This window comes from Amphiura filiformis, chromosome 12, assembly GCF_039555335.1.
Source record: "Amphiura filiformis chromosome 12, Afil_fr2py, whole genome shotgun sequence".
Classification (NCBI taxonomy): Eukaryota; Metazoa; Echinodermata; class Ophiuroidea; order Amphilepidida; family Amphiuridae; genus Amphiura; species Amphiura filiformis.
In genome coordinates, this window is record NC_092639.1 from 34,537,654 (window position 1) to 34,681,832 (window position 144,179).

The following is a 144,179-nucleotide window of genomic DNA, read 5'->3' on the forward strand; positions in this document are numbered from 1 at the left end:
TTCCAACATCAGCAGTATATAGTTACTTCATCAATTCCAATATCAGCAGTAGATAGTTACTTCATCAATACAATATCAGCAGTAGATAGTTACTTTATCAATACAATATCAGCAGCAGTTAGCTACTTCATCAATTCCAATATCAGCAGTAAATAGCTACTTCATCAATATCAATATCAGCAGTAGATATTTACTTTATTGATGTCAATATCAGCAGTAGATAGTTACTTCATTAATACCAATATCAGCAGCAAATAGCTACTTCATCAATACAGAACAAACAAACAAACAAAACAAATACCAATATCAGCAGTAGATAGTTACTTCATCAATACCAATATCAGCAGTAGATAGTTACTTCATCAATTCCAACATCAGCAATATATAGTTACTTCATCAATTCCAATATCAGCAGTAGATAGCTTCTTCATCAATACAAATATCAGCAGAGGATAGTTACTTCATCAATGCCAATATCAGCCACCAGTAGATAGCTACTTCATCAATGCCAATATCAGCAGTAGATAGTTACTTCATCAATTCCAATATCAGCTGTAGATAGTTACTTCATCAATTCCAATATAAGCAGTAGATAGTTACTTCATCAATTCCAATATCAGCAGTAGATAGCTACTTCATCAATACCATTGTCAGCAGTAGATAGCTACTTCATCAATACCAATATCAGCAGTAGAAAGTTACTTCATCAATACCAATATCAGCAGTAGATAGTTACTTCATCAACACCAATATTAGCAGCTGATAGCTACTTCATCAATTTCAATATCAGCAGTAGATCTTTACTTCATCAATACCAATTTCAGCAATAGATAGCTACGTCATCAATACCAATATCAGCAGTGGGTAGCTACTTCATCAATTCCAATATCAGCAGTAGATAGCTACTTCCTCAATACCAATATCAGCAGCAGATAGCTACTTCATCAATACCAATATCCGCAGCAGATAGCTATACTTCATATTCATGTTCTTCATATTCATGGTTTATTAAAAGACACGGTAGCAGCTAAAAGCTGAATTGCTGTGAAATTTACAATCATTAAAAAACAACAAAAAGCATGACATAGATTTAAATATCAGAAAATATCACTTAGACGGGTACTACACCCCTCGATAAACCTGCGTCCACTCTCGCATCCCTCCCAAAAACCAACAACACAGTGGCAACAAGAGTCATGCACATCACAGGGGCAAGGAATCCAACCACCACACCGGAATCCCAGTGACCCAAGACAAGCGGTCCGTTATTCATGATAAGAAATAAGGTACCGATAGGATGAACCCCGTTTCCCATCATATACACTGAACCGCCCGTCCCGAGCCACCGTAACCCCAGTGCAGCAATTGGACCCCCGCCCCAACAACATACACAACCCCCGCCACCAGTGTGCTACTACTTTCTGAGACAAATGCAAAAATAGTCACAAATCAACCACAGGGGTGCAGTACCCCCTTAAAGTACACAAAATAAACCAAGGGGCGAAACCTCATCCTGTAACCAGAACCCACAGAAAGAGAGGTCCGCAGCTAAAAGTGCGGTCAACTGGACCCGGGAAAATGGTGGAAAGGAGGTGGTTTCACCCCAAGGATAAACTTATTCAAATAGTAATGACCAATAAATATGATATTGCACGTGAAGAAATACATTATTCAAAATAAATAACAGTAAAAAGAAGGAGTCGTGTTGGGGCGAGTCATCATGATCCCAGAGGGGTGAGAGAGAAAGAGATGGAAAAAAGCACCAAACCCCTAATGAGGGCATGACCACTCGCTCCAAAGCAACTACACCAATAAAACATATCAAAGCATACAAGAAGATCAAAAGTTTAAATACTATTGCACGTATGGAATATATATAAAAGATGTAACACAGGCATTGTAAACAAAAGCGACACATGGTTAAATTGTTGAAATGCACATCAGGTATGAAAACATCACTATAAAAAAGGTTGGTACATATTGCAGTTAAGAGTTCAGCAGTCTGGTTAGGTAAGGTATTGCACTATCATAATATCGTTTGGTTTTCCAAGTTTGGGTTGTAAGTTTGTGAGCTCCACGCAAGTTTCTGCCATGGGCAGAACGCCTATCAGTAGGTAACCAGTCACGGAAGGTTGGGTCTTCAAGTAATTTTTGGCAAAGTCAAGACATATTTGATGCCTTCTTGTAGCCAACGAATCTAGGGAGCATACTTGGAGTGCATCATGATAAGATATGTATTGTTGACGCAACATGATTCTCAGTGCCCGCTTCTGGACTCTTTCTAAAGCAGCGGATTGAACATTTGTGAGACTGCTATGCCACACAGGGACCGAGTACTCTAGCAGTGGTCTGATGAAGCCAACGTAAATGGTGATCAGATCTTGCAGGGGCAAGTTAAACCGCTTAAGAGTAGTTAACATGAACAATCTACCTGCAGCACGTTTTATGACACTGTTGATATGAATGTCCCACTTTAAGTCACTGCTGATCTGAACACCCAATACCTTGACAACATCAACCTCTGCTAATTGCTGATTGCATAATAATAGCGGAGAAGGTGTGACTGGTGATTTAGAAAAACCAACCATCATCGACATGCACTTGGTTGCATTGAGTGACATATTATTGCTCTCAGACCATTGGTCAAAGTTATTAAGATGCTCTTGGAGATGACTTCGCTGGTTCAGCCTACATTTCTCCACTAGTGTGATATCATCTACATATTTCAGTGCAGAAATTTGCTGAACATTGGAGATGGCAGCATCATTGTTTAACACTAAGAATGAACCTGGGCCAACCAAGGTACCTTGTGGAACACCCCCTTTCAGGGTTCTCCAACTAGAAGTGATAGACTGGTAACGCACACACTGAGACCTATTGCTAAGAAAATCGCACAACCATCAATTCTAATTTCAACAGTAGATAGTTACTTCATCAATACCAATATCAACAGTATATAGCTAGTTCCTCAATACCAATATCAGCAATAGATAGTTACTTCAACAATATCAATATCAGCTGTAGATAGCTACTTCATCATTACCAATATCAGCAGTATATATAGCTAACTTCACATATCAGCAGCAGATAGTTACTTCATCAATACAAATATCAACAGTAGATAGCTAGTTAATCAATTCCAATATCAGCAGTAGCTAGTTACTTCATCAATACCAATATCAGCGGCAGATAACTTCTTCATCAATACCAATATAAGCAGTAGATAGCTACTTCATCCATACCAATATCAGCAGCAGATGGCTACTTCATCAATGCCAATATCAGCAGTAGATGGCTACTTCATCAATACCAATATCAGCAGTACATAACTACTTCATCAATACCAATATAAGCAGTATATGGCTACTTCATCAATACCAATATCAGCAGCAGATACGTTGGACGAAGAACCCATCTAACAGCTGATATGAGTATTGATGAAATAGTCATCTGCTGCTAACATTGGTATTTATGACGAAGATATCTACTATTGATATTGATGAAATGTTGTCTGCTGATAATGCTGTTGATGAAGTAGTCATCTACTGCAAACATTGGTGTTCATGAAGATGTTATCTACTGCTGATATTGGTGTTAATGAAGTAGTCATCGAACTGCTGATATTGGAACTGATGAAGAACTCATCTACTGCCGATATTGATGTTGATGAGGAAGTCATCTTTTGCTGATTGCAAAAGATAACAAATATCAGCAGTAGATACCTTCTCCTTCATCAATATCAGCTGAGCTTCTTTATCAGTACCAATATCAGCTGTAGATGAATACTTGTTGTGGGACGCTTTATTCACTAAAATCCGCATTCGATTTCAAAATGAAATTTGAAATAGACAAAAAGTATATTGTATTAATAACACACTTTCTCTCTTAAAACTCATGGGCCTCGTTGGCGCAGTCGGCAGCGCGTCAGTCTCATAATCTGAAGGTCGTGAGTTCGAGCCTCACACGGGGCACTGAGTTTTTTCTTCCCTACGCGTCAGTAACTTTTTTAAAACTTTTTTTTCTATTCTAATCAGAAAACTTCAGAAATATAGTTTTTTTTTGCTCATAACTATGTCTTTTTTCTGTTTTCTCAATATCAAAAAATATCTACATTTATAAACAAAGCAATAGGTAGCTATTTTATCAATACCAATATCAGAAGTAGATATTTACTTCATTAAAACCAATATCAACACTGAGCAGTAGGTACCCAGCAAACACAAAAACGTTTTAAAAACGTTTTAAATAAGTTATATTGTGGCTTTTGGTTTAGGTAAAAACGTTTTAATAACATTAAAATGTCGGGTTATATAAAGGTCATGATAACGTTTTAAAACGTTTTGTATGAAAACACACTACAACAATATTTTTAAATGTTTTCAAAAATGTTATTGTAAACTATTTTTGCAAACACTTTTGCCAAATATTGTGTCAATACTTAAATAACATTATGTTAAAATATTTGAACCCAGCAAACAAAGAAATGTTCTTAAAATGTTTTTTTCAAAACCTTTTAATAACATTTAAATGTCGGTTATATAAAGGTCATGAAAACGTTTTTAAAGCGTTATTGAAAATATTTTGTGCAAACATTTTTCGCAAAATATTTTTTCAACCCCAAAATAACATTCTGTTTAGAATGTTTTGTATCAAGTTTTCAAGAATATTTTTGGAATGTTATTAAAACGTTTTTATACCCTTTATATAACCCGACATTTAAACGTTTTCTGTAAAACATTTTTGTTTGCTGAGCAGTAGATTATCAAAAATGTTTTTAAGGTTATGAAAACGTTTTATACTCTTAATATATCCTTTATATAACCCGACATTTAAACGTTTTCTGACAACCTTTTATAACCTTTTGCGAATGATGTCGAAAACGTTTTGTGTTTGCTGGGTAACTACTTCATCAAAACCATTTTAAGCAGTAGATATCTATTTTATCAATACCAATATCAGCAGTGGATAGTTACTTCATCAATACCAATATCAGCAGTAGATAGTTACTTCATCAATACTGATATCAGCAGTAGATACTAGTAGTTACTTTATCAATACTGATATCAGCAGTAGATAGCTACTTCATCAATACCAATATCAGCAGTAGATAGTTACTTCATCAATACCAATATCAGCAGTAGATAGCTACTTCATCAATACTGATATCAGCAGTAGATAGTTACTTCATCAATATCAATATCAGCAGTAGATAGTTACTTCATCAATTCCAATATCAGCAGTAGATAGTTACTTCATCAATACCAATATCAGCAGTAGATAGTTACTTCATCAATACTGATATCAGCAGTAGATACTAGTAGTTACTTTATCAATACTGATATCAGCAGTATATAGCTACTTCATCAATACCAATATCAGCAGTAGATAGTTACTTCATCAATACCAATATCAGCAGTAGATAGCTACTTCATCAATACTGATATCAGCAGTAGATAGTTACTTCATCAATTCCAACATCAGCAGTAGATAGCTTCTTCATCAATGCAAATATCAGCAGTGGATAGTTACTTCAACAATACCAATATCAGCAGTAGATAGCTACTTCATCAATACCAATATCAGCAGTAGATAGTTACTTCATCAATACCAATATCAGCAGTAGATAGTTACTTCATCAATACCAATATCAGCAGTAGATAGTTACTTCATCAATACCAATATCAGCAGTAGATAGTTACTTCATCAATACCAATATCAGCAGTAGATAGTTACTTCATCAGTACTGATATCAGCAGTAGATACCAGTAGTTACTTTGTCAATACTGAAATCAGCAGTAGATAGGTACTTCATCAATACCAATATCAGCAGTAGATAGCTTCTTCATCAATACAAATATCAGCAGTGGATAGCTACTTCATCAATACCAATATCAGCAGTAGAAAGTTACTTCATCAATACCAATATCAGCAGTAGATAGTTACTTCATCAATACCAATATCAGCAGTAGATAGTGTTACGAGTCGTACTTGACTCAAGGCCAAAATCACCTTTTACCCGAACTCACACCAATGCACAACACAAATACACTGTTTGATTAAGCTAACATAATCTAAGTCTTTAATTGAAAACAAAGTATGCTTGGTACATATAACAACAATTACAATAAAATCACACAATGAGTTTTACTCTATAGGTACTTAACCAGCGGTCTTCTTGTTGGTGATTCTAGAGTTCTTGCAATGTTCTGGACGACTGATGTAATATATCCTTATTCACTTGTCCTGCGAAAATCAGCGAAGTCCATAGTACACTTGCATTTATAAATCCTTGCGTATAAAATCCTCATACGAAAATGATGATGCTTCCTCCAATCTCCTTTGCGCTGCTATCTCCACAAATATATCTCCTTGCGCTGCTTTCTCCAAAAATGGTGTTTCTTTCACCAATCACTCTTTTCCAGGGAACAGGTTTCTTTAACACAGCTCCACTGTTTTTTGACAGATGCTTGGCCTTCACAAACCCAGCAAACTCCAGCAATTTGACAGAAGAACTTTTAATCCTTTGATGAGGAAGAGCACTTTTGTGTGCTCGCTATCTCCTTCGTTGCTGTATTAAAATTAGCTCAATTATTGGCTATATAAACTGGTTAAAATGGGCCTCGTTGGCGCAGTCGGCAGCGCGTCAGTCTCATAATCTGAAGGTCGTGAGTTCGAGCATCACACGGGGCACTGAGTTTTTTCTTCCCTACGCGTCAGTAACTTTTTTTTAAAACATTTTGTTTCTATTCTAATCAGAAAACTTCAGAATTTTTTTTTTGCTCATAACTATGTCTTTTTTTCTGTCTTCTCAGCAGTAGATAGCTACTTCATCAATACCAATATCAGCAGTAGATAGTTACTTCATCAATACCAATATCAGCAGTAGATAGCTACTTCATCAATACTGATATCAGCAGTAGATAGTAACTTCATCAATATCAGCAGTAGATAGTTACTTCATCAATTCCAATATCAGCAGTAGATAGTTATTTCATCAATACCAATATCAGTAGTAGATAGTTACTTCATCAATACCAATATCAGCAGTAGATAGTTACTTCATTAATACCAATATCAGCAGTAGATAGTTACTTCATCAATACCAATATCAGCAGTAGATAGTTACTTCATCAATACCAATATCAGCAGTAGATAGTTATTTCATCAATACCAATATCAGCAGTAGATAGTTACTTCATCAATACCAATATCAGCAGTAGATAGTTATTTCATCAATACCAATATCAGCAGTAGATAGTTACTTCATCAATACCAATATCAGCAGTAGATAGCTACTTCATCAATACCAATATCAGCAGTAGATAGTTACTTCATCAATACCAATATCAGCAGTAGATAGTTATTTCATCAATACCAATATCAGCAGTAGATAGTTACTTCATCAATACCAATATCAGCAGTAGATAGTTACTTCATCAATACCGTTATCAGCAGTAGATAGCTACTTCATCAACACTGATAGCAGCAGTAAAACCCCGATGTCAGCAGCAGACGATCAATTAATCAACAGTTTATTAATCAACAGTAATCAGTAGATGGATACCACATCAACACTGATATCAGTAGTAAATAGCTACTTCATCAACACTGATATCAGTAGTAGATAGTCTTGTTAATTCATCAGCACTGATATCAGCAGTAGGTGGCCACCTTGTTAATACTGATATCAGCAGTAGATATCTACTTCATCAACACCGATATCAGCAGTAGACAGCTACTTCATCAACACTGATATCAACAGTAGATAGCTGCTTCACCAACACTGATATCAGCAGTAGATGGCTATTTCATAAACACTAATATCAGCAGTAGGAGGCTACTTCATTAACACTGATATCAGCAGTAGATAGCTACTTTGCCAATACTGATATCAGAAGTAGATAGCTACTTCATCAACACTGATATCAGCAGTAGATAGCTACTTCATCAACACTGATGTCAGCAGTAGATAGTTACTTCATCAACACTGATAGCAGTAGTGGATGGCTACTTCATCAATACTGATATCAGCAATAGATAGCTATTTCATCAACACTAATACCAGCAGCAGATAGCTACTTCATCAACACTGATATCAGCTGTAGATAGCTAGCTACTTCATCAATACTGATAGGAGCAGTAAAAACACTGATGTCAGCAGCAGATGATCAATTAATTAACACTGATATCAGCAGTAGATAGCTACTTCATCAACACTGATATCAGCAGTAGATCGCTACTTCATCAACACTGATATCAGCAGTAGATAGTTACTCCACCAATACTGATATCAGCAGTAGATGGCTACTTCATCAACACTGATATTAGCAGTAAATAGCTACTTCATCAACACTGATATATGTCAGCAGTAGATGGCTACTTCATCACCACTGATATTTGCAGTAGATAGTTACTTCATCAAAACTGATATCATCAACACTGATATCAGCAGTAGACATTTACTTCATTAACACCGGTATCAGCAGTAGATAGCTTCTTCATCAACACTGATATCAACAGTAGATAGATATTTCATCAACACTGATATCAGTTATATGGTTAGGTACTTAATCAACACTGGTATCAGCAGGAAAAAAATGCTGATGTCAGCAGCAGATGATCCATTAATCAACACTGATATTTTCACCAACACTGTTATCAGCAGTACATCGGTTCTTCATCAACACTGTTAGTGTTATCATCAGTAGGCCTACATCGTTTCTTCATCAACACTGATATCAGCAGTACATAGTTACTTTATCAACACTGATATCAGATAGGTACTTCATCAACAATGATACCAGCAGTAGATGGGTTCCTCATCAACGCTGATATCAGCAGTAGATATTTACTTCATCAACACTGATATCAGCAGTAGATAACTACTTCATCAACACTGATATCAGCAGTAGATAGTTACTTCATTAACACTGATATCAGCAGTGGATGGCTACTTCATCAACACTGATATGAACAGTAGATGGCTGCTTCATTAACACTAATATCAGCAGTAGATATCTACTTCATCAACACCGATATCATCAGTACAGTAGATAGTTACTTCAATACCGATATCAGCAGTAGGCTACTTCATCAACATTGATATCAGCAGTAGATAGTTATGTTACTTCATCAACACTGATATCAGAAAGTAGATGGCTAATTCGTCAACACGGATATCAGTAGCAGATAGGTACTTCATCACTGATAGCAGCAGTAGATATCTACTTCATCAACACTTGTATCAGCAGTAGATAGTTACTTCATCAACACCGATATCAGCTGTAAATAGCTACTTCATCAATACTGATATCAGCAGTAGATGGCTACTTCATCAACACTGATATCAGCAGTAGAGGGATACTTCGTCAGATGGCTACTTCATCAATACTGATACATAATGAAAAATCATTCTCATATATGCTCACGTTGTACATGACTTCAATTCAACACGGTGATTGAGTCTCCAACATACACTCAGTCAGTAAAAACACTCGTGTCAGCAGCACTGATATCAGCAGTAGGCAGTTAATTCATCAACACTAATACCAGCAGCAGATAGCTACTTCATCAACACTGATATCAGCTGTAGATAGCTAGCTACTTCATCAATACTGATAGGAGCAGTAAAAACACTGATGTCAGCAGCAGATGATCAATTAATTAACACTGATATCAGCAGTAGATAGCTACTTCATCAACACTGATATCAGCAGTAGATCGCTACTTCATCAACACTGATATCAGCAGTAGATAGTTACTCCACCAATACTGATATCAGCAGTAGATGGCTACTTCATCAACACTGATATTAGCAGTAAATAGCTACTTCATCAACACTGATATATGTCAGCAGTAGATGGCTAATTCATCACCACTGATATCTGCAGTAGATAGTTACTTCATCAAAACTGATATCAGCAGCAGCTGGATGTTTCATCAACACTGATATCAGCAGTAGACATTTACTTCATTAACACCGGTATCAGCAGTAGATAGCTTCTTCATCAACACTGATATCAACAGTAGATAGATATTTCATCAACACTGATATCAGTTATATGGTTAGGTACTTAATCAACACTGGTATCAGCAGGAAAAAAATGCTGATGTCAGCAGCAGATGATCCATTAATCAACACTGATATTTTCACCAACACTGTTATCAGCAGTACATCGGTTCTTCATCAACACTGTTAGTGTTATCAGCAGTAGGCCTACATCGTTTCTTCATCAACACTGATATCAGCAGTACATAGTTACTTTATCAACACTGATATCAGATAGGTACTTCATCAACAATGATACCAGCAGTAGATGGGTTCTTCATCAACGCTGATATCAGCAGTAGATATTTACTTCATCAACACTGATATCAGCAGTAGATAACTACTTCATCAACACTGATATCAGCAGTAGATAGTTACTTCATTAACACTGATATCAGCAGTGGATGGCTACTTCATCAACACTGATATGAACAGTAGATGGCTGCTTCATTAACACTAATATCAGCAGTAGATATCTACTTCATCAACACCGATATCATCAGTACAGTAGATAGTTACTTCAATACCGATATCAGCAGTAGGCTACTTCATCAACATTGATATCAGCAGTAGATAGTTAGTTATGTTACTTCATCAACACTGATATCAGAAAGTAGATGGCTAATTCGTCAACACGGATATCAGTAGCAGATAGGTACTTCATCACTGATAGCAGCAGTAGATAGGCCCTATCTACTTCATCAACACTTGTATCAGCAGTAGATAGTTACTTCATCAACACCGATATCAGCTGTAAATAGCTACTTCATCAATACTGATATCAGCAGTAGATGGCTACTTCATCAACACTGATATCAGCAGTAGAGGGATACTTCGTCAGATGGCTACTTCATCAATACTGATACATAATGAAAAATCATTCTCATATATGCTCACGTTGTACATGACTTCAATTCAACACGGTGATTGAGTCTCCAACATACACTCAGTCAGTAAAAACACTCGTGTCAGCAGCACTGATATCAGCAGTAGGCAGTTAATTCATCAACACTGATATCAGCAATAGATGGCTACTTCATCAACACTGATTATCACCAGTAGATTTCTGCTTCGTCAACACTGATAATCAGCAGTAGATGGCTACTTCATCAATACTTATCAGCAGTAGATAGCTACTTCATCAACACTGATATCAGCAGTTAATTGCTACTTCGTCAACACTAATATCACCAGTAGATGTCTGCTTTATCAACCCTGATAATCAGCAGTAGATGGCTACTTCATTCACACTGATACCAGCAGTAGATATAGCTACTTCATCAACACTAATATCAGCAGTAGATGGCTACTTCGTACGTCAATACTGCTTTCAGCAGTAGGTAGCTACTTCATCAATACTGATATCAGCAGAAGATGGTTTCTTCATCAACACTGATATCAGCAGTAGATAGTTACATCAGCAACAGTGATATCAGCAGCAGATAGCTACTTCATCAACATTGATATCAGCAGTAGATAGCTACTTCATCAACATTGATATCAGCAGTAGATGGCTGCATCATCAATACTGATGATTTTCATGATTTCATCAAGGTTTGAATGTTCCTGAACGTCTATTGCACAGTTCTTCAAAATTGATACAAAACTTAGGGATCTCGTTGTTTAGCTTCACCTAGCAAAGACAACCATTGAAAACCTACAGTGTTAGGCCTATAATCTTTATAGAGGGTCATTCTAGAGGAATTAAAAAAAATTGATGGCATCAATAAAAATTATTGGAAACCAGGCCTGTTGGAAACTACGAATCACTGCTTTGAAGTTTTACCGGTCTCATGTCTTACCCCCCCCCCCCGAAAAAATTCCTGGCGTCGCCACTGCACATAGGCCTAGTAAAAGTAGCCTAATACTAAAATTTGCTAATTTTATTCACTCTTGTGCGACCCATATACGTTCAATCTTAGCTTATTGATCCATATCGGGGGGGGTCAAAATTAACAAATTTTGTGCATTGTCGTATTGCAAACCCGGATTGCAAACTGTGGAAATGTTCGTAATTTTGGGTTTTTACTGGGGGAAACTGGGAGGGGGCAAGAAGGAAATATGAACTTAACACATTTTTGAATTGTCAAGCTTCATGTGTCACTTATTAAATCGGATAATTCAAGATTTTATAATCGAGTCATTTTGACTGCACTGTGTCAAAAACCCAGCTCGTTTTGAAGGATTGGGAGCAAGTCTATCACTCAGCTTCACGGACTTCCGCACTTAGGCGGTGTTTATGAAATTGAATAAATCAGTAAGCATCTAAATATTCTCAATATCAAAATAACAGCAATTAAATCATTTTTAATGAAACTTAAAATATCACTCATGTATGAAGAATGCTTTCATTTGTTATATTTACATAACACTTTGAAATATTTTATTTTTTATTTTATTTTAGGGAAATATTTGAGAAAACGGCCAAGAAACACTCTCACGTGAAAAGGGAATGAAAACAAACAGCCGAAATTTGCATGACATGTGAACTTTGTTCTTATTTGTTTTCCAGAAAACTGCCGTTTATCTGTCAGAATATGGTGGACAGTCGTGATAACATGGAAACCATGGACACATACCCAGTTTTAAGAGGTAAACCAGGAACTTTTGAGGAATCGATAGATTATTATGATGCGTCTGTCAACGTCATGAACGTCGACAATGAAGAGGAGGATGAGGATTTTGATCCGAGAGAGCGATCTTTCAACGTGTATGATTGTGGTACGTATTGAACTTGACGTGTCATTCTTTTGTATTCTCTAGGTCGGACATCCGGGCATGAACCGGCTGACAATAGCACTGGAGTGAAAACAACAATCGCATTCACTGAACTCTGGAGTGTATCACAAGCTATTTGTGCTATACCTGATCTCATGTACCAATACCTTGTGTATTGGTACATGATTCGGCGGGTATACTTCAGCAATAGCGAATAAGTGGTCGTTTATTACTCTTTTCAAAACGTCACATGTACACCAAATACAGCCCCCGAAATGGTCTACTTTTAGCGTGCCTTAACTCCGAAACAGTTTAGTCAAAGTTAAAAATGCGATCCCAAACCCTTTACTTACCTTGGACGAATTTGCAGTATTTTCCGCTAGCTCCGTGTTGAAAAATGTCCGGTACTTGCCCGGTACAAACATAGAAATGGCCACATTTGCTTCAGTCCTGGTATGAATATTTCTTCCGTAATCCAATGTTCCAACGTGGGCATCACGGTGATAGTCTCCTACACAACCAGATTGTGTCGGCCTGACGCTCGTCGATCCTAAAAGTGAGGACAGCGTGAGCTCTTGCTCTGCGTAAAGTCTGTTCGACAAAGGCAATAAGGATGATTGACAGCGCCGTTCATTGGGCGGAGCCATTATATTACGTCATGACAGCAGACAGGTTGCGCTGTTCTCTGACCTTGACTGTTCGTCACGTAGACATACCGTGACCTGGGTACACGTACAAAGCTGGGGGGGATGCGACTACGGCCGCCATTTTGACACGCGGTATCTACTCTTCAGAAAAATTACTTTTGGTGACGTTTTATATCAAACAATTTTCGATAACAGATTTCTACTAGGATTGCAATGTTTTATTAATGAAGGTGCATGTAGTTTTGAGGAATAACACGGGATGTTTCGAGTTTTATTTCAACTGGTGGTGTAGGAAGGTGTGTGAATTCGTGAATGAGGCCGTGGATTGAGGTTTCGTTGTTTCAACGATCCGATAGTAGGATACTGAAACGTGGCTAAAATGTCTAATGACGCCATGTTTACATGAAAACATTAGCTGTTGCGAGGTCAGTGTCGTTGAATTAGTTACCTAAATTCCTTTCAGGATATTCTGATTTCACTTATTTATGATGTGTACGAAAATTCACCATATAAACTCAAAAGTGTGAATGCAAGCTGTTATTGCTGACAATAGAAACATTGTTGCAAAGTCATTAAAAACAGGTATGTATAACAGACGTACTTTGGCCGAAACGAGATACAGGCCAGTTAGGCAGTCTACTATTTGTGCCAGGTTCGACTCTAGACTATGCAAATGAAAATAATTTAAAAATGCGATGGATAAGTTGTTTTCACTCCAATGCATGAATGGATGTGACATGTGTGACGTGGCCCCGACCGAGCCGAGAGAATATAACAATTGAGTGTAACCATGAACGTAGGTATTTATAGTAGGAATTCCAATTGAATGAATGCAGCTTTCAACTAAATCCATCCGACCGTGATCGTATGGCATATTTCAAACTACAAGGCGAACGCACGACCTTGGTTGTTGGATACTCGTACCAAGACCGCCTGAAACGATACCAGCGAATGAAGCGTTTCTAGATGATTTCAAGAACACCACCGCGACCGCGCATGCGTAAGACTAAGACCTTAGCCTACGTCTCGTATCCTACTATCGGATCGTTGAAATAAGAAAACCTCATCACGAATTCACTCACCTTCCTACACCACCAGTTGAAATAAAACTCAAACCTTCCCGTGTTATTCCTTAAAACAACATGTAACTTCATTAATAAAAAATTGAAATCCTAGTATGACCCGTTATCGAAAATTTTGTTTGATAAACATCAACAAAAGGTAAAATTCTCAGGAGCAGAATGCACATGGCAAATGGCGGCTCTAATGCTGGTTTCATACTTTCATGTTGCTTGCCGCTGATCGGTATGAGCAGTGCAGCTAAACGGACATGAATAAGGCTTACGATTGGCTGATACGTCATCTCATAAAAAATTAGTCTCAGGTCAGACTGTATGTGGCTATCACGGGTTTGTTAGGATCGACGAGCGCTTGTTTAGACCCCCGGGGTCAGACCGACACAATCTGGTTGTGTAGTAGACTATCATCGTGACGTCCACATTGGAACCCAGTTGAAACCATTGGAGTACGGAAGAAATGTTCATTAAGGGTATACGATGCACAGCGTAATGTTTCCCATTATTACGTCTAAATAATCGCCATGGTATTGACTAGAAAAATACGCTAGAGGGGTAGTAATTCGGCATAACTTCGCTAAGACTCGTGATGAATCAGAAGACCGAGCGGACCGAACTTACTTGAACTCAACATGGCTGCGCCCAGTGTCTTCACACACGATAGTTGTTGTCAAAATCAATCGCATTATTTGCCTCGTTTACCGACGTTTTTGGACAAGTTTGCAATAGGTTTTCAATTCACCATATCAGAGAAGCAAATAATAAGATGGACTAAGGACAAATATTGCCACGGACATCGAATACAGTCAATACACGGCGAAAACATGACGAGATTTGTTCCATTGACCAACACGTACTGCACTGCCAGTGTTTGTGTCTGTGTGTACAGCTATTGTTTGTGTACGTGTACGAATCTGCAAGGTGGGTTTCTTTTTATATGAGGATTACATTTGTTTTGCAAACTAAAATGACACAACATTAGGGCTGCGCAATAATTATGAGCTTAGGCCTGTGGGAGGGGGATTTTAGTGAGTCGAAGAGGGATTTTGGCAAGCCGAGAAGGGGGGAGCAATTTTGGCTCACATTCATGGGATACCATGAATGTTTGCCAAAAATTGCTTGCCCCTCCCCCCTTTCTCGGCTTGTCAAAAATTACTTGCCCCCCTCTTGGCTCATTAAAATGTCTTTCCCCCAAAAAATAATACCCTCCCACATGCCTTGGGCCTTGGCTCATAATTATTGCACAGCCCTGGCTAATGTTGTGTCCTTTTAGTTTTTTGGGCTGAGAGGGGGTGCAATTTTTGGCGGGCCAAGTCCAAGAGGGAGGGGGCAAGCAATTTTTGACGGGCTGTTTGGAAATTTTATCCCCCTGGGGGCTCTTAATTATTGCACAGTCCTTAACCATGTGAACTGGCATTATAGGATTCTAGGAAAACATGATTTCACTCCATCTGCAAACAATATACTTCTAAGATTTAATTTTAGGATAATTATACCCAGATAATTAAATTGCCCGATCTGGAAGGCTTTCTCATTTCAAGATTTAACTAAAAAGTAAACAATAGCATGTCAAATTTATTCGTATTACATCAATTGTCTTTTGTATGCACTCGGCCATTTTTCTTCTATTCCGCTACCAACTATCATGAGTACATAGGAATTTTAAATAAACCGTGGCCAGTGTGATTTTCAATTTAAAAAGCGAGTGCATCCGAGTTAAAAGAATAAAACTAAAAGCATCACTGTCAGGTAAAAGGCGGTCCACAGTCCTGATAATTTGTAATTAATCATTGGCTATTTTTTTTCTAATTCTAATTACAGATGCAGTAGAACAACTGAAGATAATGGCACAATTCTTGAAAGTAAAAAAAGATGATGGTTTGGAAGTGGACAGCTGGCATCTGTTATGTGTTGCATGTATTCAAAACTCTCCAAACATGCTGCCTAACTGAAAAAGTCAAGAATTTAATTTTTCGAAGAAAAATCTTACCTGGAGGTTGACTATTTTATAAGAACTTAAATACTTGCATAGCGATTTTATGTGGTGCATACACTAACTACATGCATGATGCACTGGTAAATATTTGCTCTAATTATAAAAACAATAAGGCACTCAACAAGTGACACTCACAATGTGTGATGCCTACAACTGCAATGCAGAATTCCTTATAGACTGTATGTAGCTAGCATAGAATGATTGGAAATGTCCGATGAGCAGGAACTTTTATTTGGTTAGCCTCAAGTTCAATAGTGACGTCTTTTCGTGGTTATGCCATACAAACCACCCTTGTATATACATGTGCGCTCTGTGCAATTAACTTAATGCTTGCAATTCAATACTCCACTGGCCCACCAAAATATACACCGATGTCACTACTGAACTTGAGGTAAACCAATGTATAGCCAAGGTTTCTGGAGGGGGGGTGATGGGTAAGGTGTACCTTCATTCCAATAATTAAAATTCAAGGGGTTTCAGACCAGAAGGCCCCAATTGCAATAGCTGCCCTGTAGACATTATTTCTGCATTAAGTAGTGTACATATATCTCCAAAATATGACACCTGGCAGCTATTGCAGATAGGGCCTTCTGGTCCTAAACCCTTGTCTTGTAAATGCTTTATGCCTTTATTATTGGCAGACGACACTATTTCTCTCATGAAGATTAGCATTTTGGTTTTGGTGCCCCAGATTTTTGTCATTTTCAAGGCATTCTTCATCACCTTTTTGTCTTAGTGCCCTTAGTAGTCTTTTGGGAAGACTTGTGTGCAGGCTTCAAATTTCAGGATTTGTTTTTTTTGTGGGGGGCACATTTTCAAGCCTCCCTCCCAAAAACAAAATTGAAATTCAAGGCCTGCACACATTCCCACATTCCTTCCCAAAATACTAGTGACTGCCAATAGACAAAAAGAAATGATCTTTATGTACTTATAAATAATTACTTAAGTTTTTACACCTATTTTTCTGATACATTTAAAAAGACAAGAGTTCATGAAATAAGCATGATGTAGTTTTGATCACTGTTTATTTTGAGATCTGTAAGAAAGTAAAAAATAAAAAAATAAAAAGCACAATTTGTTTAATGTTTTTTGTGTTTTGCATAAATAAGCAACCAAACCAAAATAGTTCAACAATGATGGGAATTTTTTACCAGCCTCCAGTGTGATGAAAGATATCCAGTATACTCTCTCAAAATTCCTCAACTTAAAAATCAATCAATTGGATTAAAACATTTAAATGAAATTTGTGAATTCTAATCTATTAGAAACATTCAATCTAATTCGATTTTTAATGTTAAAAAAATTGCTTGGATTGAAATCCAATTCGATTCAATTTAATTTGATTTTAATCCAAGGAGTTAAAAATCAATGTAAGCAATTTTTCATACCTTAAATTAAAATCGAATGAAATTGTATTCTGTCTAAATTGAATATTTATAATAGATCTGAATAACATTTTACACATTCCATTACACCTAATTTATGAGTCACGACTTTCAATACTAGTATTGTTCTTCAATTAGCGACATTGAAGTGCGTTTCTGAACTCCGTCATCATTTCAGTCCTTATGTTGCATTTGTTTTGACTGCCTTTGCTGCAAAAAGTGACATGAAATGGCTCACGAGGCATCCATCAATGATGACTACCAGTTGGTTGTTGCTTGTACAGTAGCTCTCATCTTTTAGCAGGCCTGAAAAAGAAAATATAAATTTAGACAATTTGTTAGGAAAGAGCTGGGACAGTGGTAAAAATAAAGTGTAAAAAAAAAGTGGTAAATAAAAATTTCAGACACCCCCTTTTTTGCATCAGCCCCCCCGTTACAAGTGTTTGTGAATGGTCCCTTAGCTGTTCCCTTGTTTACGAAAGTCTTGTTTCGCCACCGAGAATGTTACCCTGAACACCACCCCTGGTGCGGTCACTCACCAATTTAATTTATTTTTCATTTTCTCCCCGTCGGTGCCGTTCACAAACACTTGGTAACAGGGGACCTGATGCAATTTAATGGGAAAATAGGGCCCTTTCAGACCTAATATTATTTATTTTCAGAGCTCCGGTAACTAATGTTCTATGAGAAAAATTGAAAAATGAAGGTGATATTTTTGAAGTACCCCCCCTCCTTCAGAGGGGTAAAAAATTCAGCCCCCTTTTTGCATAGAATTAAATATAGTATTTTGTGAAAGAAAAAAAACCTTTAGGGGTATCATTTTCTCCGGGTGGTGTGGGACCCGCGGTAGGGGGTCATGAATACCTCTGGTGGGCAGCGTCAAATTTTTTTAAACCCCCTACCACTTTGAGCTACATTTTTATGACCCCCTGGCCCTCCTCCCTCCCATTTCAGGTCAAAACTCCCAACCTATTTTTATGGCGTAAACAAATTATACCCTTATTTTTGGTCTAAAATTCTATGCCCCCCCGCCCCCGTATATTCATACCCGGCACTTACCCCCCCCCCCAAAGAAAATGACAGCCCCCTTATAATATCATGGACAATTTCTACTGAAAATTCACCCCAAATAAATAGTGGGAAAATTAATGTCTGCTATTTACAAAGAAATTACCCTTCACCATATATCCATCAGCATAAGCAATTAATATTTCACAGTGTTGTAAATAAGACATGTGGGCTAATTTCACAATTAGCGAAATTCACCATACCGGAAGCTCTGAAATGGTCCCAAAGTCGGTCGAGACATGGCCACTTTGCTGGATCGTGACAAAAAGCTACCCTATAAACACAAAATTGTCCAGGACAGTAAAATTTTGTCCAGCCTCTCGGACCAACTGCATTGAAAGCTTCAGTTGTTCGTAATGAAGAAAAAACTTCAAGACAAATCACATTCACCTAAGTTTGTAAGATATTCCCATTTTAAAATCGCATTTTCGTATCAAAATATTGCATACTGGGTCTCAAAATCGCACTCCCTAATATCAGACAGTTTTCAATCTTTAAAAAATCAGGAAAAATCCATTTCTTGACCGTTTTTTACAGGGTTTGAAGCATTGAAAAGCTCAGTTTACTTACCAGCGAGACGGCTACACGGAAACCATGTTGATTCACGCTATGCACTATGGGTAACCAATTTCCGAAAGTAGCCGATCACCGATTTATGAATGAAATTGCAATGTTACTAACATTCGCGATGACGTCATTTCGTTACAAGTCACGAGCTACTCGCGCGCTGATTGGATGAATTCGCCGTCGTAGTAAATGATTTTATATACGGAAACATTACGCTGTGCGATGTATTGTTGGTCGAAGCAGCAACAAAAAAATGTAGTTCACAGCATCTTGCGAATGGTAGTGAAAATTGCATTGCTCAATTCATAGCGATCGTGTAGAAGAATTCAAATATCACAGATATACTTTTGTAGGTCCTGTGGTTCTTGAGTTGTTGTAAAGAGGGCTGAAACAACAACACTTTTGTAAAACGTACATAACTCATTAACAACAATAAATTAAGCAAGTTTTCAAAGAATATGATTTGTAGAATGAACTTTTGCAAAACACCACAAGTGTTATTTTTCAATAACATATCGCTTTAGATTTAATGAAAATCAATTTTGTGGCTGCTTCGACCAACAATACCTCGTATACCCTTAACGGGACTGATGCAATGTGGCCATTTCTATGTTTGTACCGGGCAAGTACCAGGCATTCTTTGACACGGAGACTGCTACAAATTCGTCCAAAGGTAAGCAAAAGGTTGGCGATCGCATTTTTTTCAACTATGACTAAACTGTTTCAGAGTTGAGGTCCGCTAAAAGTAGACCATTTCGGGGGCTGTATTTAGTGTACATGTCGCATTTTGAACAATGAGTGAAAACCGACTTTATTCCCTGGTGGATTGTAGAGACGCTGTAGTAGACAGCCGTTCCCTGAGAATGGCTATATATACAAGTAGACATATAGAGTACCGGTACTCTATAAGGCCAAAAAGACCAACCCTATTATTGGGCCCGACCCTACACTTTTTTTGTTGAAAAAAAAACCAAAAAAAAAAAAACCGATCGACTAACCCCAAAACAAGCAAAACTTCAAAACTTTTTTTTATTTTCCGTCAAAAATATGACGATGTTCCTCTACATGTACATGGTCATGACCATGGCATGGTATGCATATGTGACCCGTTCTGACAAAACCAGGAACAAGTCGCATTTTTGACATTTCATGATTTGAATAAAAATGTAAGCACAAAACAATAAGCTTCAAAATGATACCAAAATTATATACATAGCATCAATATGGATGATTTTGTAAATGATACCTTTTTTTTTGCAAAATTGCCATTCCGAGTAATGTGCTAATTAGTTTCCTGCCTTACACAGGATTGAATAGGGATTATCATAGTTCAACTGACAATTATTAATTAAATAAAACCTCTTTTCGCCAGCCCATTCGGGGCTGGTACCTGTTTCAGGTTTGGGGTCAGTTTACTCAAGAGATTATATTTTAGTGGTATTGGAATGATTTTTTTTTTTACTTTTTGTGGATAAATTTTTTTAAAAATATTTTAATTCGATTTGTTAGGAAAAGTAAGTATGTTTTGCCGTTTCAACGAGCGAAAACGCAGTGAGTATTACCAAAGTTATGTTTGAACTAATTAATTATGACTTTAAAAGTTTAAAGGCCTAAATGTAACAATAATAGTTAATATATATAGCATCATATGGTCAGCAGAAGAAAATCTGACATCACCTATGATGTCATATCAGTGTCCTTGACCGGGGTCCTTACTCCTTGACCACTGAACAGCGTGATATCATGTTGATAACAGATCTATAGAATCAAAATCTTCATCATATCCTCGGATCATATCACAGATTCTCAACAATCTGTGATCATATGGACCATATTGATATTGATATTGATGTGAAAGTAGTTATCTATCATATCCTGTGTCGTTTTATGGATAAAAATGACTCAAAATGTTATTGATGAAATGGTTGCTATCATAAACATCAGTTTTGTCTTTTCAACGGGAAAAATCCGATGCAAAATAAAGTTTTTAGGGCCTAGCTATAATATGGGCATAATTTATGCATATAGTATTGAACAATGTACCCCATTTGACATGCACTTATAGATAAATAAATTGTCTTACTTTATTAATTTAATAACTTCTTTATTATAAATAAAATGACACATAACTATTTGATTCATAAAATTACATTCAACAAAATGATTGAAGAGAAAACACACAAGGCACTAGGCAGACTGTTATAGAATGGAGTATGTAAGATGCCATGTCCATAGCTTCGCAGGGAGTTTCCGACTAGCAATCAACATGATCAGCACATTCAGAAAAACACAGTTTAAGAGTGAAGATTGTAGTGAGTAACCAGTCCTTTATAAATGTGCTGGCCACTATCTATTATAATATAGTAGGCTTAAACTATACATTGCGAATTAATTAAGTTATTTTAAAATAAAATGTACATGTAAGTTAACTCAAACCGGCAGTGTATATATCGAAAGCAGTGAAATCGGACATTCCTAAGCGAAGATATTGAGTTCGTAAGTTCTGGTATTACAAAATTGGAAATTGAGATATCGTGGGTAAAAAGCTGAAAAGACAAAAAAACCAACGACAACAACAACAACAACAACAACAAAACAAACAGACCAGAACAATTTGGAGTACATGTAATGAATTAAAAGAGTTGACATGAGATTAGGAATTAATGTTTTCTGCTGTTTCAGTGTGCATGTTCTCATCGTTGATGGTTTGGTGGACTGTCATGTAGATGTAAGCGTGATCCTAAAAATGCCTTTCACATTGACCAAAACTAATTACAAGACCTCTTCTACATTGAGGCTGGCTTTCCCTTTTAAAGGGAATTTTTATTAGTAAGTAATTTCAAGGATTTGAAAGTCCACTCAGTCCCAAGGTCAAATACCATGAAATTAAGAATTCCAAAATTTGATTTTTGTTACGGGAATGTCATTTAATCTGTAAAGGCCTATACATGTAACTCAAAACTTGTCTGGCGACTTGTTCCGGGTTTTGTTGGAGCTGGTCACATAATATATTATATTAATATGCATGTTTTTCCTAGACTTATGCCTCCTTAACCCTAACCCAACTAGGTCTCACTAAAGCTCACTATTAAAACCACTCTGGGTGCATGCATTCCACATGACTTGATGACGCAATCAGCCCAAGTCATATATACCCAGGGAATCGTTGGCCGGGCCAACGTCACCTGTGTGGCTACATGCTGGGGATCTTCTGCATGGCATGCGAGGGGTCCCAGGCTCGAATCCCGGGGGTGCCAAGTGACTTTTCTCCTCATTGTCTCTCCTTTTTCGTTTCTTCTTTCCCTTCCGATAGCAAAAAAACCACGGGTAGGGTTAGGGTTAAATAGAAGAGTGGACGTCATGATTAGACTGAATTCTTTGTTGTCTACCAACTGCGTATAAATATTGTGAGTTGCTTGAAAAGTCTAGCCACAAATTCGCTCACCGATAGCTTCACATTCGAGGCTAGAATGACTGCACATCTTCTGTGCATGAACAACAGGGTTTGAGAGATAAACAACCCAATCTCCTCCATTGATAATGTGTTTAATGAACTGTGCCTGAAACGGATTCCCCGCTAGCTCATCAATACTTCCCTTGTCTTATGCAAGTGTTCCGAAGATATCAAGACCAAAAAATATGCAAAACACATATTACATGTATGTCGAAAGTGTTTTGTACAAAGTGCAAAGTTCACTTCTTGAAATACCAGATGACTGGCCAGAGTATAGTCCCACCCGTTTTGGGTGAACATTTTTCAAAATTGGGGGTGGGACTATACTCGATTTCAAAAAAAAAAAAATTTATTTTATTTTTTTTTTAAAGATATTTTTTTTTTCGGCTTTAGAGTGTTCCAGGACCTAGACCTAAATGCTAGGATCATTCATGGTTGACCTAAAAAAAAAAAAAAAAAAAAAATTTCAAGATATTTTGTATTTTTAATATGAAAATTGATAATTTGTATTCATGTCATAGTCTATTAATGATTTCAAAATGCATTGAATTTGAATGCATTTTGAAATCATTAATAGAGTATGACATGAATACAAATTATCAATTTTCATATTAAAATACAAAATATCTTGAATTTTTTTTTTTTTTTAGGTCAACCATGAATGATATTTAGCATTTAGGTCTAGGTCCTGGGACACTCCAAAGCCGAAAAAATAAATAACTTAAAATATTTTTTTTTTTTTTCTAATTTCTGCAATTTTTCAAAATTGGGGGTGGGACTATACTCGAAGGTGGGACTATACTCGCGTCAGTACGGTACTATGGCGAGTTGTCAATGTTTATCTCCTGAGCTGTTGGAGCATATTATTTTAAAATTACCCACAATGTACATTGATTCCGAGGTTGTGAAAGGGCTTATAGTGCAAAGTTAATGCTTCAAATGTTATTCATGTGCAGTCAGAGTGAGTGGCCGTAGTCTACTGTAGTAGACCATTTAATTTATCATCCCTCTAATCCCTCTGAGCATGGAAACACCACTTATCCTGTTCTGAATCTGATCCAACAGCTATAAATCTTCAACTGTACCCGAGAGAATCGCGCCACCCATGAAAAACACCAAGTAGTCACCAGGGGATGTGTTGTGTTTTTAAAATGCATGGAATGGTATGAATTGTTTATCAAAAAAGGAATGTATAGCAGTCTAGAGTGACCCTGGAATGTCACAAATTACTCATTCAGTTGTTTTCATTCATTTGGTCACGTGGATAAGCTTATTGCTTGATCATGTGGATAAGCTTATCAGGGTTAACATTTAGTGAGATATTTTCAAAAAGTTTTTATTTTTGTGCTTTTACACCATACACTACAGTACACATTCAACTTCATGTGAATTGGAAAGAGACAGCTAAATAGTTACGAGCAGCCATAGGATTTATCTTAAGGAAACTGCAAATGCAGCAAACTGTTAAACTTGTCGAGTTATGAAAATCATGAAAATTAAGTACCACTTGATTATGTACTTTGTAAAATGAGTAATATACAGCTGAAGCTACTTGGCATTTAATAAAAGGAACTGGAAATATTCTTGTCCCAGAATGAACTACATGTCCTTTGAAACTCTTGTACATCTTGGCTTGTACCATATTGTGTAAGAGACTGGACAGACAGGAAGACCTACAATTCCCTGATATGACTGGCCAGGAAGATACAATGTATATGTGATCGACCAGTAGTACTGTCACTGTGCAGTGTATGTACAATGTACATGTAGAGTGCATAGAAATGAACTTGTTGCAAGTGTAAACACATGGTAAACACTTATATTTTGATTTTGACTGTTGGATTTTGTTTATGTCAAATCTTTGTGGTGGATTAATGGATTTCCAGTGAATAGAAACTGAACTATTTCATGAATTCAAACTTCAATCAGTTTGAACTTTGTCTCAAGTGTCAACTGAATTTGAAAACTTTTGATAACTTGACATTATTATTGGCTGTTTTATAAGAGAAAATGACAACAGAATTACAACTCCAAGTCAGTTCTGTGTTTGACTCTGTAGAGGAGAGACCATCATCAGTTGCTGAATTAATAGGAGGAGATAATGAGAGAAATGATGGTAGGTGATCAGGGTCTTAGCTAGAAATTAAGGGTTGTCCGTCATTTGAATAAAATTGCCTGTCCTAATTTGACCTTTAAAACATTTACCAGACATTGGGGGTTCAAAGAGTTCAAATATGTGCTGATATATATGGCCTTGTTCTACAAATTGGGTCTACTAAAAAGGTCAATTAGCTTCTCAAAACATACAATTTATAATACAGCATCTGTCAAAGGCATTAATTTTGCCCGTCCCAGGAGCAAACTGGCCGTCTAAAATGACGGCCAGACGGGTGGCTAGCTAAGACCGTGTAGGTAATACAAGGCTGGGTCACTATTGATGATCACTATTGATGGTCACATTTGTTTCAGCAAAATCATGGATTTATGGTAAAGGCGGATTTACGAAAACGGGCTCTGTCAGCAAAGTAGCCCTTTTTGAGAGGCGGATCCATGGTTTTAAGTATAGTAACGGGGGGACATAATAATAGGCCTATTAAGGTTTATGCATGTACATTTATTCAGGGGGTCAAGTTCCACAGTCTTAGAAAACATTTTTAGGGTACATTGACTACCTTTCTTGCTTTTCTTTTCTATACAAACATGTACACGCGCGTATTTAAGAAAATTCAGAGTTTAGCATTTTTGGACACCCCACCCAAAAAAATTGGTGTGAAATGACAAAGTGGAAGTAATAGCATGCATAATGATCGCACCTGGTATTTCATGTACGACACAAAGTTGATGGGCTTATAAAAAAGAGAATTCATCAACAAGTAAAATTTATTGAATGGTCATAAATAATGTTTTTTATATTTTGAAAAACACATTCACAAATCATAGGTTAACGATCACCACCTGGTATGGGCTTACAAAAGAGAAAGTTCATCAACAAGTAAAATTTCACTGAAGGTAATAATCATGATAATGTATTTTCAAGTTCACATGAAATGATAATTATAAAAAAAACACATTAACAAATCATAATGATCATCACCTGGTATGTTGCGACACAATGTTAATGGGGCTTACAAAAAGGAAGTTCTTAAACTTTTGATAGATTTGACTGAACTGTGGGGAAATCATCATCTTTGTGTTAATAGTTAATAACACAACCTGAAAATAACGCACCACGGATTGCTCAAATCGTGCACTGTGTACGGAAATAGTGCACAAGTTTTGAGCTCAATTTATATAACGTGTGACATTGTCACCTTTTAATTTCGAGCCAAACAAATGAGGTAAAACGAAGAAAATTGCTAATTTCATTCCAGCGCCTGTATGTATAATTATCGTCAATGCGTGTATTAGCTCGCCGATCATTATTGAGCAGAACTTCACATACATAGCTGGAACATATTACCGGTAATAAGACATACAACTAAAGACGAACAGCGAGATGCGCACAGTTTATACGTCACTGATTCAATGATTGGGTGCCTAAAAATGCATGAGACTTGTCAACCATCACTCGATCGGTGAACTCGGAATAAAACTTAAATTTTCTGTAATTAAAGCACTTCAGGCTTAGTCTTTCATACCATTGGGCATTACAATCATGCAAAAAGTAGAAGTTCAAGAACAATTGAGAGGTTATGATTATGATTATGCGTTATGATTTATAGCGTTTTGGATTTGGGTTTAGGTATAGGCCTAGCCTATAGACCACTTGGCATGTGACGTCATTGCCCGGCAGTATGCGCGCGCATTATGGCAATTTCCATTGTTCGTTGCCCTGCAGTGTGCGTCGCGCATCGTAGTCTGCTAAGAACACGTGCATTTTAAATCGCCCGCCACATTTCATATAGTACAGGAAAGCCATTGAACAAGTGTAGCGGCTCATTCGAGCACATCGATAGACGAGTCCCTCGGCTTTGTTGATAAACAGTGATGTCAAGTGGTCTATAGGGTAATGATTTACCTCTAGGATTTTTAAGGCCAATGAGCCCAATATGATAGAAGCGACAATTGTGAAATTCCCATTGAAGATTTCCGCAAAACAGCTGGGGCCCCTCAATCCAATGACTCATGTTACTTACCTTTATATATATAGCGCCCCTGTTATTTACCTCTATATATATATAGGGCTACATAAAAATATGTGTGTTAGAACAGTTCACAGTGGGTGGCTAATTATAGGAAAGGAGTGCTAGTTTAGTTGAATAAGGTACCGGTACCTGGTACATGAAAATCTCCCATCCAGGTTTTATATATTTTAATTTTGAATTTTAATTACATTTTCAGATGCAACTGCCTTGCTACAAGCTGTAGTGTTCATAGAAGATGGTGTGAGATATCGCAGTATAAACCACAAGATAGACTCCGTATCGTTATGGTACTACAGACTATACTACTCATGGCCTGTACAATGGTAGGTGATCAATTGCCGGTGGGGGGATAGGGTCACTCCCATTATGGCCTGTACACCATCCGTGAGAATCAACTTTTGAAAAGCACTTTAAACAAGCCTCTAACTAAACAGGTAACACACACCTATTTTGACACCCTAAACATGTTAAGAGCGTATCATGCCTACCCACAAAAAAATAACCTTTTTACATGTTTTCTTTTCTCGCAGATGGTGTACAGGCCACAATGGGAATGACCCCCCTTGATCAATTGCCTTAATTAAGGGCATCAATCATGGGGGGAATAGGGATGGGTGATGTGTCCCCTACCTTTTGGCAAAATGATCCATTTGTTTTTTGTTCTTTTCAGCCACTTTTTGACAATTCAGGCTGATTGTTCCCCTTCCACATTTCAAGACAGATTATTAACCCTAATGGTCGCAATCACTGCCACTAAAAGTATGGTATTATGCAATGGCGTTATTTTCAGATGTGTAACATTTGAGCATGGGAGGGGGTAATTTTGCAGTTGGGATTTAAAAAAAAAGTACTAAATTTGGTGAAAAAGAGCCTCCAAAATAGATTTCTTTTGTATGCTGTTCAAAATTCTGGTATATTTGTCATGAAATAAACCAGTTTTCTGATCAGAAATCGAAAAGCCTGAAATGCACCCCAAATCTGCTTCACACCCCTGAACCCACCCTTTCCATTGACCCCCTTCCTCTCCCGTCTGTCATGGACTCGGAAATATTAATGATAATAATGAGTCCATTTATAATCCTCCATCAATCTAGTGACACTATTTTAGTAAAGACACTATAATGTATGCCTTTTTATTTCATCCAAAAAGTTAACAAGAGGGATGTAGAATTCTGTCCGGATTTCTTAACGCAAGGAATGCATTAAAAATGTAACGTTGAGGAAGATTGGAAAGATAGGTCAATATGTATACCCTGCTTGGAAATAATGGGTTATACCCTATCCCATGGATGATGTGACCTTCAGTCTCCCACACAGGGGGTGTGAATTTCAAATGGAGGTAACCCCATTTGAAATTCACACTCCCTGTGTGGAAGATTAAGGTCATACCTTCAATAGGGGGTGTATGAATTTCAGCTGGAACAGCCCAATGGTTATATTCCACTTCATCAACTGACCAACTTTTGTCCAACTTCAGGATAAAAATACATTTAAGTCTGGGATGCCTCTTTTTTCCAAATTGGATTGGGGAAAAATTTGAGTTAATGCATCAAAATAATCATTTCTTGGGCACTTTGAAGGTAAAAATTAGAATAAAAATAGGTTCAAACAATGACTACCAATATGAGTTTCCATTGGTAAATGTTGTTGAAATTCTGAACATTTTCTTTTGTTTTTGTAATTCCAGGACATTGTATTTAACAATAACTACCATACTGGTGTTGGCATTCATCGAGAAACCATCATCCATCACAACAAATGGAACCGCCGATCCCCGTTACCGTGGCGATCCCATCAATCTTCCATGTGGGGCAACTGAAACCATTGAATTAGCATGTTTACTGATTTTCCTTGCTGATGCAGTGATAAAAGTAAGATGTCACCTTGTACATTATGAAAATGTTTGATTGTGTAAGATGGTCTGCACTATGTAGAGGTGTATCAACTGGGAAAAGGGGGTGTTAGTTGCCCTCCTGGCTCGAAATACCGTGACTTTTAGGCTCTAAAGACCAGGAATAAGTTGTATTGCCCACAATTGTTTTAATTTAAGTCTATTTTAGCATGAAAATTGCCATTTTCGTTGCTGTTGATATGGTATAACCATAGAGGAAAGAGATAAGCAGAGAAAGTACCACCAGTCAAAGTCCCTGTGTATTGAATGCTACCAGTTCTCGCATATTCATGAGGGCCGATTGTTTGATCGTGCCGTGTCAAACAATCACGCCGGCGCTGCGTGCCTATACGCGGTAGAGCGTTGCGTACTTTCGCGATTACGAAATAGACCATGTAAATACGCGGTAATTGCGTAACAGTCTTGCCTGTCGCATTTCATGGAACAATCGGCCCTCATTATCAGATGAGGTGGAGACTTTGACTGGTGGTACGCGCTCTTTAGTCCTCTGTGGGTATAACTATTATCTGTTCCAACTCCAGTGACACTTCATGCATGTTGTCCTAGGTAGGATTAGGCCTATGCTTACTTGAGGGGCATGAAAACTAGCACTACAGCACTGTTATATTGATTTGTTAGAGTAAAATGATGATACCTATTAAAATACATGCAAAGTTCCAGTAATGAGGTGTCACTGGAGCTGGAATGATAACTAACAAAAAGAGTGAAAAAAAAATCAAGATTTTGTTAACCCTTCCACTTGTACATTATTCCTTGGCACATTAGGCTATTCCATTTAACATTCACACTACCCCTGTGGAAGATTTTGGAAATATTTTCCACAGGGGGAGTATGAATTTCAAATAGAATGAACACATTAGGCAGCTCCATTTGAATCTCATACACCCTCTGAGAAAGATTCAACACAGATCTACCACTGAGGGAGGGTGATTTTCAAATGGAGCTGCTAATGTGTTCATTCCATTTGAAATTTATACTCCCCCCTCTGTGGAAGATATTTCCAAAACTCTTCCACAGGGGTAGTGTGGATTTTAAATGGAATGGCCCATTGCCAATGGCCCATTGCCATCATTATTTATATTGATTCCTCATACACAGACTCATCTTATAGGCAAGAAACAGTTTATCAAGAGTCCATGGCTCATAGCGTATGTATTTATCATCATAACATCACTAGCTGATTGGATGGTCACTGTCAATTATAAGTGTAATGAGGTAAGTAAGTTCATATTCGTTGATAACAGTATAATTCATTTTTGCAAACTTCTTAAGAATGAATTGATGCAATTAGATAGAGGTGTATGTGTCACAAAAGCATTGACACTCACAAAATCCACCTTTCCCCTGTGCACGATTTAGCTAAAAGTCTTCCACAGAAGGAGTTACTGGGTAGCTTCCATTTGAAATACTCACGCCAGTTGTGGAAGATATATACAGGGGGAGTATTGATTTCAAAATAATTAACCCTAGCCAATTCCATTTGAAAAATTCCCTATAGTGGGAATTCCAATTGAATGAACACAGCTTTCAATAGCGTGACGATTTTTTTGTACATTGTGTGATGTACGCCAGCGTGTGCGACTGTGTGTGAGTTACGTGGAAATGAATCCAACCATGCCAACACACTCGTAATTGGTTAGCATTGTATCCAAGGTCGTACGTTCGCATTGTAGTTTGAAATGCGCGATATACGATTGCGGATTGATCAAGTACAGCTGTTGAAAGTTGAGTTAATTCAATTGGAATTCTAACTATAGGAGTATGGCAAATTGCAAATTTCAAAAGAAATATAGCCCAATATATTTGTGTGACTTGTAGCAATAACTCTACAAAATAATGTTCATAAAGTACGGTTAAAATCCATAAAAAGTCTTTTAAGACTTTTTATGGATTTCTTAAGAGAGTAAATAACAAAGGTTGTGAAAATACTAGGCAAAGTGCAGAAAAGTACATATGCGAATACTACCACTGTTGTTGTTGATGTAAAATGTTCTATTTATTTATGATTGTTTAATTGATCGATTTCTTCTTCCCATGTAGGTAGTACGTTTCCGTCGATTACTAAGGCCATTTTTTCTGCTGCAAAATTCGAGTCTAATGAAGAAGACATTAAAAAGTATCACCAGAACTGTACCAAAGATCGCAAGGTAAATTATGTGTAAGAATCAAAGAGATTGAGTCCATATGCACAAAACAAGTTAGACCCGGTCTAATTTTAGACAGGGTCCAACTGTTGTGATAAGTCCTACAGAGAAGGAACGTTTTGGTATTTACATACCTCATTCTATAATAAGCTGAGCGGAATGGGCTCTGACTCATAATCGGAAGGTTGCGGGTTCGAGCCCCGGTGACGCTATCATGATGTGCCCTTGAGTAAAGGAGTAAAAGAGAAGAGTAAAAGGATCCCTCTCTAACTCTAACCTTCATGGTTAGACCAGGTCTAACATTAAACTTGTTTTGTGCATACGGACCTAAGAATCCTGGAATGAGATATCTCCCATATTGGTTTGTCCAGCATGGAGACCAAAATAGTGTAACTCCAGGATTTATCAGCAAAAGCCTGAAATTGAAACAATAATTTGCATTGAAAATTATTAATTTAAACTTCAACACTACTTGCTTATTTCGGAGCGCTTTCGAGGAACTTCCTCGTCATCAGCCGATGTTGTTAGCTCTGATGTTTTCTTGGAAATGGCTAGAGACCAACCTGATCAGGTGACATTACACTTGATGACGTCACCGAAGTCGGAAGTTTCCTGCCCCTGGTAGTAGTGTTGAAGTCTAAATTAATAATTTTCATTACTACAACGTATGAAGCTGCAATTCTAAATAATTTGCATCATTAAGCTTGAGTATAACAGAGTTTTACGCATGTAACACTTAGTCATGCACTATTGGCATAGGGCATAGCATGCAGAGCACAAACAAGCACACACTGCGAATCAAAAGTTTGCCAGGCATAATTAATTAATCTGCAGGTACACCATTTTGCGCTCCATGATGAGCTACATGAAAACATGGCAGAGCTGATTACATGTAAAGTCTAATATCTTTATTTTGAATGAAAGGACTTGCTTTCAAGCTAAAACAATAATGAAGCCCTAAATGGTGGTAACTAGATTCGTATGATGCTTGACTCGTCCACTCTGCCTGTCGTGAAAATGAAAGTTGCTCAATAGGCCGCATGTGGTGTGTGTATTTGCTTAGAACTGGTGTCTGCCGAATATGATTTTCTATGCCCTATACATCACATAAACTTGGCGTATAACAGTCAATGTATTTGTTTTGAACATACAACTTGCGAGAGTGATTTTTCCAAACACATGACCGACTCAGTGATTTTATTTGCACATAACATTAATATATATGTTGGGTCAAATGACTAGAAACAAAGGAACCCATGTGCCAGTCACAAGATTGTTACAATATCAGTTTACAATTTGGTCCATTTATTTTTAGTTGTGAGTGACATTTTCATACATGTACGTCTAATCCTAATCCAAAAAAATATGTAGAATTGCAGATTCATACATAGTGGTACTAAAATGGAAGTAAATTAAATTAAACTTCAACACTACTTGTTTATTTTTGCTTACCGGGAGCGCTTTCGAGAACTTCCTCATCAACAGCCGATGTTGTTGGCTCTGATGTATTTCTTGGAAACGGCTAGAGACCAGATGGTGATGTCATCGAGTGTGATGTCACCTGATCAGGTTGGTCTCTAGCCGTTTCAAAGAAATACATCAGAGCCAACAACATCGGCTGATGACGAGGAAGTTCATCGAAAGCGCTCCCGGTAAGCAAAAATAAGCAAGTATTGTTGAAGTTTAATTTAATTTACTTCCCAAAAAAATATGAAATTAATATGTTTAAATTTAAAAATAAATGTGTGATTCAAGACCGATTCAGTCCCAGATATATCGGCCGATCCCCGATCTACCGATTCTGGATCGGCCAACACTATTTGATTCCCAATTAGGCTGAATTAACAGATTTGGATTGAGGTATATATGTGTAATTTTATGCAAAACAGAAGAATACCTCTGTAATTAAAAAATATTAGTTGTGTATTATTCTGGCATTGGGAATAAGGCATGTCTATTGTGGTCATGTGAGGTATGGTAATACCACTCTTATTGGTAATAGTATGAATCACTGTTAAAAACACCATATATACGGTATTAAAACTGCTACTGAATATTTTAACTCACTAGGAGCACTTTCACCTGACCTCAGGTGTTGTCAGCTGTTGTTGATGCTCTGAATGACCACATGTCCTAGGTCTACTTGCAGGGTGATGCCGTTGCGTGACCAGATGATGTCATCAAATTAGCAGATCTTGTTGCCGCTCCTCTTCGGAGTCTAGTTTTTTTTTAGATTGGAGTCCTCCATTTTAATGTATTGCTTCACAAATCTGTCTTGGAAAGTCTAAAGTTGCCCTGTCTAACTTTCAGTTATCTCAGTCAATTTTTGGTCACCATTGTTTTTCGCATGCTCCCTAATGGCAGATAGACCACATTTTAAGATATGCTAATTTATGACATCATATTATACATATTCCAGTCGTGGGTAGAATTTCTGGATTTTTTCCTCCATACTAAGAGTATATAATTCTGTGAACAAATTCATCAGGATCGTTCATGAAAGTCACTGGTAAAAATGTTCTCAAGACAGATCCAAATAAGTAAAATTAGGTACTCACTAGAAATATGTCCTTCCGTATTTCGATTCCTATCAGGAATCTTGTTCACTCTGGTTGTGGTGAGTGGTAGTGTTTCTAGATCTTATCTGCAAACTTTGTGTCCTAATTGTGTCCTAATTGTATTTCTTTTGTTTTTCAGTGTCTTACTAATGTTAATGCTGCATATATATTTCTTTACAATGTTTGGACTCCTATTATTCCCATTACCGGAAGTAAGTAAACATTGCAGATTGATTCTCCCTCCCCATATGATTTTGGGCGAAGCCGGGTATCCCCCATTATTTATGTTGAACCCATTCTGTTCTTGCTGCCTCAGACACATTATTTGGGTATAAAGGATACCACATCGCCCTTTATTTCCTAAATAATCGTTTATTTTTGCTTTAGCCTTTCTCACCTTCAATTTAGTTAGAAATCACAAAATACAGTACAACCTTGAACCAGAGCCTATAATGTTTCATTGTTTCTAGTCACATTAACAATCCCAGGCCTTGTACTTGGTATAGACATATATATGAATAGATAATCCAATTGTGTACTTTATAGAAGACATACTTTCAAGGATGAATTAGATGTCCTTGATGAAGTTTGTGTAGCCTTGTTTTTAATAGTACTCTCAATTGTTCATTGAAACTGAATAGATGGGTCTAAACGATCATGTCAGGACACGGCTCTCTGTAACTTCTTGTATTCAAATAACCCTTTTCATTTTATCAATAGAAAATGTCATAAAATTGTGATAATCTGAAATATGACATATTTCTGTGAGCATGAACATGTCAAGATTCAACAACTGACATGGATGGTACAAATTTAATGTGTGCAAAAAAAAATGATGTGAAAATGATGTGCATTTTGTAATAATGCATCAATTTTGATTTATGATTTTTTTTGTAGAGAACAAATGGCACAAATTCATCAACTGGTGACCAAAACTCCTCTGATGTCATTCCATTGGTAGGTTTGTCTTGTTTACTTCTCACAATAACTGATTTCTAAGAAGTTTGGTCAGAATGGATTGTGATTTAATGCACATGATTTTTTTTCAAAAAAATCACTCATTTATATCAACCTTTTCATTTTTTTACTATTTTTGATCAATGTAAGTTAATTTCTTTCTTAAATTGACTGTTTTACTTCTTCTTAATGTTTCTACAACTTTTGGATACAATTAAAATACCTCTATTTTGTCACTTTATCGCTAAAACTTCATCTTCAAGAATTAAGATGCAGAATTCAGCAGGTTTTTTCCCCATGATTTTACCAAATATTTTCACATGTAAAAACAAGTTTTGATTTTTTGTAAATACCTGATGGGATTCTAAATGTCTAGTATTCCACTGGTCTCTTTAAACATTTATCATGGGGTGTAGCAGTCCCTTGGAATAAAAAAAAAAGAAAGAAAAAATAGATCAAATTCAAGAAAAATTAAAAAAAAATAAAAATTCAGCAACCCTGACTCCAATTATTTCAGAGACAGCCATATTCGTCCATGAACAGTGGAAAATGTGTGGAAGAATACATTATGGAATTTACAAACAAAATGGAAAAAATTAGGTCAAAATTATGTGTGTTTACTTGTTAAGTAACTTTTAGGGAAGTTAGTTATGGAAATGGCTATGCTTGACCTTTAATTTTGGTCTTTTGGCCATCTCCACCATGATTTGTTTGATTGTATTTTCTGTATTGCTATTGTTATGCATAGTTTGATATTTTTTTTTAATCATTTTTTTTGTCATTATGTTTTTTTATTAGAGAAAACAAAAAATAAAAAATAAAAAATAATCATAGAGAATTACAACAACAGCTGCAAAAGTATTAAAAAATACATTTTATGTGAATTATGGAAATGAATGAATGAATGAATGAAAACAAATCAACAATTTTCAAGTAGAATTTAATTTAAAACTAGAAAAAATTTCCAGCTGGATTGAACGTAAGTACAGCTGGAAATGAGGTGGCAGTGAAATCTTCCACACAGGGTGTGTAGATATTAAAAGGAATAGCCCAGTGGCAGTGTTTTTTATCTAAACAATTTCACAACATAGTCTGCAACAATTTGTCAACATGTGGTGTTATCAAGCAAAATCAGTCTGAAGTCGGACATATTCAATTTTCAGTTTCTTATAGAATTGTAAAAAGCATTTGCAAAGCTACATTTTGCAGAAAACCCCATTGAATTTGGGCAACCAGTTTAAAAGATATGAACAGTTAAAAAGTTTTCAAAACAATAGGAAACAAGAGGAAATACTTCCTTTGTTTGGCTATATCTCAAAATGAATATTTCTGACTTGATTACATCACAAATGTAGTAGTAGTATTAAAATCTTTATTTATCAGGGTTACTCAGTTCAGTAATACAATACTGGTCTCCCATGAGACCCTGATTCAAAATATAAACATTAAACATTTCACATAATTTAAGTCAACATAGCAATAACAAAATAAAATATGAAACAGAATTACAAGATTATTACTTGTTCATACATACACGCTATATAACAGCGTGCGTGATTGGTCGAGAGATGGGCATAAACAGCGTTTATGCCCGGTGTCCCGGATGTGAGATCGCAGAGTAGGGAAAATGAAGGAAATTTATGTTTTTTAATAATGTTACTTGTAATTTGTTGTTGTTATTTTGATGAAAGAAAAATCACACAATGTTCTGGTATGTGTGAATAGGTCAAGTGGCCCCTCGGGCATAAACAACCATTTAGTCATGAAAATATATGAATGAACCCCTAAATTACATTGAATTTAAAAGTATGTACACCCATAGTTGACATGTATAAGTGCATACAGTACTTCAAAATAAGGAAATGAATACCATGTTATGTTTATCAGTGTTAACCAAAACATTCATAGATAATTAATAGTTTCCTTGCCTAAGACACAAATATCTTACACCAAAGATAGAAAGTAGAATACTTATCTATCATCCAAGGGTTGTTTTGGTGTCGTAATATTATTATTTAATAAGGAATGGAAAATTACTGGGCCTTAGAATTTTGTGTGTGATTGTGTACAGTTTTTAGTTGTGAAATTCAAACAAATTTATTTTTATAATGTCGACATTCAACATAGACAGTGACTGATAGCAGAAAAAGGGGACGTACTACACGAATGAGGGTAGGCTTTTCACAGAAAATCCATAGATATGGGTCCATGTTTTGTAAAAGTGTCCAAAAACGGCAAAGATGGGATAGTTTTTGACAAAATATTCATAAGCATGGGTCCATGCTTCAAAAACAATTTGAGTAAAAATTAACCATAGAAATTGGGTAGGGTTTGAAAGTGGGTGTCCCCTCCTGGTTTAGTACTGATTTGTTGGCTCCTGAACATGGCGGGGTATCTATTACAAGGCAATAGAGGATAGTGCATTGCCTCATCACAGAACACGGTTACATAATTTTTGAGGTACGGTGTAAGTATTGTGCGTAGTATCAGTATCCCAGATTTCTTTCAATTGTAGGATTTCCTACTTTTTTACTCCACTTTGTTTCCTTACTTCTTATTTTCAGCCCGTTTTAAGGCATTATATCCCAAATTCATGCACTTTTCAGGCTTTTCCTTCAAAGTCACTTCAGGCCACTGGCATCCGTGCACAGTAGTATGCATACTTGCACGCAATATGTGTACAATTAGTAAACAAGCTTGTGATGGATTTATTCATTTCAGACTATGAGTAATTGCTCATAATGGTATAAACTTTATTTTGTTCTTGAAGAAGTAGTTTTTAGTGATTAAAAGAATATTTAAACTGAACAAGAATGAGAATAAAGACATATATTTGTGCTTTTAGTATCCTCATAGAAGATAGGTAGATCCAATATTTTGAGTACTGTAAAAGTGGATATTTTCACACTACATTAATTTTCACGCTTTCCGCGCACAGCACAGCTACCCTGAAAATAAAAACATGCAAATATGTGACACGAACAAGGGAAATGAGTCGGATGTCGCTAATATTGATTTTTAGATAGTGGCAAAGAAAGTGTTAAAATTCTTTTGTTTTATATTGTTTTCAGCGATTGATAAACTGATGTAACTTTGCAAAGAAAAGTCATATCAACATGAGGTTTTCAGTTTCTGAAAGTTCTAATTGTCCTCTTTAGAAGCATATGTAAACCTCATTTTCGACCAGGGTCGACATGTGACTCATTCCTCTTGATCATGTCACATATGTTCTTTTAATGTATAGGTTTATGTAAGAAAACTCAAATTCGCAATATTGAGAACAAGCAACGTAGTTCAATATCAGCAAAGTGCAACAAATTACACACAAAAAAAATTACCACTTTTACAGTAGTGGATGCCAGCACTTTTGTTCTTCAATTCCTAACCAATGCTTGTATCTTTTTCACTATGTTAACAGCCTGATGAGCCAAGCAAGTATCGGGAGGGTCAGCAGTTCTTTACAGATATTCAGACAGCTACCATAAGTCTACTAGTCCTGCTCACCACTGCTAACAATCCAGATGGTAAGATGATGGTAAAATAGGCTAAGATAAAATGATAGACCAATAGCAAGTTTGACAATTTGTGACTACAGGAAGTTTTGGGAGAAGGATGCTGTGACTTTTGTCTCATGGTACCCTTAAGGGCTGCACCAGGGAGGCATTTGTCTCCCCAAAACTTTACCTTTGCCCTCCCCCATCCCAAGCAAGATATGTACCCCCTCCCCTCTGCAATTGATTTTCAGAGTTTTAAAATTTCACACAAAGTTCATGAGTTGAGTGTATATTTATTTAAAATTTTGACATTTTTTGCCCAATTTCACTATAGTTTGCAGACAAAACAGACCTTTTGCCAATTAAGGGGGGCATCATATCCCCTCCTGGCTAAGGTACTGATTCACTAAGGCCAAGGAAAGCTTTTTAGAAAATTTCTACAGTAACCAAGCCTACTGTTGGTGAATTTGCCACATCCTATGCATACATAGTTGCCAAGTAATGTTATAAAAACCATTTTTGTAGCTTTCATAATGCCAATTTTCTTTGTCTGTTGTGTCATAGTTTTCACTATATCAGTTTCCTGCCTTTTGTCCGAGGGGATCGTATCAAATTAAACAATAGTTGCAGCAACTATATAACTTCTTTGTGTATTTTTTATTCCTGAACAGTTACTTTGCCGGCATATATATACAGTAGATGGTACAGCTTATATTTTATATCGTTTCTAATAATTGGTAAGTGTATGTGTAACAAAAATAATGAGGGTGTAGAACTACACTATCAGATTCCTATTGGGGCCACCTGCACAGGTACACTGTCGCCAAGGTACCGGGCTGGTACACACAGAGTACTTGCACAGTACCAATGCTGCTACTACACAGGACCCATCAGCAGTGGTACTGCACTGGTACTACACTGGTACTCCCCTGGTACTGCACAGTACCAGCCAAGTACCTTATTACCTTGGCGACGGGGTACATGTGCAGGCGGCCCCAATAGGAATCTGGCAGTGTAGTTTTACCACATGAACATGCTTGTATTAGCCGTGTTCACATGGAAGGCAAACACTCTGAAGAATCTCAGATTATTGGGCTATTCTATTTAAAATCCACACTACCTCTGTGGAAGATTTTGGAAATATCTTCTACAGAAAGAGTACAAATTTGAAATGGAATTGCACATTAACCAACTCTATTTGAAACTCTTCCTCCCTCTGTAGAAGATGATTCAGGTAGAATCTTTCTCAGAGGGTATATGAAATTCAAATGGAGCTACCTAATGTGCTCATTCCATTTGAAATTCATACTCCTTCTGTGGAAGTTATTTCCAAAATTTTCCACAGGGGTAGTGTGGATTTTAAATGGAATAGACCATTCCCTTTGAAAGTTCAGTCAGGAGTTTCCACAAAATGTTAGTTTTCACTTTCAGATATGCTCTCGTTTAATATGAGCTGAACAGATGAGGCAAAACCCCAGGGCAAAACAAAGAAAATCGGTATTTAATACCAATGCATATGTCGGCAATGCATGTCTATTATGTTTTAGGTTGATCCTTTTGATGTGCTACTCGACCGTCCCGCATGCCATATAATGTACAGTGTTATGACTATCATGTATGCACTCCACAAATATTTTGATGGTAATATTGAAATGATGTTCTCCATTGTTTTATTCAAAATAAAATCTCAGATTTTGTGTTTATTTAAGTACATGACAATTGTGTAAAATTCAGAATTTTACATGGAATAGCCATGCCTGTTTTTTTTCTGACTTTGATATATTGGCAAATATGGAAGCACGTAATTATAATAACCTAGGATATGAATAAAAGAACAAAAAAACCAAAAAAAACCCCAAAAATGAAACTAAACTAAAACAAAACAAAAATCCAAAGCTAAATAAGTTTTGCAAGAGCTTCATAAAGGTAATTAGAAGTTAACTTAAAAAGTTTTGCATTTTTTTCTAGGTTTATATTTCTTCTTCAACATGCTTACTGCTGTCATATACAATGAATTCAGAGGTTATCTACTGGTAAGTCTAAATTAACATTATTATTATTTTTTTTTATTCTGTCTTGAAAACTGCAAGGATATTTTAGACAGGCCAGCAAAAACCATGAAAGTCTATTTACTGTGACCAGTTTGCCCCCCCCACTTTATGGCCTTGTCAACCTTAAAAATCCAAAATTATGAAAATTTTAACTTTTCGTGGCAATTTTATGCAAAATTTGTTGATTTTGCCCCCCCCCCCTCCCGAAATTCACTTTTCCCCCAATGCCCCCTAAAAAATCCTGGTGCCGCCACTGACTGGGGCACCCCAGTTCACATTCATAAATTACCAGAGATTTTAATCTCTGTTGTACAAGTTCTAACACTGCTGACTCAAACTGAGTACAAATTCACTGTGGGATATCTATTAGCGCATCCTGGTTTAGCATCACTGGCTTTGGTTTATAGATTTCTGTTCACCTAGGGCAACTGTAAGAAAATATAAACTGTTATGTTCAAGCGCTATTTATATTCAATGACTAGTGCTCACAAGAGTTGAACAAGGATAATCCTGCGTGTCAAAAATAGTTAAGGTTCGTCTTTTTCGATCAATTAGTCAACTTCACTTGTATGTTTATGTTTTGCAGTCACATTCACATAGGCCTATTTTCAAATGTTAACATCACTTTACATTGTGTTTCTTTTTCAATTTCAGAGATCAATGCAGGCGAGTTTAAATCGCAGACGTCTTGCCTTCCAGGCTGCCTTTGAAATGTTGTGCCAACAGGGAAGGCCTATCGAAAGGAATGTGCAAATGTGAGTGACTGCTTTTATTTCAAAATAAATCAAAGCTTTAGGCGCTGTATTTGTTACAAAATCAGAGATTTGTAATAAAAAAGATATGTCCGTCATTTTATTCATGTGATCAAAATATTTGTAAAATGCGTATGCAATGTTCTTAACACTGTACAGGATCAACAGAGTCACCTGCATTGGCGACATAGGTGCTGGAATTAAAGAGTGATTTTGCTTTGTTTGGCCTCGTTTGTTCAACTCAAAATTATAAAGGGGACATATCTGTCAGTGAAAACTTGTGTTGTATGGAAAAGAAATACAAATCTATTTGGATACAAATCTTACGGATATGTTACAATATTGTTTGAACTGATAGCTCACCAAGCATTCTTTTGACATAATCAACTGTCAAGATGTATTAATTTGGCCTGTTGGTTTCTTGGTATCATGCGAACATGGCGTGACTCAGACTTTAAATTAGCCAGAAAAGAGCAATTATCATTTACAGAGCAGTAGCAAATATTAACATCTCCATGCGTTGACAGCATCATTAAAAGGTCCTTGACCCAATCGACAGCCTCATCTCCCAGTTTTCCTCATCAAAACTGAGATTTTGATATTGGAAGAAAGCTCATATTTTTCTCATTACCCCAGTAAATTTTAATGCCTGAGATGTTTCGTTTAGATGGTGTGAACAAAATTGTGGTGAATTGTGGTAACCACACCAGAAGTGTATGTACTATTCCTTCTATGGGGTATTGTTATACATGTTTTTGCTTCTCATATCAAAACTGCTGGAGCAATACAACTCAAAATTTGGAAACATAATGTTTATAATGGTAGGCCTCAATGGAAGTTAGAAACATGAAAACATTGGACCATGTACCTTTAATATGTCTCTAAATGTGTATTTTGTTTTCACAGTACTACTGTCAGTGTGGGCGTTATCAAAGCTGCTGTATCCCAAGCCAAGATGAAAAGACATGCCAAGGCTGCTATTATAGCGGTAAGTGTTTAAAACAGGCTTTTTCTGTTTAAATCCATACACCCTCTATGGAAGACATGACCTTAATCTCCCTTACAAGGGGTGTAGACTTCAAATGGAGTTACCCATTCAGGTAACCACATTTGAAATTCACACTCCCTGTGTAGAAGATAAAGGTCTTGTCTTCCATAGGAAGTATATAATATGGATGTAAATTTGAATGGCCCAATTTAATTTCTTAATAATTACATACCTTTTAAGAATATTGTTGCTTTGTATCCATATCATATTATTCTTGTTTTATTGTTATCATTATTATAATTATTTGTAGAAAATTTCAAGAAGCTATCGAAAAAGCTGTTGTAATGAGCGACCTTGACTCTTTCTCCCACATTTTCCCCGTATGTGCTTCATACAGAGATTAGATAGCGAAATGGGAAGTACGAAGACAGCCGGGGAATTTCAAGCCATTTTTGATGCCTTGGATCGAGAAGTGGACAAGCGGAAAGTAAGTAGAATATGATTTTATTTTTATTTACATGTCAGAGATGCTGAAAGGTAATAGAAGCTGATTTGGCATGATTTCACCAAAAGCCCAGGGATCTAAAGCCTCCTCAAGCCACACACTGGGCATGCTACTGTTCACATTGACAAAATTACACTTCCAGCACATAGTCCCGTCCTTGCATATCCAAGATGGCCACCATGACATGAGCAGCCATCTTGGATGTGCAGCGAAGGTAAATTAAACAAAAACATGTATGAGGAATGAGGAATAATCAATTGAAATGTTTATGAAGTAATTATAGTATATATTTTTCCCTGACTCAAATATCCAAGATGGCTGCCATGGGCTTTTATTTATTTATTTATTTATAACATTCAGCCGAAGCCAGGCAAAGCCCAATAATGCTCAGAGGCTGCTAAATTTAAGGGATGCCAACCGGACTTTACTGGACAGGGATATGTGAAGAGGTTCGATTTTAGATATAGGAGGAAAACGAGTACCGGAGAAAAAACCTGGGAGGACGAGAATGGATCGGCAACAAAATTCACGTGTGGCACCACAGGGAATTCAACCCAGGCCGTAGTGGGTTCATTTCCCTGTGGTGTCACATGTGAGTTTGGTTGCTGATCTATGCTCGTCCTGATAGGTTTTTCTCTGGGCTTGTGCTATATGAGCCATGACCAAGGAGTGGGATTTTTTTCTTCTTTTGATGTATTTATGTTCTACGGGAGAAAGAAGTGTTAAAGAAAAAAATGTCTGAAGTTAATTGGCAATCACTGCAGATTAAATTCAGACTATTGCTCTCCCATGGTTCATTTAGAATTGGGTAAATGAACCACGAAGTGCTCCATCCTTCGGAGGGGACGTTAAGCCGTTGATCCCGTGTACAGAGAGCCATACCTGTACATGTATTGTGCAGCCAGTTTTGGAAAGAGTAGGGTGTTAACGCTAAATGTTCCCAACTCGTCCCGGTGTTCAAATGAACTCCAATGGAGATAAGCTTCAAGAGAAAAAGAAGTTATTACTCTGTGTATAAATAATCTCTCATGCGTAATATACCACTAATTACATTTTATTGACGTTCATTGTTGTTGATAACTTGATTGGTATTGTTAGAAATCTATTCACCTCTGATGATTGTTGATTGGTACAAGTTAAAGGTTACAGGTCATACTTGTATTTCACTGGCTTGGAGTGCCTATCTCTCTTTCAAAGCAACTTAGTGGCAGTCTCCTCCATGTTTCCTCTCATGCAACAAGACCTAGCATAAACCTTCCCAGCATAAGCCGCTATAATTTGGTTCACCTCAAGTTCGGTAGTGACCTACGTGAGTATTTCGCCTGCTGCAGTATCAAATCGCACACATAAAAAAATTAAAAGCGGATGTACAGGGCGGTTTGTCGGCACGCTTACGGCACAATCGCAAAAAAGCATTGATGTCACTACCGAACTTGAGGTGAAGCAAATTATATCCATTTATATTGAGGGTCAAGTCGAGCAAATGGGATCAAGTGCCTTGACCAAGGACTTCACAATGTGACTTGAACCAGCAGTATTATGTTCAGGAGTCCGATCAGTAAACTGCCAAGCCACTGTGCTCCTGTACTGTTGATTTAGAATAGTAAATTGATTTAATAAAATAATGGATGAGCTTTTTTGTCAGTATTAGATACAGCTCTTTTTGCTGTCATACCAGAACGATGGTTTGTGTCTCTTTATCAATGGACAATTTCTATAATTGACACTTCCCTGCCGTTGATGGGGTGAACATTGATATTACATCAATATCATTTATTTTAAAGTAACGAAAGCAAGGTCCAGAAGGGTATCACACAATTATGAAAAAACGAAAGCAAGGTCGAGAAGGGCATGATATTGATGTTCACTCCATCAACGACTGGAAAGTACCAAATGTAGGAATGGTCTATTTTGTCTAAAAAATATATGCATTCCGATAACTTGGTAGAGAAAGCAGATATTTATGTCTCATATCTTGATATTCTTTTTTCTTTTCAGCCACCTATACGAACAGAACACAACAAATACTTACATTTCTTGCAAGAATTGATAGTGCATCGTTATTTTAACTACTTTGGAACTTTTGTGGCTGTTTTAAATGTCTTAGTTATAACTGTAAGTATGTGGATTTGTAGGGTTGTTTCAGAAGAGTTATGTCTCCATTGATTTAGTTTTAGAAGGGACTATGAAATAAGCGTTGTCTGTGTATGTGGGAGTGTTTGAGAAAAAAATTTCGCGAGGGTTTTATTTTCGCGTATTTCGCGAATGAAGATCCGACCGCGAAATTAACAACTCGCGAAAATGTTTTCCTAAGTATGACATAATGCGATCTGATGAAGAAAGCGATACATCGTTTAGAAATCTGATACCAGCACTGGTATGCTCATTAGCATACCACCGGAAGAACAAATTTCGATGTTTGGCGTCAAATTTACTTAAAGGTATGATAATAAATAAGTAAGGTTAGATAGAATACTGGAAACACCTGTACCTCCTGAGTTCATCAGGCATCTGATTGGTCACGTGACAAATGACAGGGAAGATTTTGCACATATTGGGTTTTGTTGATGGCTGGCTCCACCACTTTCTCCTGAAGAGAATGGAGGTACAGGGCGCAACTGTAGCATGTAAGTTGCAAATGTAATTCCGGTATTCAATTTGACTTTTCCTATATATTATATATGATGATAAAGATTGACAGGAGAATGGGGAAAACAATCTGGAAATACACTGTTTGCTCCATTTCCTCCCCATTAGAGTCACACAAACATTACAATTGCAACCATTGTAATAACATCTCTGTGCCAAGTCTGAATGTATGTTTTGTTGACTCGGCAGGTGGAGATAGCTGTGCAATATGACAAAAGTTTCTACAAGAGGGATTCCTCGTTAGCTCTCATCAATTTCCTCTTCATTATGTTTTATGTTTGCGAACAGGTGAGTTAATTGTCAAGTTTGGATTATTGCGACCCATCACAGCAGAATCAGGCAAAAGTTGAATAAAAAACCCCAAGATTTTAATATTTCTATAAAGACCAGTGTCTTAACAGAAATGCTGATATGCCCTCAAATAAGCTTGATTTTAGCACCTTTCCGATCAAAATTCCCACTTCCTTTGACTCGTCCAAAATGCTTGAACATCAAATGTAGCAAAAACTTTTCAAAAAAAAAATTCACTTCATCAAGCTATTTGAAACTTGGATATTCCACTTGTAGCTGGGTTTTGCAGTGATGGGTTACAATATGTGGTTATTGGGCTTGTCCTTCGTAAGTCAATTTGTACCAAAATTCCTTCCCATACTGCAATATTCATATTGCATAACAGAGGAGATGGATTAACCTCTGAGCTATATCTATTGTTATGCAATATGCCTATATCCTTGATGGAAGGAATTGAGTACAAATTGACTTCCGGTAGAGAACCTCAAGAGCTACGTATTGGGGAATTTGAGGTTGGTTTGATCTAAGAATTTGGATGAGGTTGTGTACCCTGCCATTTCTGTGTGTTGCCTGTAAAATAATGATGTTTACAGTGGAATCTTAATCCAGTTTTGGTAACACTTAATAATGATAATAATAAATGTGGCCATTTCTAGTGCCTGATGCCAATCCACAGGCCTCTTGCACACTTCACAGATTTTCGCTGAGCACTGTAGCCCAAGGCACACCTTTTAAACCATTCAACAACATTCAGGGATGCAGCTCAATATAGGCGCAGTATCCTAGTCTACCCACATATAACCATCGCAACCAGGATCAGCTCCCCAAGTAACGTACAGGTATAAATTGGGACAATTAGGCAGCTGGTTCCTTGTCCATGGGAATTTCAAGATTATTGTGCAATAATTTTCACAAGATTATTTTGCCAACCACCACCAGGGCTCAAACTCAGGACCTCTAGCACTGAAATCTGATGCCTTACATAAAATTATGTTGTGCTTATAGTAGTTTGCATATGACGTCATGTCAACCAGACCAAAAATGCCGTGCTGCGCAGGTCAGCAACCAATTACGCAGTGCCTTTGCCCTGACGTCAGACGCAAACTAGTCTGTTTAATTCGCTCTTCAATTATAGATAGTTTGCAAGGTTATGACAAAGTTTATTGACCTATCAGTGACGGCTCCTGTCGGTGACAGTCATTATCTTATGTACACTTTATAAAGCCAAACTGTACCATCCTGGTCACAGCCTTTCTGTACTTGCTAGCATGTCAGACTTGATTTGCTGCGTCATACAGTAGTGTGAATCTACTTGTTTAGCCAATGAGATATTTATTTATTTATTATTTATTTATTAGACTCTATACACTGGTGATTGCACAATATCATAAGAACAGCTAAATATCAATGTGTAATAACCGGATAGAACCATCCAATCAGGATACCACTTGTGTAATTTGCATAATCACATATTATATTGGCCATAATTGTGAACAAAAAAATGTCATGGTTATAGTTCACATGGACAACCTAAAATGTCAATATATTGTTTTTAACAAGCTTTGAAAGTTTATTTCATCAAAATTGCAATCTACTAGTCTATACTTTGTTCTACTTAAAAATGTAAAAAATCAGTAAAAGTCCCAAGTTACCCTCACATAAAGTCACATAAGTTTTCACCAGTCAAGCATTACACAAAGTGCAACTAGCATTGATAGGTGATGCCCTTAATTTCATGCGCACCATTGCAGCGATTCAATGCTGTTATGAGTCTTTGCCATTTACAAGTTGAACAAAGTATAGAAATGCAGATCAAAGTCCTATTCATATCAAGTAGAACAATTAAGACGATAATTTACACATGAACTACTCAGTGCCAGAAGTGGGTAAGTGTAATAGCTGCCCTGTGAACATTTGGCAATATACACACAGTATATTGTACTCATCTACACATGACAGCTACACATGGCAGCTATTGCACTTCTCCACTTCTGGCACTGAGTAATCGAAAATCTATGTGGTGTATCAATTTGGCTCAAACAGGGCAGAGTTTTCTGTGCCACTTATTACTCCCGACATAATAACAAGTTTGGATAGATAGGTCGAGGTGTTGCCTGATAACATTATTGAATATTTTGCCTAAATTTATTTTCTTATTTAAATTCAATCATTGTAACAGTTTCAACATATTACAACTTAAATAATGCGCAAGTGAAATCATTATGTTCTCTGACAATTGATACAAAACATTTCTTGTTCAAAGCATACTTTATTGAAATGAAATTTCTAAAGATGAACTGTATAAAATAAGGCAGGATTTAAGTTTATGTTCATATGTAATAATGATGATGGTAACAATGAGGATGACAGTGATTAGGATGATGATAATGACATTGATGATGATGGTGTGTACATGTATACATATTTCAGTGACCAGCACTGCATTATTGTTTTTAGATTCATTTTTATGTTTAGCAAACTTTCATATGCATCATCTTTACTTGCCATTACATAAAAACCTGTTTTGAGGGTTGATAAACAAGCACAGGTAACACTCTTATATTCAAGTGACTCCCCCATTCCACTTGCATCTTTGTGATATACAGGCAAAAGCTTTAGCCGTATATATGGTGTAAGCAACTGAAAGTGAATTATGCTACCTGAACCTATAATCACCCTAATGCTGGTTTGCATACTTTCTGCCGCTTGCCGCTTCATCATGCCGCTTGTACTTTTCTGCAAGCAGGGCGGCACACCGCTGAGCGGCAGCGGCATGACTGTGAAAGCCACTCTTGCCACTCAGCACCGCTCCAAAATCGCCGCGGCAAAGCGGTGGAGTGATCGATATATCGGCTTGCCGCTGGCCGCCGCTAGCGTTTTTGGCGAGATTGCGCAGTGAAGTAAAATCATCTTCACAGCGGGCAAGCGGCAGAAAAGTATGAAACCAGCATAATATGGCAATCATCCTAGTATGACAAGTGTATAATTCATTTTCATTGCTATATGTATGATCATGTTTCATAATCAGTTTTGATTCATATATGTGATGTGATCAAGCAAAATCAGTCGAAAGTAGGATATATTGATTTTCAGATAGAGCCAAACTAAGACAATTATTTCTTTTTTTGCATATTGTTTTGGAAATACTTCAACCATTCATATCGTAGGAATTAAATGTTCAATTTCAATGCGGTTTTCTGCAATATGTTGCTTTGCAAATGCTTTATACAATCATGTAAAAAACTGACAATTTAATATGCCCAGCTGTGACTGATTATGCTTGACACACCACAGAATGATGAATGAATCTGTATATTTAACCAGGTTGTCGACCTTTTTTGTGGTTACAGAAAGAACACTTAAACCTGATAGCTATCAGATAGGGTATATTAGGTCAAACTAACTATCACAATATAAAAGAAAAATAGCAAACCAGCAAAACATCACTTTTTACAAGAAAATATGGTAATGCAAAGTGCAGCATGACAAAATTTCCCGAAAGAAAAAATAATCCTTTTCAACGTGGAAGCAACAAAGCATTTTACACATTTTAAAATAAACTTTACATATGACGATTTTCTTATTTCAATCAATAAATTGTAGTCTTTTTACAAGTCTAGCCTCTGTTGGGAATGGTAGCGGTTCCTTTTTCTTCTCGCACATGGAATCTTACTGTAAATCTTGGATTGACAGGATTTTCAGAGATTTTCTGTACAAAATATATTAATTATAGCAGCAAATACAGCAATTTGATCATAATATGTCATTCTATTTCATAAAGCATGTAAATAATTCGCTCTGTAAGTGTAAATTGCTATCTGCCGTGCGTGTCTACTGCTAGCGTACGTTCATACCATACCATGCCGAATTTGACTACCTTACTCCTACGATAAGAAAATACAGAAGTATTTTGATGTCCTATCATGTCTTCATCAAATTGATTTCATGTTTTCATATGTCTGCTTTTGTAGTACATTCTATGCTTTGTCCAAATACTTTAATATAGTTTTACCTGCACAAGTAATCTCTGCTAATGAAAAAAGAAGATCTGTAAAGTTACACTTGCGGTTTTCAAGTTATCATTATTGATAAATTTCAGGCTCAGATCCTCCGATTACATCAAAGAGCTTGATGGTCCACTTATCAGCGACAGCGAGCATTCCATGGGCTGTAAATGCCAAATTGAATGGATGAAATAATCCTTGAATAAGACATGCTGTGAGTGCACCTGTCTGAATGTCATACCGTTCCACGACACCTGTGCTGCGTTGCACGACTCCTGGATTTAGACGATCATTCCTCACAACGAGGACAGAGTCGGAGATAGGATCGTAGCACATTCCTAATGCTTCGGGAACATTGATCAGTTGAATCGACTGATTCATCGATGTATCGAAGATTTCAACCCTCCCAAGTCGTGCATGACTTACGGCTACAAGGGTGCCTCGAAGCGCTGCGATACGACCAGGTTTCGTCGCGGTTTTGAGCGTTTGTAAAACCGTCATGCCTTGTGGGTCATAAATGATTATGTCAAAATGAGTGATATCCCCAACGAGTATTCGGCCATTATCTGCCGTAGCAACAGTGCACATTCCTAGCGTTTCCTTGTGATAATTTGGAAGCGCTCTTTCATACTTTCCCTTTGGTGTGTAAACTTCAATCACAGTCCGCCGAGCTACCAAGAACTTGCCTTTTACGGTCACTGCAACATCAGCTGGTCTGTTTACATTATTCGAATTCAACTTTATATCAAAGATCTTCTGACATTTTCCTTTCTTCCTTCTAGCAAAAACGCTTACCACCTCCTTGCTAAAGTCGCACACCGCTACAGTTCCATCCGGGGTTACAGCGATTCCTTGAGCTTGCTCAAAGCTACCAAACTGTTCTGTTGGCGTGAGTGGTTTTCTTAGATGCATTTCTGCTGCCTGCTGCTGCTGCTGCTCTCGAAGAGTTGATCTTGTCGAAGAAATTTGTCCTGGGAGTGAAGACCAACTAGGTTGCGATGGTATTGTGCTTGTTGGGGGTGGTTGTGGAGGTCTATCAGGAGATGGAAGTGGAATAATGTACTCCGTAGGAAGGGATTGCAGTGTTGTAGGGATGCCAGGTAGAGGGCGGTTTGATGGCAAATCAGATGATTGGAAATCATCATCTTTCTGTGGCAGTTCAATGTACATTGGGTCCCCCATAGATTGATCATCCATTGGTGTATGCTTGTCTCCCTCCTGCTTGCTCGCAGGGGATACCTTATCTTGTAACTGCTTTTCCAAACATTCAATTTGCAACCTCAGTTTTTCAACTTCGGAATTTTCGCTTGACTCTTGAGGGTGCTCGACCTGCTCCCGTAGTTGTGTCACTCGCCGACGTAGTGTCACACGCCTTGTCACTTTAGCACTCTGCTTGCGTTTTTGCTCCGCTTGCAAGACTCTTGAGAGGGAAGTTTGTCGGAAGTTTGTCAATATTTCCTTTAGGAACGCGAGTTTTGAGACGACATTCAGGGCATAGTACGAAACCGTGACCGTTTTGTAATACCAGCTGTCGCAAACATTCCTTACAGCAAACGTGGCCACATTCCAAGTTCTTCGGAATGCAAGGTTCGATGTAGGGGTCAAAACATATTGTACATGATAGCGCATTGCCCTCATAGTCCGATGGTGAAGAAGCGGCCATGGTTTCAGGTGAAATTGTTTTTGTTCATAGACACTGTTGCATGCTCTCAGTGAAATGGTAACACAGTTCCTGTTTCAAAATTGTATGGTGCAATTGTCATGCAAAATGTTGAGATAAATGTCAGATAGTAAACATTAATACATAACCAATTGATTCCGCCATAGGAGATGGTATTACTGATATGAATTAAATATGAAGTGCTATGAAGTAATAATCATGTGGCTGATTATGATTGAATCTATATTGGTCATATCAGCAGTGTTGCCATTTTCCACACCCAAAGCAGTGCAGCTAAGGACAAGGAGCATTTTGTAAATAAGGGAGGTGGGGGGATCATGTATAAATTCAAGTGCTTGTTCTCCCCAGCATCCGAGTGTGCAATAAAAAAGTTCTTCTCCCTTTTTGCACAGGCATCATTATGGCATTACCATATTTTAAAAACTTAAACAACCTGTAGTGGTGATGTAGTGAATGGAAATGTTTCAAGAGTTGACTGGTTACTGGTTTATTGCCTAGCGTGCGATCTCGCTAGATTAGTTGAAAACCATCTGTATAGATAAGCACGCTGAATAGCACTGTGCATGGAAAACTTTACCTTGATAATGTATTGGGCTATTCCAGTTGAAATCCATACCCATGGAAGTCTAGTGACCTTAATCTTCCACATAGGGTGTATAGATTTTGAATGGAGTCACCAATTTTGGTAACCCTATTTGAAATTCATACTCCCTGTATGGTAGATTAAGGTCATGACTTCCATAAGGAGTGCATGGATTTCAACTGGAACAGCACATTATTTTGGAAGTGTCATCTGACGGAGCAACCCAATGGTGCGCGTGTGCAAACTTTGCATATATGGCAACACTCTGTGTCAGTTAGGGACTGGTGGTTGCATGAATACCTGATAATCAGACTTGGCAAATAAAGGCAATTTAGTAAATAATTATTTGTTTGTCATCCTTGATGATTCAATATGTATGTGTGTTGTGTGCATCCGCATTCAAATGGTGGAGGTGTGTGTATATTATACACATACCAACTGTGGAGCCTGATTGCAACAATGGAGCTCCATGGTTGGAGAGTTTAAAAAATGATTTTGAGCCACAGAGGAGTGTATAGCATCCACATTTTGTGATATGAATACCTCTCATTGTGTACGGCTAATAACACCATGGTTAAATTGTGTTTATGTGAAATTTAACAGTTGAAAACTCATACAAACTTGAGGAAGGGAGTCATACATGTACATGAGGGGTGTTAAATATGCCAAGAAATTGACCAAGGATCTCTAGGGGGTAAGGTGGTAAACAACTGTGTGTTTTTGTCCCTGGTTGGCCTACAGTGCTTACTTGTGTATTTATGGTGGGGGAAGGGGGTGTTGGGGTGTATGAGTGCAATTAATTTTTAGAATAACCGAATTAGACACACTACTGTATTTGTATTTATTGATTTTGTAATTTAATTGAATGATTGATCAATTGGTTGGGTGTGTTTTTGGATGTATGAACTGATTGGGTAATTACTCATTTAATAAATTGATAAGATAATTTTCTTCTGTAGGTAACCGACTATAATTTTGATATTATTGTGACAGATAAAATAAGAAGTTATCTATGTTTGTACCCTAAACAACCTTACAATAGCAATAATGGGCAATTCCAGTTGAAAGCATTACACCCCTTATGGAAGTCATGACTTGAATCTCCCACACAGGGGGTGTAGATTTAAAATGCAATCAACCTTTCAGGTAACCCCATTTGAAATTCACACTCCCTGTGTGGGAGATTAAGGAAATGTCTTCCATAGGGGGTGTATGGATTTCAATTGGAATAGCCCGTTGGTATCACAGATCAAAGTATCCTACTTGTATTGATTGTCAGATAGTTGATTGACCCAGTTGAAAGGTGCCATTGGTGATCCCATCAAAACCGTAACAAATTAAAATTATGTAGGAATTGCCTAAAAAGTGATGTTATCAGGGTTTTTTTTTCATATAAAAAATTGTGCAAAATGAAGAAAACTGTAGTTTTGATAAATATGGCGCTCCATTCAAATACACACAGCTACAAGTGTTTGTATGGAAACTCTCCCAGCATTGACCAAAAATGTAGATATTTTACTCCTATTTATGTTATTTTCAGTCATTACTTGCAGGGTATGTTAGGACATCCATACTCTTTACAAAAATGCAAACAACTTGGTTTTGGATGATTTTCTGGATTTTCACTGGTAGTATCTTTGAATACATGCATAAGGCATGGACTAGTGAACTTGGATCGTTATCTGGTTTCATTAATTAGGGACAATTATTACGTTATGTGGAACATAATTGGATATTGTAATAGGAGTCAGTCTAGGTATGTGTAACCTTTGCACAAAATTTTGAGTATGTGCTCAGCAGCCTGGTCGGCAAAAGGGTAACACATTTACACATGTAGTTTTTGTTGGCACTTATCCCTTTTTGTGACTTCATATGTGGATCAAAGTTTCATCAGAATCTAAGTGTTCCCAGCTTCTTGGTCCAGAGATATATGTTAAGATTACTCTAACTGTTGTAGCAGAGCATGGTCTAACTGTCAGACTCGTCTTTGGTGCATGTGGTCCCGGGTTCCATTCCTGGTGGTGGTAACTTGCTGGGGGTTTTGACTTTGGTCGAAATTTTCAATACATTTCTTCTGTTCCAGATATTTATGGCTTGGAATTATGTGAAGAAAATGAAGATTTTCGCAGGAAGCCAAATGATGATTTCATCACTTTTGCTTTTAGTTTTACATCACTATAAAAATAATTATTAACTTAATTCTGTTCACGGTTGATATTCAGTTGTCTTTGCCAAAATAACTTGGCTGACAGAAACTTATGCATTTATTTGCTTGAGTTTCTAACTAAGTTGCAATTTGCGCTATATTTTTTCAAGTATAGCTGAGGGTTTTCAAAACTTTTAATCTCAAAACATTGCTTAGAAAGTAACTGAACCACACAAAGACAGCTAGTAAATAAAGGATCATTACCAGCAGTTACTCAAATTTGTATCTTCTTTTCATTTTGTGACAAAAATGTGAAGAGACATGTGTAACAGATGTCAATATCACACTCAAATAATATGACAATGAGAAAGATATAGTGTTACAGTTTATTTGAAAAATATTTATTTGTTTGTATATATCAGGTGACACAAGGGACCAAAATTATCCCCTTTCAACACATAATTAAAATGACACCAGTCATGAATTACTTGATTTCTGAACCCTCTTTAAGGAAATTGCTTAAAATGACTACCAATCAAGGAGTGCTCGAAAAATGTACCCAAGAAGGTCCAAATTATGAAGAAAAATTAATAGAGGAACTACTTTTCCATGTTAAACCATTCATATTAACCTGAAACAAGTCAACTTTTAGTATGGTCAAGTCCACTTTTTGAAAATAAGCAAATCTGTTTAGGGACTGTGCAATAATTATGAGTCCAGAGGGTAAAATTTGGGAGGGGGCAAAAAAATTTTGGCCAGCCGAAAAGAAGGGGGCAAGAAATTTTTGGCCAGCCGAGAGGGGAGGGCAGGAAAAATTTTTGGCACACATTCATGGGGCACTTTTTAAATATAACGCTCTAAAAAGGCTTAGGAAAACTGTACGGAAACGCTTTAATATGCAAATTTTCGTGCTTGCTGCGCTCGCAACATATATCTAGACCATTTAAGGTTTGAAAATTGGGACCTCAAAACTTTGGCATGTGCAAATGGGAGGGGCAAAGATATTTTGGTGGGCCAAGAGGGGGGAAGCGATTTTTCCCTCGGGTGCGGGGGAGCTCATAATTATTGCACAGCCCCTTAGGGAAAAAGCCCACATTGTGGAAATCTCACAATTCTCCCCCCCCCCCCTGCCTTGCAACAAATCCTGGTTACTGGTCCTGCAAGTTGGTGTAACATCTCCCAATATACTCTCTGATGCAATTACAGAGATATGCAAAAATAGTGTGACATATTTCTAATCTTAATCAGATTATTTCTTGTTTGCTTTGAGATAAACAGCAGACTGAACAATACGGTTGGGGAAATCCCGAATAAATATCCTTGAGTGTTTTACAGTCATGCATGACCTTTGAACCTTTGCATGGTTTTGTGCCTGTTGCACCCAATCTGGAGTTAATAAACTTTGATCAAATGAGATATGTACATTGCAACATTGCTTCTTCTAAAATTACAAATGAATAATTGCATTCTGCCAGTAGCATCAAGCCATCTTGAAATATGGGGTGGAGGACATTTAGCCCGGTGGGGTCACACAACTTGCAATACTGACCGCACGATCGTTACCAAAATCAAGGAATAAGGGGTCATTTTTAGGGCATGTCCGCGGACAAAATTGTCTGTGAAATTGGAAAAATAGGGGTGTTTTATTGCACAAATGTCTGCGAAAATGGAAAAAAAGGGGTTCTTATTATTTTCTCCTGATCCCGTGGCCAGATAAAAAAATCACAGGAATAAATTTGGTTTCCTACTTTGAACTCATCCCGTGATCAATATTGTTCTCGGTTCTGATTTATATGCAAGGGGTACTACTTGAATTATGTGATGCCCTTGTTAATTACTGAAAAAAACAAACATTCATAGGCCTAAAAATCCCTTCCTTGAAATGTTGAAATAGGGTCAAAATTGCAAATGTGTCCACGGAATCTAAAAAATAGGGGTGTTTCAGAGAACCATTTTGTCCTTGTTTTGGAGTAAAAAAGGGGTAAAATTTCATGATTTGTCCTTGAAATCGACTGCGAAAAGGGGGTAATTTGTACTTATGGTAACGGTCCTATGCATCCCCCCTGCCAGGGAGTGACCCCACCGGGCATTTAGCCTGAATTGTCAAAAAGTGGCTTAAAAGAACCAAAAATGGGTATTTTGCCAGAAAGTGGGAGGCCCCTCAGGATTGATGCCCATGCATTCTGCACATCATTTGATTAGAAGTACTTGTTTTAGATTGTAGTGGGTTGTTTGTTTGTTGGGGGGGGGGGGGCTGTATTGTGGGAACTGTTTTTAGGTCTTGAGGAATTTCTCCCATAGGGCATTTCCATAAACCATACAGACATTTTGTGTGACACACAGATTATACACAGGTAAATACTGCATTTGGAAGAGAATCTGGTAATTTGTCATTAACTTGCTATAAAGTTCCTATTCAGCTTAATTTTATCCCGGGGCACTCAGAATAAATGGGGTGGGGGCACTCAAAAGAAATCCACAGGAAGGGTACTTTTTTCATGCATCGTCGAGGTTTGCGCAGACCACGTTATGGGTAGCGGTGAAAAGGGTACATTTTTTTATATCGTAATCAGTGAAAAGGGTGTCATTATTGGTCCGTGAAAAGGGTCCCATTTTTACAAGAAGGTCAGTGATTAGGGTTGGTATTTTCACATCCTCCAGATCAGCGTTTAGGGTGTGAAATTTGAGGGCCTGCTTGAGGATGACAACACATGAAAGTATACAGAGTGCCCCCCCCCCCAGGATTTTATCGCAGCAACTATAAAGAAATCAACAATTTGAAGGACACTGTTCAGCATACTTATTTTGATTTGTTTTAGGCATAATACTCTGTATGACTGTGAGAAATCATGCATTCTGATTGTGCCGCCATTACACATGAGCATGTTGTGCTGTGGTTATGAGAGCACCGCATGTGTTTCAACTCTACACAACATAAAACAGACAGTGACATCCCAACCAAATGCGAAGTGACAAAAGGTATAGATTCATAAGTGCAGGTTAAACGAGAAGGACACATTTCATGTGCGTTCACCAGGTTTATTTCCCCCGATAATTTTGAGACTCACTGGTTGGATTATAGTAGTTTCTCAGTGGGTTGTCCCAAAAACAATCTGGGAAAATATCTGACGAGTTCAATTGGAAGTTACGATTCTTTCTTAGTTTCGTCAATTATTATTACTTTATACAATACTTTTTGGGAGTTTCTTAAAACAATGAATCATAAGTCAAAATTTGGAATTGTTCACACAGAAACATCAAAAAACAGTGATTTGAAGTCAAAATCTTTGTTTATGGTTAATTTATTCAGACATTTGACCAATTTTATTTGTTCAGGCGCTTCGAAAAGGAGGTCACTTATACAGCTGCATGCTTGAAAAATGTCATTGCTAATTATATATAGGTCAAATACGGTACACAATAATTCATACCTGCAAAAGCATGCCAATTTAGATATAATGGAACAAAAGTTATATAATACTTTGAAAACATAAATCAAAATAATTTTAAGTACAATTCACTTGCCCTGACTAATAATACATTCCCATCTCCATAATAAAATAAGGGCCCTTTTAAACATACAAACATAGTAAAAGACATCAATGTAACAATTTCACACTGTCATGGGTTTACTTTCAGTACCATTTATAGCAATAGTTCACAGCTATGGATATCACGCTACTCTAATGCAATATTATCTTACATTGAGTATGAAGAACACCAATTATAACACATCTTTTAAGAGTAAATGAAGTAAAATCATAGACTATAAATAAAATTAGTACAATTAGAGATTAATAACTGCGCATCGTTTATTTGGAGGGCATTGTGAAAAATCTAAACATTTTGCCTTTGGAACCGAGGGATATTCCGAGGTCCAAAGCAAAATGTTTAGATTTTTCACAATGCTTGACATATACCGATGCAAAGTTATTAACCTCATTCATAACCGTTACTTTAATCTCTTCACCTTACAAAATAACACAAAATTTTGCTCAAAAGTTTATAAAAATAGATGATTTTTACATCTTCCCTTTCCAAAAATCGATCAGGCTAAAACAGGACGACCAATAACAAAAGTGTGTATCGCAATCTGTGCAAATATGGTAGCGCGCAATCCAAATACGGCAGCCAGTGCGCGTGCAGTTTGTTCGACGCACAACAACACGCAAACGCCGGTCAATTGTGTGCGACATTGGAACAATTACGCATTTTGCGGTCAATTGTGAGATATTAATGACCTCGATTTGCATTCGCGTTTTCACAAATAACTAAATGTAATTGGATCGCACACATCGTGTTTATTAATGAGCAAGGGTCGCGCTGGTGCGCGTCTGCGCGTCAGGGACGCGCGGAACTGTTGTTGGGACGCAATAAAATTAACGTTCAGCTTACCTAATGCGTTCGCCAAGAATATCTCAGACGCACAGAAACTCAGGCATGTAAAACCTTATGGACAGGGCACAAAACAAATGCGATCATTTCAGACAGAATGTCAAAATAAATGCTCCAAGAACTATATCAGATCGTTTACTCTGAATACCAATCTACCAATCTGTTGAAACATTGTGCAAGTCAAGGCTCTGCGAATGAAATAGTGTGACAATTGACTCCACTTGCGAAAGAATCTCTCCCTTATATCAGTGGGGGATTTCCCCGATCATGCATTAATGTTTACTACTGATGATCGTTTTATCGGGAGTTTTATACCATAGTAAATCATCATTTAACTAATTTTCATGTCATGCTAAGTAAAAATGGAGTTTCCTCAACACAAAAAAAGTCAACTTTGTATTCTTTATTGATGGCAATATAGGATAAAATTGCAGTGAATTAGCGGCACATGGTAAGATTTGGGGTGTTGAATTCTGCACCTTTTACATTAAGAATACACATAAACATAGTCACGTCGTGTGATCATAATTTTTCAGAACTTTGCCAGTTTTGAAGGGGTTGATTCAGGTTTAGGAGGTGAAAGGTCAGAATTAGGGTTAGGACTACGCTTTTCGATAATTAAGGGTTGGCGTTCTGACTAAATAAAAAGCTCCACTAACAATAACATTTATACATGATGGACAAACAAATAGGACTGGATTGTAAAAAACAACCCCTGAACAAGGACTGGATTGTAAAAAACAACCCCTAGTTTTGGGGTTTACACTCCCATATTTTGGATTTTCTTGAAGTTCAGAGGTTGTGCAATTATGAGGGTAAAATTGGGAGGGGGGGGGGGGGGCAAGAATTTGTTGGCAGCCGGGGGCAATTTTGGCAAGTCAAAGGAGGGGGGGGGCAAGTGCAAGTGATTTTGAGCACACATTCATGGGGCATGTTTTAAACTAAATGCTCGAAACAAACTTGAGAAATAGTAGGCTTTAATATGGAAACTTACATTTTCCTGCTTGCGACGAATACAATTTTTAGCAGGCCGGATGCAAGCAATATTTACCTTTTTTTTTAGCAGTTTGAAATTTTACCCCTGGGAGGCTCTCATAATTATTGCACGCTGTATTTTGTGATGTAAAATGCATAATACAACCCCATGTCCAGCATATCGTAACCTCTAATATTAGTGGGTGATGTTTCCATAGTTGGACTCGGACCCCTTAAAATTCCCATTGGACCCCTTAAATTTGACTTTTGGAGGGCTGAATGAGTCCAACAAAAATCACTCGGACCCCTTAAATTTTGAAGCCAGCGCTACCCCTGTTAATGAGGTTATGAATGTACAATAAGTATTACTCATAACTCGCTCAAAGTTTTGCTGTTGCAAAGGAAAATAAACATATTTACAGTTTACTATATTGGCGATGTTCAGTGTAGTACTGTTTCAACTCTGGCAGTGGCAAAGCATCCCTGGCAATAAACCAATTGCAGTCCAGTCACCATCCTAGCAGGCTCGGTGGCTGCTTCATAGCAATGCGTATTTGAAGGCATCGCAATCAGAGGAACCAAGTCAGTTCTAGTTCAGGGTTACTGGACAGTTATTAGTTCAAATTAATGCTACTACAGCCTGTTGCAAAGATCCTTTTCAGTTTTTATCCCACCTTGTACATTCGCTTAAATTATAGACTGCATCACACAATTGATCTGTGAATGAGGTGCCGATGTGATTATGATGTGATTCAATTAGCCAATCAGAAGCAGACTTCATGTTTACACCATAAATTGTGCCAAAATAAAAACTGTGAAGGAATTTTGCAAAAGATAATAGTCTAAGAAAAAACAACCATTTAGTGTTTCCACTGAGCAATGGGCTATTCCATTTCACATGCCCCTATGGAAGACATGACCTTAATCTTCCACACAGGGAGTGTAGATTTCAAATGGAGTCACCCATTCAGGTAACCCCGATTTGAAATTCACTCTTGCTGCAGATTAAGGTTATATCTTCTATCAGGGGGTGTATGGATTTCATCTGGAATAGCTCAATATAATACAGGATTTTAATCTGCATGTAAGTAAATAGTCAAAGTTCTTGTACTTGCACCACCGATATTGCAAACTGTTCTTATTCATGTTTCATATAACACAACTTGGTGTGTATTCCCGGTGTATATGATAATGTTCTTCTCATCAGCGACTGTTAAGAAGCCATCGCTAGTTATCGCTACATCAAATGGGTGGTACAAGTCCTTGACCAATGTACCCACTAGCTGTCCTGTTTTACAACAATACTGTTTTACCATACCGGTGTTATACAAAATTGTTCCTGGGGTTGAACTGGTTTCACTCTTCACAACAAGAATAGTGTCGCTTTTCTTCAAGTAACACATGCCTAGCGCTTCAGAGACGTCCATAGTTAGAATGGAACTTTCCGTTGCCATGTCGACAAGTTCAATTTTCCCGCTTCTAAAATGACTGATAGCAACACGGGAGCCATAGAGTGCCTCGATTCGAGCCGGTTTCGCTTTTCACGCCAGCATCTGTCCGCAAGACTTTCCCTTCGCTGTCATGTTCGGTGACGACAAATCGCTTGATATCACCCATCAGTATTCGACCATCAACCGTGAGTCGTCACACAACAGATACCGTCTGTTTCACAAGGGCGTATAGTTCTCTCATACTTCCCTTGCGAGGTGTAAACTTCAACCCCAGTGTGTCGTGCTACTAGATACACATAGTTACTCTTGGATGATGTCCCCGCTTGCTCCTTCGACTTTTTGGATAAGGAACCTTTTTTCTTGGGTGGGGTGATAAGTAAAACAGCTACATCTGCTGGCCTCATAAGATTCTTCTCTAAAAGTTCAAGCCGAGTTTTCTTTTTGTAATTGCCTTTCTGTTTCTCGAATACCGTAGAACGATTGCTTGCTTGAAATCGCAGACAGCCAGCAAACCATCTGGTGTGCGTGTAATAGCTTGGGCCTGCTCAAAATTACCAAACTATAAGCTTTGATGGGGTGCTCAATGTTTAAACTAACACTTTCAACAGTAGCTGATTTTTTGCCAGTTTCAGATGAGTTTTTGTGATGCATTTTTAGTCTTGATGGGCTTGTTGGGCTTACTTGATGAGGACTGTCCTGTGTTGGTGGTTCTGGTAGTGGTCGCCCGATTAGATTAGATGGTTTCTTTTGCTTAGGTTCTAGATAATACGTATGTTCAATATGTGAATCTGCGTCGGTGTCATCCATCTGCTGCACTGTAGAGTGCTGCGTGGTATTACGCATTTCAACGTAATCATCATGTTCAGGATCAGAAGATGAAGGTGTGTTTTGGATGCTAAGTCCAGACATTCTTTTCATCGCTTCTTCCGCCAGTGACTTCTGTTGCGTCTGCTGTTTATGTAATGAATATTCATGATGCGCCTTGGCAAGATTCCACAAGTGTAGATTAGTCTTCAGCTGTTTAATTTGCTCCTTTGTGATGTAGGCAACTGTGCGACATTCAGGACAGTTAAGTTGGCAGACATCGGCTATCACGGAGTCGCTCTGCTAGCATTTCGAGGCACGGCAGACAGCTTATGTGAGAGCAGTGCGGCAGTTCCTTTGGTATGTGTGGCCCAACGAAAAGGTTCTTGCAGACTGGACATTGTAAAGTGTTCTCTAAAGTGGCATAGAACGCAGTGGCCATGATGATATCAGTGATCTTACCCCTGCAAAGGAGATGATCACTGTACGGCTTGAAGATGGTACTCCTTAGTGAAATATCAAGAAAGGTTCAGTTTTTGGAAAGAATTAGTTTTGTTCAATATGTGTAGGTGGTAAGCTTACACTTCTTAGCTTTGAATGTGACTTGCTATGATATCTTAATCTCAGTACTTCAATGTAGACAATGCTGTCGGAGAATGTTTGATGCTGATAAAGGTGCATTCAAGTGATAAAATCTGCAGTTTGCGGACTGATATGAGCAGGTCATATCTGTCAATTTATCAATACACAGAGTCTATTTTTAGAATGATGTGCCACGCTCACACTGTCACGTTATTTTAAGATTACACCAAGTTGTGTTCTCATGAGAACTGACACCAAGTTGTGAATTTTACCATGTTTATTCTAGCGAAAAGTAGCAATTGAATAGGCCCAGGTGAATATAGGACTCCGTTCTGAACTTAACTTTGCACAAAAATTAAACCAAACTTCATTTACACTCAGCCAGATTGTATTCAAGTTCCATGAATTCAGAAAAGTTGAAGAATTTTGCCCATTTGTCTGGTCTGTGTCATTCATTAGTTTAGCAATATGAATTTGAACCCTTGTTCAATTATATATGTGAAAAAATTATACTATTGATGATTGACTTAAATTCAGTTTAAATAATGATGGCATCCCGGATAGCATTTTGCTTTTTTGATTATGATTAATTGTGACTGTACCTGATTGCAGATGTAATCCTAAACTCTAACCCTAATAATGATTCTATAACCCATGCAATAAGCCCTAACTTTAACCTTACCTCGAACCTCATCCAACTCGGAACCCAAAACAACAAATAAACCATAATTTGAAATGCAGAGTGCATCTTCGTGGTCTGATACACCAAGTGAAATCTTAACGCAACTGAAAACCCAAGGGCTTGACCACCATATGAACACAACTAAAATTTCCCAATATGATTTCATGCACGACAATAGAAAGATGCCAAAGTTCATCAGGAGATGATGTCTGATTTGTTTGCATGCTGCTTGAAAATATAGGCCTACTTGAAATATTTTATAGATTAGAAAAACAGGAAGAGCGGAGACTGTTTGTTTGAATTCAGATGATAAGATTTGCAATATTTTAAGAGGGGAAATCCCCAAATTTGGATAATTAAATGATGTCATTCAAAATATTAGCCATATTTTGTTTTTGTTTTCCCAAGGTAATTTCAGGATGGAAAAACATTAAAGTTTGTTCTAACAAGTGCAAGTTTGTGATTTTCTTTTTTGGTGATAAAAGGGGCAAGGGAAAAACACAACACTCTGAAGGGAGAAACTAAAATCAAAAACTGTCAAAATTTAGGGAATTCAAAAATATAAGAATTTTACAATTCTTATAAGACTCATGAAATAGGTGGGAAAATACCTTTCTTAGTTATGATCAATTTAAAGATTTAAATGAATAGACCTGATTGATTTGACACAGGAGCTATTTTCCTGCAAGGGTGTTGTATCTGAGGCAGCTACCTTAACCCTAACCGCCTTTCAAGATGTATACAGATATCAAGGAAATCAAAATAGGAAGGGAAACATTGGAACAGGTCAGTGGCGGCGCATGGGGGGGGCAAATGCCCCAGTCAGAACTCTTGCCCCCCCTGTTGCCCCCCCCCAGAAAAACCCCAAAATTACTAAAATGTACACTTTTTGCGGTAATTTTTCACAAAATTTTTTGATTTTGTCCCTCCCCCCTTGAAATTCACTTTGTCCCCCTAATGCCCCTCCGAAAAAATTTCTGGCGCCGCCACTAGAACAGGTAACCAACTACAGATACCTAGGACAAGAGATTTAGCCAGATGGGAACCAGCCGCAGGAAATATAGAGAACAACACAAGCAGCATGGGCAGCTTTCAGCAGATACAAAAGTACATTAACAGAAACATGGAAAGGATGATGCTGAGATACCGTAAAACCTCATCTACAAGCATGTAGAGTGCTTTTGATGAAAGATAATAATCCAGGTACCATGCATAGACAAAATTATAAATTAATGGAGCTTGAGCGAATAAATTACCAACAATTACGATTGTAAGACCAATCTATTGTATTAGCATGTTTACGACTGTTTTGTATTAATTTAGCTTTCATCAAAAACACTCTCTATGCGTGTAGATGAGATTTTACGAACGCCAGTTGTGTGTTGTGTCAATGCACACAGTTGAGGAGCGTTTACACAGGCGTGTAAAGACACTCGCGTCCATGTGATTATTTTGCAAACATTTCCGATGCCCATTCACATGATATGAAAAGGTCTATTGAATCAGCTCTTAGCAGAGTGGCAACCATTAAATCATGAGCAAGGAAAAGAGGAAGATTTTGAGTTAGATGGCAAGATGAGGTAGTTAGCTACTTGGGAACAGCAGCCTGGACAGGAATTGCAGGAAACAGAAGAAATTGGCAGAATTTAGGCACGGTTGTTTTATGTATATAGAATTGGCTTCATTATTAACTAAATGCAAACTATAGATGGCGCTATTTATCCTAAATCATATTTCTTTATTTGCAAGGAATAGGTGATTAATACTGCCATTAAAACAGTTGAAATAGGTGAAAAAACAACGAGTAATTTCCAGTAACTAAATAGCGCCACCAATTTTGTCATTAATAGATACATTTTATATCCGAAAAAGCTATAAAAATGCTATAAAAGGGAATAGTTTTGTAAAACAGGGGAAATTAAAGTTGAGAATGACTCAAAAGTATCTGTGTACATTAGCATGATATCACATTTAGCTGTTTAAGCCTAAAAGTCGGTTGTACACGATGTTTTGTTTGAAAAACTTATAAATGATCCATTCAAACAACTGTGGTATAGGAGAGGTCTTTGCGCAGCAGTGGGATGATATTGGCTGATGATGATGATAATATGAAATTGGTTAATTTCTTTCAAACCTGATTTTTTTGGCATATTTGTAATGTTTACACATGTCCCAACTTACACCTAACTGGAATCAGCCAAATTTGTTGTATTTATAGGCCAACAGAGCAATTTGGACATCATAATTATGGTTTTTCTGCTCTATGTATATTTTCATGTTGATTCTTGTTGCCCATTTCACTGAATGACTTGCTACAGTAGCTGCATATATAGGGCCAAAAAATTGTGGTGTTGCCTACAGCGACCGACCCTAAATCTTGAAAAATCAGGGTCGCAATTTTTTTTAGTGATGATTTTTACAGATTCTGTTCAAAATCACAATGTGTTCCACTTTAAAATGAATGTTTTATTGAAAGGCTAGTCCTAAATTGATTATCTAACAATTATCCAGTACCGTAGTCAAAATTGACAAATGGAAGAAACATTATTTAATATGTGGTATTTTTAACAATTGAAGGTTAAAAAAATGGACTGACTGAACAAATGGCCATTCTGATTTTTCCCATTTAAGGACATCATAACAATTGTTTTTTGCCTAGGATGTTTCTCCTCTACGTATCTTTACATGTTGGTTCTTGTGGCCTATACATGTCTGAGTGAAGTACTACATTTATGAGGTTTTTCTCAGGTCTGTATGTATCTTTTCATGTTGATTCTTGTTACCCATTGACATGTTGACTGAAGGACTTGTTGCAGTAGCTACATTTATGAGGTTTTTCTGCTGTATGTGTCTTTTCATGTTGATTCTTGTGGCCCATTTGGCTGAAGGACTTGTTACAGTAGCTACATTTATAAGGTTTTTTTCCTGTATGCATCTTTTCATGTCGATTCTTGTTACCCATTTGACTGAAGGGCTTGTTACAGTAGCTACATTTATAAGGTTTTTTTCCTGTATGTATCTTTTCATGTTGATTCTTGTTACCCATTTGACTGAAGGACTTGTTACAGTAGCTACATGTATGATGTTTTTCTCCTCTATGTGTCTTTTCATGTTTATTCTTGTTGCTCGTTTGGCTGAAGGACTTGTTGCAGTAGCTACATTTATGAGGTTTTTCTCCTCTATGTGTCTTTTCATGTTTATTCTTGTTGCTCGTTTGGCTGAAGGACTTGTTACAGTAGCTACAATTATGTGGTTTTTCTCCTCTATGTATCTTTTCATGTTTATTCGTGTTGCTCATTTGGCTGAAGGACTTGTTGCAATAGCTACATTTATGAGGTTTTTCTCCTCTATGTATAATCTTTTCATGTTGATTCTTGGTGGTCATATAACTGAAGGACTTGTTGCAGTGGCTACATTTATAAGGTTTTTCGCCTCTATGTACAATCTTTTCATGTTGATTCTTGGTGCTCATATAACTGAAGGACTTGTTGCAGTAGCTACATTTATAAGGTTTTTCTCCTCTATGTACAATCTTTTCATGTTGATTCTTGGTGCACATATAACTGAAGGACTTGTTGCAGTAGCTACATTTATAAGGTTTTTCTCCTGTATGTATCTTTTCATGTTTATTCTTGTTGCTTATTTGGTTGAAGGACTTGTTACAGTAGCTACATGTATAAGGTTTTTCTCCTCTATGTATCGTTTCATGTCGATTCTTTTTACCTAAATTACTGAATGACTTGTTACAGTAGCTACATTTATGAGGTTTTTCTCCTGTATGTATCTTTTCATGTTGATTCTTGGTGCTCATTTCACTGAATGACTTGTTACAGTAGCTACATTTATGAGGTTTTTCTCCTGTATGTATCTTTTCATGTCGATTCTTGGTGCTCATTTGACTGAATGACTTGTTACAGTAGCTACATTTATGAGGTTTTACTCCTACATGTATATGTAACTTTTCGTGTCGATTCCTGTTGCTCATGTCACTGAAGGACTTGTTACAGTAGATACAGTTATAGGGTTTTTCTCCTCTATGTACCTTTTCATGCTTATTCTTGTTGCTCATGTCATTAAAGGATTTGTTACAGTAGCTACAGTTATGTACCATACTATGCTTACCAACATTTCCACAATAATTGAAAGATTTGTCATGATTTGTGGATTTTTGATTCTTAATTACATGCCTTTTGCTTTCCAACTCTACTGAGGAAGATCTTTTGCTTTTATTACTCACTCTTGGTTTGCCTTTCGCCACATGCCTTTTTTGGTTTTGGTTTTCTTGAAAGGGGGCACATCTTTCTGTGATTGGAAGAAAAAGCGTATTCATCATGGTTGCCTGCATTTGAGTTTTATCATCTTTTGGTTCGTTTTTCTTAGCACAAATTGTCCTCGGATCATACTTCTGTTTCCTCCTTGGGAGAGTAGCACATCTTGCCTTGGGTGGTAAATGAGGATTGCTATACCAGTATGGTGTTATTGTCAACTTGTGATGACGAAGATGAGATAAATAACGAGGGATGCTGTTGATGAACCTCCTCTTACAGTACTTGCAAACAGGGTCATTCAGTAAATCCCACTGCCGTTTTGGTCGGTTTGCCATTATATCTGTGTAAGATAGAAAAATAATTTAAAACAATTTCCAAAGTAATGTAATCGGGGGGTGGGGGGGGGGTTCTCGCTGGTTAAAGGTATACGGGCATGTGCCACTTTTTTGGATATCTTTTCAGCCATTTTGGTATATCGATGGGTTGGTTTTCAGTGCAGAACAATGGGCTGAATTGGGGGTATTTGAGCAAGAGTGCCCTTAAAAGTGCCCAATTATGGCTTTGCTGCTTTTTGTGAAAAATTGGTATACTGATGGGTTGCAAAAATAAGGTATAGAGAAAGTCACGGTCAGCATCAGAAAGTCTGTGTGGCATATCTGCATACCAAATTTATCAAAGACCCCCCCCCATGTTATATGGCACTCTGTCAGTTTTTGTTTCCAATTCCATTTCCAACCACTTTTCATATACCCAGTTTATCCCTTACTACCAAGTGTCTTGAATAGCTATTGTAGCGCACCAACCCTGTGGCTAAGAAGCTAGGAAATAGTTCCCAATATCTCATACCCTCGTTCGTATGCCAGTATCAAATCCTGCCCCACATGACAAGGACAATTTAGCCCACTTAATCTTGCAATGAGACTGTACAGTGTATGAAAATTTTAGCCTCATTTTATAATCATGTTTACTATCGGATTCTAGCCGTCACCTGATTATAAACATGCTTTACTGATTGGTGAACAATTGTTTACCAAGTAATAAGACTGGGCATATAGGAAAATACACTGGATGTTTCACCATAGCCAATTTACTGCCTAAAGGCGGGGCCAAATAAAACAGTTCCTATTCTTGAACATGATTTAAGCAGTAACCTCTATGCTTCATAGAATTTGAATAAATACAATAAGCCAAATAATTAAGGTACAAGTTACGTTCACACCCTGTATATCCTAAAAAAGGCAGGTATGTCATAATTTGAACCAACAGCCAATAGCTGCATGTTTTAGCTTGAATTTAAGACCTCATTCGTTGAGATTATTCGAGAAATAAAAACACGGCAATCCAAAATCCCAAGGAAGATGCAAATTTGCCACATTGCATGCCCTATTGATTTGTACACAAGACCTAACATTAAGTGCTGCCATCATTTTAAAAAAAATTGGAAAGAAATTTAAAAAAAATTGTGGATTTGGAGAGTCCCTCGACCTAGAGCGAAGTACTGCAATCATTTGTGGTTGATTTTAAAAAAATGGAAAAAAGTTACCAAAAAATTACTCTTTGTATCCAAATGGGACCGATTTGTGTTCGGCCTAAATTAGGCCATCCAGTTACATCACTACTTCTACAGTGCATTGGTTGTTCACACCAACTTGCAAACATTGGGATGTTAATACTAATGTAGAAGTCCAGACAAAGAAGGCCTTTATTCACTTTCAATAACTTAGGACAATCACATACATGAGACAATGTTGGCATATAAATTTAACAAAAATAAGTCACTGAATAAAGAATCTAATCAAGACCTTTCCATTTTAAAAGAATACTTTAATTAGGTACTTAAGAGTAGATGAGGTATTGTTGGTCGAAGCAACCTAAAAATTGATTTTCATTATCTAGATCAATATATTAGTGAAAATTAACACCTTGATGTTTTGCAAAAGTTCATTCTACAAATCGTATACTTTGCAAACTTGCTTAATTTATTGTTGTTAATTAGTTATGTACATTTTACAAAAGTGTTGTTGTTTTAGCCCTCTTTACAACGTAACTCAAGAACCGCAGTACCTATAAAAGTATATCTGTGATATTTTAATTCTTCTACACGCTCACTATGAATTGAGCAATGCAGTTTTTGCCAAAGCTCACTACCATTCGTAAGATGCTGTGAACTACCAAATCACAACAGTTTAAAATAATTAATAACCTTAAATACAAATTACTCACTCAAAGTTGACTGGAAATCAAAGCAAAATGTTTTAGTCACACCAGTATCATCCATTCATTCCAACAGTCAGAAGCACAGTACTGACCCAGACAGAATCACACACTGGGATAGTTCACTACCCTTACTGAATAGCACAAAAGAAATCTCACTGAATGTAACAAAAGAAATGTTGAAAAGGGTAATTACTGAGGTCATCCGAAAACAGAATAAAAAGGAAGGTCAATGAAGCATTGTAATAATATCGTGTCATAATCGGGTAATTAATGACGAAAAATATACTAGTGTGGACTAGGTCTAAGATGTTAAAAAATCATAAAAGCAAGCCAAGTAGTATGAAATCACCAACATTTGACCATTACAAGTGCAGCTTTTACAGTATGACTCTATGCACGAGTAAAGCAAATAGAAGTTAAATAATAGTCAGAAGAAAATAAACAGCCTGTGGTGTAACAAAAATAAGCTATGTAAAAAATAAACAGGGCGAAAACTGAAAAATAAGCTACATTACGTTTTTAACAAGTACAGACCGTGACAAGAAAAATTATACCATTGCAATTTTGCTTTTCAGAAAATAAAAACAAGAGATTATGGTAACAATGTTAATTGCAGTAACACCTTGGCTAACAGAAAAACTTTATTTGGTTTCTTTACTAGTTCGGGATCAAATGCTATGCTCAATTAACTAAATCATCAAAAAACAAGTTGGGCCACTTTCGACATATTCGCGCATTTCAAGCTAGCATTGCGTAAAATTAACCTTCATAATTATAATTAATAAATTAATTTTACCTTGACAGTCACGGAGGGGGGTCCTTTAGAACGTTCCAATGAGTCGAATATAGCCCAAGCTAGAGTGAACACGATAATGCGATTGATTTTCTTACACATAAAAATATGGCCAATTCAGAAAATCTTGTTTGTCGAATAGGGCCTATTATATACCTCATCTAAAGATTCTCTCCATCTGATTGGTTAAAAGCGCGGGCATAGTTTTGACTTTGCCCACAAAATTAACTATGCCCTGGTCATAGTTCTGCATGTGCTTTCCAGCGTAAAATGATATTATGCACACGTTAATTTTTTCGCGTGTTTGTTTGTTTTATTTCTTCTTTTGCCTGGGTTACTTTTGCTATAATTACACGGAAATCGCAGCTTGTAATCTGTGCTGTTCGCATTAAAACTATTAATTTCTCTTCCCAAAATCGATGCTTTTAACCAAACAGAATCTCAAAAGAATCTTAAGATTTGGTATATAAAATAAATCTTGACTGCATTTTATTCGGGGCATGGTTAAAATTATAGGCCCGCGATGATCTCAATAGTCATGGTTTTGAGATCACCTTGGGCCTATAATTTTAACCATGCCCCTCATAGCAGTCAATATTTGTATACTATAGACAATTACATTTTGTTGGCTGCTGAGCTATATCTTTTCACTAATTATAGATACATGTACTTCATAACGTATTCCCATGTTGAAAGTAACGCCCCAGTTGCTTTTTGGCAACGGGGAAGGAAAGAAGGAGGAAAGAAAGAAAGAAGAAGAGAAAACTTTTCTCGGGTGCGGTTTCGAAACCCCCAACCCTTCGGGTGCCATGCCCATACACAGGCATACCTTGCCATGGGGGTGTAGCTTGCCCGGCCAAGCTTTCCTTCACCATGACTGTTCGCATGATGACGCAATGGCATCACGTGGGATACCTGCTTGTGCCTACGCTTTCTGAATTGAGGTTTTTAGATGTTTGGTACGGTTAGGGTTAAAGAGAACACAAATAGGCACACAGTTTAGACAATTGAATGAAGACAATTTATTTGTGCTAGGATTTCATTTGATATAACTATTTTTTATTTTAATATATACCTCATACCTAATCAAGAACATAAGAAAATATTACAAAGGCCATAAATATACACACTTATGCATAGGGAGACAAACATGATAAAGTTAATTTGTTCTATTCATTCTGGATCGTTAACATTTCGATCATATGTGATCGCAGCCTAAGCAAAGCACAGTAATGCACAGGATGGATAATGAGCTGTGAACATCATTGCAAACCTGATCGACAACTGTTGAACAAAAGACAGACACAAACATCATGCACTCACACCCAACTCATCATTCATATCCACAGTGTTGGGTGGTTGGGATTGATAGTTGATTCCGGGGTGTGCACATCATCAATTATTTGGTGGATATGCACCCCCAGAATTTGGAGATGGTGGCTTTGGGAGCTAATGGTGTAAGTACTGGTAAAAAGGGGTCTCAGAATTTTTAGCTAAATTTTTTTTAGCAGCAGCAGTGTTTTTTTGGTTCTAACCTTGAATAACAAGTAATTTAGGATCTATAACTACTTGTTCTTATTTTTTTCAAAAAATAAACAAAATTAAAACCAAATTATTTTTTGTTTCTTTTTTTTCTAGAAATCTTTTTTTTTTTTTTTGGAAAATCGAGGTGCGTTTTTTGGCTTTCAAAATTGTGTCTTCTCCGGTGCCTAAAATAGTATTTTAGAGCCAAAATGATCAAAATCAGGGTTCTTTCAGTGGTCTATTTTGGTTGATTTCAGGGCTCTTATGGAGCTGCACGGTCTAAACACAGAGTCTTTTCCAGGGAAGCATACCTGTATAGTATGGTCATTTATGTTAAGTGCCTCCTCCCCCAGAGTTGGTTGATTTCAGGGCTCTTATGGAGCTGTGCGGTCCAAACACAGAGTCTTTTCCAGGGAAGCATACCTGTATGGTGATTTATGTTAAGTGCCCCCTCCCCCAGAGTTGGTTGCGAGTGATTGTTGACATTTACTAATGACATTCCAGGCAGGCTTAGGCGATATTTAGATTAATCGAAAATAATCGATTATTTTTTTTAATCGGGTACTCAATTATTTAAAAACACCATAATCGAAATATCGAGATTTAGATTTTATCGAAAATAATCGACTGTTTTTCTAAGCAAATAGATTATTAAAGCAGTTTTTTTGAACTGATAGGTGGTTTTTAATGTAGTTGCATCTTTATAGGTGATTAAAAGCTGAAACTAAAACCAGAATAACAAGTGAAACAACTGTTAAACACATCTTCCCCATTTAAAATGCACAGCAATGTTTAATAGTGGGATTCTATACAACAAATGATGCTCAACCTATTACAGTCACGCGATGTTCAATACATCGAAAATAATCGATTAAAAAAAAAATTAATCAAAATCGATTGTTTTTAACAATCACCTGAGCCTAATTCCAGGAGACCTATGAGCTACTATATTTGATTGCCTATATATATATTGAAACTATTTTTATGTCTTATGCAATGTAAGCGAATGTATGTTTAACATGACTGTGCCCTAAAATGATGATGATGCTAATTGACGATGATTATGATGATGGTGGCGACGATGATGATGTGATGATAATGATGATGATAAGGCAAAAAAAAAAGATTGTTTGCTTGTCCTCCACCGACCGACCGTAATCTAGAAAATCTGGAAGTAAGTTTTTGTTTTGTTTTACTGTACAAATGAATATTCCAGAATTTATTTTTTCTTTCAACATTTTGAAGTGGTATCAGTAGCAAAATATCCCAATTCACAACTATATAATATATATATACCACAGATAGCAGTGTTGATTTATGTACCACATCTGTGGGAGTTTTGATGGACTGTTCCAGTAGAATCTACCATATTAAAAGATTGTCAATAATTAGCAGACTGTCGTTTTTAGAATGTTAGGAGAATATCTAAACTATTTTGTATGTGTCATGCGATTTAAATTAGTCAAAATTAAGTGACCGTTCCCTAAATTCTAAGTTTTGCTCAAATTATTTTACTGGTTCAGAAGTTCTGATCCAAATGTGAAGCATATAACATCATTTTTAGAATGGCTAAGTATTGCCAACCAAAGCGATGGTGCAATAACATAAAACAAGAACTGGTGATGGTCAAACAATTTTTGTATATTTTGTATATATAAAAAAAAAAAAAAATAAGCACCCACCTAAATTGACTTATTACTTTAAACTGCTTAATGGAATTAATTTACAGTAGCTACATTTATGAGGTTTTTCTCCTGTGTGTATCTTTTCATGTTGATTCTTGGTGCTCATTTGACTGAAGGACTTGTTACAGTAGCTACATTTATGAGGGTTTTCTCCTCTATGTATCTTTTCATGTTGATTCTTGTTGCCCATTTGACTGAAGGACTTGTTACAGTAGCTACATTTATGAGGGTTTTCTCCTATATGCATCATTTCATGTCGGTTCTTGTTGCCCATTTGACTGAAGGACTTGTTGCAGTAGCTACATTTATGAGGTTTTTCTCCTCTATGTATCTTTTCATGTTGATTCTTGTGGCCCATTTGACTGAAAGACTTGTTGCAGTAGCTACATGTATAAGGTTTTTCTCCTGTATGTGTCTTTTCATGTACATTCTTGTCACCCATTCGACTGAATGATTTGTTACAGCAGCTACATTTATGAGGTTTTTCTCCTCTGTGTACCTTTTCATGTTGATTCTTGTTGCTCATTTGACGGAAAGACTTGTTGCAGTAGCTACATTTATGAGGTTTTTCTGCTCTATGTATCTTTTCTGCTCTATGTATCTTTTCGTGTCGATTCTTGCCACAGCTTTGAGTGAAGGACTTGTTACAGTAGCTACATTTATAAGGTTTTTCCCCTCTATGTATCTTTTCATGTCGATTCTTGTTGCCCAGTACACTGAAGAACTTGTTACAGTAGCTACATGTATAAGGTTTTTCTCCTCTATGTAGCTTTTCATGTTGATTCTTGGTGCCTATACGACTGAAGGACTTGTTGCAGTAGCTACATTTATGAGGTTTTTCTGCTGTATGTGTCTTTTCATGTTGATTCTTGTGGCCCATTTGGTTGAAGGACTTGTTGCAGTAGCTGCATTCATACGGTTTTTCTCCAGTATGTATTTTTTCATGTTGATTCTTGCTGCTCATTTGACTGAAGGAATTATTACAGTAGCTACATTTATAAGGTTTTTCTCTCTATGTATCTTTTCATGTCGATTCTTGGTGCTCTTTTGACTGAAGGACTTATTACAGTAGCTACATTTATGAGGTTTTACTCCTATATGTAACTTTTCATGTCTAATCCTGTTGCTCAAATGACTGAAGGACTTGTTGCAGTAGCTACATGTATATGGTTTTTCTCCTCTATGTATCTTTTCATGTCGATTCTTTTTACTCATATGACTGAAGGATTTGTTAGGGTTATTTTTCTTATTTAGCATGTTTTTTTGATAAGGGACACATCCTTCTGTGATTGGAAGTAAAGGCGTATTCATCATGGTTGCTTGCATTAGAGTTTTATCATCTTTTGGTTTGTTTTCCTTAACACATGTTGTCCTCAGGTCAGGCTTCTGTTTCCTCCATAGGAGAGTAGTACATCTTGCCTTGGGTGGTAAATGAGGATTGCTATACCAGTATGGTGTTATTGTCAACTTGTGATGACGAAGATGAGATAAGTAACGAGGGATGCTATTGATGAACCTCCTCTTACAATACTTGCAAACAGGATCATTCAGTAAATCCCACTGCCGTTTTGGTCGATTTACCATTATACCTGTTTAAGATAGAAAAATAATTGTGAACATTTCCATAGTAATGTAATATGGCACTATGTAAGTTTTCCATCTAAATGTTTTCACAAAGTGAGATTAAAATTAGAGGGCCATCTATTTGCACACAGATATGACATACCCGCATGTTTAGAACCTCTTCAATACCTATATCAGCCAGGGGTAGCGTTAACCCCCGATCGGGGGTGAATGACCCCCTAAATTTAAAAAATATTAATTTTTCACCCTCCATATATTGGGAATGTGCAAGCTCGGGGGTAAACTCTGACCCTCTACTTTTGGACATTACTCCTACCCCTGACTACACTGCAAAATATTTGTCACCCCTGAGATTTAATTTTCACCCCATGTATTTGGATTTTCTGCAAGCTCGGGAGTGAAAAACACGGGAAAACAACCCCCGACTTTTGGGCCTTAATGCTACCCCTGATATCAGCATGTACCAACTCATAGTCATGAAGCTGTTTTATTTTGCCTCCTTCCGTGTTTCTGCCTGGATGCTGTATCTTGTGAATGGATGGGCGGATTGACTTCAGATTTTCAGGATAGGTGGGTCATGGTCAGAAAATTGTGTTGAAAATATTTCTTGATTATCGTGTAAGTCACCCCATAGCCGGTTAGAGCATCAGATTGTATAATGACAATTTGTACAACAACATATAGGGTCCACAACTTATAAGTTCCCCCCTAAATACTTTTTAAAATAAATCAACAAATATTTCATGAAATGCAAAAGTGTAAAGAGATGTAGCCTTATTTGTTTTACACATATGGACCAAATTATAGCGTGACACGATATTGCGTTCAGTCACAATGGTTCATTATGTAAAAAAAGAGACCGTTTTAAACAGTGTTAAAAGTTGCATCTGAGTCCATAGGCACTAGCGTGTCCAGGGGGGGGCTTTGGGGGCTTCAGCCCCCCGCACGCACAGACCCCGAAAAAAAGAGGAGAAAGAAAGGAAGAAAGAAAAGAAAAGGAAGAAAGAAAGAAAAGGAAAGAAAGGAAGAAGTAAAGGAAAAGGAAACAAAGAAAGCCAATGATAGCCAACGATATTTGAGCCCCCCCCCCCCCCTTCCCCGCTTAATGGATTTAGAGTACCCGGTATGCCGCCATATTACAGGCCTATGATACATCAGAATAGACGTAGGTAATCCAGGGAATGGAGGAGATATGCCTAACATTTTAAGTGGGGTGGCCGAGTATCCTTTTGCCCTGCACCTCCCCCAAAAAATCACATAATTATACCCTTTTTTTCTTGATAATTTGGTGAATTTAGACTAAAAGAGGGCCTGAAATTATGCATTTTTAGTTCACCAAATAGGGGGCCCCCGCCAGGGAGCCAGCCCCATGGACTGCCGCAAACGCTTGGCCTGCCAGTGTTGACAAGCTTCCTAAACCCACGATCCAAAAAGTGTGCATATATGTATATGATCGATGTGATTTATTATAGAGTAGACACTTTCTAATTTTTCTGCGGACTTTTTGGAAACTTATATGGAATGTATTTTGATTTTTTTTCTTCAAAAATGTCTAGTCCAAATCAACCGGTTTTGGCAAAAACAGAGCTGGGTTTTCAATGATATGGGCAAAATTTTAACAAAATATTCTCCCAAAACACATTTGGGTCATCCGGCTGGTATAGAACTACCTATATTGGTATCGTCTCATCGCCTTTTCTAGAAATTTGCGCCTAAAAGTATTTACCAATTTGCATGATTCCAGTTTCAAAAATACAAAAATTTTTAGCTTCTCAGAGGACACATCATATCCCCCTCAGACACCATCGGCGGCGGAACCGGGGAGCAGGGGACAGTGGCCCCTCCACTTTTTTGACCGGGGGCCTGCCCCCCCCCCCCTCCCCCACTTTATCCCATAATCTGCTGTGTGTAACATGTCTATGGCAAGCTAAGCGGCTCAGAACGTGGGACTAGCTACGCGCAGCTTCTTTCTCGTTACGTGCAGCTTATTAACCAATCAGATTCGCGGTTTTAAACACGTGGAGCTGATGTAAACATCCTCTCTCACAAATATTACGTTGTTAATTTTTGTAAATGAAAATATCTGTAGTATATCAGCAAAAAATGGTATAGGTGCTATTAAAGTAATATCTGAACAGAATGACGATTGTTCTATATTTAGGGGCTATCATTTTCTTGGAAGGGGTCCCAAATATAGGGGGTCATATTTTTGGAAAGCAAAATAAGGGGAGGCTTAAATTGATAATAACAAAATGTAGGAGTCATAAGATGTGTTTATTGTATTCAAAAGACTGATTTCAATACAATTTTAGCCTGTCTAGGGGTAAGGTGTCTCGGTGGTGGGAGCCGGGGTTATAACATTTTTGATGCCAAAATAGTGAGGGCCGCAATTTTATTGACGCCGACTTTTTGTAAATTTAGGAACCCCCCTTCCGAAGAAAATGATGACCCATTACTCTCTCCATATTTACACAGTGGCATGTGATATCGCTTTCCCTGCAATATCTTTACACAGCGCTTTACATCAGTAGCAGTTGTTTGACCTTCATATCCCCTGCACGGCTAATAGAGAATACGGTGTAAACTTGGAAACACTAAATAAATATGCTTTGTGTCATTTTAGCCAGGCATTAGCAACATGTTCTCTTGACACGTGCTGTGATTTGGCCTCCTTTACCCGTGCGTTATATATGCTAATTACGTAAATTAATTACAAGATAATAATTGTGAAAGAAGATACCTAAAACTATACTACGCGCAGCTAACGACCCAACCACGTGATTAAATTTGACTATTTTGATTGGTCAAACAGCTGTTCGTAACGAGAAAGAAGCTACGCGTAGCTGTTCCACGCTTTTGGCCCCCTTGGCTTGCCATAGATGTCTGGGTGAACATACATAATCAAATCTCTATTCTAGACCCTTAACATGCTTAAAGAAAGTGTAAAAATGATGCACCAAATGGCTTCAATTGGACCTTCATTTTGCAAATTTTTCCAACTCCCCTGTGTTAATACACAGTGTGTATGGATAAACAAATTCCCTTTTAAGCTTCACCCAACACTAAAAGCAATAATTTATACAATAATAGTGAAAATTTGTCCACGAATGGCTTCAATTTGGGCCTTCATTTAACCCATTTTCAGATTTTTCAAACTAAAATTGTACACAATATAAATAGTGCCAGAATGGTCCACCAAATGGCTTCAATTGGGCCTTCAGTTTGCAAAAGTTTCTCACTTCTGCCCCCCTCACACACACCCCTGCTTTCGCCTTTTTGGTTTCTACTTTGGACACCCGACACTTAATGTTTACAGTAATAATTTATACAGTTAATAATAGTGAGAACTTGTCCACGAATGGCTTTTTAATAGCTTCTTTTCACCAATTTTTGGCTTTTTCAACATCAAATTGTGCACAATAATAATACCAAAATAGTCCACCAAATGGTTTCAATTGGTCCTTCATTTTGCAAAAGTTTCTCACTTCTGAGGGGGGCACAGCCCCCCTCAGACACCCCCCCTACGTCGCACAAGCGCGACGCAATATACTTAGTGCCGCAAACGATTTAGATTCAGCCCCCCTCGGTAACAAATCCTGCACACGCCCATGATAGGAGTCAACTTTCAAACAATACAGTAGGCCAGGCTATTCATGTGTTTGTTAAAGAAAACCTGACTGATATGGACTCAAGTGCAGCTTTTAAAAAGGCCCCTTTTCTTACATTTGTGTACAACACAAATGCGCAGGACGAAACCTCAATTCACTTTCAATAACTTAAGGCAATCACATAAAGGAGACAATATTGGCATGCAAATTAAACAACAAAATCACTTACTTAAAAATTCTTTTCTAATCAAGATCTTTAGAAAGGAATACTGAGTTAAATTACTTCATACAAACTACTCACACTAAGTTGACTGAAAAGCAATACAAAAAGGTTTTGGCCTTACACACCAGTAGTATTCAATCATGCACAGCCAGCCATCAGAAACAGAATCACACACTACTGGGACGACTCACTATATTATACATTCCACAACTGTTTGGAGTAACCTTTATATTTGTGCAGGTATTGTACAGGGCTGATATTCATAAAACCACGCTAGGCCTAGTTGACAGCTAAAATTGACTTTAGCAAGCTGCTAAGCCTAGCTGATTGCTAATTCTTATTCATAAAACCCAGTTAGAGTTAGCAACATTCTAAAATTTTGCCAAAACTTAGAGTTGATCTGGGGCAGCGCTAAGTCACTAGTTGACAACTAGTCTTAATGATTTTGAACTAAGTTTGACATGATTTATTGTTTTAATTTCATATTAACTGTTGTCAATTACGAAAAATAATGTTCTCAGAATATTCTGTTTCTGAGGTCTTCAGTGTGTTTTACACATAAAAAACTGTCTAAAAAACACACAACAAATTTAGGGTGAATGAATAAACATTGAACTAAGCCAGTATTGTTTAACCAAATTTGCACAAGAAAATGATTATGATATAGCAAGTAATCTTTAGTTAAGCAGATATGTTCAATCGAAGCAATTCTGTTCAATTGTTTGATACGTAAAATATATATTTTGGAGACATGTTACCAATGTTCTCTTTGGTAAAGATGCATGACTTATTTTCAATAACAAATTATATGTCAATTTGATAAAGATAAATCATGCTTGGCTTTTGTCAGGACAACAAGCAAGATATATCATATGCTATTAAATTATCTAATATTATTTACACAGTGTTGCTCATGAAGCTAAATGAGCAGCGTTAAGTGGATGCATGTTGTTTTCTATTTGATGAAGCAATATAGTATGTATAGTATGTTTTTACAACAAACCAAGGACTTAAAGCAATATTATAACATTATCATACAAAATAGATTAGCATTTCTTTGACATAAAATGTTAGTTTTTACTGTCAGATATATCCCCTTTTATTTTTGAGCCGAACAACTACGTCAAAGCAAAGAAAATTGGAATTTACTAACAGCGCGTATATCGCCAATACGTACCACTCCTTCGGTCATGTTATGGTACGACCCTTTGTTGTGTAGATCACCGTCCCAAGACGGTGTGTTTATGAACATCGTGTATGCGTTCGACTAATAATTCCATCGTAATAATAAGACGCCGTTCCGGCGCTTTATTCAAAATATCGGATTTTGACAAAACTACAGCACCTAGAGTCTTGATTTTTTCATGGTATATTCGTTTAGGAAAGTACAATATAATTGTGTAAAAAAATGAATTTTAAAAAATCAGTGAGGGCGTCCTCAACAGCAAATGTTATAATATGGCTTTAACATGTATATGAACTTTACTTGTTCAGAGTATCTTTTTTAATTTAATTTGCCGTAACAACCTTGTAGGCCTATATAGCTTACAAAATACACATGTAATTTTATTAACGAAATCTCATTGAAGACCATCAGCAATGAGTCATTACATTTTGATCATTTTGACTGTGGTTCAGAGCTCAAGTATAATAGACATGTATTATATAAGCCTATTGTATTAGATGTTACACAACTGTTGAAGGCCATAGCACCCAAAACACCCAAATAAGTTATCAGCTAAATATTTCTAGTTGATAGCTAGTTAGCAAAGTGTTTAGCAAGGTTTTATGAATAAGAAATTAGTTGATTGCTACGTAGCTATCAACTAGTGGATTTAGCATCTTGCTAAGCACTAGTTGGTTGCTAATTTAGCAAGGCTTTATGAATATCGGCCCTGGTCACTGACTCCACACTATGCAGTTAGGAATTCCGTTACCTATTTTGGACAATGGTGAGGTCCAATGATCTTTAACCTCTATGGTATACTACTCCATATTCCAGAAAAATACAGCACTGATTTTTTGAGATTAAAAAAATATTATCAACTTCTGCCAAATGAAACACAGCTCAATCTTAACCATTCATTTAGTTCTAACTGGCAAAAAAGTCAAATTTATATTAAAATAATTAAAATAAGGGCCAAAAACATGCATTTTTAACATGTTTTTCAAGTTTTTACATGCTGTGCCAATCAAGTCTTAAGACTTGTACGAAGTGTAATGTCAATTTAGGCATTCTAATTTTTGGAAAAACATGTTTCATTCATATAGACGAATCCAACGAGCCAAGTGATGGTCAGAATTCAGTCGGCCATTTTTGGACACAATCATCTCATTTAATGGCTGTGATATAATACTCATATGATTAATAATATTGTCTTGTCTTCTTTTTTATACACAGACGTTAAAAATATGGGCATATGGTTGGAGGAGATACAGATCATCAAGACAATGTGTGTTTGATGGCATGCTCACTTTAGTCCTTGTGGTAAGTTGTGCCAAGACAATGTGTGTTTGATGGTATGCTCACTTTAGTACTTGTGGTAAGTGGTGCCAAGACAATGTGTGTTTGATGGTATGCTCACTTTAGTCCTTGTGGTAAGTGGTGCCAAGACAATGTGTGTTTGATGGTATGCTCACTTTAGTCCTTGTGGTAAGTGGTGCCAAGACAATGTGTGTTTGATGGCATGCTCACTTTAGTACTTGTGGTAAGTGGTGCCTAGGCAATGTGTGTTTGATGGCATGCTCACTTTAGTCCTTGTGGTAAGTTGTGCCAAGGCAATGTGTGTTTGATGGCATGCTCACTTTAGTACTTGTGGTAAGTTGTGCCAAGGCAATGTGTGTTTGATGGTATGCTCACTTTAGTCCTTGTGGTAAGTTGTGCCTAGACAATGTGTGTTTGATGGCATGCTCACTTTAGTCCTTGTGGTAAGTTGTGCCAAGGCAATGTGTGTTTGATGGTATGCTCACTTTAGTACTTGTGGTAAGTGGTGCCTAGACAATGTGTGTTTGATGGTATGCTCACTTTAGTCCTTGTGGTAAGTGGTCCCAAGGCAATGTGTGTTTGATGGCATGCTCACTTTAGTACTTGTGGTAAGTGGTGCCAAGACAATGTGTGTTTGATGGCATGCTCACTTTAGTCCTTGTGGTAAGTGGTCCCAAGGCAATGTGTGTTTGATGGCATGCTCACTTTAGTACTTGTGGTAAGTTGTGCCTAGACAATGTGTCTTTGATGGCATGCTCACTTTAGTACTTGTGGTAAGTGGTGCCAAGGCAATGTGTGTTTGATGGCATGCTCACTTAGTACTTGTGGTAAGTGGTGCCTAGACAATGTGTGTTTGATGGTATGCTCACTTTAGTCCTTGTGGTAAGTGGTCCCAAGGCAATGTGTGTTTGATGGCATGCTCACTTTAGTTCTTGTGGTAAGTTGTGCCAAGACAATGTGTGTTTGATGGCATGCTCACTTTAGTCCTTGTGGTAAGTTGTGCCAAGGCAATGTGTGTTTGATGGCATGCTCACTTTAGTCCTTGTGGTAAGTGGTGCCTAGACAATGTGTGTTTGATGGCATGCTCACTTTAGTACTTGTGGTAAGTGATGCCAAGACAATGTGTGTTTGATGGTATGCTCACTTTAGTACTTGTGGTAAGTGGTGCCTAGACAATGTGTGTTTGATGGCATGCTCACTTTAGTCCTTGTGGTAAGTTGTGCCAAGACAATGTGTGTTTGATGGTATGCTCACTTTAGTACTTGTGGTAAGTGGTGCCAAGACAATGTGTGTTTGATGGCATGCTCACTTTAGTACTTGTGGTAAGTTGTGCCAAGGCAATGTGTGTTTGATGGCATGCTCACTTTAGTACTTGTGGTAAGTGGTGCCTAGACAATGTGTGTTTGATGGCATGCTCACTTTAGTCCTTGTGGTAAGTGGTGCCTAGGCAATGTGTCTTTGATGGCATGCTCACTTAGTACTTGTGGTAAGTGGTGCCTAGACAATGTGTGTTTGATGGCATGCTCACTTTAGTACTTGTGGTAAGTTGTGCCAAGGCAATGTGTGTTTGATGGCATGCTCACTTTAGTACTTGTGGTAAGTTGTGCCTAGACAATGTGTGTTTGATGGCATGCTCACTTAGTACTTGTGGTAAGTGGTGCCTAGACAATGTGTGTTTGATGGCATGAAAAAATGAACAAACACACAAGGAAACAAATATGATGGAGGGGCTGTGCAATAATTATCTCCCCCCCCCCCCCCACGAGGGGGACAAAAAGAGGGGGGCAAGTCATTTTTGGCAGGGCAAAAGGAAGGGGCAAGAGATTTTTGGCAAACATTTATGGGGCACCTTTTAAATAAAATGCTCTGAAAGAGGAAGCCCACCGGAGCAGTTCTGCTGGGGTGAACCAAACCTAACTGGTTATCAAATTAATCAGTGACAATGTTATCTCTTAATTTGAAAGGTTTTAATGTTATTGCATCAATTAGCAGCTGTCAAATTCAGAGATAACATTGTCAGTGATTAATTTGATAACCAGGCAGGTTTGTTCACCTCAGAAGAACTGCTCTGGCGTGGCTTCCTCTTTAAAAGGCTTTGCTTTGTAAAACAGAATGGAAACTTAACAGCTTCATGAAAGCAAGAAATTACTGAAATGATAAGACCGAATAATCGGAAGAGATTGGGTTCCTAATGCAAGAGGAAGGATATGGTAAACCTGTTGTAAGCGAAAACAATAATAGTATGCTTCAGAGCTACATTAAAGAGGTGTGACCCAATTTGCACACATTTATTTTTTAATATAAAAGAAAAAGATCACTATTTTACCAAAAGTATGGATCATGCCCCTTTAAGCATATCATACTGTGATTTTGGTGCACATTCAGTCATGCAAGGTAATGCAATGTTTTTTGCTTCATTCTACAGATAGTTGAAATTGTATACTGTGTCATAAACAGAGGAGTGCTTCCAAGTTCGTGAGTATTGTGAATGTAATGTAGTGTTTGTACCTAAGCTAATTTGCTTTAGGGCTCTTTTTGAAATTCCCTTACACAGGAAGGTGTGCGCCATCCTGCAGCTTTCCTGTGCTAGCCTTCTTTTGTTAAAATCCTGTGTGATTATAACACTGCAATTAGCCACTTAAATTAGGAGCACGCTTTCCTGGGTTGTGCGATGAGCCGTAGTCAGAGTAAATCTTCCTATTCGTCATGGACCACTTCAAAAGGCAGGGTGTATCACTGATGCATATAATCCATCCGTTGTATGACCGAGCTTTCCTGAGGCGCGCGCTTAGCGAGGGGAATCCTGCATTCTTTCTGTGTGAAAACGTGGTAGGGTATTTCAATATGAGCCCTTAAATGAAGGTACAAACACTACCTGCAGGCCACTCAGATCCAATCTGTTACCATCCTTGACCACAGATTTGAAGGGAGGGTAGGGATTTCTTCCAACATCACAGACTATATGTTGACCATGTTTAGGGTCCAAATTTCTGGATGTTTTGCTAAACAAGATTAGACCAATGACACAATTGACCAGCTAATCACTGTTTAGGCATTTCTATGGTGCATCTATATTAAATTCTTTTTCATGGTCATTTTACCCTGAATTTCACACACTGTCAATCAGTGGTTAGTGAAAAAGGTCCCATTTCAAGAAAATTAGTGATTAGGTTAGCTCAGTTTAAGTTGGAAATGTGAGGGCCTGCTCAAAGATGGTAACACATGATAGTATCGTATTACGTCAAATAGTCGCCCCCCCTCAAATAAACGCCCCCACCACTTTTTTCAACCAAGATGTTTCAAAATGCCGATATTTCCATGCTATCATGTGTAGTAAGCTTACCAAGTTGCCCACATGGTCGATAATAGCATGAATAATTGGCGAAAATCTGGATTGGAAACCCGGAAGTGAACCAGAAGTCAGTGTTTCTAGTTCATAGTTCATCATTGATTTTAACGGGAATTATCATTCTAAAATTGACCTTGAATAAACGCCCCACCTTGGAAAAATGTAACGCCCCCGGGGGCGTTTATTTGACGAAATACGGTATATGAGTACCCCTGCTTAATATTTCATTTGTTAATGGTCCAAAAAGTGGATGACGTGTCCAGTTCAGAAATATATGGAATGTCTTCAAGCTTGATAAGGGTTCAAAATTCAACACAGAATGCACAGTTTTTTCTCAAAATTTGAACGTCGTTCAAACACAATCTGCACAAACAGAGTATCAAAAAGCAGATTTTTTATGGGAATGGGTCACAATTATTTCATCCCAAAATTATTTATGCTCTAATGCAGATAGCTCAGTAATATTTATTGTTCTTCTTTACAGAGAGCGAGAAGTTTTAACAGAAGCCTTACCATTGTATGAAATAGTCCGCGTTATTAATATGCTGATTATGTTCCGTGTACTGCGCATCATATCTCATATACAAGTAAGTTCTAATTTTTTGGGTCACATTGCCTTTTTGTAACACTTTTGTTGATTTGCTCGCATAAATGGGGGTGTACGGTTAACAGGCCCACTCTAATACGAGTAATACGAGTTGCGTATACCGATCCTTAACTAATTACGCAAGCCATTATGAATGGCACTGCTACAGTACACCTATATTGTTAGACAGTTCTTGTTCCAATATTGCATAATGTTAGTTTTCAATGGCGATACCAATTAGGTGCATTATATTACAATATTCATATGGGGGTTCGAAATGGGGGTCATGAATATGTCGGTGACTGGAGTCAATTTTTTATGACCCCCACCCCCTATCGTGGGCTAACAAATTTTTATGATCCCCTATCTAAGGTCGAAAATTTGTATTCTATATCAAATTGCATTCTGAATACGAAGAATGTCTTTCCGATTTTTGAAATTTGCAATGTAATACACATTTTATGGCAAATTATTAAAAATTGATATTTTTGATATTTAACATTACTCGAAGTAAAATCCATATCTTCAATACGAAAGGTCAAATTTTCAATTGATTGTCCGCTTTTCATCCCACCTACATACACTTGAGAATATATCATTAGATTTATAAAATTTACTTTGAGGTCTTTTATATATCAAAAATGTGAAAAATATCAAAATTTGAAGAATTTGTCATAAAATTTGTATTATATTGTGAATTTCAAAAATGAAAATTATTTGATATCAGAAAGACATTCTTCAGTATTCAGAATGCAATTCGATATGTCTGATGTGCTCTCATGTCCCACAAAAATACTGTTGAAATGCTCAAAACGCTCATTCCAGATCCCTTAATGGAATGAATAAAGTAATATTTGTATAGCATAAGTGCATCATCTTCTGTATGCCATTAATTGATAAGTACAAAAGAATGTAATTCACAATTTCATATTTGATTATTTTGCAGACAATGGCTGTAGTAGCTGCAACTCTTATTGATTTGTTGAGGAATCTCAGGTCATTTGTTGGCATTTTGGTGGTAAGCTAAGAAAGATAAGAATTGGGCATTCAGTTGAAATCCATAGACCCCAATGGAAGACATGACCTAAATCTCCCACACAGGGGTGTAGCTTTGAAATGGCGTCCTATTCAAGTACCCCCATTTAAAATTCACACTCCCTCTGTGGAAGGTTAAAGACATGTCTTCCATAGGGTGTATGGATTTCAGCAGGAATAGCACAATATAATAAATTATTGCAGTAGTATGTCTGTATGTATGTCCTTTCTTGTAGTGCACCTCATTGGTTAATAAGGGCCAGCAGCATAGCTTGAAGGACTACTTAGCTACTTGTGTTAGGGTGTATATTTGTGATCACCTCCAAATGGACTTGACAGGTCTGTCTGCCCAAAGAACAGGTTTTTTTTGTCGCCTTACTAATGGCAAAAAGATCCTACAAATGCATTCTATTCAATGAAAAGAGTATTGTTTGTGCTCTGCTTGTTCGTAAAATATGTGACCTGCTACAACGAAATGACCGTAAAGTTGCAAGTTGGTAGTTTTGATACATCCTGGCTGACTGAGTTGATGTTCTTTCTTTGCGGTGGACCTGTACGAACCAGGAGTATGTCCTTCGAGAATGTCCCAATTGTGCCCCCATTCACAACGGACATACAGACATACTACTGGCTTGGACAAGTATGTGTGAAACAAATAACACCAACACAGTAGCCAGGGTGTCTCGAAACTACCAACTTGCGACTTTACGTTCATTCCATGGTAGCATGTCACATATGTGAAAATTACCTAAAATCGATAGTTTTTATTTAAATTCTGTGTGTGATTATTAATCAATGTGTGCGAATTTCTATTCTCTATAGGTTATCTATTACAGTTTTGCAATATTAGGAATGGAACTTTTCCATGATTTGACGAGTAGACATGCACCAAAGATCAATGCAACCAACACGTGAGTAACATTCAATTTGATTCAAATATTTAGGGATTCAAATTGATGTGTTTTTTGCCCACAGATGAGAGAGATAGAGACCGTGTACAACCAGTCAAATCCCTGTGTATTGTATGATGTGAGTTCTCGCATATATTCATGAGGGCCGATTGTTCGATCGTACCATGTCTAACAATCACGTCAGCGCTGCGTACCTAGCGTTGCGTGCTTTCGCGATTACGCGATAGACTGTGAAAATATGCGGTAATTGACGTAACAGTCTCGCCTGTCGCATTTCATGGAACAATCGGCCCTCATTATCAGGTGATGCTGAGACTTTGACTGATTGCACGCGGTCTGTATCTCTATTGTCTGTGTTTTTGCCCATGTTCTTCATTGCTAGCTCTGCTTTCAAGGACCCTGATCATAATAAAATTATCTTCTTTTGATGAAGAATAATTTTCTTTGGTCAATTTATTGAATAAAAATAGAATAAAGATACTGTTCTGATCACGCTAAATTATGAATTAGCAAAGATCAAAATATTCATAGAGATGAAAGTCATAACGTATGATTTCCATCAAAATTTAATTTTGTTATTCTTTACTCAAAATGCTGGAATAATATGAGTAATAACTGTCAGGAAAGGTTTCTGTTCATTTTAAGGAGAAATTACAAGGTAATGTAAAAGACATACCACTGGCTATTTTGGCTGTTTAATGAGGACTTCTATGGAGGACTTTTAATGACATAAATGTCATAATTCAGACATTAAAATGTCCGAATTATGTCATTATGCTAAAAATTGCTCTGTTGACCGACAAACACAATAAATTTGGTTTATTCCATTAAGATGTAGGTTGGGACATGTGTAAACATTACAAATATGCCAAAACAGCAGGTTTGAAAAAAAAATTAAACCAATTCCATGTTATAAGATCATACATTATAGCTTGAACTTATCCTCCTGCAACACACAGCACTTCCAATAAGAATAATGGAATGAAGATGAGTGTTCACATTATGAAATCGCTTTGTCATATTAAACAAGCACCTATAAGACCAGCCCACCTTTCAATCTTAAATTGAGGGAACATTATATCAGCCTACAAGTGCATGTGACCTGGTTTTCCAAACTTTTCCAATCTTGATTTGAAATGGTTACTGCCAAGATCATTGATGATCAAAATGATAGTTAATTTTGCTCTTCAAATGAATATTTTGTGCTTAATTTTGCCACATTTGCAATCTTTTAAGGTGGTACTACACCCCCTGATAAATGTTGTGACTAATTTTGCATTTTTCTCAAAAAATAACTACACACTGGTAACAAAAGTTATGTATATTATAGGGGCAAGGAATCCAATTACTTCACTGAAATTCCAGTGATTGAAGACAAGTGGTTCATAATATATATATGTTAAGAAATGAGGTACATTCTAGCGGAACCTCTTTTCTTATCATAAATAATGCACTGCTTGTCTTGAGTCACTGAAATTCCAGTGTAGTAACTGGATTCCTTGCCTCTATAATATACATAACTTTTGTTACTATTGTGTTATTATTTTTGGAGAAAAATGCAAAATTAGTTACAAATTTATCAAGGGGTGTAGTACCACCTAGTGTTGGGCTTTTTTTGACATGCCGTTTAAGCATTATCTCACAAATTTCAACTTGTCATCTTACTTTTACTCTCTATCACAGAACTGCTTATGAGTGTGGAAGTTTTGAACAGCTGGAATACTGGGCCAATAACTTTGATGATTTTGCAGTGAGTATCCCATTAACATATTCGAAACGCAAGGCCTTTATCATAGACATAGGCCTAGGCATACACATAGGCTAGGCCTAGTCAATGCTATTCTGGCCTTGCCAGTGACGTGCGCAAAGGGTGCAGGGGGGCACGTGCCCCCCACTTTTGTTGGTCATTCGGGGAAAACGCTAAAACTCACCTTACACACCTAAATCAGACTCCATTCGGGGGAACTGAACAACCTGGCCCCCACTTTCAATGTACTGCGCACGCCACTGGGCCTTGCTTTGTTTTGATTGAATGCAAATGCATGCATCACGTACACAGTCAAGTGGCTATAGCTTACCGTAAAAATGTTGTAACCTCTGCAATACCGTCATGAAACGAGTAATCCTGTTTCACCATCAATATTAAGATACTGATCCTGATGTAACTCAGATTTATGCCTGATGAAACTGCCATATTTTATCTGCAGTTCTGCGCTCCCTGTGTGCTTTGCAAGACAACATGACTTGCTACACATTTATACCCCGGAACCGGTACTGAAATCCCGCATACATGGCGAGTTATACTGACCACTAGGAACTGCGACGTGGCAATGAGGTTATACATGCTCAGAGAGAAATAGTACTACTATTTCCCCGACTACTATTTCCCAGGGAAATAGTACTTCAAATAGTACCTCCTTCCCTCATCAAATCATTTTTGACTGTTTTGCAAAATAGTTAACAATTTTTGGTCACATGATACTCGTTTAACCAATGATTAATGAACAAGAATATATTACTGAAGGATATAACATCAATTAATGTTCACTTAAAATCTGTGGTAGCTGCAAAAGTTTTGTTGTATACCTGACTTTGTTAATTATGAGTTTCTAATTGTTCTGTTTTTTCAGGCTGCTTTAGTGGTACTATTTGATGTGATGGTGGTCAATAATTGGCATATATTCTTAGGAGCCTACAAGAAATATTCTTCAGGGTAAGCCTACAATCCCGGTCATAATTGTTTGAACACTTTAACATGGGTACTTCAAATATGCCCCCATTCCCCCCAATCAATGTTGTTAGTTGTTTTTTTTGGTCATGCACCCTAGAAACATCCATTGATGGGGCAGGGGAGGGTTGTAGTAGTAGAAAATGGTTCAGATTTCACACTAAAGAAAGCACAATTTTAATATGTCAAGTATAACAGAAATACGGTTTCAAACAGTCCTACTTTGACACAAGTGTTCAAACTATTAATGGTCAGGATTGTAGCTATGAGACAAGTTATAGGGTCTGATTTGGATTACCATTTTCTACTGGTCCTCTTGGCCAGGGAGATTGTAAAGCTACTGGCCGTGTAATAAATGTACTGACCCAGTTTTCATAATATTTTTGCTGCAAAATATGACAACAGGTAAATTTCATATCCCATTTCGGGATATATCCCTGCGCTCTAGCGTTTTTCTCATAATCACGACTGTTTGGTCGCATTGTTCTATTTTTTTGGCTCAGTCATGAAATGTCGAGCGTGGCATGTTCTTAAATCCTGTCTTTGCAAACAGTACTCTATGGGGAGTATACATGGCCGCCCAGACAGCAGAGTACCGCCATGTACAATTTACAATGTGCAATACAAGAATAAGAATAGCAATAGATCAACTGAAAATAAAAAAATATAAATATAAATTACATTGAGGTAGATGGTAGTCCAAAAACTCTTCAAAATGTTCTTCGCTCATATCTAATTCTAATATCTCAAAAATCTAGTGACCCGCCGGGTCAACATTGTTGAATATATAACTGGTCCATCGCAAAATCTAATGGTGTGGGGCCCATCACTTAAATTGGACCATGCAAACAGATGTTTGATCAAACCTGCCCATCTTTTGTTACACCATCTATCTATCTACCGTATTGTCTGTTATAAATGATCCTCCAATTAATGCCACCTGTGATTTTTCAATGCAACAGTGACCGATATGCAAAAATTTCCTTGCCATATCATTTGAGTAAGCATAAAACTGGCATCAGTGCTGGCCATCATGATTACTAGATAGCATAAAGAAAAACTGACTGTGTGCGATTTTGAAGTCTTTACCATGATAATATGCTGTTGTGTGGCCATGGTACCACCATATTGGATTTGAACACAGAAACAAACTGGAAGTGAGTGCTTCTTTGTCATTTTTGCCTTGATTTCAAGTTTTTTCTCTAAAATTTGCTTTTAATAAAAGCCACCCTTTCGCAAAAATTGTACTCCACTGCAGACAATATGGTATCTCTCTTGCCAATGTATCCAAGAGGATGTTGGTGTCACAAATGTGGTCTTTCCATAATTCTCTATCCTGGGCTGTTCTGTGTACTGGATAGACAAGGGCATTTAATACCTTACGGTCTGTTCATGCTACACTGCATCTGCGTTGTGGAGAGTTGCATAACCCGCATTGCAGTCTCTTCCCAAAATACCACATTGTGGTATCACAATAAAGTTAGATTGATTTAACAGGACTTGCAATGCATTGCGTTGAGTTGCAACAGAAAATGATCAATATATTGGCAATGCAGCACAGATGCAGTAATGGCCATATAAAGCCAATGAACCTTTAGTTTTGTTCTGAGAGAGATGTCCTCATCCTTCCAAATATTCCTGTAACATTCCTAGAAGGATATTCCTGTAACATTCCTAGACCAGTTGATGCCATCATCAATCTAGATTTGATTTTAGTGGTGGAATCATTTAAAGGTGTCACACCCAGATATTTGAACTTACCTACCTGATCAAGAGTTGTGTCATCTATTTTGATGCTAACCCCTTCTTGTTCTACACTGGGGATATCATAAACCAATATTACTTGTGTTTGGTATGCTGATTTCCATTGCATACTTTCAATCAGGGTTTGAAGATATTTTTCCGATTCTGCAATGAGGGCGATGTCATTGGCAAAATGGAGATCCTTTAGTTTGTAGCCATCTCTGGTCCCAAGCCCGTATAACTCCCAAAGTACTATTTTAAAATTCTAATTGTATGTGATCCAGCAGGATCAGGACTCCTGTGGGTTCAGGAATGACCCTTATATGTGACATGATCAAGGGGAATGAGTCACATGTCGGCCCTGGTCGAAAATGAGTTTTACATATGTTCCTAAAGAGGACGTTTAGAGCTTTCAGAAACTGAAAACCCCATGTTGATACGACATTTCTTTGCAAAGTTACGTCACTCGATCAATCGCTGAAAACAATATAAAACAAAAGAATGTTAACACTTTCTTTCCCAATATCTCAAAATCAATATTAGCGACATCCGACTCATTTCCCTTGATCGTGTCACATATTCTCTATCCAGCGGAAAATGATTTCCTTTGTTTAGATTTAATAACACTGATTTATGAAGGACTTGAAATAACCAAAATCTTTTGCTTTGATTTTAAACCTGCGCATTAATCATGATTTGATTTTATTGTTTGTTTCAGGTGGGCTCAACTCTACTTTATATCCTGGTACTTTGTATCCGTGTTAGTGTGCCTTAATGTGTTTACAGCTCTTGTTCTTGAGGTAAGCCATTATGCAGCTATATTACTATATATTACTTTTATGGGGGTTACCACATGTAGGATCACCCATCTAATCAAATGAGTGACTTCATTTGAAATCTGTACCCCCTGTGTGTGAGATTAAAGTCTTGTAAACCATAGGGGGTGTATAGATGTCAACTGGAATAACTCGCCTTCATGTACAATGTACTTGCAGAGCAATTACTATATATTTCATTAAATATATTGTTGTTTGGTTTAAAGTGGATCACATGACCAAACATAGTTCTACTATCAGTACTCCCATGCGTAAATAGTACCTTTTATATACTTCATTAATATATTCTTGTTCATTGATTGGTTAAAAGTGGATCACATGACCAAAAATAGTTCTACCATCAGTACTCCTATCCGTAAATAGTACCTCTTTGCCGTAAATAGTATTTTTAATGTCCCGGATGAGCCGTAAATAGTACCTCCAAGCCGTAAATAGTACTTTTGACCATGCCTTCCGGCGTCCGGCGCATTCGATCTTGACGGAACAGTTCACGCACGCTAAACTGCCATAGCGTGATTTCGCGCTGCTGTAATTGGTTAGCCCGATTTTAGCCTATTCGATTTTTTTTGAAGGGCAAAATATAGGTTCTTAAATTGGTCGTGCTGTTCACTCGGGATAAAAGCTGGAGAGTCAAAACGTCAAATAAGTTTCTTTTAACCAATCAATGAACAAAGAACATATTAATGAAGTATATAAAACAAATATATACTGCCTTTATTGAAGTTCTGGTTAAAACTATGGTCCTCGTTGAGATCAATTAATACTATTTGCCTTCGGGGCTGCGCCCCTCAGGAAAATAGTACTATTGATCTCACCTCGGGCCCATAGTTTTAACCAGAACCTCTCATGGCAGTATATATTTGTATAGTATGCAGTAAATAGTCTTTTCAATGTCCTGGATGAGCCATAGATAGTACCCCCAAGCTGTAAATAATACTTTTGACAATGTCTTCCACATATGCGCATCCGATGCGACACAACAGTTCACACACTGCTGAAATTGGTTACCCCGAGGGCAAAATATAAGTTGTGCTCAAATTGGTTGTGCTGTTCACTCAGGATAGAAGCTGGAGAATACAAATGTTGAATAATTTTCATTTAACTGATCAATGAACAAAGAATATATTAATGATGTATATAAAACAATATATACTGCCTTTATTTGAGGTTCTGGTTAAAACTGTGGTCCCTCATTAAGATCAATTAATACAATTTCCTTCGGGACTGTGCCCCTCAAGAAAATAGTACTATTGATCTCACCTCTTGCCCATAGTATATATTTGTATTCTATAAACTGTTAGTTCATTTGAGGGGAAAGAAGTCATATTATAAAATCCCAATATATTGTTTTTCAATTAATACTGTACAGTCAAACCAGAGATTAGAATTTGCCACTTTTGCCTTTACCATTCAAATAAAACAGCTACAGCATTTTGCAAAGATCTCTTGCACTGCCCGATTTGGTGCAGTTTATGGTGTAAGCATGAAGACGGGTTCTGATTATTGAATCATGTCAATATCACATCAGCACCTCATTCGCTGATCAATCTGCATAGCATCGCGTGACGCAGGCGTGATTGGTCAACCAGTGCAATGAGTCTTTGCAAAAGTCATATTTCACAGGGGTAAATGAAAATATATTATACACTAAACTTTTATAGGGCCTATTATATAGATAGAAGAAAATAGAAGAGAATGAGATTTTCCAATCAGAAGGTCCTCCTCAAAGGTATCAAATGCAGTGCCTTAGACCACTTGCATTCTCACCCTCTTCTAAACAGGTCAAATTTTGAGTGACTTGGTTTTTGTTTCCTTGAAACTGGTTATGAGCTTGATTTAAAACCTTTTTTTTTTGTCTTCATCTTACAGAATTTCATCACCAAATGGGATAGAGCTCAGGAAGCTCAGCAACAGGAACTACAAGCCTCCTATATGATGTCAGTCCACATGATGTTCAGGTTAGTATTAACCCTAACACCCAGAGGGGTTTTGCTATCGGAAGGGAAAGAAGAAATGAAAAAGGAGAGAAGATGAACAAAGAAGTCACTTGGTACCCCCAGGATTCAACCCTTAGACCTCTAGCTTTGCAAGCAGGTGATCGCAGTCCTGTAGCCACAGGAGTTTCACTGGCCCAGCCAGCGATTCTGTGTGTACATATGACTTAAAGTGATTGCGTCATGGCATCATGTGGAATCCATGCATGTGCACTGGTTTTCCTGTGTTGGATTCTGTTGGATTTGGCAGTATTGGGTTAAAGTAAAAGAGAGGTATTCAGAGGCCGTACTAGAATTTTTTTCTGGGGGGGGGGGTTAGGGGCATGGGTGCAGTGTGAATTTCAGCATGTCAAAAGTCATTAAATTTCTAAAAAATTGCCACAAAAATTATTAATTTTATATTTTTTTTGGTTTTTATTGGTGGGACGGGGCAAGCTCTCCAAGCTTGTGGGTGTGTGTGTGTGTGGGGGGGTGCATTTTCCTTCATGCCTCCCTCCCCATGGTGCCACTATTGGGGTTATATATTTGTATTCTATAAACTGTTTATTTGAGGGGAAAGAAGTCCAAATCCACAATCACATTGGTGCATTGCACATCAGTTTTACTGTTGCAGTGGCTCCCAAACTGGGGTGTACTTTGATTACGGACAAGTTGGGTTAGTATCCAGTGAAAGTGTGTAGCTCTCAGTCTAGCACTTTTTGCAGTTATTTGTGGCATCTTCCTGTGATAGCTCTAGTATTATAATTATTTCACCACTAAAGAGAGAGAAAGAGGGGGGGGGGGGTATTTCAGAAAATGTCCTCAATGCATCTTGCATGTAAAGTCAACAATACCAAGTAATTAACCAATTTAATGTAAAATACTGAATTTTTATATAATCAGGAAACATGTTACCATGATAAGTATGTATTAGCGCCAACTATTCTTGTTTGGTTGAGTCCCTTTGAGTTCTAAAATGAAAGCATTTTAAGAATCCAGTATTGACTGGTTTTCAATTCAGAAATTATTGCGGTTAAAATGATTGAATGCCTGCCAAATTCCCAGGGCCATTGCGGAAATATTGCAACATCAAATTTTGATGAAATGTGTTGCAAGGGACATTCCCAGTTTGCACCTTCTAAGAATTTAAAAAGCTCTATATAAAGTAGCTTCCAGAATCAGGCATCTTGCCAAAGTAGAAATTTCAATTTGGTGAAAACATCTGTCTACAGGAGTGTTGTAGATGATGAATTGATAATATATAGACCAGAAGAATTTGCATTTCAATTTCATTTTTAAACATTAAATTCTTCTTCATTTTAGACCAGGACTTCACAAACTGTCGGCCTGTGACCCAAACAATGGCTTGTCACAAGCACTTTATCAGGGGGTTGTGTACGTTTACTGAAAAAAGAAGACAATTGAACTTTTTAAAGTCAATATTGGTATAAAAATGGGAAATTTTTACAATTTTTCAACAAAAAATGCCCCAATTTCACTTAATTGTAGCCGACTTTCGAAATTTAAAGTTAAAAATTTTTGTTAAGCTTTCACGAAATCTAAATTTGGCCAAAATCTGAACTTTGAGTGAAAAATTTGTCAAATTTTCTTTGAAAATTGGTATAAGTATTCGTCCACTTTAATATTCTTGGAAGCACGTAGACTATGCCATAGTCGATTTTTGATAAATAAAAATGTTATTAATCATGATGAACGCATTCAGTTGAACTCGAAATTATACTGATATTTATTACATGAAAATACTAGTATAAAATGGTTATGAAAAAGTTGATATAATTATATTTGTGACAGTAAAAGTAAAGTATAGGCCCTATGTAGGCTTATATTATTGAATGCAACATATCATAATGGCATAATTATAATGACACTTCAATACTGAACAATTCTAATTTTAGAATCTGCCAGTTTATTATCCGAAAAACCGACTATGGACTTTCACTTTTAAGCAGAACTTTACCCCTGTTTACCCCGGACTTCGTTCTCTAAAACACACTGTCAATCATACTTGTTTATCAATAAAATCTAACCACAAGACTAAGCATGGTGGTACAATCTGCGCTAGATGCGTCGTTCATCCGCCAGCACAAAAGCGCCGCATTCCCTAGATAGTTGTGTACCATGTATTAGTTAATGGTACCAGTACGTGTCGGGAGGATTGAAACAATAACGAGATCTGGGTGACCAATCACAAGCCAGATTCATTTAAAGATGCATTACATCATGACCAATTTTAGTTAGGCCAGAAATTGGCCTAACTCTCCATAGAGGCCCGTGTTAAAAATGTTAACTGCAATCCAAAGTCAGTAGTCCACTTGGGAAGCTAACAAACAGAGGGCGTCACGGTGACTGAAAAGATCAGTTGTGAAAATCTATCAATTGTGCACACATTAATTAAATCAGAGTTTTAAGCTTAAATGTAATAGCCAGAGTATGCACAATTGGCAAGTGGACTACGGAGATGTCTAGGAAGCACGCAAATAAACAGGCACACATAGTTTCAGTAAATAACAACATTTGTATTATTTTGTGGGTAACGCCTTATTTTTCTCAAGAAATTTGGGGCACAGCAAGGTTTGTGAAGCCCTGTTTTAGATATAAAGTACTAACATGCCCATCCTCATCATAAAGGGCATATCATCAGAGATACCAACCCTCCCTGATTCTCTGGGATGCTCCCTGAAATTAAGGAATTTCTTGTACATCCTACAAACAAATTTGATAAGGCAAAAAAAAAAATGGTTTGTCTCAAAGCTCACGAGAAATTTAAAAACAAATGCGAAATGCGATTTTTTTTAATATATTTTTTTTATTCCCGAATTTTTCATGGTATTTTGAAAAAAAAGTCTGATTTTCGCCGATTTTTTTCTGGAACTTTAAAAAAATTTGTTTTGAAATAAAAAAAATTTCCGCATTTCATTTTTGTCAAATCGTGCGATTTTCAAACGTGCGCGCAAGCTTTGAGACAAACCTTTTTTTTTTTTTTGGCCTAACCTCATGATTCAGGAAGGTTTTTATTAGGTTGCATGTAAATTCTGAAAACCTCCCTATTTTCTGTGTGAAACCTCCCTGATTGCTGAATGTAAATGTTGGCATCTCTGTGTTATGCTAGCAGTTGCAGCGTGCAATTTAAAAATCGCAAGTAATTAAACGCTGGTAGTGATTGTGAAACTGCTTACAACTTGACACTAGGGCATGCTAGCAACTTATCGATCACATATTGTCAAGAATATTGCTATTCTGATACAAAAAAGCTATGTTTCAAAGCCCATAGCAGTTTCAAAAACAAATCCGGAATGCATTTTTTGAAGGTTTTTTTTTCTAAGATTTTTGCAAAGTTAATTTTGTATTATGTCATTTTCGAGTGTTCAAAAGTACACAGCATAAAATTGCAGTTGATTTACACAATTGAAGTACAAATATCAATTGTTTTATACCTAAACAATGCGAGTATCAAATCAAATAAATTAAATTTTCTTCCAAATGTGTCTCAGAAATTCATGATAAATAATGAATTTGCTGTTTCAGCTGACATGGAAGCGCTAAGAAAAACAAACGCGCGCTGTGGCTTTGAGACATAACTTTTTTTTAGCCAAAGCAACGGAAGTTATATTACAAGCGGCTAAACATTGCCATATTTTCTGTAGTTTTATTGCCCATATCAACAGAGAAATATGGAGTGGCAATGATTCAACTGACATTCCTCATGAAATAATCATGTAAATTAGACGATCTTTAGCTTGTTTTCATTGTTGAAAGGGAATTCTATCATGTTTCACCATTTTTTGATACACATCGGAATCTGTTTAAAGCGGTGTACATTCAGTTTAGCCTCAATAACTTTGTACATAAAAAAACCAAAAAAAACACGATGGCGTCGCCGGGACTTTGTACATAGTGTCTCTTTAATCCAGTACAAGGAAGCACCTTTAAGTGTGGTTAACCACAGTGATGTCAGTTGTCATGAATATGTGGTATTACTGACGTAGATTACATAAAGTTGGAAATGGGAACCAGGGAATTCATAGAATGTAATTTTTCAATACATGTATAGTCTCATACCCATATTTACACAAATTTGATGTGTTCTTAAAGTGGAAGTCCCACCAGAGCAGTTCTTCTAGGGTGAACCAAACCTGCCTGGTTAGCAAATGAATGTTATCTTTGAAATTGACAGGTGTTAATTGAAGCAATAACATTAAACATAGGCGTAGATCCCGGGGGGGATGGGGGGGATTTATCCCCCCCCAATATTGCCAGGGGGGGATGCTCCATACAATCATCCCCCCCCCCCCAATGTTGATGCCTGAATATAGGTTTCTGACCAAATTTATCTCATATTTGCCCATTTTAGCCCCAAAAGTGTAAATTTTCGCAAGCTTCAGCAGATTTATTCCACTTTTGCACCATATTTCATCAGTTTAGCTTCAAAATAGCAAAATTTTTCGCGCGCATTTGTAACATTAACTTATTCTGTCGCCAACAGGTGCTGGATTCACTATTCTTCAAAAAAAATGTTCATCACCATCCCCCCCAATGTCAAAAAGAAATCTACGCCACTGACATTAAAACATCAACCAGCACCTTCAATTAGCAAATTCAGAGATAATCTTGTCAATGATTAATTTGATAACCAAGCAGGTTTGGTTCACCCCAGAAGAACTGCTCTGGCAGGGCTTCCTCTTTAAAGGGACATTCATAGATTTGTCAATCCTGAACTATGTTATTCCCCACATTTGTCATTTGTTGGCACTTTTAGAGTATTTAGTATTATAGTAACTACATGTACCGTTGAGTGAATGTTCTTAGTCATCCAGTAGTTTTAACAGAGTTTCGGAAATAAATCTAAACACTGGAACTTACTTTTTGCAACTTTACTATGTTGCACCTGGATCCACCAGACTTCATCAGACAACTGACCAGCTGGACTGGTCATGTGATAGACGGCTATGTATCGTTTTGATGGCCCGGTCCCATGCATCACTAAACAAGAGAGGGGACTCCGCTTTATCTCATGCATGGGACTTGGCCATCAAGACGATACCTAGCCGTCTATCACATGACCAGTCCAGCAGGTCAGTTGCCTGATGAAGTCTGGTGGTTCCAGATGCAACGTAGCGAAGTTGCATAAAGTAAGTTCCAGTATTAGATTAATTTCCAAAACTCTACATGTACCCCTTACAATGAATAAGTTAGAGACTGTATTTTCTTTATGCCTGGGCATAAGGAACTCTGTGCAAATACAATACATGTAAGTGAGTTTGATAATTCAGGACAGAGTGCATTGTGGGAGAAATAACAGAATTGACAGGTCGTGTGATGAACTGTGACTCACTAGGAATTTGTGTGATTTCACTCGCCATTTACATCATTGGCAGTTCTAATCAGGCTCATCCAATACTTAGAGTTACATGCAAGGTGCTATAAAGACCTCTTAATGAAACACTGTGAGCTACAAGTTTTTTCACCCGGGTAACCTTTCCGAATATTACCCATAATGCACTCTGTCCTGATTATTGAACTCACTTATAGAGAAGGCTATCTCAAGATGGGTGTAACCTGTCACTTTCTTCTTATTTTGTTGAGATTTTCTGAAAATAAATGATTATTCTCAATTTATCAACCATTTTTAAGTGACTTCAGAAAATTGTACAGATTTTGTTGGTCCTTGACCAATCTCTGAGAGTCCCTTTAAATATTGGTGTCATGGTATTTATGTTTTTCGTTTGTTTTTGTTTCCTTAATTAATGTTGGACTTTGTCTTTGTATGATACAGAGGACAGCTTAAAGAGCCAACAGAACAAGAACTGAAGGACGAACTCAGAAAGCACCCACACATCCAACATCTTAGATTACAGCGACAAATTCAGCAACCGTCGTGATGGCAGTAACCAACATCTTGCCGGGGTCATAGGTCACAAGGTCATCACAGGAGACATTGCATGAGGTCAATTGAGCTGGGAGTTTCTTCCAAGCATTTAAATGTCACTTCAGGTGGGGATGTGTTGAAATGGTGCCGCCGTAGCATAGTTTGATGAATGATATTAAAATATCTTTACATACAGGGTGTCTCATAAAGCACTGTACTGTTAGACAATTTCATTCTTAAGTATAATGACCAAACCAAACAGACCTGAAAAGTTTGTTATAAAATAGCTATCACATATTTTTTAATGTTGAAAATTGACCCCTTCATTTTTTGATTTATGACAAAATAAAAATCACACCTAATTCGTAATCCCATTCTACATGTCAAAAAAACATATGTATTTAACAATTCATACTTAATGCTCAATGCTGGATACTTTAGGTACTAACATATCATTGATTGCTCTCATAATCTACCTAAATCAAGTAGATGTAGACTTGGATGATTACATTTTGATCAGGCGAAATCCATCTACCTGAAAAGTGTGCCAAAGAAATAGTGGAGAAGAGATTTTCTGTCACACAGAACTGTTCTTTTTTGAGACATCCTTTATATATTTTATTTCTCCAAAAGAAATATATTTATATATATAAATTTGTTTATCACTATTCTTTCATTATCAGCCAACATGCTTATTTAGGCTTTTTATAGCCTGGCTGGTACATTTTGTTTGAGCCTGGTCCCATCAGGACCCAAGCGTGTCTCCATACAGAGTGACCAATTATACAAACAAACCATAAACATGTGTAGGTGACAAAAATGGTGTTATTTTATTGTTTTAAGCATCAATTTGGGATGTCTTTCAAGAACTTTCTTCCACTTAGATTTTCGCAAGAATTTTCTTTCACTTAAAGTAGAATGTTCATCCAACTTTGCTATGGGTAACCATCATTGTTCAATACTAACAAGTTCCGTTAGGGCTCACCTGGGTTTAGAGTAATATTTGTTAAATTCTCTAGAAACAAAAAGGTGTGACTAGCAACAGTCAATACTGTAAAGATTCGCCTAATGGTGCTATGGCCCCTTGACATAAGTAGAATTTTAGGCACAATCTAAAAGTGCCCTCCTGTAAAATTCCCAAGGGCACAGAGCCTTAATTCTTGTTGGGATTTCAGATGAGGGAGCTCTCTATTTGTACCTGAAATTTACCTCAAGGCAAAAGAGCCCAATTAGGTGAATCTTTATGGTATAAAATGTTGAAATACTAAATGGAAGTCCCAAACTATGTGTTGATTTCTTGAAAATGTTTTGACTCACACATTGTGTTTTAAGTTGTGTAATTTAGCTGTTGATCTTATAAATATGATTGTGATCGATAAAGATGATACTTCAAGGAAGTAGTGTGATATCTGCAAATTACCTAGGTTAACATTGTTGATGTTTGCAAAAAGCAATCCTTTCCTTGAACATGTATCCTCAAAAGTATTGGTCCAATTTTAATTGGTATCATTAGGAGCCTTTGCTAGCATAATTGGGCAGTACTTTCTTGCATAGCTAAGATAGAGCTATACATGACATCATGAGCCACATTAGTTAAAGAAATCAACACATGTGCTGGTGCCAAAGAAATTAGACAAGAGAATTTGGATAATGTATGTGCTTCAGTTCATCTTCAGTTCGGTAGTGATGTAGGGTATGTTAGGTGCATATTTCGCTGGTTGCAGTATCAAATCCCACTTGTAAAGTTAATTGTGCAAAGTGTTATGTACACCATCAAGTTTGGTTTGTTGGCACGCTTTTGGCACAACTGAGAAAAAGCATTGACATCACTACTTAAACTTGAGGTGAACCAAAGTATAGTGTCATTTGTTCCACTATGGAACCGGCCATATTGGATTGTTACAAATGGAGGCCAAAATATGTTCCTCAAAGGCTGAAATTTTAAATATAGTTGGTATAATAATTATAAGAACTTTTTGCACATATAAAGCTAAGTATGCGTATTATAGACATACATGCAAGAATCAATATTTCGGAGGGCCACTTTTTTTCCTCCATGAGTGACACGCACATGGCAGAGGCTGAATTCTCTGGTCTAAATTCAGTGGTTGGTGCCGACTTTTGTTTGGACAGTCTATACATTTGCATACGGTGTGTAATGAAGAGGAGGGGTACATTTGGGGTACCTCATGAAAGGAGGATTGTAGCTGAAGGAGAAGACTTCCAGAGGTAATAATCAGAAATTATGAGAAAAAGGCGCATTTAAACTTCACTAGATTTGAATGAAGAGAATAAATTGCTTCGGCCAATCACATGCTAGCCTACTAAATGTGACGGTGAGATTGCAGCATGATCATGACACTCTTCAATTTTTGCTGCAGTTATTGTAGCGATTTTCCTCCAATAATTTTTGCTTTAAGATTATATAAATAGGGCATGGCAAATTATAAAGACATAATTCAAATGGTACTGAAACGAAACATGGTATCTTACCAATATTGCTCGGCTTGTGTAGGATCATGGACAATAGCGGTCTTCTGCACTGTAGCAGATTGATGCTGGTATCTTAAAAGAGAAAGCCCTGCCAGAGCAGTTCTTCTGGGGTGAACCAAACCTGCCTGGTTATCAAAATGAATCAGTGACAAGGTTATGTCTGAATTTGAGAGGTACTGATTGATGTTTTAATGTTATTTGCATCAATTAGCACCTGTCAAATTCAGAGATAACATTGTCACTGATTAATTTGATAACCAGGCAGGTTTGGTTCACCCCAGAAGAACTGCTCTGGTGGGGCTTCCTCTTAAGATCTGGACCCATTTTATGTATGTGAATAAAATCAAAGTAAAAATTGAATGGCCATTTTGGTTATAACTTGCCATAGCTCTATCCAGGCGGCGTAGGAAGCGCAACACGTGATGTACGAGGCTGGCGAAGATACAGGGCTGACAGCCCCATTCAAAATACACGGTTAGCAATTACAAATGGAAAATTAACATACTTGCAGTGGGGTACTTTGTAGAACCCCGACGGTTTTAGAGTAAGATAATTTTGCTTTGACACCACATAACAAATTTAGAATTGTTTGTGAAGATTTCATGATTATGTGTTAATCCAATGGCGACCTCAAAATTGGCGATATCGCTTCCATCACCGCCTGGCTCTATCCATTTTACCAGATGAAGCCCTCTGTTGTTCAATCACACTAACCCACGCAATTCATTGCAATCATTTTCTCACCAAGTTCTGTTGTAGCAAATTCTTTGAACTGATAAACTGTTCCTATGTGGCATTTTATAAATTGAAAGTTTACATAGCAAAGAGGTTAAATGCACTGAAGCAGTATTTCATCATAGCCTGGGAATGACTATGCATGCTGTGCCCAGAAATGAAGAATGTCGAGTTTTGTCTACCTGTGTTTGCAAAATGGATATACATGTACATGTATATATATTACTTTTTTTATATGCATGTGGGATTGATATAATGCAGCTCTGAAGTGATAGTAACAAAAAATTAATTCTAATTGATTTTTTGTTGCCTGCAAATGCAATGAACACTAAGGTCAAGTGGTTATGTTGTTGGGCGGGGATTGGAACATTTACCCCCTCCCCACTTCTTCCCCCTCCACTGAAATGAGTTGACCACTTGTACACGCTTCAATGGAGCATTGGTATTTTTTGACACCCATTTTTCCCCAGCTAACCCCTCGATTGCAAAAGTTGAATTACACCTGTGCTGCTGTGCTGACATAATTATGTCAATGAAACTTTAGGTTTTATGTAGTAGACCAATTTGATAGATATGCATATGAAATAATGATCTTTCAATTGTAGGCCTAATAAGAAGCCTGATATTTTCTAGGCTACATGATGCTGCTGATTTTATGGGCTGTTTGAGCCCCCAACATCCAGTGGCATAGCTGGGTTTTTTTAAGGGGGGGGCCAGTCCAGGCAACATAGTTCCCAAAACAAGCAAAAAACAAACAAAAAAAGTCATGCCTAATTTTAAAACAGCTCTACAAAATGCAAGGAGTGGGAGTGTTTGGTGGGGGGGGCTCATACACCACTGCCAACACCCCACCTCGGTCCACACACAAGAGGGGATCCACAGGTGTTAGTATTAAACCAAGTGTATAGAGTGCTCAGTATCATAACCAAGGTAAAGCATAGTACATCCAGAAGCATTTAACCCCTATTTCATTTCAATGAATGTGAAGAAATGCAGGAATTCAACAATTTACAAATTCCACCGGTATCCAACTCTTATCGTCAATGGTTACTAAATATTTTGTGTTAAAGAATAAATCTGTGTCTTAATCGGAGGTGATATTTTTAATCACCTTTGGCCACAATTATGGAAATTGTGATTGGTACTTTAATTTAGAATGATAAAAGCCATTATTATTATATAATAACATTCCTGACATGCTCTCAAGCATGGAAGTTTGTCTTGCTGCGAAACCAGGTCATAACATTGCGATTCCCACGGCATATAGCAGGAAGAAGAAGACATGTAACTGTTGCTACATGTATTCATACAATAGGATCTTAAACAGGCTCATCTCTTAATGTATGGTTCTTTGACCCCAGTATGCTTGCACACTCACAGAATGACCTTTAAGGGTATTGGATATATAAACTCATACCCCACAGTTTGAGGTCAATATTTTTGAGACTATTATTGAATGGAAGATTTTGGACTGTGACATAGGATATGAGACTAATTTGGTGGTATAATGTTTTGAGCATTGCAAAGATGTAAGTACAAGATATGACCATAGCTGCCTTTTGGCAAATATCATAATGTTACAAAATTAACAGCTTAATTATCCAAATTACTTGACATGTAGAATATAGCTAGTGGCATAACTGGAGGGAAGAGAGAAAAAGGAAATTCCCCCTGGGAGGCTGCTGGGGGACAGAGGTATTCCATGTACCTTGCTTTACCGCCCTCAAGACCCTTTTAAACGTCTTTTTCCATTCTGGTTTCCATTCTGGGGTTCTGGAGACCCCAATTTGAAGTTCCAGAGACTTTTGGTTAGTCTGAATATGTCGGACAACCCTATGGGCAGCTATTTGATATACCTTTGTACCTTTTAACCCATTTTTCAATGTACTCACATGACAAGCTATATAGCCCTCTACATATCCCATGTCTGTTGGTAATGGGAATAAAGTTTACTTTTTGTATTGATAGAATGAAAGTGCTGGCAACCTAACATACCTAACTTGATTAAAAGATGAAATCTTTGCATATCATTATTTAGTATTTTATGGAAAGTGGTTTAAAATTTCACATGTTTGAAATAACTTCGGTCTGTGAGAAATGACTATTAATGACTAGACGGAACTCGGTCAGTTTTTAAAACATTTTCAAATGTTTTAACTTGCAGATTGCAAAGTATGCTTGGTCATGAAATTTCCTGCCTTTTTTTTTGGAATAAAGGACTTTAGCCTTTTTGGATATGAATAGGTTGGTAGACCTATTTATCAAACAATGAAATTATCAGCGCTTGGTGATAAATGTAGTCTTGACAAAGAAATTAGAACTAAAGAGTACCGACTCACAATTGCCATGTGCGTATCGCTGTGGTAACTCCGCCATCGTGGTTTTTCTAAATGGATCCCCTAGCACCGCCACTGGTAATCGAAGTACATAGAAGTTGCAGCATCATGGTAGTGCCTTTCTGAAGCCAAATGATTCAGATGTATCTCAGTTTAATATGGTGGAATAATTATTATAAAGTGCAGTGCACTATAATTAATGACCAATGTTTATTTATGTATTTATTTTTTAAATCAGCATCAAGATTTGTAAATAAATTGGATGTTTTAATACTATTTCAGGCACATATTTTCATTTTTAATCTTGTCATTATACGAGGGGGTATCAAAAAGTTTTAGAAATCGTCCAGAAGTGAAAGAGCTATATCAATGAAATTTTGTCAGTGCAATCACTGGTCCTTATGTACACTATGGTGCAAAAATGGTCTCATAAGTATGTTTACTTTTTTTTACAGGCGGCGCTAGATGCTAATAACCTGCTGCCCCAGTTACTGCACATAAACTGCAAGATTGAGAAAATTGAGGCAAGCAGCGTTATTAAGATCCTACATTTGAAGGGTTGCAGTGCCTAGAAAATCTATGATGAAATGAAAGTTATCTTCGGTGTTGATTGTGATATTGTCACTGTTGCTTTTTGGAAAATGAATTTTTATTTCATCACAGATTTTTTGGGCACTGTAACCCTTAAAATGGAACTTAATCATGCTACATGCCTCAATTTTCTCCATTTTGCTGGTTATGCGGTTAGGCAGGTACTGACATCTAGCGCCTGTAAAAAAAGTAAACATTCTTATGAGACCATTTTTGCATCATAGTGTACATAAGGACCAGTGATTGCACTGACAAAATTTCATTGATATAGCTCTTTCACTTCTGGGCGATTTCTAAAACTTTTGATACCCCCCAGTATTAGTCTTCCTGGGGTAATTTGTTGCTTTGGATGGAAACATGAATTTTATACTTATTTTATAAATTTAAGTTTAATAATATCTCTGGCACATATTTTCATATCTTGTCTTATCTTGCCATGATATTAGACTTAATCACATGCTATTTAAGTTTAATTTAAAGAGTCATTTATTTGAAATGAATTCCAATATGTTGCCATAAGATATCATCATACCGTAGAATTCCGTCTAGAAGCATATGTGCCTCTAAACGAGGTTTTTTTTAACGAAAGATATGAAAGGCCAATACCCTTCTCAAAAACATTGCAATAGATTGGTCTTACAAATATACATGTTTGTACAGCCGCATTTATCAGTAATATAGTTGTTCAAACTCCAAATAACGTTTTTTGTTAAGAGTGTCTGCCTCTTGTCTCTTGTGTCAAAAAAACCTCGTTTAGAGGCATATATATGCTTGTAGACGGAATTTTACGGTATTACAACTCTTACAATCAATTTCAAGTTTAGCTCTCATTGCTAGTTACTCAGAGCAACTGTAATCAGCTATTCATTTATGCAAGTTTAGAATTGATTTGAGTGTAAGCACCCACTAGTAGTGGTGTAGTATGGGTCATTATATGGGGGGGCAGTAATTGTCTAGGTTGACTTCATATAAAACAACAAGCCCAAAGTTGACCATTTTCTTATGATTGCATGTACTGCAAATGTGCCGAATTTGGAAGGCTTAAAAATCGAGGCACAGACTCCCAAAGATGAAATTTATTTAAAGGGCAACCTTTGGGTCAAAATTTAGCTTCCCCTACTCCAACTTAAAATGGCTGCCACAGAAAATCCATAAGAGCTACAGACCTCAAACTTGCAGGTTTTTAATATTTTTACAGTTACAACATATGAGTAAAATATAAAGCAAATCTGAGGGGGTCAGGTGGGGGGGGCATCCTTGATATGATATGGAGTGACCCAAATGGGGTCATTTATAAGAAGCAAATTGTCAGTAAAAAAAAGCTTAGAAATCAGGGTGAAAATCAAAAGTATAATCCACTTCGTTTTTATTTCAGGGTTGAAATCCAATGCGATGGGCAGTACTGATGCAAGTTTTAAGCTTACTCGCATGATATGGCATGGAAATTGTTGCATTTTGGGTTACTTTTTCATTGAAAAATCACAGGGGAGGCATTTATTACAGGGGGCATTTATTCCAGACAATAAAGTCTGTCACTGAAATTACTGTTATGAATTTATCTTTGTAATAAAATGTAAATTTATAATGCTGTAATTTAAAAAATTACTATGATAATCAATCAAACTTGCATTTGTTATAATATATTTATTTTTAATATGAATAAAATAGAATATAATTATGAAGACATTTTTGTATGTTGTTTATTATAATACAAGTTATGTTAATTTGTACAATGTAAGCTGTCGGTCGGTGATGAAGATTTAACTTGGTTTAAATGTATGTTTTTGGGGTGTGTGCATGGGTGTTTGCCAGCAAACAAGGACACACACTCGCAATTCATATTTAAACTGTGGACCACTCTGCAATGGGGGACCATCCTCGTTTCAAGGAGGTCTGCAAACGACCGTAATTGCATGTCTAATGTATTTGCAAAATACATCCTCTATCATACGTCCGCAGTTGCTAGGTTAAATTCCATACACACAAAAATACACAAACAAAATGGTGGAAAACATCCTTGGTATGTTAATTGATTACAGATTCAGACGACCGCATTTGCATATAGTCCTAAACGGTGTCCGCGTTTAGAGGCGCTTACATGTGGGGGGGTGTATGTGGGGGTTGTGCAAATGCATCCGCATTCAAACTGTGGAAGTGTGCATATTATACACATACCAACTGTAGAGCCTGATCGCAACCGTGGAGCTCCACGGTTGAAGATTAAAAAACATTGTCTTTGAGTCATAGAGGGGTATACTATACTAATCACCTCCACAGTAAGTCGATTGTGTGCAGATGTGTGTGAAAACTCAGTGGTTAGAATGTGCGTGTATGAAACTCCATGGTTGGAAACTCGCACAAACTCTACCTTTGACAGTATTTCAGATATTGAAAAACTTTTGTTAGCAATATTAAATGCAGTGTTGCAAACATTTGTAGAAATGTGGATTCCAGGGATCATTTCACTAACTTGGTCATTTTTAGGCACCTCAATTTGAAAATACTTGTCAGTGGACATCGGTATAAGTGGCGTGTCTTGGGGGTGCTTTGGGGGCTGGAGCCCCGCACTTTACTAAAAATCATGTAAAATCAGCTGTTTTTTTATCCAAGCCCCCAGCATAACTCGGAAAGCCCCTCTGAGCCCCCGCAGAAACAGATCCTGGGCACGCCGATGGGTATATATAGGATTTTCATCAGGTGAAATGCCTGTGAAGTAATAGGGATGGGGTTCCTCCTTGGAAATTTTTTTTGATATTGAAGAGTTTGTTCAATTGTTAAAGGTTGTCTTATGTTAGAAACCCATTTTGTTAGAAGTCCATGAAGAAACATAAAGCAGTGAAACCTGAAAGTGCAATTCTGTGTACCCTAAGGTACAGAAACAAGGATATGTTATATCTTAAAGATGCTCCTTACCTTTCCGTTTATCCATGGATGAGGAAATGTTTATACATAAATGAGACGGAGACTTCTATCAGCTTTGTCCCATCAAGCAGGTGGTATCCCATCATGGATTATGACCTACTTACAGTTCAACAAATGGAAGATTTGATAAAAATTATCTTTATTATAATTTACTTTAAGTCCTGCAAATTTAGTTTGTCATTATTATGACCATATACAGGTTTTTTTACGAGCCGAAGGGGGGCAAGCCATTTTTGCCGAGCCGAGAGGGGAGCAGTGCGATTTTTGGCACACATTCATGGGGCGCTTTTAAATAAAACGCTCTAAAAACTTCGGAAAACAGCACGGGAACGCTTTAATATGCAAATTTTCCTGCTCGCTACGCTCGCAACATATATCTAGACCATATAAGGTTGGCATATGCAAGGGGTGGGGGGGGGCAAAGATTTTTGGCTGGCCGTTTGGAAATTTAACCCCGGTGGGCTCATAATTATTGCACAGCCCCTTATGAGTAGGAAGTCAAAAAAATGTTGGGACATGTTGCTGAAATTTCTACTATTGTGAACCATTTCATATTGTGGATATCGTTTCATTTAGACAGTTGAACACCTTCAAATCTATGATCTGATCCTATTCCTATTAAAGGGGCATCCCATCTTATCAATGTATGAACAGAAACATGGCCTTTTGAGCTCTCTGTCTATAATGACCAATTTGATAGAGGGAATGCTTAGGTTGCAAACCATATGTCTTTTTGGCTAGTGTCCCATGTTCAATCAGGAAACGTTAAATTGTCAAAATATTTCCGCTTTTGCTAAATCTCGACAATGTCTTTGTCCGTGGCTTCTGTATGTGACTATTTACAATAGAACGTGATGTGCCTGTCTGTAGAGGGCTGTGGCCTTGCAAAATTATTTGTTGGTTGTAGTGATTGGAAATTGGCAGGGAAAAATTATATGTAACTGGTTGTAACTAGCACTTGTTCAGTGTGTAGGGCAGTGGCGTAGCGTCATATCTGAAATTTAAAAAAATCCCATTGGAAAATGGCCGGAAAATGGCTTGTGCCCCCCCCCCAATCAGACCCGGTGCCCAATCGGATGACCCACGCTACGCCACTGGTGTAAGGGACCATGACAAGCCTTCTCTAACATTTACAAAATCCAACATCCTCTACTATTTGCCGCAAGTGGCTTGAAGACTGCTTTGTGGTCGAACGATTCGCGCGCATCCCCCTCAAGGAACTGCAACCAGTTATAGCTGTAACCAGTGGCATAAACTAGGTTGACTTTTTTGATTTTCGGGGGGGGGGGGGCAAACGGGGAAAACGGGACTCCTGTCCCTCCTAAAGTTACGTCCTGCCCCTCCTGCTCGTTATGACACTGGTACGGTTGGAAAGTTGCATAATTTTGTGGGATTTATAGAGTCCATCCCTAATTAGTGGATGGGCCCTTTATGTCCAGTCCTGGGTCAGCAGGGTGGGTGGTCGGGTGGTCAGTCACTTGTGGTGGTATGTGAGGGGAAAGACATCAAAATATTGTCTGATTGGCTGGCTGGAGGGCTGTCAGGTGGGTGGTTGGTAGGCAAACAGTTGGTTAGTATATGCATTCCAGTATATTATTGGATGGTTTAAATAAAAATTGAGAGGGAACAGGGGCAGGGTTCAATTTGCCTGCCCCATATCACTGGCGGCAGCTTGCAAGGCTGTCGGGAGGGTGCACGGGCATGCAGTTGGTTGAGGCAAAAGAGAGATAAAATTGCCTAATGTGCCGCATTGTCTAGCTGCACTAAAGATAGTGAAATACTTTCATGTTCACTACAAATTAAAAATGATCTGTAACTTGTATTATTTCATTGTCTATGTTCAGTTTACACCACGTTTCAATTCCATTTAATACAAATTTTCAACACAGACATTGCATGTGAAAAGTGGTTAAAATGAGGACCGCACATGATGCCTTGTATGCCCAAGTATGTCAGGGAGTGTAGTGCGTAGGTTGGGTGAAAAGCTATACTTAGGTAAAGTGGCATTCAGCCAAGAAGACCCTGCAAACTAACCAAACCGCAATTCATAGTTGATTTGTTCTCTTTTGTTGTATTTACCTTTTGTCAATTAAATTTGGAAGATGTGACAGAATGTTGATCATTTGTATAGATATAAAAATGATTTATGGAATGATGATACTAAAGGCTAATTATGGTTAGTTCCTGTCAATCTGGTGTATACATTGTCTGTACAAAGTGACTGATGTTGCAATGGTCAGGGGCCCAGTGGTAGCCTCATTGTTTGTTCCTTGGGAGGTAGCATAAATTAATGGGGTGCAGTAGCATAGTCATGTGGGGAAAGGGGCCAAGGCAACTTTTAAGGGAGGGGGGGGGGTAAAATTGACGACAATTGTCAAAAGGCCAAAAATCTTCAATATCAGGGCGGCTAGCTTCCCACATGGGATGGGTGGGGGTTAAATGTTCCTACCATTTGGCAGTGTGTAAAATTGAGCAAATATTTGAAACTAGTCCACAGGGCAAGTTGCTCCTAAAAGTAACCTGTCCGGCCTGAAAGTAACCCGTCCATAATATTTTATGTTTAACTTTAGTTTTGATGTACATGTATCAGTGCTTGGACCCTGTCTTAGTGTCTAGTTGTCCACTGTGGACAACACTGTGGACAACATTTTTAAGGTACCAAAATGACTTTACCGAAAATTATGTATGCCAAGCATGCACAAATTTGGCAATTTTAATGCTGAAAGATAAACATCACAAATTTTGTCAATTTTGTCATGGTATTTTGGCAGTTGGTACACCATTAGCCCACCACTTACCACCATTAGCCCACCATTTACGAAAATGGCACATCCAAAGACAAAGTATATAGCGTGTCTCTGATGTGCGGATGGACTCTATTTTACACACTGCATTTGTACCCATATCCCCCAAAGGGGGAATTTTATAAATGGAGGGGGTACAAGTCAGAGTGGGAGGTATTCAGCAAATACCCCATGCCATACCATAGCTGAATTGTGAAAACTGCACGTCTTTAGCTATTATACTTCCAGTAATCTTGCTGACCACTAGAGGGAGAGAAAAGGGGGCAAGGCAACCTTCCCCTATGGAAGACTTGACCTTAATCTTCCATACAAGTAGTATGATTCAAAATGAGGTTATCTGAATGGCTGACTCCATTTGAAATCTGAATCGAAGATCAAGGATAGGGGTGTATGGATTTCAAATGGAATAGCCCAATTTAGCTTTTGTTCTTAAAGGGCCATTCTGTTGTGTGATACCGCGATACTTCACAGCCTCATGGTTCAGCTATGGTGCGAGAACCTTAATTTAGGATATCTGTGAGTGAGACAGTTTTAGATTATGGTGAGCAAAAGATGGTGAAAAAAAAGATAAGACAGAAATAGACGTCACAGTAAAAAGTGGGCCATCTCATCATCTTCATTTCCTCTCGAGGGATTTTGTGATGACATTTGTTTAAAAATAGCTTCAGTTTCCTGGAAATCTTGCCTATCACTGGCTTGCAGAAGTTGGGTCCTTAGACGTGACATGTGCAGGTGACAAGTTTGTCAACCCTAAGGGGTGCTGTACAGCAGGAGATCATGTAATCATATGGGTGTGACTAGATCCAGGGGTGTACTGGGACCACCGGGCCGGGGGTTGGGCTTACAATTTCCTAATCGTCCCCCTGCCCTGACCTGCTTCTAAAATTCTCGCTATTAGCAATAAGAGGCGCGCCAGCGGTTTGCGATGTAATCGTGATGTATCATGGGAAAAGGTCGACATCCAAGTCCGCGCAATACGAATATTACCATGCTATTACATAGGAACACGTGACAATAAAGGTGTTACATGCGAATCGATACTCAATAATACTTAATAATGTGATTTGAAATGTGCGCAATTAATTTTTTCTCTATCGATTTGCGTGTAATACCGTTATATTGACAAACTAAAAATATTGTCACGTGTTCCTATGTAATAGCATGGTAATATTCAGATTGCGCTGGACTTGATGTCGACCTTTTCCCATGATACATCACGATTTTACCATGATACATCACGATTACATCGCAAACAGCTGGCGGCGCCCTTATTGCGAATAGCGAGAATTACTATACCAGGACAAAATGCTTGCAAAGCCCACAAGAAATTACTTAAATTGGGGAGGGTGCATGGGCATGCAGTTGGTTTAAAACCAGGCCAAATGAAGAAAATGTTGGTCAATTTTGTCCCGGTCTGGGGGGGGGAACTCACCCTCCTGCCCCTGATCAGTACGCCTCTGACTAGAATGGCTCAGTTCCGTAAATAGGAACACTGCATGAAGTATGAGTGAGCCAGCACATTTCTGACTGGTGTATATGTGTCAGAAGGGCGTCTTGGCAGTTTGATTGACAGTTGCTAGGCATTTTCAGTACACTAGTAATGCTTAGCCTAAAATTTACGTATGTTTGCACAACAATTTGCTTCAATATTGAAACAGAGTTACGTTTGCACAACAACTTGCTTCAATATTGAAGCAGACGTATTTGATTGACAGTTGCTGGGCATTTTCAGTACCAAATTTGATCTAAGATGGCAGATATCAAGTGCTATTAATTCGGACCCTTTCCAGCAAAAATAACAGCCTATATAGATATTAAAGTAAGCATGGGCATCGCCAGTGTTTTCCATATCATGTATCATGGCCAAAAATGAATTGCGATATAGGCGGTATCGCGATGTTGTTTAAGCTTCCTTAAGTTTCAAAACAACTTGCACAGAAAACTTGACCTTCTAAAAGCGCTCAATTTTGAGACTATCGCAATGAAATTACTTACGCTACAACATGAAAGTATGCTTTACACAAATTTTATTTCAGATTCTAACAAATTTACTTGGATACACAGTCAAATAAGTTAAGTTTTGCTTCAAAACATGCAATCCCACCATATGTAAGTCGCCATGTTGAATGTCACTTCGGGGTCATTTTCGGGGTCGTGCAATGCATTACTGGGAAATAATTTCAGTCGCTATATTGAATGCTATACATCATAGGCACATCGTTTAAAGCTTTAAAAAATATTGCATTGTGATTTCGAAAATAATATCCGGATATCATCGTATGGTACGATATCGTCCATATGGCTACTATATAGCCAACATGGGGTCATCGGTTTAAATATTTTGCTGCCATATTGAGCTAATACGTCAGCTACTTAGTTTTTTACAATATGTTAGTAATGGAAAGAAATGGCCAAATGTTAGTCATTTTTACAGAACAAAAAATATGCATCACCTCTTCCACAAGACATACCACCACATGCATGATTGCGCATTGAGTATTTGACTGACTTCATTTGCGCAAATGTGCGCCGGCTTATCCTATTATTAATAGAATATTATTACTACTCCAGAAATGTTTAGCGTCAGGGAGGATTGGTCAAATATGCACAGACTAAAAATAGTTAATATTTTTGTGGTGAAAAAAGTATAAATTTTGTGGTCGGAAGTTTAGACCCCAATTTTTATTTGGTTCAGAAATGATAACCTAGTTTTAAGAGTTATGCTTTTTCATTGAGTGTAAAATGTTTGAAGATTACATTGTTTAAGATATCAATTTTAATTTCAAAATGTCATTCGCCTAGCACCCGGCCAAGTACTTTAATATTAATGATGTTACATACATTATGTACTGCTACCCTTTCACTGAAGGTGTAGTATCATAGGAAGGATTTACCCCCTCATTCATGTGGTAGGCCAACAATAAATTGTGACAAATTTACTGAAATCCATGTCACAATTTTCATATTGCATAACTATTATGTGGACATTTCGAAGTAGAAGAAAACACAAGAAAGTAAGCTACAATGAAATAGTTTGGGGCAAAATTTTTTAAGTAAATTAGTTGTCATCAGGGGCTGATCCAGGTTTTGTTAAGGATGGCCACTCACAAAAACTTTTGTGGCTCGCTTGAATTTTACCATAAAATGCAAATCTATTGGCCATTTTGAGAGGAGCCCCTCAGAATCAGAAAATTTAGGATGGCACATCGATCATAATGTATCTGAGTAGGTTTTTATGTGCAAAGTAGTTACATATCTCTTTTCCTCTTTTTCCCTTTTTGTTTTTACAGGAGGGCTTTGCCGGCATGGTCATCATGCTTGCAGTTGTAAAAGTGTACATGAGGCGGCAAAAAACCCAGTTTTACGGGCCGGGCCGATCCACATTTATTTTGAATTTTGCCAAAATTGATTGATTTTGACTAAAATTGTTTGAAAACAAATCATCAAATTTTTGCCAAATTTTCAAGCTTTCAGTAATATTTTAGGGTCATTTTAGCCTCCAGAAAAAAAGTTTAATAATAAAAAAACCTGACTGACCACCAGCCCTACCGTAAAACAGTGTTTTTTTGTCACTTAAGGAGTATTTCATTATCCTAGCATCCTCTTTTTATGACGAAAAATTTCAGTTGATTCTGATTTTGTGTTTGCGAGTTTTGCATGATTATGTGTATTACCATGATTACAATGCTCCATAGACAATGTGTTGTGATTTCGTTCTGGTAAACCAGAACGAAATTCGAATTTCACAATATCTTTACTAAACAACTTAATCTGCAAGAAATTTTTTGTACATAAATATTATGTAGCCAGAGGTTTCCAGTGATATAAAAATCTCAACTTCTTTTTGAGAAAAGTGGGGGGATGATTCTGTGGATCACGAAATGCCCTTTTAGTTCTGAATTTATGGAAATTTTTTTTGTTTGTTCTGCCCATCAACTCATGGCCTAGCGTGACACTTTCACAAAGACAAAGTTGTTCATTACTTGGTATAAATACATATTCAATTCCATCAGAAATTAATGGACAATGTTGGCTAAAGTAAAAAATCGGTACGGGCGGGAAATGGGAACAAATGAATCCTTTTTCATTGGCCTTAAATGCAGAGTCAATGTTTCCTTTTGGATATAAGCCAACATGACATTAGGTACATATATAGTTCGTATTCAAAGTTCCATTCCATATAAGCCTAATTTGAGCTATAAATAGTCATGGAATGCGATATACAGTATAGAAACCGAGGGGTTCGAGGAAAAAGGCCCTAACTGTAATAGCTGCCCTAGGTACATTTTGAAACATTCTGTGGGAATTTCTGCAGTCTATATGTATACATGACACCTGGTAGCTATTGCAGATGGTGCATTCTGGTCCTAAAGCCTCAAAATGGTTCAGACTCAAAGCCATGTCTACATGTCTGTGTCTATAATTTCAAGGTTGATATTATGCATTGAGGCGTTGCATGATCAATAGAAAAGCGGGTATTTCCGGTTAAAATTCTTTTTCTTTTCAAGGGTTAAGCGAGTGCATGTAGGCCTAATGTCTGAATACTGCTTGGGAAAGTCTGTGACAACAATGTTCTATATATTCTTTTACTAGCTATTGGTATTTTTTTTTCACTTCAAGAGTACAATCGCATATCTTGGGGTAACACATGCACCATGAAATCAAAGTACCATGTGCAATCCGTACAAATTCCGCAAAAAACAAAAGCTGTTGGGGTGTATTTTGGTCTTTTTTGTGGACTTGTAATCAAAAAGAGTAGCATGATGTATCTATAGCTTGATAAACCTAACCCAACCCATGTTTTTTTTTGCTATCTGAAGGGAAAGAAGAAACAAAAAAGGAGAGAAGATGAATAAGAAGTCACTTGGTACCCCCAGGATTCAAACCTCTGACCCCTCGCATGCCACGCAGAAGATCACCGATCTGTAGCCACAGTGGTTATGCTGGCCTGCCCAGCGATTCCCTGGTTATATAATGACTTGGGCTGATTGCATCATGTGGAATGCATGCATGTGCAATAATTTTAATAGTGAGCTTTAGTGAGACTTGGGTGGGTTAGGGTTAAGGAGGCCTAAATCTAGGAAAAACATGTCAACTAACCCTAACCCAAATGACCAATATATGCACCAAGATATGCACCCAGACATGCAATACTGATATACTAGTCATAGGTTTCTGATGTTATAAAAATCTTTCTTTGGAGCAAGTGGGGGGATGAGGTTGTGGAACACAAAGTGCCCCTTTAAATAAAAGTGTAAGGCCTGTACATGAACTTGACACATCAAAAAAGTCTAGTTGTGACCAAAATCATACAAATTACAATAATTGTATTATTGTTATTATTTTTAATAACTCTTGTTATTTATCTAAAATATAAACAAAGCCTCCACAGTTGAGACATTATGATTATAGAGTTTCTCATGATAGGTGAAAAGTACAGTATCATTATTGTGGGTTTTTTATCAATATTATTTTCATAAGACTGCTGATGATCCTACAGGTGAACTCCCTGAACATGAAGACATAGGTAGGGACATAACCTTCTCAACGCGGGTGTCGACTGCAGACGACAAGTTTCAAATTTTCTTTAAAATTGCAAACATTTTAGAATTTTGCATTTTTATGACCATATTTGGAACCAGTACAACAAAGGGTAGACAAGGTACTGTTGGTCGGAGCAGCCAAAAAAGTATTGATTTTCATTATGTAAATCAATATGTTATTGAAAAATAACACTTTGACGTTTTGCAAAAGTTCATTCTACAAACCATATAGGCCTACTTTCAAACCTTGCTTGGTTTATCGTTGTTAATGAGTTATGTGCGTTTATGTAAGTGTTGCAGGTGTTTCAGCCCTCCAACAACATAACTCAAGAACCACATGACCTACAAAAGTATATCTGTGATATTTGAATTCTTCTACACACTGGCTATGAAATGAGCAAAAAACAAATTAAAGGATTCTTCTTTGCATACTCTTCCCACTTGAACCAATTCCTAATGACCAGGCTTTTTGACCTGGTTTTAGGTGCATCATCAGCAGATCGAGAAATGGATGTAGAAAGGGGCTACTTTCGGGGTTCGAATTCGGCTGTATCGCATAGCAGTTTGCTTCACATTTTGAAGTAACTGCTACCCAATTTTGCATTTGTATCTCTCTCTCTGTGTCAGGTGGCGCTGTGTAGCGCTGCTGTGGTCTTCACAAGAGTACGCCATCTCACTCGATCTGATGCCAAGTGCGTTGCACCTTGCATTCTCTGGTTAGAAACCAGCTTCACATCATTAGTCCAAGATGTTGGTGGGCGTCCTCTTCCTCGTTGCCTTCCATAGCCCCTTGCAAAATCTGTTTTTCTACACCTCCATGTTTCCTGACAATATGGCCAAAGTACTTCAGCTTTTTGTATAGCACTTTTTATAGCACTTTTGTATAGCACTTTTTATAGTTCTTTAGTATATGGAAGTATCCTGATTATGACGAATTAGCCAAAAACTGCTACGCAAAATTTTAAACGAATTCAAACCCTGGTTACGTTCTCAATTAGATTTGCTCACGGGCCACCGAAGGGCCAAATTCATTTCAAAAATCTGTGTTTGAGTGCCAAATACACCCTCTTTTGCAATGTTTACAGTACATTTAAGAGCTGCTCAAGGGCCAGTTTGGTTGGCAGCGGGTCGCCTATTGAGAACCCCTGATGATGAGGAGATGTCCAGAAGCAAGTCAACCTGTGAGTCCTGTCTGGTTATGGGGAGAGGATAATTCAGTATTCATGGTATTGTTACTTGTGCCAAATAAATGTTAATGTATTTTATTCTCTTGTCACCCAATCATCATGCGCAGACTATTACGGTGATAGGATATGGTGACTGGCCTGATTTGCTGAATAAGTTTTCGTCATTTTATTTGCATATGAATATTAATGAGCTTATTTGCAAATTTTGCCTACATTTAAATTAATCCACTCTCCAGCTTAAACGCAATCACCGATCAACTTCAAACTTGGTCTTGTGACAGTATTCTTTATATTTACCAATCTTTGTTGTGGGGGGCCACCTTAATTACGAACTGCGTAATTCTAGTTTGGACATCTTACATCTGCTGAGATATACCCAACGATGAAGCATTTTGATGATATTGGTATATGATGGCATAAAGGAAGAAATTATTACAGCAGGTCTAAATATCAGTTTGTGTCAAAAAGGCACAAATATCATGTTTTTTTATGGCTTACAGAAATTGAAAACAATTATAAAATGTAAACAGCTGTTGTCATGGTAATTGCAAATCTTTGAAAATATCTTAATTTGTGAAAAAATATGTATGGCGTTTCTACCAAGGGGTCATGATTGTGTGAGACACAAAAATGTTGTGAGAGGGCAAAAGAGGACAAAACACACAGTACTTAGGGGATGTTGTGATACCATGACCGGAGTAATTCAGCCCTGGAGGGTTAGATGAAGAATTTGGCACCCATGCTCAACGACAAGTTTGTTTAGATCAATCACCAAAAAACAACCTTTTATTTCTTATTAGGGTGCAAAATGGTTGCAGATGATGCAAAAGAATGTCACTTTGAGGATACTAGACGTCTTGAGTGGTCCATGTTCCGACATAGCTAGGCACGTTCCATATGTGTTGGTATTGTGATATGGGAGATGGTCTAGAAATTTTAAGGTACTGCTACCATGGCTATATAGTAGCATAGATAAGGGGAGGGGAAGTGAGTTTCAAGGGGGTGGGGGATTTCTTGAACAGAAAAGGCCTACAACTATCACAGTGGCCAGCCAGAGGGGGCGGGATATGTGCATCTGTCCCTATCCCCCTGGCTACATTGCCTAGAATACTGCCACTGCCATATTCTTTGAGCTGACTACTGCATCTAGTTTATGCCAAATTCTGATGTTTTTTCTTCAAATTTCACAGGATTACTGTGAATATTTGCACACTGTAAAATGCTGAATGAAATTGGAAAACTTTCACTAAATATTTTTACATGGGCCTTAGCTTTAAAGACTTTCAGCCTGCAGGCCCGTATGCAGGATTTTTTTTTTTTGGGGTGCTGATTTTGAAAAAGTGGACTTTTTTTTTCCAAGGGGCGATTTTGTGAAAAGTGGACTTTCTTCCCCAAATTTGGACCTTTTTTGACCAAAAAAGTGTAAAAAACCTGAAATTTTGAGACTTTTTGTATACTTTTGCAAATTTGGGGAGGTGCCGTCGTAACCCCGCACCCCCCTGCGTATGGGCCAAGGTGATATAACCTATTGATCTTTGATTTGCAGATTTGATAATATTTTTGGATCGCCATGATCCTTGAATAAAGGAGTTTTGAATAAAGGAGTATTTTGTGATCCTAGCATCCTCTTTTTATGACATTTATCAGTAGATATCCACGAATAAAGCTTATTCCCAAAATTTCAATTGATTCAGATTTTGCGTTTGCAAGTTATGCATGATTATGTGTATTATTACACTGCTCTATAGGCCACTGTGTTGTAAATTCTGGTGTACAAGAACAAAATACAAATTTTATAATATTTTTGCTATTATTTTTACTTATTTGTGAAAAGTGGGAGATGAGGCTGTGGATCGTGAAATGCCCCTTTTAACACTCAAAACATAGCAGAAATTTCACAGGAAATTGGTAAGCACAGGGCCGTAGCAAGGTTGAAAAATGTGGGGCGGCTATCACAAATGTGGGGCGGCCAAATTACAAATATATGCCCAAATTGAAATAAAGATATAAAGAAAAACATAACAAATTTATCAAAAAGTGGGGCGGCCATGGCATCCCCGACCGCCCCGCTTGCTACGGCCCTGGGTAAGCATCACCTTAAAAGGAAGTAAACATACTGGAAGTGTGTTGTCTGATGAAAAATGTGAATTGTTTGTTGTTAATTAATAATCAAGATATTTTTGTATGGTAATTATCGCGTAGGAATGTTGTTTTGGTTTGCTATGCTTGAAAACAACTTTGTTTTGATCGTGTTGTTTGGGGTAAATCAGAATTCAGAAACTGGAGATGAAAAGAAAGTATTTTTGTGACAAATCAAATCAGATTGATATGTTTCTGGGCTATTCCAGTTGAAATCCATACACCCCCATGTAAGACATGACCTTAATCTCCCACATAGGGGGTTGTGACTTTCAAATGGACAGTCATCCATTCAGGTAACCCCATTTGAAATTCACACTCCCTGTGTGGGAGATTAAGGTTATGTCTTACACAGGGGGTGTATGGATTTCAACAGGAATAGCCCATTGAGTGGGAGTCCGGATCACATATTGGGATGTGATATTGTTGTGTGACGGTATTCTGTAATTAAGTTCATAATTTGGGTTAATTTGAAATAATTATGATGTATGTCTGTATTGTTTTAATTATTTATTATTTGTTCAGTTATTTATAGACTGAATTTTGTAAACAACCTACACTCCCCTTGTATGAAGCATATTTCTAAAAAATGATGAACATTTGTGAAGTCCAAAAGTTGTTTGTTGGAAGTGGCAGCACCAGGGGGGGGGGGAAGACCCCCAGTCAGAAGTCCTGGTGCAACCAATGTTTGTTGGTGTGTTCTCAAAGTCCTAATATAAATGATGCCATGCAAAATATGTGTGCCCACAATTGCTTGCCCCCTTCTTCCTCCTTCCAAGTTATGCCAAAACTTTCTCTTCCTTTTTCCCACTAGTACTTTTCCCGTAGTGTTTACTTCTCAGGGGGTGAACATCAGTGGCATAGCGTGGGTCATCATATTTGGAGAGCACCGACCATGATTCGTGGGCACCAGGCCTGATTTCGAACCAGGCCTGATTTCGGATTTTTGGGTCGGTTGGGAAAGGGCAATCAAACCAAAAAATAGTATTTGAGAAGTAAATTAATGAATCGACTCAGAGAAAAATGAGGTATCCCCATTTAATAGCAGACTCTGCCTTTTCCCAAAATAACAGTGATAATATTATTGAATCAAAAGTACTTATTTTGGCTCCAATGTTGCAATGTTCTTCACATGTGGTAGTATGTTTTCCTTTATGTTTTATCCCCTCTAACTTTTTCCATGGTTTGGTCCACCTATGGCTGAGAACTATCTCTGGTATGAATTTAACCAATTAGCTGTGGTGCCGGGAGAGATTTTGTGTGGTTTTGCAGCTTTTAATAACTGCGAGTTTTGCACTTTGATATCTCATCCCTATTCTGCCCTCAGCTAGGATATGGAGTCGAGGGTAATCTTGAAACACTTAGAGTTTGAACCATGGATCATCAGCTGATCATATATGTAGCTGTGCACTGAGTTTATCATAGGACTTCGACTTCATTATATTCCCCTTCCCCACGGTCAAGGGCCGTATCAGGAGCTACCAGGATCGTTAATTAAGAGGGGTCCAGAGCATGGTTAGCTAGTCAACTCCCCCCCCCCCCATCATTTTGGATGGGGAATTTGCTTCTGGGACTTCTTTGGGACAAATCAATGCTTGTGACTTATAATAAATTCTAAACATACTTACATAAATTCTAAAAATAATGCTTGAATAAGTTCTGTGAACTTAGAACAGGACAGGATTAATAATTTAGGGCTATAGCAATAGCTTTGAACTGACTGAACCCCCAGAAGATGCAGAGGTATATTTTATGTATTCAGAGTTTGGACAGGCAGTTTTGGTTTAAAAGGACGTCCTAGCTAAGACCCTGGCGCAGAGGCTAGAATTGGGCTGATTTGGCATGATAATTCTTGATGTTAGCTTAACTTTAATGAATTTGAAGGGGGCAAATGCCAGATTTTACTCCTATGTGGATCCACCCCTGCCTGGGGCTCCAACGCACCCTCTGTTCACTGGGATGTATACATTTTATCATTGAGCATAGTGTGAGAGAACAGATAATATTAATGGAATATACTTTTTTGTCAAATCAAAGTTGTTGGCACTTTCATTTATTATTTCATGTTAAATTATGACTGTACCACTGTGAAATCCGAAATCAGGACATTTCTAAAAATGTCAGTTGATAACCCTCACAAAATCTGTGAATGTGATTTTAGTTTAAAGATAATGATCTAAGTAAAACAAAATGGTGGGCCAATGGCCATACTATCCTGCCCATTGGGTGGAATCCAGGGGGTGGAATGGAAGACACCTAATTTCCCCTGAAATGCCAAAAAGTATGTCCAAGGAGGCGCAATGGGCTATTCCAGTTGCAATCCATACACCCCTATGGTAGACATGGCTTTCATCAGTGACGTGTCCAGGGGAGGGGCTTTGGGTGCTGAAACCCCTGCACGTTGTTAAAAAATTATGTAAAATCAGCCGTTTTTTGGCGATTTTAGCCATTAAGCCCCCACATAACTCTGAAAGAGGGGCTGAGCACCCTGCAGGAAAAGATCCTGGACACGCCGGTATTCATCTCACACACAGGGAGTGTACATTTCAAATGGAGTCATCCATTCAGGTAACCCCATTTGAAATTCACACTCTCTGTGTGGGAGATCAAGGGCACGTCTTCCATAGGAGGGTGTATGGATTTCAACTGGAATAACCCAATCCGGTATGCTATACTCCTGTCATACACCCTCTGATAATTTTGAGTTGAGTGCATCATCACGGAACTAATGGATGGCACATGGGCCTGTAACCAGGGGGGCTGGGGAAGATGCCCCCAAATCTCACAAGGCCCAAAAAGTCCCCACTTTTGACCCAAAAAGTCCCATCTGCAAGTGGTCCACTTTTTCAAAATCTGTCCCCCTCAGTCCAAAAAGGTCCAAAGATTTGAAAAAAAAGTCCACTTTTTCAAAATCAGCCCCCCTCAAATAAATCGTGGTTACGGGCTTGATGTCATACCTTATTATTCTAATCTAAATTCTTGCAGTCCAAGAAACACACAAGTTGTGTATTGGACCTATCTCATGTCATGAGGACATTGCTCCTTGAGATCAGATTATACTAGGATTTGCTTGAACTATTAAGTACATGCAGATGCAATGTATTATTAAAGGCCCAGTGCAGGGCAGTCATGAGGTCCAGCCAACTGACTAGCTATCTTCCATGTACATCACCCATCTGATGTCATCATGGTCATTCCTCCTGAAGGTATGATTATTCCATGATTAACAAGGATTGCAAAAGTATGTAGCAAAGTGCCTGACCTTGTGGGCACAACCCCTGACACAAAATGTCGCAGCATCCTGGGACTCATATCCCCACCTTGCCCTTTGCTTGTAGATAGGATTCAAATCAGATTATGACAGATTGCGGAAGTAGTTGAGCTTTAGCCACCAAAGTGTCTGCCCAATGCCAGAGGTGAGGGGTGTATGTGTAGTACAGTGTGAGGTCCAGGTAGATACAGAAGCTGTGTCCACATGGGCAAAACATCCTAAGATTTTGATAAACTAAAGATTTTACTTTGGATATATAGTCAGGATTTCAAGCACAGTCGTCCGTCTTGTCTATGTGTGTCTTGTCTCATCTTGTCTTGCTTAATCTTGTCTTGTCTAATCTTGTCTTGTCTTGTCCTGTCCTTCCCTGTCTGTTTGTGGTTTTGTATCAGCATGTAGCCTGTGCACCAAGTTGACGAAATCTTAAACGATACAATGCCAATGTGAACATAGTGAATGTAACCATTTGACTGAGGGCTCAACATCTCTGTCACTATGGAATTATAATGTAATCTTTTGTTGTCAAGGTCATTATTATCATGACTAAGAAGGGTTAAGAAATGCATGGGAACCCAAAATTTGATCAGCTGATGTGTATTTTGGTATTTGTAGGAAGTGCTCAAGTGGTTCTGTGAATTGAATAACCATGGGTGGGTATACATCAAAGGAGAGGGGAAGAGGGTGCAGGTGTGACCCCTATTTTGGGTCAAATTTCTGGGGAGATGGAGCAAAATTACAAATGGCCATGCTGACTTTTTTGGGACAAGGTGCACAAAAATGTGAAAATTCACACCATTTTAGGGTTAGCCCATATTATTGGTCCTTTGTTGGAAGATGCCATCTGAAAAAGCGAGTCAAGTTTTACCTGGTATTTTAAGCGAAGCAGAAACTTGCCTCCCTTGCCCACCCCTCAATTCTTATGTATGCCACCTTGTGACCCCCCTATAATTGTGACCCACCCTCATTCGAATCGGGTGTCTACCCCATATGTTGGACGATCTAGTCCATGGAGGCCAAAGGAGCCACTTTTGAAAATTGAGTTACTATAATTATAACACAAACATTAGACTATCATAGAGTACTAAAAACACCAAAGGTCTAACGTACTTGGTTCTAAATTTATGTCTATTTTCTTAAGTATTTTATTGTTTTTTTCAATCCATATTTTTGCCTTTATGTCAATTTCAAATTTGCCTTTAGTTTTTTGGCCTCTATACAAACCAGATTGTGTCACATATTCTAACCCAGGCTTCCTCAAATAGATTTGTTGAAGCGCCACATGAAATAAAAGAAAACTGCAAAGCGCCACTCATGCTTTTGGGCCGCCAGGGAGACATAGGGGGTGTCCCCCCTCTGAAGCTATCGTTTTTCTTAAATTTGAGGTGCAAATGACGCCATTTGGTGCAATATTTTGTACTATTTTAGCCTGTCTTTACAAAGATAACATTGGAATCGCATTGTTTAATGTTGAATTGTAGAATAAATTATATTGGAGATATTCCTGATGGATTAAGTTTGCTCAAAGGGTTTGATTTGATGTATTTACAAAAAAATCTAAACGGCACAGCGCGCCACTCAGGAAGCCACGGGCGCCGCTATTTGCGGACCCCTGTTCTAACCCTTCTCTCAATATATTACATGTAAATGAAGCTAGCCAAGAATATGAACTAAAATAATCCCCAATAAAGATCTAAAAACCTTCAAGAAATTATGACAAATAAGATAATTATTTGTCTGGTTAATATCATAAACAAACCTTGGAAATTTATAATAATAATAATGATGATAAGAAATTAATGAACGATGATGCTTGAGTGATAATCTGGCTACACAATCTGTAATTCTTCCTAGTAATCCTTTGAGTTACGGACACACACTTGGTTAATAATTGGTGAGGATTTAAGGGCTTTATATGACTTATCCCACTTCCGTCATCGGGATAACTAGCCGCACCTAAACTGAGAGCATTAGCATGGATTTGTAGAAGTATACAGCATGGTCATCATGATTGTCATTTCATTATCTTCACAACTGTGCAGTGGCATAGCCAGCACTTTTTCAGAGGGTGGGCAAGGGGGGAAGGCAACTTTCAAGGGGGGTAAACTTTGGCGAAAATGGCGAAAATGGGCTAAAATAGTAAAAAGTACAAAAAAGGCCTAAAATATTAAATATCAGGGCGTCCAGCATTCCACAGGGGGGGGAGTGGGGAACGACTTCTCACAGGGGGGGGGCACCTACCCCTTTGCTACGCTACTGCAACTGTGCATGGCTTGACCACCAGGCAGGGTTTTCTTTAAGCATTTTGCTGAAGGGGTATTTTCAAATTTTTTTGACCCTTTCAATTGTTAATTTTTCCTCTGAAGGAGTCAAAAACATTGCCCAAGGGGTATTTTTATAATATTATTTTTAAAGACATTTTTAACAATATGTATGTGTTTTTAGAGCCATAGGCGGGGGGGGTTACTATACTTCAAGACATTCCCCCCCCCCATCAAAAAAAAAAGAAATCTACGCCACTGTTTGAAGCAGGGGTAGTGGCGGATCTAGAGCAGTCAGAAGGGGGTGGGGGCAATTTTAGAAGAAAAAAATATTATTTAAAAATGCCCCCTGAGAAGTAAGAAACTTTTGCAAAATGAAGACCTAATTAAAGCAATTTGGTGGATCATTTTGGCGCTATTAATGTGTAAAATTTAAGCCGAACATTTGTGAAATGAGCAGTCCATGGAGTCTCTCGTGACGGCAAGTTTTCCCTATTATGGTAGGCCTATAAATTGTATAAAACATAAATTGGCAAATGTTGAAAGCAGAAGTGAAAGTGGCCATTTGTTTATCGACGACGCAGGATGATGCTCCCCCTTAGTTGCAAAATGAAGACCTAATTAAAGCAATTTGGTGGATCATTTTGGCACTATTAATGTGTAAAATTTAAGTTTGAACAGTTGAAAAGCGAAAATTGTGTAATGACGGTCCATAAAGCCTTTCGTTGTCACGCTTTCCCCATTAGACCTGTAAATTGTGTTAAACATAGGGCCAAAATTGCCAAATGTCGAAAGCAGAAGCGAAAATGGTCACTTGTTCCTGAGAGGAAAATTTTGCAAAATTAAAGTCCAATTGAAGACACATTTGGTGCATCATTTAAAAAAAAAAAAAAAGGACCCGAACCCAATTTGCAAGATTTCAAACTGACACTACACAATTTTAAGAGACTCGCAATCACTAAAACATACATGGATCGATGCTGACAAAATGTGATGGGCCCTACATATCGGGAGTAGGTCCTAAATGCCAAAATCCGAGAATAAACTGCACAATATCGGGTGTTTCTCTTTTCAAATCTTGCAATATCTGAACGCGTACGTTTTCAAGATTTTGTACGCATTGGACTTTGGGACTATGGATTTGAAGGAGTCAGAAAAGTGCCTGAACGCGTAAATACGCGTGTTTTGTGCGTTAAAGAAAACCCTGCCACCAGGTACATCTTCCAATTCTTCCCTGCCCCCACCCCATTTCTCCTCATCTATCCTAAGATTTCTGCTTCAGCACCACCATGAGCTTGAAATTACGTAATTCCCATAATGTCTAGATTCCCCCTTTTGATCATCAGCTGATCAACCTCCTGTGACTTGGAAATGAACCCCTTGAGATATAGACCCTGGAAGATATTTAAATGCTTAAATTGGCCCATATTCATCATCAGCTGATCATCCTCATGGGCTAACCCATGACTAGGAAATGTACTCCTTGAAATTACATAATACCCATATAAATGTTTAAAACGCCCCATATTCATCAGCTGATCATCCTCATGATCATGGGCAAACCTGTGACTTGGAAATGAATCCCTTGAAATAACATTATTCCCATAATGTTTAAAACGCCCCATATTCATCATCAGCTGATCACTCTGGGGCCAACCCATGACTTGGAATTGAACCCCTCTGATATCTTTGGAGCTCTTTGGGTTCTGTAGTCTTATTATGAAGAGGACATTGCACCCATCAGATAATTGGACATGGATTTAGATGATGATTTAAGATAAGGATGGGTCTTCCTACTCTGTAAACTATAAATAGTCATCGATATTATATTACAATCACAATTTTGAATTACTTCAAGTCAGTTACAGGTGATTTTACATTTAACCATCTGTTTTGTATCAAAGGGTATTTCATTCAAGTTTTCTTGTGAGAAAGGAAAGTTTGGAAATGCATGAGCTACGATGATACACTAATCCGACGAACCAAATGATGGTCAGAATTCATTCCGCCATTACTGGGGGCCATCCGCACCAAACTGGCGTTGTAACTGCCCAATTGGGTGAAATCAATCTTATATTGTTTTGCATTGTAAACTTTCAGCATCCTTTTGTCACACGGGTGATGGAACACAGTTTAAAATTCCCTGCATCATTTCACATTTCAGGTGGGTTTGTCCCCTTCAATGGATGCCATTGAGGTGTAGGAATGTGTGGAATCGCATTTGTCTATACATAATTTAAAGCAACAATGTGCGATTTACATTAAAAATGGATTATTATTTTTGCTTAAATATTGTTGGTTTTAACTGTCAGATATGTCCTCTTTTAATTTCGGGCCAAAAAAATTGTTATTTCATTCCAGCTCCGATTAATTCAGGCTTAGTCTTTCTTAAGTATATCATTGAGCATTACAGTTGGGCAAAAAATACAAAATTCTTTGGCCTACTTCAGGTTTGTGGCAAGAACAATAATTGTATACATACCCCGGATACATACGAAACGATGATCCAACCCGGGGATCCAACACTAATTTTTGGGATCAACTCTCAAGGTAGGAGATTTTATATAGGCCTAGCGCCTAATAGTTGATGATATATACAACTTCTTGCCTTTGAGACCATGAGATGTTTCTTTAAACATTGTATGCCCCATTCAGCAGGGCATTAACCCTCAAGTTAAGTATCACGGTATGTTCATACAGCCTGTAACATCTTGGGATTTATTTTACTGTTGTTTGATGCTGTGTAAAATTGTGTCATTTTTAAAGTCAAGTTGGACAATGATGGCGCTATTTATCTGAAATCTTGTGAAACAACCATGTTTCAGCATCACAAACAATCAGTAGCAGGTCCTATCTCCAGGACAAAAAAAGTTTCCTCAAGTTCAACAATACAAATGTGTCTTACATGTTCAAATCCTGGGGTTCAGATTTCTTATATTGAGCAATTTCGACAAAAAAATAAGTTTTGTTTTGTTTTTATCCGGTACACCAAATTATCTTAAGAATAAGATTTCTAAACCTCTCAAGGTTTATGTCAGTATATGAATGCTACCCTAAAGAGCAGTGATCTAATACTGATGATGGGACTCTGCAAGTCTCACTTTGACAGAATTGGTGATGGATTCAGCAGTTCTTGTCCCACCCTGGTGAGGATGAGATTATCTCTTAAATACCAACCCAAATCCAGGACTTCCTATCAAACCACAGTAAAATTCAAGCTCATTTCAATGTCAAAAGGTTTAGAATGGTTTCAAATGCCTTGTACATGATCTAGGTGAGATCTGCCAATTTGCCGCATTCAGCGTGTTTATATACTGAGCGTACGGCTATTTTTAACCAGCTATTTTCTGGGTACAAAATACCGATCATAATCCGACCAAGCTTGTTTCTGACTGACAAGGCATGACCTATGGCCTATAATTTGTGTTCTTTTTAGCCATCAAGCATGCCCTCGAATTCTTACCCGCTAACCGATCACACAATTCGCTTCTTCTGCGCAGATTACATGCTTTGACCCGGCATGATCCACCTCAAGAGGTGGATCACGAAAGGGAGTGTACGTGACCCGGCATGACACAGCAACCGATTACCCAGTGTCGTTTCTACTGGGTTTGTACCCGCCATTATCTGACACGGCACGGCACGGAATTGGACCCTCTGTAGGAACACGCCGAATGTCTAGTTGCTGGAAAGTGTCTTGCATTTCAAAAATATTCATTTTGGGGATCTAAACAGCAGCTATTTTAGCTACAGCTATTTACACTGCAGCCATAATGGTATCATGGCAAATTGGGGTCTGATTAGACCAAGTATCAAATCAAGATGCTGAGAATGAAAATAATGGCAATCACACAGGTTGCTATTTGTTCCCTGTTAACCCAGGAACAATACACGACTATGTGCTTTCTATACTAATAGGAATTTCTTAAATATTTGTTTAAGTATTATTACAGTTTTATTTCCCATAGTGTAATGTAATGTCAAATGCAGTATTTTTTTGTATGGGGGAAACGTTTGAACTTCAGCAATTTTAAACATTCTGTTTGATTTTAAGTTTTGGGATTTCAGATTTTTTAAATGAAATTGATGCACTAAAATGATATGTTTGAGGTTTGTTATTTTTCTCGTTATGAAAGCATGACAAGGGTAATTGAAAATTAATGAAATGTGAAAATATCCACTTTTACAGAATGTCTGACTTGATCAAGTAAAAGAAGTCACTTGTTGCTGAAATTGATTTTGAGCTAGGCCTGAAAGAAGGGTTAAAAATTCTTAAATATTTTATTGTTTATAGCATAATTTTGTGAAAAATATAGCATTATTTTGTAAAAATGATTGTATCTCAAGAACTACATATCCAATTTTGAATATATCATGCATATTGTGCACACTTTAATTGGTAAGAATGTAAAATAAAATAATTAAAATTGATCTTCTTGAACAAGTGACTCATTGTCCATGAACCCATCACATATCCATGTAAGAGGGTTGTAAGTACATACGGTAACTATAATGCATGTACATCTTTCTTGCTTGCACTGAACCTACTAATCTATACAATTAGTCATTGAGACCAGATTGGTAGGTGTGCCGTGATTTTCAGACAGTTAAAAAAGTTTGTGGACCTCTGATACCAGATTATTTGATTTTGATTTTGAAAAGTAGAACTATGAGAGTTGTGATTTTTCACACATTTAAGCTACCTTAGTACCTTAAAGTTGTACTTTGGCAGCGGAAGGGGCCGGATGTGCATGGATACTTGGAACTTGTGTGGTAGCTTACTTAAGAGGTCAAAAGTCAAATGGGGATGTTGTATAATTACATGTATAGCTTAAACTTGATTAGTCTCATCATGCTTTGATTGATGCTGATTGACCACTCAGATGGGTCTTAGAGCTTGACCCCGAGAGGTCAAAGGTCTGGAGTTTAAAACATGTGTATAGGACTTTGTATGGGACTTCACAAGCCTCTATCAGGTCCCGGTATCAGGTCTTGGACATGGGTTGGTCTGCCAACATATAGGCTACAGCTTCATGTATAAGCTTTATTTCAGATGGGCCTAAATAATGACACTGGATGTGCAAGGGGTCTCCCAGTCAGTCTGAAACATTGTCAATCCGAACCCCCATCAGTCCGAAAGTGATAGGGTTTCGGATTGACAGTGGTTCGGACTGATGGGGTGTCCACTGGATGTGTATGCAGGTACAGGTGCCCCTGAATGGCTCTTCCTTTCCCAGTTCCTTTACTCCTTGTCTCCCCCCCTATCATCTTCTGTCCTTCACCTACTTCCTACTTAAAAACCCAATATTCAAAATTAAAATATATAGGTCAATGTCACCTGACTCACACAAAATAAACTCAATACATCCTTGTATTTAGGTAACTTATCCCCTATTTTAAAATGCACATACACTAATATAACCCAGTTTTCATGGGTTTAAGTTACTATTTGCAAAATTCTTCACAGGTAGAGTCACATGAATTTGTACTAACAGAAGACCAGTTGGAATATTTCTTTTCAGTATTGTTGATGCGTGAACAACCCGTTACCTGTTCCAACTGCCATGCTGGTATGTCTCTGTCATTTGCTATAGCCTTTCGGTAAATGTTGAACTTTTGTGCTTTTCTGGAGCGATTTTAAGGTAGCAAGAATATTTTTAGATAAAAAAAGCTGCTCTGTGATTTCTTGGAAGAGACTACTATGTACCAGCAACAGCACAAGCTTTGCTGATACTGATTGCATCTTGCCACAATTTTTATCGCCCTTTTCAACAATTTTCAGAACTTCGCTAAGTCCCGCGCTAAGTTCATCTTCATCCATGCATACATTGTCACTGCCTAACTTGAAATTTTGCTCTTTCCCCCCTGTTTTTGTTGTGACCAGTAACCCAGGGGCCATTAGTTTTGGGAAAGTTTCCCCCCGTGGCACCACCACTGTTGCTTCATTAGGTGGGATGCTGCATTGATAATATGCCATTGCACTGGTTAGTGCAAAAAGTTGTATGTGCCATTTTGGTTGAATGCAGTGTGTTTTATTAATTATAAACACATAGATAAATATGCATATTATAAGCTTTCGAGAACAAGTTTGAAAAGTATTAATTGCATTGTAATTGTAATTTTTACAAAGTTGCACAAAGCAGCTTTGAACCAATTGGTTACTTGTTTCAGGTCATCCTGTAATTGTACACCTTTAAAGGCATAGGGTGTTTAGATTTACCATTAAAGAAAGACTGTACCCCTGTCTCAGAGTACCATTTTGGTGTGTGACCAGGCCAGATTCCCGAGTCTTGAAAAAGTGTAGCATTTTCCAAATGGACACTTTTAAATCTTCATTCTGGCCATAGACCTTTATCCCCCCTGCAATTGATTTTTGAATCCAAATTTCACAGAAAGTTCATGATTTGGGGGTATATTTATCAACATTTTTGACATTTGTGGTCCCAATTTTTTACAGACAAAGCAGACCTAGCATAAAGCAGATTTATGGGATCTGTGTTGCCCCCCCTTGTCCCCCCCCCATGACTACGGGCCTAGACCAGGCTTTAATGAAATTTCAAACCCCACCCTCCCCATCCAATACAGGCATAAATATGGCCTTACAAGGGAGAAGAGGAGAAGCTGAACTTGGAACTAACTAGGGGAAATAAATATGCACAGAAAGTAAATATTTAAAAGAAATTTGAATAATTCTTCTGGAAAATTGTATAGTTCATGAGATGTCACCCTGTATATTAGAGCTTGTTACACAAGAAGGCCGCCAGTCGACTAACCGGCTCATACCGGTTACATTATTATAGTGTGGGAACTATAAGTCAATTAAAGGGGCATTGTAAGATTTCACACACATTGTGCCTTCAATTTGGTCACAGTAAAGTTTTCAACATGTACACAATATTTTGCCACTATACCAATCAGCATCTGAAAAAGTCTTTATTCAGCATCGCTTGTGTATAAGTTTCAAGATTTTGTAATAATGTTCTGGATCCAGAACTTTAATTCCAAAACACAGTTCAACACAGTAATCTTAACACGGCACTCTAAATGACTGCTCAGTAAAAAAAGCGCAGTGATTTGTAGTGCGCTACGCACATGCACAATGACTAGACGTTGATCCATAAGCCTCAGCACAATTTACAGTAGACTCTTTGATTATTCAATCTATCAAAATAAAAGGCAATGTTTTCTCATTTGATTTTTTTTCTAAAATCTTTCAGAACCCCTTTAAAAGCAATGTTGTGATCAATAGCTTCATATAACATGGGCAACATGTGTCTAGGGCCTAGTGTTATTATTTGGCAAAATAATTTGTCCGTTTACGATTTTGAAAATATGGTCAAAATATTGTGAAATTTATTCTTTTATTCTCTGTTTTTTGAAGAATAAATATTGCATTATACATCAGTCCAATTTTTACACGTGTATTTCGCGGGGTAAATAGTCATGTGATTAGGAATCCAAAAATAACTTTCATTTTAAAACTTTTGTTATTGTAATTTGTATTCTTCTATGAATACTAGAGAATCAAACACACACAAGCACACATCATAATTATTCATAAGTGTAACCCCCCCCACTGACTTTTCGACCACCTAACACAGAGATGTCACATTTCGGATTTATCCGGTTTCGGATTTTGGGGATTAAAAAAAAAATTCGGATTTTCAAAAAAAAAAAAAAAAAAAATTTGAATTTTCGCTTTTGGAGTGGCCCTATTGTCTTATCTTTCTGTTTCACATATATCAACATCAGCCATATTGTCCATGTAATAAAGCCAAAAAACTTTTTTTAAGAGTGTCTCTTGTACATAAAAGTATAGGAAACTGAAAACTTTAAAGCATGTTTTCTGGAAGAAGGAAGCACTTTTTATTAAAAGTGTAGAACAAGCCAGGAGCTTTGAACTGTTCTTTTTACCCTCTGAAATGGCCTTTACTGTGGTGCAGAATGTGCAGAAACCATCTGGACCATCATCCCCCGGACCCCCCGGCCGTGTTGCGCGAGAGCTTCGCTCGCTGCGCTCGCTACACTTCGCAAGTTCAGGATTTTTTGGGTCAGCCTGTGAAATCTCTGCTAACAAATGCTTGCCAAAAAATCTTTGCTCACCCCAGATGTACATATTATTGCACTACCTCTTAACCCTCTCCTGTTCAGTGGGGCAGGGGAAAAATGCTCCCCAGGAAACACCCAAAATTACGAAAATGTCCACTTTTGCAGCAATTTTGGGCAAAATTGGTTGATTTCCTTCCCCTGAAATTCTCCCTTCCCCTGAAGTTTGTCCCCAGGGATCCCCCAATTCTCCTCGAAAAAATTCCTGGTGCTACCACTGATCCTGTTTCCACTTACCTTCTCATTCAATCTTGCCTTGACCCTACCCCTTCATTTTACCATGCCCTGGCCTGAACCTACTTCTACTTTTTACCCTAATGTTATCCATATACCTAACTGCTCTGAACCATTCCTACGTTTTACCCACACTCTGCCCATATGGAAAAGTAGTCTCTTTTGCTCAAATAAAAGGGGTTCCACAGTTAAGCAATGGGAGGAAATTGTCTTTTTTCACTTTCAACTTCAATTATTATAAAGGGAAAGTCTTTTATTTTTTGGCTCACTCTTAATTGTCTCATGTATATATTAAACTTTACTTTCCCCGATTTTCAAGGAAATCTGATGAAAGACCTTGTCGTACAGGAGCACTAAACACCACAAGGTATTCCCAAAATCTCACTCGATTTACGGCGAAATACACTGACATGCACCCCGTGTCATTAAAGTAGCGTGCTATAGACGGCCCTCACTTGATAATAGAAAGTCCGATTGACTTGGCTTAAACAGTATTTCCTAGAAATACTTTGCCAGATTCTACTCTCTAAAAAGAAATCTGATTGGTTACAAAATGCCGTCGTACCGTAGGAAAAACCATACCCTCTTCCATACAGCCCTGCTTAGTGTGTTGTGTGGTAATGTATGCATTGTGCATTGACCTCGAACGCCTCTGCACACACAGCGTGCACACACTGGAGTCGAGTATAATTTATTTAAAGAGACTTTCATAGGAAAACTTTTCCATATGTACCCCTACCTCAAGTTACCCTAAGCCAGACCTGGCTCCACCACTGTACCACAACTCTGCCCTGCCCTCACCCCTATTATTTACCCTAATCCTACCCTGACCACATCCTACCCTTTTACCCTAAACCCTGCCTTTACTTTTTTTTAACCCTAACACTGCACTGGATTGAGGAGTATTTACAAAATGTCAGAGAAAAAAAAAGTACAAGCGTTAATAATAGTCTACTAATAGTCTACTAATTATGAATACACTCCAGTTATTCCTATTGGCAATGAGCCCTACTGTACCAGACAACATTCACTGGATGAACTCCATTCAAGTTCAAGATCAGGATTAGATTAGTTCAGTAGACTGTGTATTTACATTTTATTCACAGTATTGCTCTAATTGGCAATTCATGTCAGGATACGAAGCCCTCCTTAATGGGTCAAGTCCTCCTCTATGCTCAGCCTACCGCAGTATAGCCCACCCCCTGTCCCTCCTCCTCTGGCACAGCACACATGTCACATAGTACATGGGCTAATAATCGAAACCCATGCTTCACTGATCTACAGGCCACACAAGATATGACACTTCTACACTTGGCAAATCCATGAAATCATTCATTTCCAATTGAGCAGTTTTTTGTGAAAGAAGCGGAAAGTTGCGGCGGTACATTCATGCACATAAAAATGTTTTAAGTACATGCATACAAAGCTGCCTCGTCTTTATTAGCGACAAAGTACCTAACTTTCAACGTCATCAGTTTCTTTGGTAGTCTGTGTCACAGACATGCTAGCTACCAACGTATATAGGACCTTGGTGTAGGAGTATAGAAATGTGAAAATCTTGTTGTCACATGTCGCCCTCTGCTTGTGCCTTTGGCGTGGACCCCCGGGCGGTATACTCAAGTTTAGTTTGTGTAGACTAGGGATGCGCCACTGAGAATTTCAAAAGGGGACCAATCAATATAGGGGGTCCATTGATATATACCAAAATTCAAATTAAAAAAAATCTTAATTTTTGCAAATTTACCTCCAAATTGGTGAAATTAAAAAAATGTTCAGGCTACAGTGAGGCAAAATTGGGCTATTTTCCGAAAAAATTGAGAAAATGTTGAAAAAAGGACCCATCCATATACCAAAATTGGCTGAGAAAAAGTGGTAATTGATACACCAAAAGGCTAAAAATGCTACACATGTTTGTGGCACGTCCCCATATGGTCATTTGTATTGAGTACCCCCTTCCCTAGGTGTGGACCCCCAGCTCCCAAGGGTCTTTGAAAAATACTGTGTCTTTCAGTAAATATGTTTGATTGTTTTAAATGTGATTGGTTTGTACCATAGGGTGTGCAAAAAAGCATGGTTTGCAAAAAAGCACACTTTTGACAGCAATTTGGGATCAGTGTGACCATCATGTACAAAATGACCCGCTAATGACACAAAGTACGTATACCTCTTTTTATTGTAAAATTTTGATGCATTCAGTGCACTTTAAAAATGAAAAAAAAATTAACAATGACAACTATTAAACCAAGGTCTTTACCTGCTGCACTTGACACACAGACCGATATTAAAGGCACATTCACACATTTTGTGACGATAATTTGTTGAATGTTAATATTTATGATTATAATTTAACATTAAAGAACGAACAAAGTTGCAGCTACATGTTTATTTTGACAAAACAGCAAAAAGAGAAAATTTGATAATTTCTCATCATTTTTTGTAGGTATGTAGGTCTTTGAAAATGCTATTTTGTGTGAACACTATTTTGTTGCTGACTCATTTTGATGCTAGATAATATAGCCGTTTTAATAAAGACGAATCCGACGAGCCAAGTGATGGTCAGGATTAAGTCGGCCATAGCTGGGGGGCCATCCGCACCAAACTAGCTTAGTTTGTTTGGATTGCGATCCAAGACGCCCACTATCGCGAGCGCATCGAAGCGCGTAGCACATACGCCGCGTCACCGGAGCGGTAAACACTGCATGTCTATGATACTGGCGTCACGTAAAATGGATGGATGACCCCCAGCTATGGCCGCCAGTGAGGTGTAGGAATGTAGCTCGTCGGATTCGTCTATAGCTTAAATAACAATAATAATCCCAATAAAAGGTACAATTACATTAATTATGATCGGGAGGGTGCTAAACGGCATTATGATTCATGAGACACAACAAAATCCCTTTCATTTAAAGTGTGTAGGCCTATGTACTTCACATTAAAACTTGTGCAAACATTTTTAAAATTCAACATCTATGATTGTTCCTTTAATCTATACCTGCAGTCGACAAGTACTGTGTAGATTTTTTTTTTCTGAAAATTTTTCATTTTTTTACTTGACTGATCAAATATATTTTAAAAGTCCATGTAAAAAATACATACATATAAGTACAAACATTACAAGTATTTGCTCAATAGTTATTGACTTGAACTAAGCCCTTTTGAATCGGTTAATTTTTTTTCAGATTCTCAAAAATGTTTTGTGTGTGCAAAATTTTATTGACACAATAGGTGACAAATGACAGCAATGATCCCTATCCCTATAAAGGTACTATATACTTTGTTACCGGCAAATTAGGACATTATATTTGAAACCCACACCCCCTTGAGGAAAATTGTGGAATTCCAATCAAATTCAACAATTGAAATTATTCCAGATCCATGCCATTTTCATCCATAAAAAGTGGAAAAGAATTTTGGAATTCCAAACGGGCGGATTCAGTATTTCTAAAAAAGGAAGGGGCAGAGTGTCTAGGTTGATAAAAAGAGTGACTGAAATAAACCCAAAACAGGCTGAATTTGCATGATTTAGCTGTCAAAAGAGGAGGGTCCGGCCCCATCAGCTCCCCTCTGAATACCAAGTTGTTAGACTAAAACATTGTGCAAAATTCAACCAGATTTGACCGATTTCAACATTTTTCTACAGAATAGCAAGAAATGTCTCGCTGTATTGAACATAAGGTGTAAGTGGAATTAGTGGAATTCAGATTGCAGTAATATTCCACAGAGGGTATGTGGATTTTAAGTGGAACAGCCTATTGAAATTGTAAACTTGAGCTATTTCCCACGTTCCGAATCACTGTATCCTTCATTCAGTATCAGTTTCATTTTTTTCTTCTTTTTTTTGTCAATTAATATTCCATGTGGTCCAAGAATATAGAAAGAATAGGATTCTGTGTGTTAGGAAATAAGCCTAAGTATATTTCAAGTTTGAGAGAAGAACACTGAAGATTAACCACAGACTTGAGGGTTCAAGATTGGGAAGTTATTGTGTTTACGTCAGCTTTTACTTAGAACCAGGGAACTTAGAGTGCGGATTTTGGTATATGTTCATTTTGGTATGGCTGTTCAGCTCGATGAAAACTCACTGACTGATGATAGCTCACTGATCTAGGGTTTGAAATTACTGATTAGGGGATATAGAGGCTGAAAGTGGCTGTTATACCACATAATAAGCTGATTTGTCAGCATTGAAATGAGGCCGGCAGAGTTGCAACATCTGCCATATATGATTGTCAGGTATGGGACCCAATTAATGTATTACTTCATGAATCCATAATGAAGGCCTAATATCAAACAAGCCTTTGCATAACCTGATGTAGTCCTACCCTTATCCTGCCAGGGTGGTTTGGGTGGGTGTGCCATGTGTTACCCAGCCTTGCTGTTCCAGACTTGGGTTGGGGCTTGAGACCCCTGGGGCATAGCTGGGGAGTCCCCCTAAATTTGTCCTTGGGGAACGACCCTACTAAAAATCCTAATGGAAGAAAAATTAAAGCAATAATTGCCCTGTGCATCCTCCTTTTAACCCGAAAACACAGTGTTTTTGACCAAAACTGGGGTAAAATCGTAAAACTTTTGTACGCCTTGTGCGAACTGGCCCCTGCTTTATTTCTGGGCATGCACCCCTCAGTGCATACATTGCATGTATATCACAAAATATAATAAGCTCACTTAAAATCAGGAGGAATGTTCCCCCATGGCCCCCTCCCTCCCCCCATCCCACCCATGACACTATCGGAAACATTGTTCCTAACTTGTGATCCTTATCCTATTATATAGAATTCCTGTACATGTACTGACCCAATAATTGAAAAGACTTGATCCTTTTTCGCCAGCGTTAGCTGGCTATGATCTAATTCGGAGATCGTCTTTGTTTGCTAAAGAGATTACGGGGTACTAGCATTGGTTTGAATTACTTTGCGGAACTTTTTATGGTGAAAATATATAATAGACCTGTTATTGGATTTGTAAGAAAAAGAAAGTATGTTTTGCCGTTTCAACGAATGAAAACGAGTGAGAATTTCAAAAGTTATGGTTTGAAGGAAATATGACATTAAAAGTTCATGCCAGGCCTATAATAGTTTCCACAGCATATCAACGAAAGAAAATTATAGAATCCTTGTTATCAGGCGTTCTTAGATTTACATTAGCAGACCTCCTGGAGATCAGCACAGCATGAGATGTGAGTGTATTGATAACATGATTAAAACCTTTATGGACGTAAAAGTCAAAGTAAAAATATCCTATATCCTGTATCGTTTTATGGATAAAAATGACTCAAAATGTCATTTATGAAATAATTTATCTTAAACATCAGTTTTGTCTTTTCAACGGGAATAATTCGATGCAATTTCAGGGCCTATTTTTGATATGGGTATAATTTATATACATGTAGGCCTATTATAATTGAACAATATCAGTCTTTATACATTTTATAATGTGCTATATTAAGTATAAATTGCGAATTAATATAAAATTAATGTGCATGTATAAGGCAAGTAGGATGGCAGTTTTTAGCCAATTAACTAAAAACTGCATTTCTTTATATTAATAATGAGCTAAGGGTAGCCTAAAAGGCAGAAAAGACAAAAAGACAGAACAATTTGGAGTAATTAATTGACAGGAAGTTATAGGAGTTGTTTGGTTTGCTGTTTCTGTGTGCATGTTCTCATCATTGATGGTTTGGTGGACTGTCATGAAACATGATGGATCATAAAAAGAGTGATCCTAAAATGCCACCACCCAAACTTATTACAAGGCATCTTCTGCATTGAAGCTGGCTTTCCCTTTAAAGGGAATTTTTATTCAGGTAAAGCTTGGAAGGATTCACACAATCATTTCTTTCATACATTCCCATGCTAATGATATGAATATTGAGTCAAAGAATTTTCACTCTATACAAAAAATTGTATGTATAAATTGTCACCTTTGTGTTGATATTATGATGTCAATATAACTGGAATGTGGGGATTTCCCATTTTGGGTTGCTGTGATGACCTCTATGTGCAATCATCCAGGTAACCAAACTTTTTGTCAAGAAAGTTTTTAATTTTTGTTGGCCTGTAATATTCATATTTGAATGCAATCATTATTGTAAAAGTAGACATTTTTGCGATATATTTATTTTTGCGCTTTTCGCGTTCCAAGCTGCTACTGCGAAAATAATAACATGCAAATATATTCCTTTGTGTATAGGTCAATGTAAGAAAAATTAATCGCGCGAAAGTTTTCACTTTTTACAGTATTTATTTCCTTGTGCATCCAAGCAAGACTTTTTGGTGTTAATTATCAGGGGGTGAATAATCAGAATGGAAAAGGTTAAGTTTTCAGCTTTCGTTTTGGCGTGGTGTGTGTGGGTATGGTCAACTCAACCTGATAAGAAGTCTATGAAAGGGGGGGGTGCAGGTACTTGCATTATTTTTGACGGTCTACCCCACCCCATTTCTAAGGGGGCTTTACTCAAAAAACCTACCCACATGTCCATGATGGATTGGTTGTGAAACGCATACCTATTTGGGTGGCAAACTTCAACACGGAGCCCCCCCCCCAACTCCATCATTATCACTATCATCATCTCAAAAATTGCGTATTATTGATCCATTTCTTCATAGACACATTCAGGCCTGTATGTAAGTTGCAAAGGTTTGTGGCCACGCCTCCTTGAAAAGTCCCTCTGCAAAATGTAGTGCAAAAAAATAGTGTTAATTATGTCCAAGAAAGTCAAAAGTAGAACAACAAATTAACCAGTGGCAAAGTCAGAACTCTTGCCCCCTGCTTCCCCCTTGAAAAACCCGAAATCACAAAAAATTCCACTTTTTGCAAAATTTGTTGATCCCCCCCTGAAATTCAGTGTTCCCCCAATCGCCCCGAAAAAATTCCTGGCACCACCATTGAAATTAATTAACAAAGGGACTGGGGGCAGAGTCTACACTTTGATTGCAACCAATTTGTTAGGGGGGAAAGTCTGCATTTTGGAAATTCTGCATGCCATAAAAATTGTACGGACCTACACACATTCAATTTTTGCAGTAATTATGAATGTTGGTCTTCGCCGGAGCAACTTGGAATAGCCAACATCATGGAATGTCATGGAAATAATTGTACCTTCAATAACCCATTGTAAGTACCTGGCCTTCATAAACAATGCTCATCCCCAAAAATAATATAAAGAAAGAAAGTTTACCATGTGTTACTTTTCATTGTTGTCATTGTTATCATTTCCTTTGTACTCTCTAGTGTCATTATCATGTATTGTTTTTTCTCATTGTCACACTATAAGTTATTATTGTTATTATATTATCATTATAATAATAATAATTACTCGCTGCTTAAACAAATACCAAACTGTATCACTATGCACTACTTATTCAGAGATATTGACCAATAAAGCTTTAAAAATCAGTAAAAAACAAAGGAATTTCAAGAGCAAAATTGGCTTTTTGACCACAAGTGATAAAGCTTGTTTTCAGAAGATTTCAATAATTGTTTGATAATCTATAAGAAAATGGGTTCATCGTGGATGGTATGATCACAAATGAGCCCAGAAGTCTGTCATTCATTTAGTTGAGAGTTTTACAGATTTAGAAAGATCGTACCTGACCTTCAAAATGATATACCTCAACTATCTGTGAAGATATCCTGAAATGAAGTTAAGTTTCTTCCAAATTTGCTGTACAACAGAGCAAAACACTGAGAAAACTGCACTTGAAGTTATCAAAATTCAAATTGTATTATTTCGGTTGAAACCAGCTCCATACAATGTCAATTTTTAATAATTTTGTAGTTTTTGTATAGCTGTGTAACTTTGCAGCTATGAAATATTTCAAATCTGCGAAAATCTAATTTTTCTCAAAATATGAAATTTTTTTGACATTTTGCACAGTAGCTCAAAATCACATTTGCCGACTTCTGTTGTGTTGGATGGCCACAAATGTATTTTCATTTTTGTTATTATTAGTAATTATTATAATATTTATAGTTATTTTAATTTCTTAATATTTGCCAAATGTTACGTAATACCTTTAACAAACAATCGTTCTCTTACACCCACATTTCTGTCCATAGCCATTCAAGTATTGCTTTAGCCTTGTCTCGACACAAATTACATTGAACTCTTTTTAGCAAGTTAAAGCAAATTCTCTATGTGAATGGAAGTGTGAAGCAACTTTTGTGACTGAAAATCAACCTCAACCATCAGTCAAAGTTCATAAAGCTTCAGTGATTCTAATCAACCTGACCTCAAAGTTTCGGGATGTGAATAATAGTACCCCATATGCACTGATACCAAGATTCTTTACAGTGTTGTGAACTTTGTTTGCGGGGCATTGTGATATAGGATGTCTTATTGAATGGTATTTTAGTTGCCTTGTTGCTAGGCTTTGCTCAGCAACATATGCATTATGGGAATTTTGAGTTTATAGTTCTGTCATTCATACAATTAAAGGAACATAATGTTGATATGATATTATTTTTTTTCAAAAAAAATATCATTAATTTTCCATTTTGAATCATAAATGTACTTTAAAATTTTCCAAGTAGTCAATTAACATGACAAATGTGTTTGGATTAAGTTTGGAAGCAGGCCTTTTTGTTTTTTCAGGGGGACATGTCACCCCCCACTTTTTCACACAATCTCAATGTTGTTGCGCAAAAGTATGTGTTAAAAAATGCACCAAATGACCTCAATTAAGATATCCAAGGGGGCACATTTATATCACACCTCAGAAACCACCAGTATTATTAGACTGGCACATTTGATGTGTGCTACTATAAAATAATAGTGTAATGCACCAAGTGGCTTCAATTGGGGCATCAATTTGAAGAGAAAAAAAAAACCATCTAACTTCTTTGCCCCCCCCGACTCCCCCTCTGTGGTGCAAGTTCATTAGGCTCTCATATTTTAGAGCATGTTCACCACTGACCATCTGACTTCTCAGGGGGTATATATCTCTGTTAGAAACACATCCCTGTCAGAAACCCCCTTCATAGTGTAAGTTAAGTGCACAGATGTTTGGTGCTGCCGCTGATGGCCCAAAGTCCACATTAAAACAAATCTGTGCCCCCCCCCTCACATTTCAAGAAGACAGATTGACACACCATTATCAAAATGGATAAGGGCCTATCATATGCGGGATCATAGTAGACCCACTTTTCAAGCTTTTTCAGGATGAATTGGACATCCCATTCCCCCTTTTTTATACCCCAGGTTTAGATTTGTAACATTGATTGAGCCAAGCAAACCCATACATGATATAGTGAAATAAGACCACCGACTATGTTAAAGGGACGTTCAGGGATTTTGTATGAAGACCCTACATATGCACACGTCGATCATGCCACTGTTCTTCCATGTTATCATTTTCTGGCATTTCACATAATAGTAGTGTAATTTTATGCCTCCAAGACCCCTACTTGGGATCACAA

At 37.5% G+C, this 144,179-nt stretch overlaps 3 protein-coding genes and 2 non-coding genes across 5 annotated transcripts; 3 read left to right on the plus strand and 2 right to left on the minus strand.

The window, feature by feature from the left end:
* Positions 1-3,898: 3,898 nt before the first annotated feature.
* On the plus strand, positions 3,899-3,971 carry Trnam-cau (transfer RNA methionine (anticodon CAU)). The gene has a single exon. It is a non-coding gene; the product is annotated as a tRNA-Met (tRNA).
* Positions 3,972-6,617: 2,646 nt separating this feature from the next.
* On the plus strand, positions 6,618-6,690 carry Trnam-cau (transfer RNA methionine (anticodon CAU)). Its single transcript has one exon. It is a non-coding gene; the product is annotated as a tRNA-Met (tRNA).
* Positions 6,691-12,585: 5,895 nt separating this feature from the next.
* On the plus strand, positions 12,586-100,681 carry LOC140166776 (two pore channel protein 2-like). The gene is made up of 25 exons (XM_072190268.1): positions 12,586-12,769; positions 27,301-27,427; positions 28,792-28,975; positions 30,115-30,231; positions 31,057-31,163; positions 33,858-33,930; positions 34,616-34,675; positions 38,094-38,199; positions 38,841-38,906; positions 40,138-40,202; positions 40,875-40,975; positions 41,879-41,960; positions 42,358-42,447; positions 44,464-44,580; positions 45,304-45,402; positions 81,012-81,098; positions 83,521-83,570; positions 84,929-85,031; positions 85,977-86,048; positions 86,888-86,976; positions 88,660-88,726; positions 89,607-89,689; positions 92,166-92,247; positions 94,153-94,241; positions 100,051-100,681. The coding sequence occupies exons 1-25, from the start codon at positions 12,586-12,588 to the stop codon at positions 100,154-100,156; spliced, it is 2,406 nt and encodes an 801-aa protein (XP_072046369.1). The 3' UTR covers positions 100,157-100,681.
* LOC140166113 (uncharacterized) lies at positions 64,974-69,266 on the minus strand. The gene is made up of 2 exons (XM_072189498.1): positions 69,200-69,266; positions 64,974-67,316 (listed from the first exon to the last, which is right to left on the minus strand). Exons 1-2 carry the CDS (start codon positions 69,252-69,254, stop codon positions 65,488-65,490), a joined length of 1,884 nt encoding a protein of 627 aa, XP_072045599.1. The 5' UTR covers positions 69,255-69,266; the 3' UTR covers positions 64,974-65,487.
* LOC140165515 (uncharacterized) lies at positions 73,206-74,777 on the minus strand. The gene has a single exon (XM_072188803.1). It carries the CDS (start codon positions 74,157-74,159, stop codon positions 73,206-73,208), a length of 954 nt encoding a protein of 317 aa, XP_072044904.1. The 5' UTR covers positions 74,160-74,777.
* Positions 100,682-144,179: the final 43,498 nt, after the last annotated feature.

Excerpts from the sequence above, each read along its gene's own strand:
- LOC140166113 (XM_072189498.1), bottom strand. The coding sequence starts at position 69,254 with ATGGATGATACTGGTGTGACTAAAACATTTTGCTTTGATTTCCAGTCA. Across the intron at positions 67,317-69,199 it reads TGATTTCCAGTCAACTTTGA|ATATAATGGCAAACCGACCA; the intron begins GTGAGTAATTTG and ends TATCTTACACAG.
- LOC140166776 (XM_072190268.1), top strand. The coding sequence starts at position 12,586 with ATGGTGGACAGTCGTGATAACATGGAAACCATGGACACATACCCAGTT. Across the intron at positions 28,976-30,114 it reads TTGCTGATGCAGTGATAAAA|ACTCATCTTATAGGCAAGAA; the intron begins GTAAGATGTCAC and ends CCTCATACACAG. Across the intron at positions 45,403-81,011 it reads TGTTTTATGTTTGCGAACAG|ACGTTAAAAATATGGGCATA; the intron begins GTGAGTTAATTG and ends TTTTATACACAG.
- LOC140165515 (XM_072188803.1), bottom strand. The coding sequence starts at position 74,159 with ATGAGCAGCAAGAATCAACATGAAAAAATACATACTGGAGAAAAACCG.